The 143,151-nt window shown below is 31.9% G+C and overlaps 16 protein-coding genes and 1 non-coding gene across 26 annotated transcripts; 6 read left to right on the forward strand and 11 right to left on the reverse strand.

Moving 5' to 3' along the window:
- Positions 1–1,979: 1,979 nt before the first annotated feature.
- Positions 1,980–4,711, reverse strand: LOC133310587 (cytochrome c-type biogenesis CcmH-like mitochondrial protein). Of its 5 annotated transcripts, none has more exons than XM_061511542.1 (5): positions 4,603–4,669; positions 4,364–4,461; positions 4,049–4,204; positions 2,772–2,903; positions 1,980–2,481 (listed from the first exon to the last, which is right to left on the reverse strand). In XM_061511542.1, exons 3-5 carry the CDS (start codon positions 4,196–4,198, stop codon positions 2,281–2,283), a joined length of 483 nt encoding a protein of 160 aa, XP_061367526.1. In that variant the 5' UTR covers positions 4,199–4,204; positions 4,364–4,461; positions 4,603–4,669; the 3' UTR covers positions 1,980–2,280. The 5 variants fall into 5 exon arrangements, with proteins under 5 accessions (XP_061367526.1, XP_061367529.1, XP_061367530.1 ...); XM_061511545.1 differs by having other exon boundaries at positions 4,049–4,217; XM_061511546.1 differs by lacking the exon at positions 4,364–4,461 and having other exon boundaries at positions 4,049–4,217; positions 4,603–4,667.
- Positions 4,712–6,049: 1,338 nt separating this feature from the next.
- LOC133310580 (probable plastidic glucose transporter 3) lies at positions 6,050–14,217 on the reverse strand. Of its 2 annotated transcripts, XM_061511532.1 has the most exons (14): positions 14,098–14,217; positions 12,573–12,672; positions 12,414–12,481; positions 12,151–12,283; positions 11,108–11,207; positions 10,880–10,992; positions 10,671–10,764; positions 9,836–9,989; positions 9,550–9,693; positions 9,383–9,456; positions 7,999–8,087; positions 7,386–7,500; positions 6,651–6,873; positions 6,050–6,224 (listed from the first exon to the last, which is right to left on the reverse strand). In XM_061511532.1, exons 1-13 carry the CDS (start codon positions 14,162–14,164, stop codon positions 6,685–6,687), a joined length of 1,440 nt encoding a protein of 479 aa, XP_061367516.1. In that variant the 5' UTR covers positions 14,165–14,217; the 3' UTR covers positions 6,050–6,224; positions 6,651–6,684. The 2 variants fall into 2 exon arrangements, with proteins under 2 accessions (XP_061367516.1, XP_061367517.1); XM_061511533.1 differs by lacking the exons at positions 12,573–12,672; positions 14,098–14,217 and having other exon boundaries at positions 12,385–12,445.
- Positions 14,218–17,927: 3,710 nt separating this feature from the next.
- On the reverse strand, positions 17,928–19,392 carry LOC133310612 (golgin candidate 5-like). Its single transcript, XM_061511575.1, has 5 exons — positions 19,283–19,392; positions 19,048–19,107; positions 18,867–18,980; positions 18,131–18,205; positions 17,928–17,988 (listed from the first exon to the last, which is right to left on the reverse strand). Exons 1-4 carry the CDS (start codon positions 19,361–19,363, stop codon positions 18,158–18,160), a joined length of 303 nt encoding a protein of 100 aa, XP_061367559.1. The 5' UTR covers positions 19,364–19,392; the 3' UTR covers positions 17,928–17,988; positions 18,131–18,157.
- A 1,435-nt stretch (positions 19,393–20,827) lies between these two features.
- LOC133310604 (uncharacterized) lies at positions 20,828–21,446 on the forward strand. Its single transcript, XM_061511565.1, has 2 exons — positions 20,828–20,981; positions 21,076–21,446. The coding sequence occupies exons 1-2, from the start codon at positions 20,828–20,830 to the stop codon at positions 21,444–21,446; spliced, it is 525 nt and encodes a 174-aa protein (XP_061367549.1).
- Positions 21,447–28,972: 7,526 nt separating this feature from the next.
- LOC133310583 (protein CURVATURE THYLAKOID 1C, chloroplastic) lies at positions 28,973–31,766 on the reverse strand. 2 transcript variants are annotated; one of them, XM_061511537.1, is made up of 7 exons: positions 31,660–31,766; positions 31,373–31,488; positions 30,183–30,277; positions 29,985–30,071; positions 29,660–29,722; positions 29,513–29,550; positions 28,973–29,148 (listed from the first exon to the last, which is right to left on the reverse strand). In XM_061511537.1, the coding sequence occupies exons 2-7, from the start codon at positions 31,470–31,472 to the stop codon at positions 29,094–29,096; spliced, it is 438 nt and encodes a 145-aa protein (XP_061367521.1). In that variant the 5' UTR covers positions 31,473–31,488; positions 31,660–31,766; the 3' UTR covers positions 28,973–29,093. The 2 variants fall into 2 exon arrangements, with proteins under 2 accessions (XP_061367521.1, XP_061367520.1); XM_061511536.1 differs by lacking the exon at positions 31,660–31,766 and having other exon boundaries at positions 31,373–31,652.
- A 22,609-nt stretch (positions 31,767–54,375) lies between these two features.
- LOC133310584 (homeobox-leucine zipper protein GLABRA 2-like) lies at positions 54,376–59,379 on the forward strand. Its single transcript, XM_061511538.1, has 11 exons — positions 54,376–54,523; positions 54,639–54,928; positions 55,449–55,566; positions 55,717–55,911; positions 56,175–56,552; positions 56,934–57,035; positions 57,741–57,950; positions 58,029–58,203; positions 58,290–58,561; positions 58,660–58,746; positions 58,996–59,379. The coding sequence occupies exons 1-11, from the start codon at positions 54,458–54,460 to the stop codon at positions 59,377–59,379; spliced, it is 2,277 nt and encodes a 758-aa protein (XP_061367522.1). The 5' UTR covers positions 54,376–54,457.
- A 2,580-nt stretch (positions 59,380–61,959) lies between these two features.
- Positions 61,960–63,471, forward strand: LOC133310581 (photosystem I reaction center subunit VI-2, chloroplastic-like). The gene is made up of 3 exons (XM_061511534.1): positions 61,960–62,142; positions 62,725–62,851; positions 63,170–63,471. Exons 1-3 carry the CDS (start codon positions 62,018–62,020, stop codon positions 63,347–63,349), a joined length of 432 nt encoding a protein of 143 aa, XP_061367518.1. The 5' UTR covers positions 61,960–62,017; the 3' UTR covers positions 63,350–63,471.
- Positions 63,472–64,200: 729 nt separating this feature from the next.
- LOC133310591 (rop guanine nucleotide exchange factor 12-like) lies at positions 64,201–66,745 on the reverse strand. The gene is made up of 7 exons (XM_061511551.1): positions 66,469–66,745; positions 66,082–66,198; positions 65,731–65,885; positions 65,568–65,642; positions 65,192–65,467; positions 64,766–65,086; positions 64,201–64,620 (listed from the first exon to the last, which is right to left on the reverse strand). The coding sequence occupies exons 1-7, from the start codon at positions 66,743–66,745 to the stop codon at positions 64,201–64,203; spliced, it is 1,641 nt and encodes a 546-aa protein (XP_061367535.1).
- Positions 66,746–73,583: 6,838 nt separating this feature from the next.
- On the forward strand, positions 73,584–75,619 carry LOC133310595 (glyoxylate/hydroxypyruvate/pyruvate reductase 2KGR-like). Of its 2 annotated transcripts, none has more exons than XM_061511555.1 (2): positions 73,584–74,050; positions 74,925–75,619. In XM_061511555.1, the coding sequence occupies exons 1-2, from the start codon at positions 73,641–73,643 to the stop codon at positions 75,403–75,405; spliced, it is 891 nt and encodes a 296-aa protein (XP_061367539.1). In that variant the 5' UTR covers positions 73,584–73,640; the 3' UTR covers positions 75,406–75,619. The 2 variants fall into 2 exon arrangements, with proteins under 2 accessions (XP_061367539.1, XP_061367538.1); XM_061511554.1 differs by having other exon boundaries at positions 73,584–74,063; positions 74,887–75,617.
- On the reverse strand, positions 74,080–81,351 carry LOC133310596 (ras-related protein Rab7). 2 transcript variants are annotated; one of them, XM_061511557.1, is made up of 7 exons: positions 81,172–81,351; positions 80,751–80,777; positions 80,529–80,628; positions 79,617–79,763; positions 79,441–79,521; positions 79,081–79,226; positions 74,080–74,879 (listed from the first exon to the last, which is right to left on the reverse strand). In XM_061511557.1, the coding sequence occupies exons 1-7, from the start codon at positions 81,222–81,224 to the stop codon at positions 74,777–74,779; spliced, it is 657 nt and encodes a 218-aa protein (XP_061367541.1). In that variant the 5' UTR covers positions 81,225–81,351; the 3' UTR covers positions 74,080–74,776. The 2 variants fall into 2 exon arrangements, with proteins under 2 accessions (XP_061367541.1, XP_061367542.1); XM_061511558.1 differs by lacking the exon at positions 74,080–74,879 and adding an exon at positions 78,515–78,937.
- On the reverse strand, positions 76,456–77,121 carry LOC133310609 (uncharacterized). The gene has a single exon (XM_061511571.1). It carries the CDS (start codon positions 77,116–77,118, stop codon positions 76,606–76,608), a length of 513 nt encoding a protein of 170 aa, XP_061367555.1. The 5' UTR covers positions 77,119–77,121; the 3' UTR covers positions 76,456–76,605.
- A 1,415-nt stretch (positions 81,352–82,766) lies between the features above and the next one.
- LOC133310590 (uncharacterized) lies at positions 82,767–86,520 on the reverse strand. Of its 2 annotated transcripts, none has more exons than XM_061511549.1 (9): positions 86,315–86,520; positions 86,067–86,143; positions 84,501–84,729; positions 84,228–84,382; positions 84,058–84,103; positions 83,881–83,972; positions 83,620–83,716; positions 83,363–83,419; positions 82,767–83,119 (listed from the first exon to the last, which is right to left on the reverse strand). In XM_061511549.1, the coding sequence occupies exons 1-9, from the start codon at positions 86,456–86,458 to the stop codon at positions 82,958–82,960; spliced, it is 1,059 nt and encodes a 352-aa protein (XP_061367533.1). In that variant the 5' UTR covers positions 86,459–86,520; the 3' UTR covers positions 82,767–82,957. The 2 variants fall into 2 exon arrangements, with proteins under 2 accessions (XP_061367533.1, XP_061367534.1); XM_061511550.1 differs by having other exon boundaries at positions 86,067–86,148; positions 86,315–86,434.
- Positions 86,521–105,357: 18,837 nt separating this feature from the next.
- Positions 105,358–106,419, forward strand: LOC133310588 (dehydration-responsive element-binding protein 3-like). The gene has a single exon (XM_061511547.1). The coding sequence runs from the start codon at positions 105,408–105,410 to the stop codon at positions 106,107–106,109; it is 702 nt and encodes a 233-aa protein (XP_061367531.1). The 5' UTR covers positions 105,358–105,407; the 3' UTR covers positions 106,110–106,419.
- Positions 106,420–120,732: 14,313 nt separating this feature from the next.
- Positions 120,733–120,805, forward strand: TRNAR-UCU (transfer RNA arginine (anticodon UCU)). The gene has a single exon. It is a non-coding gene; the product is annotated as a tRNA-Arg (tRNA).
- A 6,749-nt stretch (positions 120,806–127,554) lies between these two features.
- On the reverse strand, positions 127,555–128,543 carry LOC133310605 (early nodulin-like protein 7). Its single transcript, XM_061511567.1, has 2 exons — positions 128,354–128,543; positions 127,555–127,925 (listed from the first exon to the last, which is right to left on the reverse strand). Exons 1-2 carry the CDS (start codon positions 128,541–128,543, stop codon positions 127,555–127,557), a joined length of 561 nt encoding a protein of 186 aa, XP_061367551.1.
- Positions 128,544–130,315: 1,772 nt separating this feature from the next.
- On the reverse strand, positions 130,316–132,439 carry LOC133310606 (CASP-like protein 3A1). The gene is made up of 3 exons (XM_061511568.1): positions 132,159–132,439; positions 130,947–131,082; positions 130,316–130,531 (listed from the first exon to the last, which is right to left on the reverse strand). Exons 1-3 carry the CDS (start codon positions 132,437–132,439, stop codon positions 130,316–130,318), a joined length of 633 nt encoding a protein of 210 aa, XP_061367552.1.
- Positions 132,440–138,480: 6,041 nt separating this feature from the next.
- On the reverse strand, positions 138,481–140,028 carry LOC133310570 (uncharacterized). The gene is made up of 3 exons (XM_061511516.1): positions 139,881–140,028; positions 139,607–139,669; positions 138,481–138,812 (listed from the first exon to the last, which is right to left on the reverse strand). The coding sequence occupies exons 1-3, from the start codon at positions 139,950–139,952 to the stop codon at positions 138,624–138,626; spliced, it is 324 nt and encodes a 107-aa protein (XP_061367500.1). The 5' UTR covers positions 139,953–140,028; the 3' UTR covers positions 138,481–138,623.
- Between the last annotated feature and the right edge of the window lie 3,123 nt (positions 140,029–143,151).

The following is a 143,151-nucleotide window of genomic DNA, read 5'->3' on the forward strand; positions in this document are numbered from 1 at the left end:
CCCTTATTTTTAAGATTATGGTAATTAAAATCTCGATTTTAATCTGTGCTTTTATGATTTTACGATTTTTTAATCAAAATAATTTCATCAAAATTCCAAACGTTTTTATATTTTTATGAAATTTTACGATTTTTTTATGTTAAGATTTTACATTTTATAATTTTTTATTCTTCTTTTCAATTTTAGGTAAAATTCCGATTTTAATTATCATGTTCAAGATACACTTGGAAATGAATTTTTTCTTCTTCTTCTTACGAATAGGACAGAAGGAATATTTTTCAAAATAGCTTAATTTTGCCTAGGATCATGATTCTCAAGCAAATCCTTTACTTGGTCATTTAAAATTAGGGTGTCATTATACTAATCCTCTAAATATTTTTGTTGTCAAATTAATCTTTTAAAAGATCAATTGTCACCGCATCAAATTAATCTCTCAAAGAAAGAAAATAGTTACCAAAATCGTCCTTTTGTATAACAAATATGACGTTTCAGATATTCGTCTTTTAGTAATGGCTTTTTATTTCCTTTTCTTTTATAACAAAATAAAAATATAATAAAGGGTGTAATTCATTTGGTAATACAGGATAATAAATAAGGAGAGAACTTGTTTGATTTCCATCAAATACACAGGGGGCCTTTAACTATGATTAAGTCCAAACTAAGAATTAATCAATAACAAACTCAAAAAATTAAAGCTTACAGAGATATTCCAAAGAGTAAATTATTAAAAATGAAGGATGCAGTTGTTTCTGCACCAGAAGGTTCAGATTCTTTCTTTATGACAGGAAGTCAAATTACGTAAGGAGGAAAACTTCATAACAAATTGAGCTAGTCAGGTAGTGGTCGACTGGTTACATTTGGAATTCCTTTAAAAATTGCAATTTGCAAACTTATTATTTTATTAGAATTGAGTTACAAGCATCAGACAAAAAACAAAAACTAATTAGAACGATAAAATTCTCAGGTTAACGACAAGAAGCTTCGGTTCATACATCTTTTAAGCAAGGGAAAAGTGTGTATAATTTTAAAAGATATAAAATTGTGTGATTTTAAGTGAGAGAAAGAGATAGATAAAGAGGAGAGAGTGTGGACAGAAAAAATAAAGGTGTGAGTCTCACCTCTTTGTGAGAGTGAAAGGATATAAGTTGTGTCATTTAAAATGACAAACTATTTTTCCTTTTAAACAATTCTACAATTAAAATTGCAGAAGAAAGAACCACGTCTTTAGTTAGTACTTATTTTTATATGTTGGGCCTCTAATATGATTTTAAAGCATATTTACCATTATTGTTGTGAAAAATTAGTTTAAAAACTTAGAAATGTAAAAATAGTAGAAATGCAATGTAAAAATGTATTAAGACGTAAGTAAAAATGGATAAAAACACCGTATAGAAACGTAAAAACGGTAGAAACACAAGTTTTTATATTTTTTTTAAACTCAATTTTTTTTAAAAACCTTATTTTCCATTTTTTTTAAATTCAATTTTCTCTTTATGTGTTTTTGAACTTACGTCTTATATAGTTACGTGACTTATATCTTTTAAATATAAATTTATTTATTAATTTTTGAATAATAACTTATGTATTTTTTTTACATGCATGTATATACAATTTTATATTTTAATTAAGTAATAGAAATTTTACGTTTCATGTTTATTTTTCTGACACCCGCTTTCCATTTGCATGTAAAAACTCGATTTTGAATTGTTTACCACGTAATAGGGGAGACCTAATAAAAGTGCAAACGTGGAGAGTACTATGAACATACAATCACGTGGGAAAGCAAGTTATAGGAGCTAGTTGTTCGTTGATATCGAGATATCACGTTCCATGTCAAACCATATTCTGAAGAAATCGTGTGGAAAAATAAATGACGTAAATTTGTTAGCTTAGTATGATCATAAAAAAAATGCGAAATAGTGTCAAATACATCGTATATTAATTCTTGAAAAATATCATAATGCCAGAAATCCTGGATGTCATGGATTTTGAAATACAGCAGAATTTAAGGATTGGCACGGAAATTAAGCAATGAAATCTGTATTATTAGAAAGTCAACTCATTCTTAGCATGTGTATCTGTAACCAACTTGGGCATCGACAAATTAAATTAAAATACTAGGCTTGGGAATTTGTGGATTAAGATCAAAGTGAAACCTAGCTTGTAGTTACAAACATGTACTACATGTCAAAGGTTCTCTTCAAGTTGACTACATTTGCTGTTCATCGAAGCCACGACTGAGTCGCCCACAAGAGCCATGAAAGGACATAGTAACTGGGATCATTGACCTCGCCATCTCTGCCAGAAAGAAGTACTAGCTCCCTGTGAAGGAGGTGGTGTAAGAATACCAAGCATAGTTTCCTTCTCTCCTGGGGTCAATGGAACACCTCTAACAAGGTTCAAAGCCATGACATGAACATTAGTCTTTTGCTTATGCTTCTTGTAAACCCATACTCCAGCAGTTGCGCCTGCAACTAAGAGCTATTTGAAAGCACAAATATATAGAATCAGCACAAGTTTAAACTACACTAAAAGGGCAAATCTCAGTGCATAAGGCTCTGTAACTTGCGAGGGTAGAGATTACGGTCGATTGTACGCAGTCTTATCTTTACACTTTTGCAGAAAAACTGTTTTTCAAACTCAAATCCGTAACCTTCCGATCACAAGGAGCAACCTTACCATTACTCTAAGGCTCACACTCAAATTTAAACTACACCAAAAATAAATAAATTACGAATACAAGTGCTTTCAATCCTCCAGAAAACATTTACCGGTGATAACCACAAAGCTGCTGTCTGCATATCAAACTTAGGTGTATAAAGTACAGTCTCTCCAAAATCATTCTCAAGCTTTTTGTAGATCTCCTTGTCAGACTTTCCAGCCCGAATTTCATCACGAATTAACTGCAAAATAGTACCGAGTATTTAGGATTTACATAATAGCACAAAGGCTAACTTCCCACGACTGCTAGTAGGCTTGGTTGTTATTATTAATATTATTTTTTAAGAGAAATTCTGAGCAGAAATGGATGGAAAGCAGGCATGAAAAATGGGCAAGCAACTTCAAAATCTTAAAAAATATGCTTTACAAATATAAGAAAATCAGTTATTTCACACATCTGGAATTTCCCGGCAAACGTATCTTATTCTGTTTAATCTTTCCTAGCTTCCCTAAGACAGAAGTTCAGGTCAATAACAACAAAGGGAACAAAAGACAAAAAGCTTTGATAAGCCAATGAAGCTTTACAAACCATGTATCCAACTAAAACCACTAATAGGCATTAAGGGATGGGAAGAGGGGGAAGGGGGGATTTTTCTTTTATTCCTCCCTCCCGTGGTGTTGTAGGAAAGAAAATTGACAGCCATTCAAATGTCACAGAAAGCAACATAAGAATGAAAGAAGATAAATTATATCAGTCAGTAAATTAGAAAGTATACTGTATAACTCCACAAAGGTCGAAGCGTTAGGACAAGGGAAAGAAAATTAGTACGTAATATATCCAAATAACGCATGATATTTGATAACTCATACTAGATGACATTATATCACAAAAGGAATTAGGCTGTTAGATGTTATTTTATAAAGTTGCATACAGAAAACAATCTGAATATTTATAGTTCGTTTTTTTTTTTTTCATTTGAAATTGATATATATATATATATATATATATATATTTTGGTAGATAGAGATGTTTTTATTAATAATTATAAGAATATTACCTAATTTTAATTTTATTTCCTATTGTCAAGAATTTGCAAAGAAAATGGTGAAAACAATAAAATGTTGGATATAAAATGAAAACAAATTCGACTCAGTCCAGGAATTTCAGGTTCCCTATTCCTAAATATTTCAAGTTTAGAAACCATTAAAAGTTCCAAACATGAAGTCTGAAACCCAAAAAATTGTAAACTAAATCATGTTTTAGCTAGCAGTAAGGGACAACCATGATTAACAATTTAACATTCATATCAGTCAATTTATACAAAATAACTAACCTTTCCTTTTCATAAATCCATTCAGAAAGTAAAAAAAAAAAAAGTGCATATACCCTCCTGAGGAGAATGGCAATGTCTGCTTGAGAATCTTCAATGGATTGACTCCCACACTCCGTGCACCTCACATTGTGACTGATGTTTCTTGCCCGAACATCTACTATCTGGGACTTTTTCGCTGCCTCTGCATCCTCCGCACTAGCCATTCAAAGCTACCCAAACAAACTAATATTAAACATCAAACAAATAAATAAAGCTAGTGAGTTCAAAGAGATAATTATAACGGAAGTTTTCTTTCAGCTACACATTCCATCAAACACCTGCAAGGCAATGATTAAACGAATCACGATGCTTTTACTTTTAATACCCACCCAAAGATAATGAATGTGAAAAATCATGAACAATTAACACCAATGGTCTAGACTATAACTAAAGCGACAAGGCTTCATTCATTCATTGTGTCGAACACCTGGGAAGCAAGAAGTTGCAGTAGTAAAGAAAACATTTATTCCGATTTAAAAATAAAATATACATATAAATTATAATAAAAGAAGAATTTTTAGGGTGAACTTAAAATTTGGATTCATATAAATATGAAATAGAAACTCACAGAAGAAAATGATGAAGAAGCTCTGCTCTGTTATGATCCTTCTTCTTCTTCTTCGTCGGGTCAGATTCTGCAGTGTCGCTACTAACAAAAAATCGGGGAATCAATTTGGGTTCGGTCACATTGGCCCAAGCCCGACCCATCAATTGGATCCATATTATACAAAACAATCATAAGTTTAAAAGATAAAATTTAAAAAAACTATTATATTTTGGCACAGATAATTTTAGAAAAAAAGAAAAGAAAAGAGATGATAAATTTTTATTTGAAGAAAATACTTTTTTCATTTTTTATAATAAAATAAGTAAAATGATAAATCATTATGATGTCTTTTTTTGATTATATACATATATAAATAAAATTCGTGAGTCCCACCGGTTTTTTAATAAAAAGAAAAGGAGAAAAGATTTGGTACAGGGTTTGATGAGTCTGCGAGAATGATTTGACTTGTTCCCGTCACGAAGCTTAAATCTCATATATATATATATATATATATATATATATATATATATAATTCTCTTAATTTAAAATTGATTCTTTTTTCTTTTTATTTCCTCCAAATTCTTCGTCAAAACATACCTAAGTTATTTTTCTTTGGGTCAGATATAGTTGGTTCGAGAAATTATTCATTTGAACATACCTTAAGGTAGTGTTTGGTTGAAGGTTTATTTTGGGATTAATGGGAAAGTGTAAGTGGATATTGAAAAATACCACGTTTGGTTCAGGTTTTTTCAAAAAATACTAGGCAAAGAGGATAGATGGAAAAATGACTTTTGTGTTTATTTTTGGATGAAATTCACTGTTACAGAATACCACTTGAGATGTGGTATTTTGAGATAACTGGGGAAGTGAAAAAACAGGTGCAAAGTTTCTCCCGAACATAGATTTTGCATATTTAAATAAATTTCTCCGGTAATATTTCGATCAACCAAACAACTTTTTGTATATTTTCCTACCAAACTCACTTTCCAACCATTTCCCTATCAATCACATTTCCCTAGTAAAAAAAAATTTCTCCCGGACCAAACATTACCTAAAGGAATATATTTTTTTGTCACATATATTTGATTTGGAAAAGCGACATATACCTACAAAGAATTTTACCAGTTAAATTAGCTAACACTTTCTGTTAAAAGGAATGATTTTCTAACCTGATAAAAAAATTTAAAATATATTTATCGTTGCAATATATAAAGTGAATTTTGTGTTTATTTACAAATAAAAAGAAATTTGTGTTTATTTGAAAAAGAAATTGACTAGACCAAACCGAATCAAACTGATTAAGAAAATTTGATTTTACTTCAATTTTTTAATTAAGTGTAAACGCATCTTGGTCTTTACTAGAAGAAATTCAACGAGTATGATTGATTCACTTCTATCATATAATATGAAGGCAAAGCTCTGATATCAATTTTATAGTTAGCAATTACAATTTCCCATAAAGTATCAATGGCCACATAATGTGCTCACCAATCTTACGTAAAAAGGAAAACTCTCAAATTTACAAATGCCTTTTAGTGAGCACTCAATGAAAGACTCCAACTCTAGCATGGGATGATAACAAAAAAGAAAAAGAAAAAAAGGCTCCTAAAACTGGACCACAGATGCAGAATGCAGAAACTTTCCTGCAAATCAGTAAGATAAAGAAATAAGGGTGGATTAATATAGCCACAATAACAACAAAGAATCTTTGAATTATATATTTTATTTGGCTATTATTTTGAGAGTACAATTGCTCAGGATTAATCAAAAGGAGTAGTGACAAAATTCATCCAGAAATAATTGATGCTAGAAACTTTTGAGACCCATATTTATTATTAACTTCAAGACCACAGAACAAGAATCCAAAGGAAAATTCATTTATTCTTTTCTTTTTTGTGAACTGTTGCATTTAGCACAAGGAATTTCTGCTTATACCATTAGAAGAATTCACTTTATAACTTAAATTTTCTAAGCAAATTGAAAATTCTATGTGAAAGAAGCTTTTTCTTTTCTTTTTTCACCAAAAAGGTTTTGCACAACTGATTCAACAAATGAAAATATGCCAATACCTCATCCATATGATATGGCCTCTTTAGTTCTCATTTAGGTTGCTTCTTGTGCAAGAAGTGCAATCTCAATTTCCTGAAGTGACTTCCCTTTTGTTTCCAGAACATATTTATTCACAAAAATCACAGCCAACAGACAAAATGAACCAAAAGTAGTATACACGAGTTGTGGCCCAATTTGCTCCAGCAAGCGCAAAAATAATAGACCAACAAAGAAGTTTATCACCTGTAATAGAAATGTTTACAATCTCAGAGAACTTGAAAAAAATTGAGAAGGAAATGGGTTGGGGATAAAAAAAGCCAAACTAAGTGACATGTATATTTTAATGCACCATGGAAGTAATAAGTCAACAGAAATCAACATAAGTCACCAAGACTGATTATTAGAATACTATTGATTATTCACCAGGGTTATCAAGATTTCTCTATTCAGTAACTTTCTCAACATTCATACTCTGCTACCATGTCAAGTTACCAATTATCTATTACATAAAACTGACAGGCATAAAAGGAAGGACCTTGCTAGAATATAAATGAACATATCACTCAAATATTTCAGCAGAATTTAGTTTTGAAACTCGAACATCATAAAAATTTTACCAGCAATATCTGAGATAAAAATTAGGTAAAAGACTACAATAAGAACAAACATTTTAATGGATTTCAAGTTCATAAGAATGCCCTGAATTAATTACTTCAGATGAAGTAATTAAATGAATGCATGCAGAAGACAATTACCCAATGCACAGCCAAGCAAATTGCCATTGCCTTGGCTCTGATCTTGCTAGGTAGTATTTCGGACATGAGGAGACAAGGAACTGGACCAGCACCGAGAGCAAATGACATCACAAATCTGCATTGTTCACTTCAAATTTAGCAACACATATCATGAAACTTGATCTCTCAAGTTTGTAGAGATCTTTTTAGTAATTTGGCAGTGCAAAAGAAGGAATCAAGGTATTTTGGATTCATAAGCACTGTGAACAACAGTCTATGTAGCAGTCCATTTCAGAATAAACAATGAAATGCACATATTTTTGAAATATTAATGAACATTCATAAAGCCGCATTAGATTTTTTGCCCGGTGATTGTGCAGCTAGAATGAGATTGAAAAAAAATCTATATTAACCACTTGCTAATACATACATTTACTGGTGCATCTGATGCAACAACAAATTAAGGATGCAATTTCTGAAAACCATCATTGCTAACGTAGTCCTTTCTCCCCACTCCTACCCATTTTCCATATAATAATTCCAATTTTCTGTCTTTTGTTCCCCCCTCCCCCCAAACCACCCTCAAAATAAAAATAAAAATAAAAATGCAAGTCGAAGCTTTCTGATCACTTACAGCAACATGCCACCAACAGATAGGTACATCGCTACAAATCCTGATGCAAAAGAACTTGCAGCAATGACTTGAACACCCATTGCTACAGCCTAAACAAGAAAAATCAGTAAACGTCAGATAATATAAATCTCATAACCTAACTTATGAAATTTAGTAGAAAATGTAATAATTGGAAAGAAAACAAATTCTTGAACAGCATCATAGGAAAATTCGTACAATTAAATGGCTTCCTAAGGTAGCAAATCGCCTAAGTAAAGTCACACTCTTGGCGAGCTTGCTAAAAGTGAAAATAAGCAAGTGGATTATGAAGTGGGGGAAAATGGCAATGTATTGAGCATAATAAGTTTGGGTAGATTCCCATTTTTCACTGAAGATTACAGGAGATTCTGGTTAAAAAATCTAGCCTTAATCCAGTTAATTGTTATTCGTACTAATTTTAGGAGTTTATTTCTCCTGATTAGTATACTGTAAATTAGATAGGATTGTTTGTCATTCTTTTACTAGCTATGTCAATATAGAATCAATCCAAATTTTGTGGTAACAGATTTTGGTCCTAAAATCATGGATGGAGATACTCTCCTCTTGTATATATTTTGTCATTCTATTGCAGTACTAGATAGAGAATTTCATTCTCTGATCCTTTACCTTCCAATTGCCTACCAAGCACACCCTAGCTAAATGCCCCAAGACTGTATTCGAAAAACTAAGCATGCTTGCTTGACTTGGCCAAAAATTTAAGCAATCTCACCACATAAGATTATAAGTAGCTTTTATTCAAGCCCAAGGAGGGACGTTTGGAACTTAGTAATTTGGTGTCTAAAAACATTGCTTTGGAGCTAAATGGTTATGTCGGCTTCCTAATTCCTCTGGAAATCCATTTAGAGTAGATGAATAAAAAAACAATTATTGACTTGTAGACAATTACAGTGAGGTTTGAACTTTTACAACAAAATCTAATGAAAATTTATGCAAGTAATATTCAAGTTTGGAAAAGATTAATTCAGCGAAGTTATGATTTTCACTTTTCTTTCTTATTGTTAAGAACCACTTCAACCCAAAACCTTAAGGCATTGGGTGATGGTCTTTTTAATGCCTTTATATTATATTCTCTTACACACCCCCTCACGCAAGAGCCCTTTGGGCTTGAAGCGTGGATATGGCACAAGCCCATTATTGGTCTGCCTTTTGCTGCGCAAGCCCATTTTTTGGTCTGCCTTGTGCTTTTCTTAATTCCACCTGAAAGTGGGGGGCGGTGAGGATCGAACTCGTGACCTCATAGTCACTGAAGCTCTGATACCATGTTAAGAACCACTTCAACCCAAAACCTTAAGGCATTGGGTGATGGTCTTTTTAATGCTTTTATATTATATTCTCTTACACTTACCATGCCAAAAAAGCTACCCAGGAGAAGCACTTTCCTTCCAAGTTTATCCATTAGAATCATTGCAACAATTGACCCTGAAATGGCATACACAACAAAGGTTGAGAGAGATATATAGCAATTACAAAGAAAAACAAATGCAAAAACAAAGGAGTTAAGCCAGCAGTTACCCAATAAATTGCAAATTCCTACACATGTGTTTGCAAGATCAGATGGTACACCAAAACTTTCAAAGACAGCTGAGGAGAAATAGAAAACAGCATTTATGCCAGATAGCTGCTGCAAAGAAAAAAGCGTAGATCCAATGAACATCACTGCAAAAAGCATTTAGTGATTTAGCGACAGCCAACACGACACAACTATATACTGTTGCAAAACAAACAACTTTTACAAATTATGGAATGATTAAGCAATCATCTAGAGGATTGAAAAGATAAACAAACATTATTAAAGTACCTCTAGAATGGCAGCCATATAGTAACTCCGAGAGTTTTATTGTATCAGACTCATCACCTCTGTCAGACTTTGACAATTCAGTCATTGCAGGTTTCACATGTACTCCTCCCAAGAGCTTCTCAAGCTCAGTTTCAGCTTCAATGGTTCTTCCTCTCTGAACAAAGTCAAAGAAATATAAGTGCTTGTGTAGACAAATAACCTTAATTAAAAAAAGGAAATAAATACGGTTAGGAAGTATGGTATATTCTTCTCACAAAATAAATTATAAAACAAGTATTAAATAGGTTAAAAATAGACATCAGGAAGGATGTACTTAATTGTTATTTAACAAGGGACTTAATTATTGTGAGAGGACAACTCAGAAATCTAGAAAAGAGGCATCATTCATAATGGGAACAGAGTCTCCTTTTTCTCACTAAGCAAAAGAAACAACACGGTCAAACACAAGTCACCTAGCATTAGAGCCTTCGAATAGCACCATATCAGCATAATATTGACGGGATATTGAAGAAACAGCACTTAAAACCGCTCTTTAGAATCAAGTTAAACAAAAAATAAAAGCAAAATAAAAGAGGGATCTTAGCACATGTAGGTTCTATTACCTATCTCTCTCTTACTAATCCATCTATCTATCCGAGCATCAAACTTTATATATCATAACAATGATCAAGTTCACACTTAAATATCTATAAGCCATGAGCAGGATCAACATTTTTATAGTTCTTCATTCCACTCAATCAATTAGCCACCAACAAAGGATCCAAAATAGCCAAAAGTTAACCAACTTTAGTTAGTACTTGGAAGTTGTTGATAATTTACATGGAGAGTAGATAACCTTGAAAAGCCAATGAGGACTCTCTGCACAGACTTCCATGAAAAGGGCAAGTACTGTAGCAGGAATGACAGATACCCAGAAACAAATCCGCCACCTGAGCACATAATTTCCACATAAACTTCTACCTTTTAAAAAATACAGCTGGAAAAAAGTGACTGTAATTGGACACATGTTCATGAATTTCACCAAGCTTATTTATCATTCCGTACCAACCCACTATTTGCTTGGCTGGAATTCCAATAAAGAGAGCACCCATGAGTCCAAGACATGTTGCAATCTGAGTTAAGCCCCCAAAAGTACCCCGTACAGCTGGAGGTGAGACCTATAAATGCAAGTGGATTTTGTAAGTGTTCAAGGTAATTGAAAAGATCTTTATTGAAATATACTGTGATCTCATACTGTAGAGAAAACAATATTGATGATATTATCTAATATACCTCAGCGACATAAAGAGCTGCAACAGGTGGGCCAAGTCCCATTCCAGTACCAACAAATAACCTTCCCAAAAGCATGCCCCATAGGGTTTTCGCTGTTGCACTGCAAAAGTTGTGAATAATAAGTTTATAGCTTTATCTGTTGTTTTATCATTGTGATTCTTTTCCTTCTTTCTTGTTCTCCCTCCTTTCTTTTTCTTAGATTATCTTCTGTTTTATATAGAAAACATCTTGGAATAGGATGACATTATTTTGAAAAAAAAATAGTAAAATAAATATAAAAAAGAAAGCATGAGAAAGGGGCTCTCCATTGTTTTATCATGATGATTATTAGAGCTGTAAAGTGATTTCTTCCTGATTTGTTCTGATTTCTATTTACAAATTATGTCTACCAAAAGTAACTTGAAAAAAACCAAATAATGGTAGCTCAGTTGGTGCTAGGGAACTGAGCAGGTGGGGGGTGAGAATATATGTTCAATCCTTCCTAGTATCGTCTTTGGGAGGAGTTTAAAGCCTTAATCTCGGGACCCACCCCGAATCGAATTAGTCGGGAAGCGATGAACCGATTGGAATATCTCCAAAAAAGTAACTTGAAAAAGAAAATTCAAATTGAAGACATACAATAGGAAACCTCATCTTGAACATAAAGTCAGAGATTGTTGAATGGATTTCGATGCTTCAACTAAACACACAAGGGATAGATAAATAACTGGATTCAAGTAAATTTCTTCATTGATCATAAAAGAGAGATGATAACACCATTTTCTCACTGAAGAAACAAGGCTTACTAAATTTGTTCACATTTTCCAATTCCCACATTAGAAGGAACTAGGAAGTTCAAACTCCAAAACATTAAACACGTTAGAAGAAAATTAACCTCCTCTGAAATAGGAACATACTATACTTTGAGCATATAAATTATCAGTAAACAGCATAGCTTTTGTACTTTCTGTAAAGAAATAAAATGCAAGTTTTATTCCATAAGAATGCAAGGAGATACAAATAATGAAAGATAGAAATTAACTCGCCACTTATGCAGCTGATACCTCATTCCTGCCCCAATGATCATAGGCAAAGCACACAACTGGAAACTTCTTCTACGCCCAATCCCATCTGCAATCCACCCACTGAATAAAGATCCAACAAAAGCCCCTCCTAAACACATACTTACTACAAGACCTGCATTAACATAAAAATAAAAGAAAGCCGATAAATATTTAGAAGTAAAAGATGATGAAGAGATTAATGTTAATCAGAAAAAAATAAGATAAAGTATGTACCAAATTTTTTTTTTTTTAAGATAATGTACCTTCAGCCATTGTATTCCCACTAAAGCCGAGATCTATAGAAATGCTCTCTAAGGTTTCATTAACTACTCTGCATTGCCAATAGCAATAAGCAAATAGATAATTTCAATCATACACAAGAAGAACGAAGGTGGGTCAAGCTTTAGTGTAGAAGAACATACCCAATATGGTAGCCATACAAGAATGAAGAAAGAGAAGCCACTATTACATGCGGCAAAGTGCGCCGCCAACCAGGTTTGACATTTGGTACACGCACTGAAGCTATGAGGAATGAAATGCTGTATTTAGTGATATCATTATAAAGTAGAAACCAATTTCTCCAAAATAGGTTATAAAAAAGTTAAAAAGAAATGGAAAAATTGTTAGAGAATAATATAAACCATTAGAAATGTCTTTACCCAACATTTTAAGGTTTTGGGTTAAAGTGGTTTTTTACATGAGCTTGAGTGACTACAAAGTCACAAGTTCGATCCTCACCGCTCCCCCACTTTAAAGTGGAATTAAATTAAAAAAAAGCACAAAAAGGTAACCAAACTTAAACCAGTACCAGTACACTCGGAACTTCTAAATGAACAACTGAACATAACCAACCATAAACCCTATTTAAGTGGGGGCGGTGAGGATCGAACACGGGGTAACTGAAGCTCTGATACCATGTAAAGAACCACTTCAACCTAAAACCTTAAGGTGATAGGTGAGGGCCTTTTTAATGGTTTAATTATTCTCTAACACACCCCCTCACGCAAGAGCCCTTTGGCTTGAAGCGTGGATATTGCACAGGCCCAATTTTTGGTTTACCTTTTGTGCTTTTATTTTAATTCCACCAGAAAGTGGGGGGCGTGAAGATCGATCTCGTGACCTTATGGTCACTTAAGCTCTGATACCATGTAAAGAACCATTTCAACCCAAAACTTTAAGGTGATGGGTGAAGGCATTTTTAATGGTTTATATTATTATGTTAGGGACCCATTTGCAAGGTATGGGACTTGGAGTCCCACATTGGTTGTATGGGCAACTGATGTGGAGTTTGTAAGGCCTTGGGCACTCCCACCCTTTGAGCTAGCTTTTGGGGTGGTGCATCCCAAGGTTCTTATCAAATGACTAAACCACACTTCTCCATCATTTTCTCTCCCATCAGAAAGAAAAGTAAGAATTTCAAACTACATAAAGCAGATGAAACAGAAGCTCATTGTTGGTTGACTTGTTAACCTTCTTAAGTATGTTTGCATGCACAATTTTCTAAAAATCTCAAACCAAATTTCGCAAGCTCATAAAAGCAATGGATTGTCTAAATATGTACTCAATTTCTAAGCATATATTACAGATACCACCCCCCACACAAAAAAAAAAGGGTATTCATCAGCAAGAAGTTCAGGAAACACACATGTAAACATATACGATTATGCAATGAAGATACTATAGTCTGAATTGCTTTGTAGTATAATCCGTTTTAAAGTAGCCGTTTCCATTATTTTTCCCCAAGAGTTCTGTCTCGGATGTTATATTCAACTCCATAGCATATTGGATACCTTTAATAACTCGTGGGATCACTCAAATATAAAATCAATAAACCCATAATTTTTAAATAATTAAATGCAACTAGTTAGTTTAAACTTAATAAAAAAAAAACAATAAAGAAAAAACAAAAGCACATACTTAAAGAAGACAGCAAAAACAGTAAGGTACCTGAATTTTCATCTTTATCATGCACATATATGTATTCCCTGGATGCTACTCGCTGTCGTCCCCGCATGGCGAAACGTTAAAAACCTTCTCCAAACCTCGCAAAGGAGTACCTTTACACAATCTTCTGCATCATCAGAACAATAAACATCAATCATAGAACTCATCAGTTGCAGCACATGACAACATCAAGTATAACAAGAGACCAATCTCAACAACAAAAGTTGCATACTTTTTCTCAGATCTGACAACCCCAGAACTTCATTTTATATTACAAAAAAGCACTTTTAAGATGGATTTTCCATGAACATCGTTATTCCCATGCAATGCGGGGAAAGTGAAATCTCACCATCATTTTGTTTAGTTCAAAAGGGATTGAAAAGAGAAATCACAGAAATCAAGAAAGTTGAAAACCCAAATGCAATCACATACTACACAGAAAAAGAGAGAGAGAGAGAGATTTGAAAGGTGGTACCTTGTTGTTGTTGTTCTCTGATGAAGATTTTGGAGTGGCGCTTGAAATGCAGAGAGAGAGAGAGAGAGAGATAGAGAGAGATGCAATTGAATCAGAAAAGGAGAGTGAACTGTTGTTATGGAAGTTGGAGACGAAGGCACGTGTCAGTATGTGACGCAGTCTTGGCCAATACAATAACAAAAGCTACCATAGATTTCGCATACGTATAATAATACTTGTAAATAAATCATATGTATAATACTATAATACTATTTGTGAAGAGTTTAAGATTAAGTCTTTAATTTTTTTTTAAAGATAATATTGAAGCTGATCAAATAAGTATGGTCTGATATGGTATATGTGTATTTGGACATGTGGCAGCTCCTACTTCTATGGTTGAAAATTTGGCTGAGATTTGCATTTGCTTGCACGTGAATCTTCAATGGGAGTTGATTTGCATCAGAAGAATAATGTATACTCTACTCCTCAATATTTGAACTTTAGCTGATTCTATCAATCATGCACAGGAAACTAATTATGTTTCTTTTCTATTATTATGTGACAATATAATGTTCTTAAGAAGAAGAAGAAAAATTAAATAAAAGTATTGTAGATGAGAGAGTTAATAGCCAAATTCATGATTTATTCACTGTTTGACAATGTAATAAATGATGATTATTATTATTACTATCTATTTTTGCACCAGCCAAATTCATGACACGTGCATTGTTAACACTGAACTCATTTTAATGTTCTCCTTTTGATTTTAATGTTTTTACTACACTATGTTTCTTGGTTTTCAATTAGTACATTCAACAATCATCTGTTTATAGTATGTTCTATAACTATTTGTTTCTCTTGCATAGAGTTTTCTCGAGTTGCACAAAGCTTAATGCCGAATAGTCCTGTCCTATATACTTTAATGCACAAATTCTGCTACCAGATAGTGTAACAGACCTTGAGATTTTTCTGTGTCATGTAGTTCCTTTCCCTGTATCTGGGGTAGAGTTATCTGCAACAAAAATGCAGGGCTATTGATATAAATAATAACAAAACGGGGGAATTGGTGCAATAAGAAACATTTACTAAAACAAATTTGCTATTTTAAAATGGATTGGATCCCACTTTTTGTTAAATTAGTTTTAACGGAATTTCTTAATATTCTTTCACTAACTTATAAGCAGTAGTTAATAAACACGTTAATTTGGTAAAGTGCACAACAAATTACAAAGGAAAAGCTCATACTGTCAACTAAAAGATCCTAAACTTTATATTATTATATAATCACAATAGTATGTTCGAGTAATAATCAGAGGCGTCAATGTTACATAAATACCTTGTTTTTGTTACATAAACAAACAGACATCAATATTACATAAATAACCCATAAAGTGAGTTAAAATATGATGTTAAATCCACTTATGCTATCCCTGATAACCTAACACATTACTTTTATTTGTTTATTTTTAAACAAAAAAGAAAAAAGAAAAATAGGTTCAATGTCATTTTGCTTTTGTTATACACTAAAACACCTCCTTAACCAAACCATTGGGGTTGATAATAACATGATACGAATTATTGATAAATCTTTGGTTTATCATATTTTTATGCTAAATTCTACAAGAATTATATGGTAGACGACATGGAATCAAGTTGTTATATGATAAAATTATAAAGATTTGAAAATTGAGCTAATGTTTTGATATCTTGCTCAGTTTGAAGGTAAATCCACAAGATTTGGTGCTAAGAACTGATAAATGAATCATAACAAAGATTTGAAGCCCAATCTGTAAGATCTTAAATAAAAGCATAAACAAATCAAGATTTGATTGGGAATTGATAGAGATTCATGGGGAGATTTGATGAAAAATTAAAAGATATGGCTTCAAAGGTTATAAATAGGGAGTTTGGGGTCAATGGAATTCACTCATTCACAGCCACACCACGGGGAAATACACATAAACCCAAAGGAGGAATCCTGTCGCGGAGTGTTGGAGCACTGGGAAGCCAAGTCAACATCACACCAACGGAGGCTTGGGAACTATTTTCTTTCTTATTGCTTTTGAATTCAGTATGTTAGGCTAAGTTTTTCTGTAGTTAGGGGTAGATGAAACACAATTAAATCCTTATGTTTATAAATTAAATTGTCTCTAAATTCTTCTCTTTTTATATTTGAATAGATTTATCTGTCTTTAATGCTTTTTATGAGTTTGCTCCTTATAGATTGATTTAGGGGAATTGTATGATAATAGGGATGTTGGTGCATGAACCCTGATTTGATAAATTTATCACAATCCTTGTAATCTAGGGATAGACATAGGGCAATTGTGCAATCTTTAAATTCTTGATCGTAATGCATGTTTTCTTGGGGAATAATCGGGGAACTAGAGTTCTTTCAAGATCACATAGATTTAGAGTAACAAGGAATTGAGCCCTAATTAACTTAGAAAGAATTGATTGACATTATATTAAGAGCAGATTCTCGACAGTTTAATTCATAGCATATAGAGGATATTGGGGGAAGTCGAAATCCTAACTACGCTTGTTTTTAATCTTTAAATCAATCATCTTTCCAATTGCTTTTTAATTCTGAATTTTAATTTGCATGCTATTAATTGTTTTCAATTTCAATTCTTTAAATTTCAATCTTGATTGTCCAACTAAACCGCGATTAGCGAACTAGTGCTTGAAAACCAATCCTCGTGGGAACGATCTCGTACTCTGATACACTTTTATTATTTAACGACCGGTGCACTTGCCGAGTCGCAACAATTATGATCATACAAATTTTTTTTTCTTTTTATTGCTGAAATTATGATCATATGGTGGCAAATTGACAATAGCCCTTAATTGGCTGGCAAGCAATTCATCCATCTGATATCGCGTAATTCATTGACTGATACTACTTGGTGTTTTTTATTAGCGAATGCAAGAATTTGAAGCGTGTACAAGAAAACAAACGTATAACATGATCACAGATTCAAGGAATGATACATATAACATCGAATAGTCAATTCTTGCACCCCTCACTTTTCATATGTGTTCCTTTGAGACAACATACAAACACCCACCCAAAAAAATGAATGAATGAAAGAATCCCATAGCTACTGAGTATCTTCATCAAAACATTCCCCAAACCTTCTGAAGCTTGAATATGGTCTAGAGAGATTGACTATACAAAATTACTTTGATTTTGAGCAACTGTTGCCCAGACAAACAATGTATAACTTTTCCAATGACGAGCTTGGGAGGAAACATTCTCCGGAGAAAGAACGCATTAATCTTCAATATACTATGATTGTTCCATTTATATCACACAAAGCTAAAGGGCATGGCCATCTCAAACAATTACCAGACACTTAAACTTTCACCACCCGCTCCCCTCTTTCTTTTTCTCAGCTCAATTAGCCACTAACCATTGATGAACTCATTCTCTGGATCTGCAAGCATATGTAGCAAGGTTAGAATTCAAAAAGGATAGATAAAAGATAGGGGAAAGCATTCTGGACAAAATAAATAGATTCAGAAAAAGATAACAAGGGCATCTAAGAAAGAAAAGAAAAAGTTGTTTAATAAATATACCTTATTCACAAGCGCGTTGACTTGTTCTCAGTACATTTCCTTTAAGTCCACAATATCCGCATGAAGTACCTCCAGCTAAACACATTCAACTTCTTTTAGATAGAAAGCAGTAATTCTTTTCTATTTGGATAAAAGCATACAAGGAAACAGGACAGTAGCAAAGTCCGAAACCTCAGTATAACTACAGCCCAAAAGATCCTTCATTTTCTTTTTGTTTTGTCCGTTTTACCTTGGGCTAACCGTGTTAAGTGTTTCATTGTTCTGTTGTGTAAATTGAAAAAATAGAAGAACAAAAAAGTCATGGTAATTGTGTTGTTTAACTTAGATTATTATGCTTATACCTAAGCAAATATGAAACAAAAGTTAGCACTGAATCAAAATATCAACACCATGTAATAACTTTAGCAAATAAAAGACCAAATAAAAATGAAATTTTTGATGGGTTCCCTTCTGCACAATTAGAGGGTTTCTTCCATTTAATCTTTTAAATTTTCTAGAAGACAGAGAAGGATTCAGTTGTCCATGTCCTTGTTGGCTCTGAAGTCAGAACCATTCAACAGAAGAAAATTTATAAGCGACTGAGTTCCTCTACAAACTAGATAAGATTGCTTTGATTTTCTTACTGGGAATAGGCAGGCCAGGCACTATCCAACCATTACATTCAACAACTAAACACCGAATTGTGTCTAGGATATTGTTTCTTATAAGAAGAAAAAGTTGGCAAAAGGGAAAGCACCTCTTCATCACGTTCCCCCATCAACTCCAAAGCAGCAGAGTGCCTCCTCCTCAGTGCTTCTAGCTCTTCTCGTAAGCCAGGTAAAAAGGCAGCTTCTCCGCGCAACTTTTCACACTGCAGGGAGGGTACATAGATTATGCTTAAGGAAAAGGGTACCAGTAAGTAGTAAACACGAACTCACTTGTTCTGTCATTTTGACCAACTCCTCAGCAAGAGAATCACGAATAGATTCCATTGATGCCTGGAATTTCCAAATATGAAAAAATGTCATCAAGATCATGTGTTCTATGTATCAGTTTAATATAAATTCATAACCTATACATTATGTCAAGTTCACCATAACAAAAGAAATAATAGAGCTATGAATTGGAAGCTGATGTCCCAAATATCCAAGGAACAAAGGTAACAAAACATACCAATCGTGACATATAATGAGCAAGTTCACCCTCCTTTTGACGAAGTGTAGATTCAAAAGCACTAGGTGTCATGCTCTTCATGTAGTAAGGACTCGTGCGTGGCTCTCCAGAGTTTCTCCTTCAGAGAAACTTCCAGATGAGTCCAATAATGCTTGCAGAAAGTAGCTTTCTCCCCATGCATCAATGCCTCCTGTAACTCTTGCTTGTGTTTCTGCCTAATTTCTCTGATATCTTCCTCAAGCTGTCTCGCATGAACTTCTTGAGTGTCAGCTTCCTCCTTTGCAGCAAGGTATTCCTGCCTATTTTTATCTGCCCTTAGTCTTTCCTTTTCAAGTGTCCTACTTAATTGAGTCTGTTCAGCTCTAAGACACAAAATCTGTAGTTCACCACTAAAGTAAGTCATATTTATGCAAAACCACCATTATAGACATACTTTCATTCAAGAACTTGGTGAACCTGAGCCTCAATAACATTAATTTGAGACAAGGTTTGAGATAAGCGTTCATTTACAGAACGCTCTCTTTCCTCAGACTCTGCTGCTTTAGCCTCTGCTTCCTGTGGAATCAATAGGAAAAGGTAAAGAATTACATTAATACTGTAAAATCCAAGAAAAATAATAATAATTTATAATAATAATAATAATAAACTATTAATCAGTAGTAATAATATATATATAAATATATATTTGATGGTGATAAATAACAAATTATAATATAAATTTTACCTTTAATAAAATGATTTTGTGCGATATATGTGCTATATGAGTGATATTGGAAATTGATTTTGATACTTTGTAATACTCTAGATTGATAATAATAAAATAATATATCCTCCACCTGGATAGCAGTTTCAATTGAAAGAATTATACACATGAGGACTGTCACAACATGCTTCTCAAAAATTAAAGAAGTAACACTTTCAACAATACAGAGGATTGTCCATGGTAGCATACTAAATCATAAATAACTTTAGTTTAGTTAAATTGCTTCCGAGCCAAATAGCTAATATGATTTCTAGCATGCTGCCACCAACAGAGGACGATGGTACAAACAGGTTGTTATGGAACTTCAATAACAGTGATACAGTCACTGTTAGAGATATTTATAAATGCATTGTTGGTCAAGGAAACACGGATGAAAAAGATAGGAAAAGGTGGAATTGTCTTTGGTCTTGGGATGGTCCATAGAAGGTGAAATTTTTTGGTTGGAAACTGATGCATCATCGATTATTAACCAAGAGTAGTACTGCTAGGTGGAATGATGGTGATAGTAGCTGTCCGTGGTGCAGGGATAATGAGGAAACTATTATGCATGCATTGCGAGATTGCAATAATGCAAAGAAGATTTGGGATCGTCTCATTCCATATCAGTTAGCAGATGAATTTTCTATCAAGATCTTGAACAATGGTTGTCCAACAACTTTGTGAATGTTCAAAGTGGCGTGCATGAGAGGTGGCGTACAATTTTTTTGGTAACCTGTTGGAAAATATGGCATTGGAGAAATATGCATTGTCAGGATCAAGAAAATCTTCCTTTGGAGTTAAAGATGGAGATAATCAGAAAGTTGGTTCAGGATATTGAGGTGAGCTATATTGAAGCGTGTAATCATAGCAAGAAATTTGGATCTAGTCATTTATATATTAGTTTGCAGTTCCCTTTAGATGGTTTTGTAAAAATAAACACGGATGGAGCAGCTCGTGGTAATCCGGGGTTGGCTGCGTGCCCGGGGGGTGATAAGGAATTCGCAAGGTAACTGGTTAACAGGTTTCTCTTTTAGACTTGGATTTTGTTCAGCTTATAAAGCGAAACTTTGGGGCATACTTCATGGCCTTGAGGTGACTTGGAATGCTGGCTATAGAAGGGTCATTCTGGAAAGTGATTCGCTTACAGCAATCAATGTGCTCACCAAACAGGATGCATCAGTTCGTGAGGAGCGTTTGATTTCTCATATACGAATGTGGATTGGCAAGGATTGGGAAGTTCAAGTTCAACATACTTTTACGGAAGGGAATATGTGTGCTGATTGGCTGGCAATTTATTTGTTAAACTCAGAGGAGCAGGCTGACCAGATTTCTTTCGAGGAGCCTCCATGTGGAATTTTTCTGTTATTTATGGCAGATCTTGCGTCTGTAGGGAGAGAACATGTAGTTACTCTTTCTTGTTAGTTGTTTTTTGTTGTTCGTTTGCTGGGGTTTAACCCCTTTTGTTTATAAAAAAAAAAAAAAAAACTTATACATAGAGAAAACATTTTGCAGAGAGATAAACAATCTAAATAAGTGAATAGCAAAGTTGAAGGTAAAAATGTAAAATAGTGTTGTTAACAGTGGCGGAGCCACGTTATATTTAGGTAGGGCATGGGCCCCAGCTAAATTTCGACAAATTTTATTTATTATATATAATTATATAAGTAATTACAATTGGGCTCTAACTCAAATTATAAGTTGGCCCTAGCTAAAATTATAACAGTGATAACAGATGAAGATTTTGAGCTGCTTTGCGTGTGTGACCAGATAACATATTGCTTTCTTCTTAATTTCTTATTCTTCTTTCATCTTTTTCTAATTAGGGTTTTCTTCTAACCTTTTTTTTCTTATTCGCATTCACCACCCGGAACCCAGCCATTCTGCAACAATGTACGATGTTTCGTTCCTTTCTCAAAATTTTACGGATACATGCTCTTAGAATATGCATTGGTAATTATATTGTTCACTAGGGAAAAAACTGATTTACATTTTTGAATATTGTAAAAGAGAAATTTTTTGTCTTTGTTGACCATAATTGTTTATTGGGTGTTTCAAACATGAGTGAAATTCATGCCCCTTTTTTTATTTATAACTTTTTTGTATGGTTGTTTTATTGATTTTATTTCTTTTGAGAAATGAAGTGTTGTTTAACGTTTACTTTTTTAAAAAAATAAAATAATTTAATGTAGAGCTACAGTTGCTATTGGTAATGAAATAGAATTGTTTTTTGGTATTATTTGTATTTTATTTCACAACAGAAATAAGAATTTTGACGATTAATAAGTGAAAACTGTTAAAGAAAAAATTCAATGAAAATATATGTATATGGAGTATGAAAATTTCTTGTACATACCCATTAATAAATTCTTTGTTTTTTTTGTAATTTTAAAATTTTTTAAATATTAAAACACTGATTAAATGATTTATGTGGATCCAATGTCATTTAAATGATTTTAGACATTTGTTGCTGATTGTTCCATGTTTCTTTTTAATTGTGAAGTTTGTTTTGTCTCTCTATGTTGATGTTCTTCACAGGTTACGACTAGGGATATAAATGGGACAGGTTAGGCCTGTAGGCTTTGGCTTTAATAGCCTAAGCTTATCTAAAATACTTAGAGCCTATATTGACCTATTAGCCTATTAAAGACTTAATTTATTGGTTTGGCCTGACCTATTATAAAAAACTAAAAAACCTAATACGTCATGTAAGGCCTACCAAGTTGCAAACTAAGAGAGTGTACTAGATTAGGATTTCAGAAGATTTTAATGGATTATTTTTTGACAAAAAAATCCATTGGTATTCAGTTAGGATTTTAAAGGATTGAAAAAAAGTCATATGGTATTCGATTAGGATTTTAAAATATTAATTTAGAGTCCGTCCAAATCCATTGGTATTCAATCAGGATTTTAAACAAAGGAAAAAATATATTGTGGTATTCAAAAATCTGACAATTTTAATTGATTTTCTATTGGTGTGGATTTCGTGAGACTTTTTAGTGAGAAATATAAATAGGATGTCTCTCTCACAATCTCACCCTAACCCCTGGATTTCTTGAGATTTCTCCATTACAAGTGTCTCACAATCTACTCTAGCATTTTTTCAAAGCCAAGGTATGTTCTTTTTTTACTCTCATATATTTTCTCAGGTTTGGGTATTCCTCCTTCATGATTAATGATGTGCTTCATTATTATTTTTTACCAGAGTTGTATAAAGTTGACGATAAACATGTATCTAATCTCTAAATTGAACTAATAAACTTATCAAATACATTCTTTGTCGACCTTCTTCTTTTGTATATTGTTTGGATTATAATGAGCATAAAATCTTAATATTCTTCGTGTTTGGCAATGATACATATTACAAATCTTAATAATTCGGTGGCAAACTCTATTAAAAATCCTAATATTCTTCGTGTTTGGCAATGATACATTCTTCGTGTTCAATCTTCGTCATGCATCATTGAGAAATGTAATTGAGAGGATATTTGGCATATTTAAATCACAGTTCACAATTTTTTAGTCAACACCTCCATTTCCATTTAAAACACAAGCAGAGCTTGTGCTAGCATGTGTAGCACTACATAACTTTCTTCACAAAGAATGTCGTTCAGATAAATTTTCAATTGAATCAGTAGATACATCTTCATCTTCAGTATCACCAGTTAATGAAGAAGATAATTTTTAACTCATTGGTTAAACCCAAGAGCAGAAATAAGAAGATGTTAATGCGTGGATGGCTAGTATAACTTTAGATATGTGGAAAGCTAATGCTTAATAACTTTAAACTCATATGATTTTTTAAAATCTTATAAATCCATATTGTCCAATATTATGAAATCTTGATTGTAAAAAGAGTCTTTTAAAAAAGTTTTTAAAATCTCTCCAATTATAAATAGTCTTTTAAAATTTGTAAGATTTTTTATCTCAAAAAAGTCTTTCAAAATCATAATTTAACACCCCCTAAAGTTTATAGGCCCAAACCAAATTGAAATATAAAAGATAAAAAAATTTATTCATAAAGATCACATGAAATAAATTTTCATTAACATCACATGAAATAATGTTCATAAAGATCTCATTAAAAAGTTCATGAAAATCACATGAAAATTTCATATATGTATATATACATGTAATTTGCACTTTCTTTACTAATTGAATCCTTTTGAAATCTCAAATTCAATACATCCCTTTAGATACAAATACCTTAGTGAGCAATACTTTGTTCTATTAGAAAAGATGAAAAATATCTTATAATATCTTGATTGTATCTTAGAGTAATTTAGAGTAATTATAACTTACGATTGCTTTCCATATATTTCATGATTTGTTATTTTGTTTCCATTAATAGGATTAGGACTCTTCTATTACTATAAATAAAGCTTAATGCTTTGCCTGTACATCATCATACTGCATCCTTAGTAACAATATTAATATGATTTTATTGAGTATTCATTTCCTCTCTTTTCCTCCTTCTATACCTAAAATTATAATTTCAACATAACATCAAAGCGGTATCATTCTTCATGACCTGTTCCGTCACTATTCCATTTCCAAGTTCAATTGGCATTCATATGCCACCTTCCGAGACATTGTCAATCTCACCTCCAATTTCGGTCTCTTTATCATTTTGCTTAAAGTCATATTCTTTAGTCTTCTTATTTACTCACCTTTTTAGCCGTAAAGGGCTTCAAGCAAGATTAATCCTTTTGAATCAATACTCTACTTTTGGTGGAAAAAAATCATTAGTCTTATTTGCCCATTTGCATGTTTTTCGATGCCAGCATAGCATTGAGGGGAGAAAAAGCTGGAACTGTCTAGTTTGGCCTTTGTCCCAAAGGCAACCTGTCCCCCAATCTTTGTCACAAACGATTTGACCTTGTCTGCAATGCCCTTGTCTGCTTTGCCCTCTAGCACCTACTTCTATTTGCCAGATTTATAATAAATCATGAAATATATGGATATATGGAAACCAATCCTAAGAGAGAATATAAGATACTCTAAATTACTCTGAGATACAATCAAGATATTATGAAATATTTTTCATCTATTCTAATATAAGAAAGTATTGCTCACTAGGGTATTTGTGCAGCCATTCTTTGTTTGGTGACCCAAGCCATCCGGTGTTTGTCATGTCCCACTGACAATCATTCAAATGATTTCTTATTATCAATGAGTCACACAGTGAAGAATTGGCTATAACTAATACCCGCTAACCATTGTGAATTATAGCGACGGTGATTTTTCCTTATCTCGCTTATAGTTTCTATCACTTTGTACTTAGCTGGAAAATTGAAGAAAATATGTTCGTACATTCAAACCTAAAAAGCAACTAATAACAAAAACGAGTTTTGTATCTGCTGAAATCATCACAATTCACAATACATGGTACACAGTGGAAAAATCCAAAAAATTACAACACAATCGATCATCTAATAAGGATAAAACATCAATAACACTTGTATAAGGATTTTGAACGACTTAAACTAGTTATCAGCAATTTATATTGTATACAACTAGAACTGAGTGGTGGAGAACAGTTTGATACCGATTTACGAGAACAAAAGAGACAAACGAAATTGTGCTACTGCAGAGAGATCAAGCTTATAAGGCGGACAATTAAACTGAGATAAAAGTAATTAAGAATAAATTAAAAAAAAATATTCATATCAGAGGAACAATTTAATAGACAGATGATATGCATAAATGGATCTAAAAGAGTAGCAAAACTCATGATTTGACTGTGAGTCTGTAACAATAGAAACATGAAAACATTACTCAAACTTTAAGGTATTAAAAAAAAAATACCTTTAAATCCTCTGTCACAACTTTTAATTGTTCTTTTTCATTCATCAATTTTGCATTCTCATCAGCTATGGAATATTATTAGCAATATTATTAATACCTTTAAATCCAAAAAAATACCTGTAATAATATTATTTTATTATTAATAATCTGAGTATTACAAAGTATCAAAATTATTTTCCAATAGCACTCATATCGCACATATATCGCACAAAATCATTTTATCAAATGTAAAATTTATATTATAATTTGTTATCTATCACCATCAAATAAATATATATATATATATATATATATATATATATATATATATATATTATTACTACTAATTTATAATTTATTATTATTATAAATTACTATTATTTTTCTAAGATATTACATTAATGTAATTTTTATAAAAAAATTATTGCATCAATTTCCTTTCTATTTTGAAATTAATTTTTTTCCTTTCTTTATGGTAAATTATTTGTTTTCCTATTTTTTATATTGGTGTGTCTTTTAACTCATTTCATAAATGGGAAATCATTTTATTATGTTCATCGAATAAAAAAATCATCTCATGCTATACTCAATTCGAAAACGAGTAATTTTTTTATTTTATTTTTAAAAAAATATATATGGGACCCATTTCATACGTCTCTACTAGAAACAAAACTACTCACATGTGTGCTGCTGTATAAGAAAAATAACGCCTTAAATAAATAATCATAACTTTGTTAAGGAGGTCCACTTCAACTCATAATTGGATTTGAATGACAACTTAATTCAAGACATGAAGAAATTTTATACAGTTAACACACCTAAAAGAAAATTAAGAGTTTAAAATTTAAGCTCAATCTGATTTCATGTATTCAGGTTAAATTCGAAGATTCTTAATAGTAAATAGACAAATTAATTATTATTTTTTACTCATTTTGTATTCTAATATTTTTTCTTCATTTTTTTTATTTTGGAGTTAACTCAACTCTAATTATTTCTTTGAGGCGAGTTAATTTCTCCCAATATTCCTACAAATTTTGACTCTTTGATTCCGCTATAAGACTAATTCAAAGTGTAAAACAGATTAGGGATGAAGATATTTAAGTCTCTCCTAAAAATAACATATAAAAATCCCAAAGCCCTTCTCTGTCTGCTTACTCAGCTCCCTTACTACCAATGAGCTACCACCATTTGGTTTCTTCTTCATTTCTTATCACTATTGATTTGTCTATTAATGACTAAAAACATTTCACATAATTTGATCATATAAGATCACAGGTGAGGGTATATTATCGAATTATATTAACTCAGCGAGCATCAATGGCAACATTAAGCGTGAGAAATTTGTTATGTCAAATGTGTGGTACGAGACATAGACTTGTAATATATAAGAAACACATAAAAGTGTTCTGTCTCATTGGTCCTCTCATGCCATAATTTGCTCATAAATCAACAAGAGGTAAACAACGAACGACTCTTAGTTTCTTAGTTGTTTTCAGTGCGTTCCTTTTTCTTTTTCTTCCGGTCATACCCATAGCTAGTTTTGCAACTGTCATACAACTGAGAAGTTTGGTTTTTATTAGTGAATACAATATAAATCGTTAGGAAGGCCCTCACCCAACACTTTTTAATTGAGATAGTTCTTTACATGATATCAGAGCTTAAGTGATCATAAGGTCACGAGTTCGATCCTCATTGCCCCCACTTTCTAGTGAAATTAATTAAGAAAAGCACGAGACAGATCAAAAAATGAGCTTAAGCAGCACAAGGCAATCCAATAATGAGCTTGTGCCATATCCATGCTTCAAGCCCAAAGAGCTCTTGCGTGAGGAGGTGTGTTAGAGAATATAATATAAATTATTAGGAAGGCCCTCACCCAACACCTTAAGGTTTTGGGTTGAGATGATTCTTTACAGGGTATCAGAGCTTAGGATCATATGATCACGAGTTCGATCCTCACCGCCCCCACTTTTTAGTGGAATTAATTAAGAAAAGCACGAGGCAGACCAAAAAATAAGCTTATGCAGCACAAGGCAAACCAATAATGGGCTTGTGTCATATCCACGCTTCAAGCCCAAAGGGCTCTTGCGTGAAGGGGTGTGTTAGAGAATATAATATAAATCAATAGGAAGGCCCTCACCTAGGGGTGAAAGTGGGCTGGGCTGGGCTGGGCCAAGCTTTGCCCCGAAAAGTCCAAGCCTACATCAAAAAATTTCAATTTGGCCTGACCCAAGCCTAGTATGAGTCTAACTGTTAGCCTGGTTTGGCCCGTTTATAAAAAAACAAATGGCCTGGCTTGGCCCGTTAGCCTGTTAATTTTTAACTTCCAAGCAGAACCATGAATCAACTTTACAAATAACTCAAATTCAGTTGCTACACCAAAAATCATAATTTCAACGTCCAAACAGAATCATGAATCATAACAAAACTATACAATATGCACTTAAGTCATTTTCGAAAGCAAAATGCTAAATTTTTTTTTTTTTTTTTGGTAAACAAAATGCTCAATTTAAATAACATATATTTCATCAGATCCAATAAACAAATCTATACTATGTAAATTAAAATAACTACATGAATCCAACAAACAAATCATGATGCTTGTAGTAAGTATAACTCTCCCAAAAATCATTTAATATATTCATATATACAATCTAACATGTTGAGATGTTGGTTCCTCCTATATAAGAAATAAAATAAGATTTCTATTAAAATATAATCGAATATAATTAAGTTATAAATAATTGCAATTGATTAAATTTATATCTTTTGTTTTTTCTTCAAGACATACTTACTCTATTTTATTTTATTTAAAATAAACAATATAGGCTGGCCTGTGGGCTTATAGGCCCGACCTTTTAAAAGTGAGTCTGCGGCCATTTTGTTAAACAGGCTTTTTTAAGGCTCAAGCTCGGCCTATTATACAAAATATACTAGGTCAGATCTGGCCTGATATAGGTCGAGCCGTAGGCCCTTGTAGGCCGGCCCGGCCCAGTTTCACCCCTACCCTCACCCAACACTTTAAGGTTTTGGGTTGAGATGGTTCTTTACAATTTTAATTCTTTGTGGTTTTGAAGAATGAAGAGCATAGTATATCCATGGTTAGGGGAACCTCATTAGAATCGCAACACTATATTATTATGCTCAACACAAAGAAGCCAATGCAATAGACGTAAGATTTAACTCATTGATGTAATATAGTGGTCTTAAACAAAATAAATAACAACTTTTGCCGCTGAGAATCTGTACTTAAAATCACAATCTAGTGTAACATTTTGGCAGCCCATCTTACTGGCCCAAGATATCTGATACTGACTTGTTCAAGATTTGAAAAAGCTCTGCCCTGTATTAAGAAAATATTCAAGTGAAGTTGCTTACAAACTGTGTGCAATCTCTTTAAAAGTAACAGTGAATGATCATGTTTAAGAAAAAAAAAGTTTCATTAACCACTTGAGAGGTTAATATCTTTATTAGGTAGTTAATCATTAACCACTTTCTAACAGGATTAATCACTCAAGTGGTTAATAGTTTTTTCTTTTTTTCTTTTTTTCTTTTTGTAATTATGAACATCCACTGGTCCTTGATATTAATTTTCTTTTTCTTTCATCATTTCAATAATGAAATCATAGGTCTTAAAATCATACTATGATGTAGTTAATATCAGATAAAATAATGGAAATTTGAACAAAGGTGACCAAAATGCTTACCGGTCTGGCTTGAATAAGAGATAGCGATAAGTAAACCACTGAAATAGAAAGAGAAGTTTAAATTACAAGAAACATACTAATTCACATAGATAAATAAATTTATGGTGCTTTTATTCCTCATCAATTATGTAGCACTGCACTTCTTACCACGGAGAAAAGTATTCCAATTAATTCCAGTGTAGTTGGGATAACTGGCAATTTGTCAATGGCCTATATGCAAAAATCACAAAGACAAAAAAGAAGAAATAGTTGCTTAAAAGGTTTCCAAATCCTTAATAAATAACCATTTATTTAAAGCTCAAATGTGATATCCCGAATGGATTTGCTTATTATACCTTCAATTCAAAACTTTTCTATAATAGTTGGCCATGTAAGTCCATAAGCCAATAGTTCAGTTAAAATTCTACAATGGCGTATTCATATACCACTTATTCATCGATTACGCGATTAGTCCAGAAGTGATGAAGATTACCGTGATCAAATTTGCTGATGCCCAAACTGCTACTATAGCAGCAAAGCCCAAACCAATAAGTCCCAGCCGGTCCTCAGGTTTATCCCACTGTTTTTAAATCAACAAACAAACAACATACAGCAAACTTAGGTAATCTGATACTTTTTCTTTCTCTTTGAAAGAAAGACAATAAGGATGGGAATGGAAGGAGAAACTCACAACATTCTGAACAGACTTCAAAATAGTAAGGGAAGTTGAAGATTCAGAACTTTCTCCAGAAGCCTTCACAACAAAAGCAGCATGATTCCGTCTACCTGTGAAGTGAGCAAATTGTGAATCAGTAACCAGGAACATAAAAAGAGATACAAACACTTATGACACACATCAGCACAAGTTATAAGCAATCAAATCAATTGTGATATAAAGCCTGTTGGAATTCTTATAGAATTCAAATGTTATGAATAAGAAGTTGGGTGTGAAAATGTGTCTTTTCACTGTCAAACAGACATAATTATTCATGGGTGAATAAACATGACCTTTCACTACCAATGGATACAATTCATCGTGACTTTTATAAATAGAAACTTTTATGATTTCTCGCTTGTACCGAACCTCTGTTAAAATGATTTTTGAAATCTTTTGCATTCATTCTGTGAGATTGATCAGCGTTCGTTGTGTCCACCAGTGTTGTTTCTTCTGGTAGTGTCATCGTCGAAACAAAGGTAACCTGTTTGATCCTGGGAGGTATTTGTCCACAAATCTTAGGCACCGTTGAGGGGAGAAAATTGCCTTAAGGACACTATTCAATACTTGGCTCGGGTTTGTTTTTCTGCAATTTTTATGCCTTACATATTGCATTCTGACGTTTTGTGATTGTATGCAATTTTGTGTTTTGTACTGATGTCACCATAATCAACCACACAGATTTTTACACCACCACCATTAACAAAGACAGGAACATTGTGACATTGTGACATTGTCACAATTGCTCCATGGAACAGTATGCTACTGAAGTTCAAAATTGAGCTTAATGAGTATGAAAATTATATTCCCAAATAACATACAACAATGACTTTTTTAATTGGACCCAAACTAGTGTAAAAATGCTCATGAATTTTATGGGTTACCTGAATTAATAAATAAATAAATTCCCACTTAGAAACTGAACTGAAGGTTCAGCTTCCCCGCAAGATTACTCGCTTTGACTACGCTCAAGAAATTAAAAAGCACTACTTAGGTCAAAACCAAAGTTTCAAACAACGCCATACTTTCATTTCTTCGCACTGGAACATCTAGATTGTTACACAAATATTACAGAATAAAACAAGTTTCAAATAGTGTCTACGGGGATAAAAATTTCAACTTTGAAAGAACCCGGGGCCCAAAAAGTAAAACCCAGTAAGGATTACCTGCAAGAAGAGAAATAGGGCAACTTTGGAAGATTCCTGGATGTGATTTTCTACCATGGAGCAGCAATGGTGGCGGCAAGCTTGTTACAATGGAAGCCATTTACAACTCCAAAGTTCTGGTTGGCATAAATAATTAAACAAAAAAAAGAGAGACCAAATTCTAGTTCATGGTTTCCTCACCCAAATTCAATGATAATCAGATAGCAGAAATCAAAATTAAGATTCTGAAACTCAGGAAAAAAAAAAGAGTTTTTTTTTTTTTTGGTAGATAGAAAAAAGAGTTTTACCTAGTATTTCTCTACTGCTGCAAAGGATGAGTGAGCATGTCAGAAAGACACAGAGAGCCACATAAGTGACAGAAGGTGCACCACAAAAAAATAAATAGATAAATAAATTCTCTTTTTTAAGTGTTTATCAGTTTTCATTTTCCAACCGCAAAATTATAAGTGTATGTTTGAATTTTATTTTATTTTATTTTTAAGTTAGAAGCTACTCATAAGTATAAGTTAGACCAAACAAGTTTTGGGAAAAGCTCTTATAATGAAAAACTCTTTTTTTTATAATGAAGAAAAAAACTGAAAACTAAAAGCTCCTAGGAGGAGCTTCTTTTTAAGCTCTTATCTGTTTTTCTTGAATTGTGTATTTTTTTTAAATGAAGAGTGATAAAAATAGAGAGAGATGATCTTCTTGAAATATGTGCTTTTAAGTAAATTTTAAACTAAAATTTTTATGTAATTTCCAAACAGCTTTTAGCTTCTTATTTTAAGTTCTCTTTTTTAGCTTTAGCTTATAAGTAGCTTCTAGCTTAAAAATAAGAGGATCCAAACAGGCTCTAAAAGAGACACGGGGTTGGTCTATTATAGTTCATAATCTATATGCATCTTATACGGGACACGTATTGTGTCAGTAAATTTTAAAAAATGTCATATTCTGACACGTTGAGACACGTTTTGATATTAAATAATATTTTAATATATATATATATATAATATAATTTATATTTAATACATATAACAGTTCATAATAAGTGAGAAAATCAATCAAATTTTCAAATTTTATAATATAAATATAAATAAAAATAATTTTGCATACCTTGTTAATTTTTTATGTCAAATTTTATAACAAAAAAAATTGATTTAGAAATTATTTTTCATGTTTAGTTAATAAAATAAATTTTAGTTCTAAAAAAAAAACGTGTCGGATGCGTGTCGAAGCATTGACCGCGTGTCGGACGCATGTCGAAACGTGTCGGACACGTGTCGGACAAGCAATTTTTTTAAAAAAGTCTGTGTACATGCAACGCAGTTCATAATCATATATAAAAAGAAAATACTAGTCTCATGTTATAAGATATTAGTATATTATGTTATAAATATAAAGTATATGAAATTTATTTACTTTTAAAATATGAGATCTATTTATTTATTTTAAAAAAACGAGTCTCACATATTTCATATTTACAATATAAAATGTTGGGGTTTTACTAATCTTATGTTAAAGGAGATAAATTATCTTATGTAGACAAACTTGTGGGCTCCACTATCTGAAAAAATAAAAAATAAAATAAAAAGGTAGCACAGTTATCGAATGGTGTGTAGGAGATAAACTTATCACATGTAACATAAGATTAATTTTTCCCTAAAATGTTAGTCTCCTAAAATATAAAATTAGTATTTCACTCAGGGCATGTTTGGTACATAGTATAGTATAAGGCCTGATAGTATAAGACCTGATTGTATAAGACCTGATTGAATTTTAATACTATCCAGCGTTTGGCACGATATTGTATAAAATAATATATTGTATAAGATAATATCATATAGTATTTGATAATGCACTGTATAATACTATATAGGATATAAATAAATATTTTTAATAAAATTATCCTTTAATAAAGAATTTATATAATTCTTCAAAAAATATCATATGATATTATTTTTTATAAAAAATTGTTGATCACTATGTTCAAAACATAAATTAATTTTTATAAACAAAAAATATTCAATATTTTTTAAAATTAATATATTGAAAAATTAATTTTTATTTTAATACATTAATATTAAAATAATATATTAATTTTTGAGAATTACATTGGTCATGATAATACATCAATCTCTTATCATGCCTTATTCTTCACCCTTAGGCTGGATTAAGTTATACATCGTTTTGATGTATTAAGGGATTATGCTGTATAAGCTTATACTATACGATGATCACACCAAACAACTGAAAATGTCAAAACATATAGTATAAGCTTATACTATCATGTCTTATACGTCACACCAAACATACCTCAGTACAAATACAACCTAGTAACTTTCAAGGTAGCGAAACGACGAATCATATACAGATTATGGTGCCGTTTTGTTTGCCAGTTACTTATTAGTTGCAACTAATAATGTCTTGCACTCTTGCCAAGGATATCTGAAGATCTTGAAATCATCAATTAATATTTATTCATGATTTATTCTTTTTTTTCTTGGATTTTATAAGAGTTATGTTGTAAGAAAAATGATTGTGTTATGTTATAGAGATTTCTTTTGCATGCCAATTTTTTTTTTCCTGCGGGACCCGCAAAATGTTGTGTGTGTAGGAAAATTTTTGTGGTCGTATTAAATGATAGATGATAAACCTTCTTTCCTTCTTCTTTCTCTTTTTCTTTTTCAGGCAAGAAACTGGAAACAACATTCATTTGAGCGAGCTTTCAGGGTTTTCCTTTTATGGGTTTGCTACTTTTTGGGTCTTGGGCAACCCAAACATTTAATTCTATTTGGTTTGTTTTTTATTTTGTTTTTTATTTAAAAAAATTATTTGTAATTACGAATACATTACTTTTTTCATTTTATGTCAGGTTTTCAAGATTTTGTGAAGAAAATAATAGCAACACTCCTTCACAAAATTCTGAAAACAACAAACAAAATAAAAATAATATCATATTTCTATAGTTAAAAAAATAAAAACAAATTAATCAAAATTATATTTAAGAAATAAACCAAACACCTTTAATTTCTTCTCACAATCTTGTTCAGCTTGTTCTTTTGGAAATTGTTAGCACATATCCCCCGTGAAATAGTGCAACGAAAATGTGCAATTTCGAATTTCTCAGCACTGTGTTACCACTCTCATTTTCTTTCCCTTCTCCTTTACAGCGTGGGTTTTCCGTGAGCCAAAGCCCACCTAAGTTGCGAACCCTCTCTTAAGTCTTAAGGAATGGTGATTGTCATTTATGAACAAGTGCATAAAAGTATAAAAGCCCGTTTGCCTAGGTTTTTTTTTTCTTTCCAAAAGCTATTTTTTTAAAGAAAAAATAAGTATTTTTCAAAAAATATTTATTTAAATGGCTACTTTAAAAAAACAAAGAAGTAATAAAAAAAACCAAAAATCTGCTATTTATTAGAAGCTAAAAAATTCAACTTTTTTTAAAAAAACAAAACAAAAATTGAAAGCCAAATATTTTTTTAAAAATCTAAATAGCTTTAGAAAAGCATTTTTAAAATATGTAAGGCATAAAAAATTTTATTTTGAGAAAACAAGGCTAAAGCACCATTTTAAATTTTTTGAACAAAAGAATTGCTCAGTTAAAGCTGATTGGATAAGTTTTTCCAAAGTAATGCAGTCAAACTGTCACATATGCTGACGAGACTAGTCCCGTCACTGACACTGACGGGACTCGTGCCACGTAGGCAGTCTCATTATCGTAAAACTTCGGAAGGTCATAACTAGTGACTCGGGTATCCAAATCAGATGATTTTTTTTTATTTCACATAAATTTTCGAGATCTAAGCAACGACATCTAATTTGACATATTTTATCTCCCACAAACATAGTTTGAAGATCTTCTGAATTTAAACGCGTGATTGTGGTACAATTGTTACCAATTCAAATTATGTTTGTGAGAGATAAAATATGTTAAATGAGATGTCATTACTTAGATCTCGAAAATTTATGTGAAATAAAAAAAAATCATCTGATTTGGATACCCGAGTCACTAGTTATGACCTTCCGAAGTTTTACGATAATGAGACTGCCTACGTGGCACGAGTCCCGTCAGTGTCAGTGACGAGACTAGTCCTGTCAACATATGTGACATATTTGACTGCATTACTTTAGAAAAACTGAACAATTCTTTTGTTCAAAAAATTTAAAATGATATTTTTTCCGAGAAAACAATCCAAACGGCTCTAAAAATGCTTGTCAAGTCTCAAACACTGCACTGCATGATTTCCTGGTGAATGAATACAAGTTCATTACAAATCATGCGTATGTGACAGTGCTATTTAGTGTTTATTGAACAGTTTATAAATTTAATGCACTGAACCAGACTATAATAAAACAACCTTAGGTGGACCTATATCAATTTTGTTTTGTAGTACATGTCTTCCATTTCCCTGAGTTACGTGTCCTGTTGCTTGATCTTAATTATTAGAAATTTTCAACTACACTGTTAGGGTGTTTTCCTTCTTAGGGTTTGGTGGCTGAACAAGCACTTTATTTATTGATGTATGGCTTAATGACTGAATAAATACCCCTAATAAATATTACCTACCTAATTATTAGAAATATTCTAGAAGGAAATGAAGAGTCTTGCCTCAACTTTATACGAAGATAAGAAAACCTTTGTAAAAGATAAAAGATTTAGTCAGTTAGAAAATCCTCTAAAAAAAGTTTGAGAGCGTGACCTTTTGAGAGAAAAAACTTCTGAATACCACCGTTGGTGAAGTTTGAGTGAGAATATCTAGTATTATTAGGAAAGCTTGATTATTGTAATCATATTATTATTATGGGTCAGGATCATTTTACACCAGTGTAAGTTACACTCTTAATCTTGACCGTTAATCCCACTTATATCTAACGGCTCAAATTTTTTAGTAATGTGAGCCTTTAGATACAAGTGGATCAATGGTCAAGATTGAGTGTAAGACTTCTAACTCTTACACCGGTGTAAGAATATCCTGCCCCTATTATTATAGTGGAAGATTTTCTTAATTAGGACTTACGATTTTTTTATTTATTTTTTTGGTATCCAATGCAAGTCTTATGATTTCTACTCCTTTGCATTAGGGGAGGTTTTCTGCTTTTAATTTTAGTGAATACGTTCTTGTTTGATGCAACTCGAGATGCAGGACCAGGAGAATTTATTAGGAATGAAGAGGGTCCAGAACTACTGATTTAAGTGTATATGATATTAAATTGAAGCTGATATAGAACAAGAAAATATTATTTACACGGAACAAGCTCAGCAATAACGTAACGGGACTAAGTCATAGATTAATGATGAAAAATATAAAGAGAGAAAAGGAAAGGGAAAAATGAATAAGTATAATGAAAAGTTTGTAAAATTGTAAGAGGAATTCTCTGTACAAATAACATAATTGTTTGAAGATTTGAGCCCTTGTTTCTCGTTGTAAAGTTGTTATTTCTGTTAGCAAAAGCAACATGTTTACTTCTTGTTTTACAATTTTTGAAGACCAAATATTTGTAAACAAGGTGAATATAAAAGGAAAGTGTGTTTTGCAGTTGTAGACGGTAAGGATTATGCAACCATGAATTATTGAGACGATAGCTAGTAAAAATTTAGTAAAAAAAATTCAACTCCCCGTTAAATCCTCATTAGGGAGAATAGGGATGAGGACAATATTTGTTTGCAGCCTTGTTCTTATATATTTGTAAAGAGATTATTTTTCAAATTTAAATTCGTGATCTTTGAATTACAGATAAATAACTAATAAAAATTTAATAAAAGATATTGATCCAGCCCAATACGTTGGATCAATATATAAATTAGAGCACCTAGGTTGTTGTCTCACTTGTCTGTGTGAAATATAAACATTTTGTTAACTTCTAATTTATTTATATCTACTTTTTATATATAGATATTTTAATCGATTTATTACTTCGTGACTAGTTTAATTTGAGGCAGGTCCCAAAATTAAGACTTTAAACCTCTTTCAAAGACGATACTGGACAGAATCAAAGACATGTTCTTACTCCCACTTGCTCAGTTCTCTCTCTAGCACCAACTGAACTCGTATCATTATTTGGTATCTATATCTACTTTTAGCTATGCTTTTTGATAAAGGATAAGATATATTAAGTTGGTTATGTCAGTTATTTGTTAGTTAGATTCTTCTTTTATCCTTTCTAGTCTTTCTCATCTGCTATATATATAGCAGCTTGTAATCCTCTTCTTGAGATTTAATACATTCAGAATTGTTCAGTTTACATTTCTTTTCATTTCTTGTTTTCACTCTAAGAGTGAGATTTCGTTTATGTCATCAAGGTCTGATACCTTACATGGTATCAGAGCAGGCAACGATCCATGGAGTCACCTAAATCTACTGCATCATCAACAAGCAATGCAAATGCATCAGCAACAGCAACCAAACTCATCATGAAAAGTTTCTCCAATCTGATTGGTGACAAGCTAGATGAAGATACCTTTCTTCCCTGGCAACAACTTGCCCTTGCTTCCATCCATGGGCACAATCTTCAACATCATCTCACCAATGACAAGATTCCTCCTCAATATACCGAAGAAGCAAATCAAGATCCTAAAACTGAAACACCAGATTACATCCATTGGCATCAACAGGACAATCTTCTAGTTTCTTGGCTTCTTTCCTCCATGAATATGTCCTTCAAAAATCGTATGGTAGGTTGCCACTTTGCTCATGAAATTTGGACCAAACTACAAGTCTATTTTGCTTCTCATACTCAAGCCAAAATCAAGCAATTAAAGAATCAATTAAAATCTGTCAAGAAGACTTGTCCAGCATCCGAATACCTTTTGTAGTTCAAGAAAGTGGTAGACTCATTAGGAGCAGCTGGTTCTCCTCTCACAGAAGCTGAACATTCAGAAGCAATTCTTGATGGCCTCAATGAAGAATATGCTCCCCTCATCACTTCTGCAATGTCCAGAAATCCGCCTTTTACAGTCATTGAATTAGAAGCCTTTTTGCTTGCTCAAGAAAACATGCTTGAAAGATTCAAGAAACCTGATAATGTCACACCTATTCAATCTCACTTTATGCAAAGACCTCTATCCCAACCCAACAATGGTGGTCGTTTCTTTGCAGGCCGTAGAGGCAGAGGTGGACGATTCTTTAGAGGTGGTAGAGGTCCACCCCAATCTTGGAACACAAATCGTTTACAGTGCCACATTTGTGGAAGACAAGGTCACCCTCCATGGAGGTGTTTCTATCGGTTTGACTCTTCTTACCAGAATGCTTCTCAAAGCACCACTCCATCCTCCTCACAAAACACTCAACATATGCGCACACCTCTTCCTCCACCTCCTTCCTTTCACAATCCTGCAACTTACTTAGCTGAACCTGCTTCACTTCTTGACAATTCTTGGTATCCAGACTCTGGAACCACCAATCACCTCACACATGACATTGGTAATCTCTCTTCTATATTTGAGTATCGTGGCTCAGATCATGTTCTAGCTGGTAATGGAGCAGGTATGCCTATTACCCATACTGGTTTTTCATCTTTTACTTCACATGATTCATCCTTTACTTTCAGACTTGATAATCTTCTCCATGTTCCTCACATTACCAAAAATTTAATTAGTGTATCACAGTTTGCAAGGGATAACAAGGTATACTTCGAATTTTACCCTGATTATTGCCTTGTTAAATGTCAGGTAACCAAGGATATAGTCCTCCAGGGCAAGCTTAAAGATGGCCTCTATCAATTCACTGATGTTTATATTAATAAAATGCCCCATAATCCCAAACCCCCTATGGCATTGTCCACTTCTTCTGTTTCTTTTGATTTGTGGCACAAAAGATTAGGCCATGCTAGTTCTCCTATTGTAAAATTTGTCTTGCAACAATGTAATATTTTTGTTTCTGTTAATCACCTCAAACTTCATCCATCTGTGTGTGAAGCTTGTAGTCTTGGAAAAATACATCAGTTACCTCATTTTTCGTCTACTACTCACTATGCTGCTCCCTTGGACTTAATTTTTTCTGATGTTTGGGGTCCAGCTCCCTTTGCTGGTTTATCAGGAAGTAGATACTATGTCCTATTTGTTGATGCTTATACAAGATTTGGTACTCTTTATCTTATCCAAAATAAATCTCAAGTATATTCTGTGTTTATACAATATAAGGCAATGATTGAAACCTTAACTGGCTTAAAAATCAAGAACCTACAAACTGACAATGCTAAGGAGTTTATTTCCACTTCTTTTGTTCAGTTTCTTCACACTCATGGCATCACACATAGACTGACTGTTCCATATTCTCATCAACAGAATGGGAGAATTGAAAGAAAGCATAGGCACATCACAGAAGTAGGTTTGGCTCTTTTAGCAAATGCCAAATTACCCCTTTCTTATTGGGAAGAGGCATTCTCCACTGCCATATATCTTATAAACAGATTACCAACTCCTGTTCTTCAATACAAGTCACCCTTTGAATTGCTGTATCATAATAAACCCGATTATAGTTTTCTTAAGGTATTTGGATGCACTTGTTTTCCTTTGCTTAGACCTTACAACAAAAACAAACTTAATTTCAGATCCCATAAATGTGTATTTTTAGGCTATGCTATGAATCACAAAGGCTACAACTGCCTCTCCCCTACAGGAAAAATTTTCATTTCCCGAGATGTTATATTTGATGAAAATGATTTCTCTTATGCTACTCTTTTTCCTACTGTTTCCATGTCAACTCATGCACCCACTTCTACTACAATTCCTCAAATACCTCTAGTTTCTCAAGAAACTGTTATTACTCATCCAACCAACTCCACTTCTACATCTACAGATTCTACTAATACATCTTCTAGTCCTCCAATTTCAGGTCCAGCTCATACATCCACTTCACAACTTTCTGCTGATGCACCAATACCACCACATCAGAATTCCACTCCTCCTTCTAATCCTCCACCAATTCATCACATGCAAACCAGAAGCAAGTCTGGCATCTATAAACCCAAAACTTACCATACTTCAGTTCCCCAGCATCTCTCTAATCTTCATGACACTGAACCTGCAAACATATCTCAAGCTATCAATTGTCCTCACTGGAAGCAGGCCATGACAGAGGAATTTCAAGCTCTTATCAACAATAATACTTGGACTTTAGTACCTCCTCCACCTGGAATTCAACCAATTGGTTGCAAATGGATCTTTAAAATTAAAAGGAAACCTGATGGCAGCATCCTAAGATACAAAGCCAGACTTGTGGCAAAAGGTTTCCAACAAAAGGAAGGCTTCGATTTTGGTGAAGTTTTTAGCCCTGTTGTAAAACCTACAACCATTCGTTTGATTCTGTCTATAGCCCTTACTCGAGGATGGATCATCAGACAATTTGACTTCAATAATGCTTTCCTGTGTGGAGTTCTAGATGAGACTGTTTATATGTCCCAGCCTGATGGTTTTCACGCCACAGATTCTCCATATGTTTGCAAACTCAACAAGGCTATCTATGGTCTAAAACAAGCTCCTCGAGCTTGGTTTCATACCCTCACTCTGACTTTGCAGAAATTTGGCTTCACAAACACCAAATCTGATGCCTCCCTATTCACCAGATTCACATCTACTTCAATCACCTACATTTTAGTATATGTTGATGATATTCTCATCACTGGTAACAACTCCACTGAAATAGCCTCTCTTATATCCAACCTCAACAACATTTTCTCTTTAAAAGATCTTGGTTCCCTTCACTATTTCCTTGGATTAGAAGCTGTTCACACCTCACCTACTACTCTCCATCTAACTCAAACCAAATACATCTCTGATCTCCTCACCAAAGCTCATATGACTTCCGCTAAACCTATGCCAACTCCTATGATATCAAATCAGAAACTGTCTGCAACAGGTGACACTGCTTTCTCTGATCCCACTTTATACAGATCCATTGTTGGAGGACTTCAATATGCAACCATAACAAGACCAGATATTTCCTTTGCTATCAACAAAGTTAGTCAATTTATGCACAATCCTCTTGAAGTTCATTGGAAGGCAGTCAAACGAATCTTAAGATATCTTGTTGGCACTCTTACTCATGGTCTTGTTTTTCACAAGTCCAAGGATTTTCGGTTACTAGCTATTTGTGTGTTAAGAACCTTGAGGTCACCACCTCAAAAGCTAGCTCAAGGGGTGGGAGTTTTCAAAGCCTTATAAAGGCCATATTAGTTGTCCATCCAATCAATGTGGGACTATATATCTCAACACGCCCCCTCACGCAATAGCCCTTTAGGCTAGAAGCGTGAAAATTGCACAGGCCTATTTTTGGTTTACCTTTTTGTGCTTTTTTTATTTTATTTTAATTTCACTTTTTTAAAGCGGGGAACGGTGAGGCTCTGATACCATGTTAAGAACCTTGAGGTCACCACCTCAAAAGCTAGCTCAAGGGGTGAGAGTGCCCAAAGCCTTATAAAGGCCATATTAGTTGTCCATCCAATCAATGTGGGACTATATATCTCAACACTTTTGTGCTCAGTTTGCTGAAGGTATCCTAAACCATGAATATTTGTTGTTGTTGTCTAGCTTCTATGAAGAATGCTCTCTCAAGGATAGTTCATTTTTTATTTTATTTTTCTCTAACTACTTGACCATTCTCCCCATATTAAACTTTGCTTCCACCTTTTGTAACCCAAAAATAAGAAAGTGAAAGAGCTTCAAAACAAATAAAGCAAGATATCATCATATGGTAGCTTAGTTGGTGCATAGAAGTTGATATGTGAGGGACAAAATTTGTGTTTGATTTTCTCCAGAATTATCTTTAGGAAGGGTTTAAATTTTTAATTTTGAACATGCCCTGAACAAAATTACTTTGTGTGGAGGATATCTATAATATATAAAAAAGAAAAAGAAAAAGCAAGAGATACCTCTTTTCTAGGAATTTTTGGGTTGCTCTTTTTGCTTTCCTTTGGAATAAAACGGTGCATGGACAAGATAAAAGAAAGAACGCTTGTTATCAAAAAAAAAAAAAAAAAGAAAGAACGCTAAAGTAGAGACTAGAAAAAGAAAGCTGTGGAATTATCCTTTAAAACAATTAATACTACTATGTATTAGGTTTGTGCTCGAATCACATGATTACTTCAAGTTATCTAACGTTCCCAACTACCAAAACAATTTTTTTGAAAGAAAATATTATAGCTAACTTAGTTTGAATTGCAGATAAACTTAATCATAACCTACATGGCACCAAAACTTTAATTATGGATGTGACTAACTCGTATAAATAACTGTTTACAAGCCTGCTAGCCTATAAATTATACACGGGGAAAAGTTCATCAATGACTCTGTGGTTTACTTCAGAATCATTTATGCCCCTCTGGTTTTTTTCTTATCACATATGCCCCTGTAGTTTGTAAAAGGATATGGTTTTTTATCACATATACCCCTGTGGTTTCTTATTTTTTACAAGCACAGGGGCATATGTGATAGGAAAAAAACCACAAGAGCATAAATGATTCTGAAGCAAATCACAGGGACATTGGTGAACTTTTCCCATATATCTTTCGTTGTTACAGCATTAATTATTTCAACAAATTAATAATAAAGGTTTATCATTCACTCAGTGGTAGCTAAGAAAAGCCAAGATAAATGTAGAAGGAAAAAAGATACAGCTAGTTAACTAATGTCTAATGAATTTTTACCAAAAAAAAAAAAAAATGTCTAATGAATAATGAATAGTGGCATCAATTCATTGCAATGCAATAACTGCTTTTTGGCACTACTGATTAAAGAGGTTTCATTTTCCCACTTGATTACCGTCACCCTCTGCTCCCCACTTGCATTATTGCAACATTAAATAAATAGTTAAAAGAGAAACGACAACCTTTAATAAATAAAATTAAATTAAATAATCTGCAACAGACAAGAAATAAATTTAATAAAATATGTGGCAAGATATTTCAACTTTTTCTTTTCTTTTTTGCCGAATAGTTAGTCTAGACTCTAGAGAATTTTTTAGTTGTTTTTTTAAAAATTGTTGTAGATGTAAATATTTTGGATCAAATATCAGGCTTACGAGGAAGAAAAGGATTTTATGAAATAACAAGTGTTGTCAAATGATCCATGATTTGTACTACGGTATCTAAGTTATAAAGAATGGCCATGCTATTAACATTTTGGTCACCTCCAATTTCGTTAACAAAGTAATGACAATTCGTAAAAATATAAAATATATTTTGTTGTAATTTTTTATTATAATAAATGTTTATTTGACTGATAATTAAAAGAAAAGTGTATCAAACTAAAATATAACGTATAAAATAAGGCTAAATAATCATTATTTGACGTTATTCTTATTGCTTGTATTTAGAAAATTTATATTTATAAATTTTAAAAATATCAACTTTCTTATTTTTATTCCGAGATTAGTCGTTTTTTTTTTAACTTTTATGTGGTGTAATGGCAAATACCCATTTTAAAATCATATATATCTTTTTTTGGTAAACACATTTTTATCACATGTTAATAGCAAGTACTGCTCTTTTACAGTAATATATGCAATAAAGTCAATTCGGTGGACCTCACGAAATAAATTTTCTTGGACAAAAAGTTAGCTGACGAAGTAGATTGATTACGCATGTGATATATAAGCTTGATAAATAAGGAATACATGTTTTAAATAACAATAATAATAATAATATAAATTACATAACTTTTTAAAAACTTCAAAATTTTATTATTATTATTATTATTATTCTGAGCTTGTGGACAGCACTTGCAACGTTACCCAATTATCAACCGACAAACTTAAATATTTAAATATATTATTTTATTAGATTTTCTAAAATCTAAAATTATATTGGATTTAGATTTAGGGACAATGACCATACTGCCACTTTTTAGGCAAAATTTTACCTGATTGCCACTTCTGAAAAAAAATTTGCCAAAATGCCACGCCTGAATCCCGCTGGTCTGACAAGCGGGAATGGACTGGAGACGTGTCAGCGTCTGAATGGTCAACCATTCTCGCTGGGCTGCTCAGCTAGAATGACAGAATGCTGACACGTGGCAAAAGCACAGGCATTCTCTGGATGTCTGTACTTTTGCCACGTGTCAGCATTCTGTCATTCTAGCTGGGCAGCCCAGCGAGAATGGTTCACCATTCAGACGCTGACACGTCTCCAGTCCATTCCCGCTTGTCAGACCAGCGGGATTCAGGCGTGGCATTTTGGCAAATTTTTTTTCAGAAGTGGCAATCAGGTAAATTTTTATTAAAGGAGTGGCAATATGGTCAATGTCCCTTGGATTTAATGCGTAACAAAGATTTTTAATCAAAAAAATTCTCGGACGTTAAAATTAAAAAATAGATTTAATGTTTGTCATTTTAAATGATACAACTTTGTATCATTTTTAACCAAACTATGTTGTTTTAGTGTATTTATTCATTTTCTCTAATTTATAAAATTAAAAAGAAAAAGAAAATGAAGGATAAATAATGTAAAAACTTACGCACGTAATTTCATTAAAAATAACATAATCATTTAAAATGATAAATATTTTTCTAATAAAAAATACATTTAATATATAAAATTAAATATATTAAAATTATGAAACAAATCATGAAAATAAGATTTGGTGCCGATAGTGATAACGGCAGTGATGAAAGATATGGAAATGGCAGTAGTCATGGTGGAGCGAAGATGAACTAACGATGATGGCAGCCTTGGCGGGGTCGGTTGAGGATGGAGTTAAGGTCATTTTGAATTTTAAGAAATTATTTAATTTTTGACATCTATCTTTTTTATAAGCTACAAATTTTAGTTATAAAAAAGAGTAAATACTCTTTTTGGTCCTCAGCAAATTTCACGATACCCGCTTTAATCCCTAGCAAATAAAAAGGCCCATCGTGATCATTAAAGAATTCAAAATAGACCCATTTTAGTCTTTTTAGGGACTGATATGGGTCTTTTTAGAAATTGTGAGGGACCACGATTTCAACTAGATGAGTCCATTTTGAATTTCTTAGGGACCACAACGGGCCTTTTTATTTGCTAGAGATTAAAACGGGTGTCGAGAAATTTGCTGAGGACCAAAAAAGGTATTTACTCTATAAAAAATAAAAAAATTAACTTTTTTTATTAGCAATTTACTTGTTTATCTTACTTGAGTAAAATATTGATACACAAAAATAGAATTTAAAAATTAGTTAAGAGAAAAAATAATTTAAATTACTGAATTTTTGTAAAGAAATAATTATTTCCATTATCAATAAAATTATTATAAGGAACATCATTTTAAAATAGTATATTTATTATTAAATAATTTTCATCTTTTATTCAAGAAAAAGTTTTTTTTTATTAAATATTCTTTTTGAAACATTAACTATTCCGAAAATTATATATTTTTATTTTATTTTTATATTTAAAATTATAAAATTATTAGGAGAATAAAAAGAATTTGGGGTCAGGTGTCGCAATTTCCTTAAATAGGTATTCTGTATAACACGTGTGCCATTTATCTTTATTTTTTAATTTATGATAATACCCCTCTACTTTTCTCAAATGATGATATTATATCCATGCAAATATGCGATTGAGGATATTTTTTTGTCTTTGTCCATATTAGTGCTACTTTTTTCTTTTCTCTTTATCTTTTTAATCTCACTTTGTCACTTATTTATATAATTACATGGTGATAGAAACTCTACATAAAATTATATTAATTCCTAAATTAGAATTAAGGGTAAAATTTTACAACCTAGAATAAAATTTATATTAAAAATATATTAATTCTTGAATCACAAGAGTAATTTTTTTTTTGATGATAGGAATCACAAGAGTAATTATTTATATCATACATTGATAAAATATTACATAAAAAGTATTAATATCTAAATTATGTTTTTCATAAAAATTTATTTGGTGTATATTTTTATAATTATTCAACCTATACGGTAGTACCTTCTTATGTTGCACCGACACCGACACGGGACACGGGATGCGACATGACACGCCAACATGTTAATTATAAAAAATATTAGATTTCGACACACTAGAACATGTTTTGATATTAAATAATATTTTTAATATATATAATATAGTTTACGTTTGATTGCAGCTCATAATAAGTTATATAATCAATCAAATATTCAAATGTATAACATTAATATAAAGAAAAAATAATTTTTCATACTTTGTTACTTTTTCAGGTCAAATTTTATAACAGAAAATATTTGATTTATAAATTTTTTTTTCATTTTCAATCAAAAAGATAAAATAAATTTTGGACATCTAAAAAAAAACATGTCAAAAATTGTTGATCATGTGTCGAAAAATGTTAACCATGTGTCGAACGCACGTTAGAATATATTGATGTCTGACACGTGTCCAGCACATATTTTTTTTCTAAAAATATGTGTCCGTGCTTTAGAGGTAGCTCTTAAAGATGATGTATAAATTTTTTCTTAAAAGAACTTCTGTGATCCACAATTTGTTTTATAAATCAATAAAAGATTGAAAACAATAATTAAGCTAAAAGAAGTGGAGGAGAGAGAAAGAAATGTGATTATTGTCGTTTTTTATACTCATAGTCAAACATCTTCTTAGTAAGTTAGTATTAGGGGGTTAACGGGTCGAGCTTTGATCTTAACGGGTCAAGCTTGTATTTAAACGTGTCCGACTGGCCTTAACATGTTACCTGTTACGAATATAATATTGGCATGTGGCCTGGTTTATTTACAAAAAATAAAAGCCTTTGTCAAGCCTGTCTTAGCATGTTAGCATGTTAAAGAATAAAAATAAGAGAACAGAATTTCACAAAAAATAAATTTCCAGATAGAAACCTTAGCTTCTAATTTGCAACAATAATTTACAAAGTCTACAATAAATAAATAAAATTAAAGTGAGAGAAGGTAGATAACAGGTTATATTATCTTAGCCCATTATAAAAAAAGTGCCAACAAAAATAAAAATAAAATAAATAAAATAAAAAATAAATTGACACAAACGAGCAGTGTACAGTGGAACGAATGAGTTTTTGTGGGTTTGTTTGTGTGAAGGACGTTGAAGGATAATATAGAACAACACTAGTAATTCCATAAATATACATAAATTCAATATATATCCAAATAGCATAATATAGAACAAAATCATTCAAAAAGTCTGTTAAACCAATAAGATGGGGTGAAATAAATTGATTAGAGAGAGTTATTACAAGTAGTATAAAAAATATAAATAAATATTTATATACTAGGCTACCCTGGGAGGCTCTAAGGCCGAGCTTCTGAATTAGAGCCTGAGACCTTTTTATTATACGAGCTTTTATACAAGTCCAAGCCTGGTTCCCACACGAGCTTTTATTAAACGAGCTCAGGCCTTTACGAGCCGAGCCAAAGGCCCCTGACTCGTTTACCACCCCTAGTTAGTATGCTTATGCTATCTCCTCCATAAAAACGAACAATATATGAAATAAAAAAAATCTAAAAGTTAATTTGGTTTCGAATAAGATATTTGTGGGTGTATTTGGTACAAGGATACTTGAAAGATTACTGATAAACGTTCTTTGGTAATGGTATATTACCATGTTTGGTACAAGATACAAAACTTAGTTTTTGGATATCCAATATTTACCAGTAATTTGATTTATAAAGAAAAGTCACTATTCTGATTATAAAAAATAATATGGTAATTCAGAATTCCAAGTAAAGGAAAAGCACAACAATAATTTTTGTGACAAAAATATCTCAACACATCAAAACCTAGTCAATTTATCAATTACAAAAGTAAAAATAGTCTAGGGTTATTTTTGTAAAATAATCTCATATTCCAAGTCATATTCCGTTCTAAACCAAACATGAATCAGTAATCTTTACTCAATATTTCCGGTAATATTTTGACGAACCAAATACCTTTTTTCGTAACATTCCGGATAAACTCAATTTCTATTGTATTCCCATTTATCATGATTCTCGGATACCAAAAAATTTCTATTGTACCAAACACACCCTAAGAGATATTAGCGCGTTAGGGGTATGTTAGGGACATTAATATATTATATAAAATTATTGATCTGGCCTCACTTGTTAATTTAAGTTTTTAGGTTAAATTTTCATTTTACAGTTTAAAATTCCTCTTATAATTAAGGATAATATGATATAGAGTTAGAGGTGAATATGAAGGAGTTCGAGAAGAGAAAGGTATAAATAATCTAAAATAGAAAAACCGGTATCATGCATGTTGCAACCGAATCGCGATGTGACGGCGAAAGAAATTGAGTATTAAAAATAATAGAGTTGCCATCAAGGTTTATTTGAGAAAATATTGGAAAAATTCTTTTGTTTGAGAAAATTAGTCTTTCAAATAGAAAATGAATTTGGGAGTCAATTACGAGTAAGAAATGTGTTAGCACCCTACACAATCCATTTAAAAAATAGTTAACTTATATTAGTTATGCAAATTATTGATAAAATTTTAAATATTTATTTCACCTCAAAAACTTAAACAAAATTGAATAAAGAAAAGAAAATAATTTTTTATACAAAAAATAAAATAAATTTAATTTTTGAAAATTTGATTTTTGTGTTTGATGAGAAGGATCCCGCTCCGACGTATCCCTTGGTGAGATAGGAAACTCCAAACTATGTCGTTCTGTAAAAGATATTCGTGTGCTGATTGATTTTAATTTTGAAAATAAATTTAAAGGAAATCATTTAAACGTTTTGGATTTGATGGTTTCAGACCATCAAGCTGTTGCAGTTAAAATAATCGGAAATAATAATTGTAGGATTAACAAGTCGTCTCAACTCAGCTAATTCTATTAAAATAAAATTTAATGTTATTATTTTAATTATTATAAATTTTAGATAAATTTTGAATCACCAAACTGTCACGACTAAAATAAATTAAAATAGAATATGCGGGATGTAACATCCCGTTCAAACTAAAACCTTATTTAAAGTACGATTAGGAAGGTGTAGGACATTTATTTTAGAATTAGGCTCAGATACTCTGATTTTTGTGACGAACCCGATTTCAATTATAAGTTTTTAATTGGCATTGTAAAAGTGATTTTCAGTCTCTAAAATATGATTAAAGAACTCTAATCCGCTTAGCAAACAACTCTCTTGGATGCATACAAGGGAGGGTGTTACACGAGATTAACAAACTATCACGGTTAAATTATCCCTTTGATAAAAATTGTAATGTTATAAGTTTTATTATTATAAATTTTGAATCGTCAAATTATCACAGCTAAAATAAATCAAAATAAAATATGCAGAATTAATAAATCATCACGGTTAAATTATTCCATGAATGAATTCCTTTATTATTATTAAGGTTCGTTTTTTCTGTAGTTACTGCAGATAAATTATTTGCAGTAAACCCAATACGATGTCGTTTTGGGACGGAAATTATGGTATTTTTGTAATTTTAATTTATTTCAGGGTTATAACAATCTTTATATTTATAATATTTTAAAATTTCAATACCAAAATAACATTATTTTAAGAATAAATACAAATAACTTATTTGCTAACTACATTAACATTTTTTCCTTATTATTATTAGTATAGAGAGTTACATGTATAGAGACACGATTCACGTTTATACTCCAACATCAACCGTATATATTCAAGATAAGTTCTCGAGCTGGACAAAAGCAAAACTGTATAAGACGCTCCTGGAACATCTAGTACTATTCATTTACTCGTTTATTTTTTTACTTGGAGGAAACTATTCTACTAAAAATGTCTAATCATGACTTGTTTAATTTCTTTCACCTCATATGGTATAAAGGTCCAATAAATAATGTTATTAAAATTGACTCCTTCGTTGATCCGGTCGAGGTACTAGGTCACTGGTTCAATCAGTGGATCACTGGTTCAATCGCATGACCCGATAATTATATGAAATTTTATAATTATTAAAAAAATATCAACATACTATAAAGTATATAAAAAAATGATAAAAATTTCAAATATTTTAATATAAAAAATAATAAATCCTATATTATTATCCAATAAAGGATCAAACAAAAATATAATGATCGTGATACAGAGCTTTAGGTTCAGAAAACGACATCTCTAACTATAAATCAAATCAAAATTTTCTAGATAGTGCATAATTGAGATAATATTAGTATTGTAGGTACATAACTTATGTAAATCAATAAGCACAAAAATATTCAAATATATCCATTATGATTCTTTTTTTGAAAAATAAATAATTTAATTTTTTTTTGGACGGGCCGGGTTATCGGTTAACCGACCGGGTCACCAGTTTTCATAAAAACCGGCCGGGTCGGACCGAATCATACCAGTTCTGATGCATGGCTGGTCCATTGCTTCAACTGGACTGATTATATGACCAGTTTACTAATTCTCGGATCGATCCGGCCGAATCGGTCCAATTTTAATAACAGTGCGAATAAGTCCAAGCTAACAATATCATGCCCTATTCTAATAGCTGGAATCGGTGAATTCAAAAAAGAAAAATAATACAAGGTATAATATTCAAATAAAAGAAGATAAAAATGTATGTTATTTTAAATGATACACTTTGTATTTTTTTACTTTTCATAAAGAAATAGGATCCATATTTTTAAAAAAATTTCCATCCATTTTCTTCCTTATTATTTTTGTTCAATATACGTAGATAGAATTTGTCTTCTTACAAAGAGAGGTTGACCAAATAAGCCATCAAACATTTAGCTGAAAATGTCACTTCCAATTTTTGCGCGATGAAATACCCACAATCTTTCATCTTAAACATCTTTTTCTCAAACATTCTCAATCTTTCCATCCATTGAGCTTGTTTATTCCCTCCCCCCCTCCTGTTTCTTTCTCAAACATCTTTTTCTTTTTTTTGGTAGTCTTTCTCAAACATCTTTCTTTCTTCCTTATTTGACCTGACTCCATTTTTTTGTAAAATTTCGATACTGCAAGGCTGCATGGGCTGTCTACTTAAAAGAGATATACTTGACTTATGAGTTGTCATTATCTCCTTCTTCTTTTTTTAAATTTTAATTCATTTCTCATATTTTTTTTTTATGGAACAAGAAATAAAAAATAAAAAACAAAAATGGGGAATAGATAGGACAAAATATGGTGTTCACGATACAAAATGAGAAAATTCACAAGATGATTATAAGTTATGGCTATGATTCACCAACTAATTGAAAGTTGGAGCTGTACGTCCATAACAACAATTATCTATTCTTTTCCCCATCCATGCTATTGTACGCGTTCAGTGTTATGTTAGGTGCATATCATATATATGAATGAGGTGAGACCTTTGCATGCCTACCACTCTGATATCGATCTGCCTGAATTTATCTACTTCAACAAATTAAGTGATAAATTTAGGTGAATTAATTAATTTTTTTTTTAGTATTACAAGTGGCACATATATACATGAATTAAGTGAAAAATTTAGGAGCATATATAAAAGTCGAAATCATATGTTTCGTTTATAAGATTGCCTGACTAATATAAATTATAAAATCAAGCGGTCCCCTTAATTATGACGTGTGTGTTATTTTGTAGAATTAAAGAATTATCCATTATGTTTACAAAAAAAAAAAGAATTATTCATTATTATGTTTTGCTTGAAGGAACAAATAATTTACTAATTCAAATATGATGAATTTGCTTACGGTAAACGACAAAATTTTGTTTAAAACTGCATTTTGATCTTCCCGACAAGTTTATAAATTTTAATTTGATTTGATCCTTAAAGAAAAACAATTCTTTAATTAAGTATCCATAATTTTGAATTTTATATTAATGCTTAGTCCGTATATTGGTTCTATTTGAGCTAATATAATTGATAATTGGTCCTGAAATGGAGTAACATTCTAGCTAATTGAATGAAAACAAATTATTACGTACAAATATTCGTCAGTTAATAGCCATATAAGTTATAAGAGAGGTTTTTTAGTATTGCATATATATATTTTGGGAATGATCTGTTTACAAATTTTTTTAATAAATTTTTATAAGCTATATTATGTATTCCCAGAAGTACATAGTGTAATCTAGTGTACTTCTGGGAGCACATAATATAATTTGTAAGAGTTTGTAAACAAAAAATTTATAAATATAACCCTTTCCATGTAAATTAAGAGAAAATTATATTTATAACTTTTTTCCCTTACAAACTTCTTGCAATTCAATTTTAACGGTTGATTTTCTGACAATTTATAATCGTTAAATTTACAAAAATCAATAATTAAAATTAAATTATGAGTAAAAAAAAAGTTATCCTTTGTCAAATTATATTGCGTTGAGTTTGAACAAAAATATTATTTGTACTCATACAGTACGTAATGCATTAATGCCACAGTAAATTTTAGAATTTTAAAAACAAATTATTAGTTTTTTCAATTAATACGAGCTGTTGAACCCAAGTAAAAACGGCTCTTTAAGCAAATTATTTTTCTCCATTTATACGACCCCAACAGTTATGTTATAATCACAAAAACTTGTCCTTGAAAATTCTAACTAAGCATAATTAAGATAGGTAACTCCCGTAAACTGGAAATCTAGAATGATATCAATAATAGAAATATCAATTATTATTATTATTATTATATAATTAATGTAAATAATTAATTATTAAAATATATATTATTAAATAATACTTATATATATATGCTTAAAATTGAGTTTAAAATTATGAATACAGTTATAAATAAAAAGGACAAAGAGAAAAAATTATATAAATTTTCCATATTATAAAAAAGTAATTTAACATATCAAACATAATTAAAATAATTTCTTTTTTTATTCTATTTAAACAACTTACATACTTATATTGTGTTGTTATGTACATAAAAGTTCATCAGATATTGACAAAATAAAATAAAATAAAATCTTATAAGCATTAATTTTGAATATGAGTATTTTTATTTTGAGACAAGTTAATTTTACACCAATATAAGCTATATTCTCAATTTTGATAGTTGATCTCATTTATATATAGCAACTTTAATTTATTAGTTATATGAGTTACCGGATACATCAATGATGGACCTAGAATTTTTTATAGTGGAGGTGAAAATAAAACACCAAAGTTAAAGTATTATCAAAATTAATGGGAAGAGTTAACTATTATAAATATTTTTAAATATACCCTTCAAATTCCTCTCGTAAGTATTTTTTTTTTTTAAGTTCTTTCAAACTGAAATTTTTCGGAAGAACACCAATTTAATTTACTTATTTATCCCTATTCAAATTAAAAAATAACAGTTAATCATATTAATTTGTAAAGAGAGAGAAATTATTTCATAAAAAATGTTATGAAAAATATATTATATTATGTTTTAAAAAGTAAAATCATGAATTTATATTATAATTAGTGATTTGAATTTGACTAACCTCTTGTTTTTTTGATGAAGTTGTAAAGGCCAAACTACAGGATGGGAGTCCATTTCAAAAGTAAAAGCTTAAGTTTCATTTCTCATTTTTCATTTTTCTAATCCTGCCATCATTCACCCTTTATCTATTCAGTATTTACTTTCTTTCTCTCTTAATCCGAATCACACTGAAAGTGTTTTTAAAATAAGAAATATTTTTTTATCCCTACTATTTAATGTGTACTATAACATTAATTAAAATATAGATTACAGGGTTAGGAATAAAATAGAATAGAATAGAACAAGAATAGTTGAATAGAAATAAAATTTCATAACTCAAAGGGCATCTAGGAATTTAAGGTTCCAAAAAACCACAAACTCACATGTGAGTTGATGCTGCCAACGAACTGTGTTATATGGAAACCGTTGAAGCCATAATAATTTCAAGTGAAGTGCTCATAAACCATAAACGTTAGTTGGGTCGTGTCTCAAACTCATGTAACGTATCATAAGCCATATCCAACCGTCAATCCTACCAGCCTCTTCTTCTCTCTCTTACTAACCAACTAAAAAACAAAACCAAAATTAAAAAATTAAAAAAATTCCTTAGCGAGTTCCTCTCTTTTGTTTTTATATTCTTAAATTCATCACTTGCTAGTTGCTACCTCTCTCTCTCTCTCTCTCTCTCTGTCTCACACACACATACACACACCTTTTTCTATCTCCATGAAAACACCAACCTAGCTTCACCATTTTTGCTCCTTAAAAAAAAAAAAAAACATAATCATCAACACAAACAAACGTTGTTGCCAATGGGCGTGGACATGTCCAACAACACCAAAGACTTGTTTTCCTCTCCTGCTCTCTCACTTAGCCTTGTAAAAACTCACCTTTTTTCTTATATATATTTATATGAACATAAACACTTTTTATTTATTTATTATTTTTGCTTTTTTGGTATGATTGAATTTTGTGTGGGGTTGTTCTTTGAAGGCTGGGATATTTCGCCATGGTAGCATGGAGGTTGATGATGGGGATGAGGGTAGTAGAGGAGGTGAACGGCGAGAGGAAACCACCGTTGAGATTAGCAGCGAGAACTCAGGAGCAGTACTGAGATCAAGTGCAGATGATTATTTTGAAGGAGAGGATGATGATGATGGTGGTGGTAATGATGATGATGATGATGATGGGGATGGAGATAAGAACAAGAAGAAGAAGAAGAAGAAGAAGAAAAGGAAGAAGTATCACAGGCACACTGCTGAACAGATTAGAGAAATGGAAGCGTACGTAAACTCTTACCTTTTTCTAACTACTCTTACTTCCATATAAATATGTATTGGTGAAGTGAGCATTGTAATTTTCTTGTACATTTTTCTGAGATGATTTTATATGTGCACAACATCACATGTTAGATGTTAGCTAATCAGTACTATATAATTTGTATAATGGTTTCTTCCAAAGTTAAACAATTTGCATGCCAACAACCTTTACCGGTGAGGGAGCTTCAAAGGGTGGTTTATATAATTTGCAGGCATTATTAGATAATTTTGCTATATCATATAGTCGAAATGAAAAGAATATGATAAAAAGATAAAGCTTACTTAAAAAAAATATAACTGCTTTTGCTTTATTGGTTTATTGGTTATCATATGCCAATGTAAAGCCCCTTTTTTTCCACTTCTTTTAAGTTGATTAGTTTGTATTATTTTAGAGTTGTTGCATTATTAAACTCCATTTGTTGTTGGACCACTCACTTTAATACGAAGCTTGTGTTGAAAAGCTGACATGAGTGTACTATATTAGTCTTTTCAAAGAATCACCACATCCTGATGAAAAGCAGAGGCAACAACTTAGCAAGCAATTAGGCCTTGCTCCTAGGCAAGTCAAGTTTTGGTTCCAAAATCGTCGAACCCAAATCAAGGTATCTAAATTTTTTACTTAATTTTTACTCAACAATGCAGGTATATATACAATATATAATTTCAAACCCCCCACACAAAAAAAAATTATTATTTTTTTCTATTGGCAGCTTGGCAATTTAGAAATTATGCTATGTTATTGATTTTTGCAGGCAATACAAGAGCGCCATGAAAATTCATTGTTGAAGACAGAGCTAGAGAAACTAAGGGATGAAAATAGGGCCATGCGAGAAACCTCAAACAAATCTTGTTGCCCCAACTGTGGCATTGCCACAACTAACGTAGATGGTTCCTTTTCCACTGGAGAAAATCAACTTCGTATTGAAAATGCCAAACTCAAAGCTGAGGTTTGTGTAAAACTAACTCTAAATATACATTACTAATTTTTTTATTTTTATTTCATTGTAATATATATATATATATATAGAGAGAGAGACTTATATTTACAAATTTTTTGCTTACAAATTACACTATGTTCTCCTGGGAATATATAGTACAATTTGCAAAAATTTGCAAAATTTTTTTATAAATATATCCTTCTCCTGTATATATATATGTGTGTAATTCAGATTGAAAACGTTATTCTATATATATATATATATATATGTAGGTAGAGAAGCTTCGAGCAACTTTAGGAAAATACCCACCAGGGACAACGTCTCCTTCATGTTCTGCTGGCCATGATGATGAAGAGAATAGAAGCTCTTTGGATTCTTACAATGGAATTTTTGGGCTTGACAAGTCAAGGATAATGGAGATAGTAAACCAAGCAACGGAGGAGCTCGTGAAGATGGCAAATATTGGAGAACCGTTATGGGTTCGTAGTGTTGAGACAGGTCGAGAAATACTTAACTATGATGAATATGTTGAAGAGTTCTCAGTTAAATATTCATGCAGTGGAAGCCCAAAGAGATTCATCGAAGCCTCAAGAGAGACTGCGTTTGTTTTTATGGATCTCCCACGGCTTGTCCAAAGTTTTCTAGATGTGGTAAGTATAAGATACTCACACACACATATAAATATATATATATATATTTAGGGATATGTTATTCTACCTAGATTTTTTTCATGTCTATCTTACTTACCACTCTCTATCTTAATAGGAAAGAGAAATGATAAAGGCTAGTTGAAATTCTGATCTAACTATGTTAAAAGTAGGCATGAAAAAAGTTAGGTAGAACATATATATATATATATGTGTGTGTGTGTTAGATAATGTGTCATTGACTCATTGGTAAGTTTACCAAGAGAGATTTCAAAAATAAAAAATTTAAGTTAAAATCTTGCACCATATGAATGTTTTAAATGATTTATAATTTTTTGATTAGGCTTTGAATATCAATTCTGTTCTTTAATATACTTGTTGCAGAATCAATGGAAGGAAATGTTTCCGTGCTTAATATCAAAAGCAGCAAATGTTAATGTTATATGCAATGGAGAAGGTTCTAACAGGAATGGTGCGGTGCAATTGGTAAGGGGAAGATGATAACCGCTGTGTTAGGTAGTCACACACTACACATACGTACAAAAAAATAATAATTCTCTTCTGTCTCGAATCATTCATTCGGTCTAATGTTTTTGAAATAATATTTTTTTTTCCCCCTCAAGTGGTCCATGGTCCAACCATGAAACACACGAGAACAGGATGGTACTTTCTTTTCAAAGTGAGCCGAAATTTTCAACCTAATATTGTCATATGGTTTAAGATAAAAAAAATTTTTGCTGCATGGGGATGATGATTATAATTTTTATCATAGAAACTATGGTTTTATAACTCATGCCTTAATCTTCCGTTGGGAAATGTAAGTGCTATTCTCTTTTTCCTTGCCTCTAGACACTGCATTTATTTGTATCTTTGGAAGTATTGATATGGACACAAAAAGCTTAAAACAATATATAGTAAAGATTGAACATTATTTAAAACTCTTGCCACTTTTCTTGGTGGAATGTCTCTCTCCATCTTTCTTTGTATCTAGAAAAGATTTTCCTCTCAATGGCATAGGGAGCAGAGAACTCTGCTTTATTCCCCATTCAATACTTGAATATAGCAAGACAAACATGCCCTGTTGAAGAAGTCCTTAGATATGGACAATTGAGACTTTCTCCATCAAAGTACAAAGGCAAGAGGTTTTGTTATGATATGAAAACTTTTAACCATGAGCTGTAATGGCTTCAGATGTTTGCTGAGTTGCAAATGCTCACTCCAATGGTGCCCACCAGAGAAGTGTATTTTGTCAGGTGCTGCAAACAGCTAAGTGAGGAACAGTGGGCAATCATTGATGTATCCATAGACAAAGTAGAGGACAACATTGACACATCCCTTGTGAAATGCAGAAAACGCCCATCAGGTTGCATTATTGAGGATAAGTCAAATGGCCATTGCAAGGTATGAACAAAACTTTTTAACTATGTATTTGTAATTGTGAGAATGCACTTTCATTTGGAATGTTGCTTTTGGTTGTAGGTAATCTGGGTGGAGCACTTGGAATGCCAGAAGAGCACAGTTCATACAATGTATCGAGCCATTGTAAACAGTGGTTTAGCCTTTGGGGCAAGGCACTGGATTACAACACTGCAACTTCAATGTGAACGTTTAGTTTTCTACATGGCAACAAATGTTCCCATGAAGGATTCAACTGGTGAGTAATGAAATTCCAATTTACTTGTTGGAGGCTTCAGTACTGAATACATCTTAATTAACAGATTGATTATCATCAAATGGCAGGTGTTGCCACATTGGCTGGGAGGAAAAGCATTTTGAAGTTGGCACAAAGAATGACATGGAATTTCTGCCATGCAGTTGGAGCATCAAGCTTCCATACATGGAACAAAGTCACAGGTAAAACAGGAGAAGACATAAGGATTAGTTCTAGGAAGAACTTGAATGATCCTGGTGAACCTATTGGGGTTATCTTGTCAGCTGTTTCTTCTGTATGGCTTCCTGTCTCTCCTAATATTCTCTTTGATTTCTTGAGGGATGAAGCTCGTCGTAGTGAGGTACAACTCTTTTGCACCACTTCTCTATAGCCAATTTTGTGAGTAATTATAGAAAATAAGGCCATTGTTTTGATTGTTGATAATTATCATTGTCACAGTGGGATATCATGTTCAGTGGTGGGTCAGTGCATTCCATTGCAAATTTAGCTAAAGGACAAGACCGAGGCAATGTTGTAAACATCCAAGTATGTTGTTGTGATCTCACTTTTGTGTGAAAAATTTTTAGTCCTGTGCTATAGAGAGTCATTACATAATTTTAATTATAATTCATTGTCACATGTGTATGTGGGGTAGCACTGACTTGTCAATATTATAGAAGGAGGAGTAAAAAATTTCTCCTTTTGTGGATGATTCAATAGTCAATAAACAATGAATTAAAAGCAAAAATGCATTGAAAACATGGTTCTTATATCTGATTCTTCTCATTTTTTCAGAAAATAGAATCAAAAGAAAACAACAGTACGTGGATACTCCAAGATAGCTGCACAAATGATTATGAGTCAATGGTAGTATATGCTCCTGTGGACATAACTGGTATGCAATCTGTGATGACAGGATGTGATTCTAGTAATATTGCCATAATGCCATCAGGGTTCTCAATTCTTCCTGATGGGATGGAAGCAAGGCCATTGGTGATTACTTCAAGGCAAGAAGAAAAATACACAGAAGAAGGGTCTTTATTTACAATGGCATTTCAGATCCTTGCCAATGCTTCTCCAACAGCAAAGTTATCAACTGAGCCTGTGGAATCGGTCAAAAGTCTTGTATCTTGTACATTAAGAAATATCAGAACAAGTTTACAATGCGAAGATAGTTAGTCAAAAAAATAAAAGATTATTAGATAGATTAGACTTTGATTAGCTGCTATAGTCATAGGCTTTCTACTCCCTTTTATACTTGGGGATGAATTTCGTGTTCCTTTACAATTAGGAGATGAAAATTAAAGGATGAACTTTATTTTATATGGAAAAACTCATCTCTGAATTTTTCACCTCTAGTTAATTTTGAGGAATACCAAATTGACTCTTGGAATCCAGTTCAGCAGTAAAAAAGTTAGCGGTTTCTGTCATGCAAGAATTATTTTCCCACATACACAAATGAGGCTAGAATACTTGAACATTACTAGATAATTGATCATACATTTCAACTGCACAAATAATATAGACATTAAAATAATGAGAAAATGTAACACATAAAAAAAAAGTTGGTGAGACCCACTAAAAGAAGAGAGAAAAAACCACCAAAATCACTCCCCGTTAAACCCGACTAGCGAGTGTGGGGTGGAGGTAATCCTTGCCAGTGACTGTTTCCTTGATTCGAACCCATTAAAAGAAGAGAGAGAAAAAAATTAATTTTTTTTTACTAGGCAAATAGAATTACTGGAAAAATTGTAAGAAAGTGAGTTTGCTGATAAAGTTGGAAAAAAGTTGTTTGATTGGACAAAATATTACCCGATAAATTAATTAAAGTTTTGTAAATCTATGTTGTTTTTTATCCATTTCCCCATTCATCTAAGAATACCACGTTAGAAGTGGCATTTCTCCTTTATGTTTGTCACCAATTTTTGCTCACAATTGATAAATGATGGGTATTCAAGTTTGCTTGCTAAATTTTAAAAAAACTTCAACCAAACGTGGAGAAGACAAAATGCTACTTACAATTGCATAGGTATCTCACGAAAATCCTTGAACCAAACACTCCCAAAAACAAAATACTAGCAGAGTAAAACTGGCAATGCTTAACCAAAAAATTAGAATAAAGTAAACTTTCTCTCTCTTGATAAAAAGAGAGAATATATATATATATATATATATATATATATATATATATATATAAAGGGTTCACTTTTTCTACAGTTATTGCAGATAAGTCATCTGCAGTAAGTCTAATACGACGTTGTTTTGGGACGAAAATATGATGTTTTTGTAATTTTAATTTATTTCAGAGTTATAATAGTCTTGTCTTTATATTTATAATTTTTTAAGATTTCAATACCAAAACGACGTCGTTTTGAGAATAAATGCAGATAACTTATCTGCAGTAACTGTAGAAAAAACGATGTCAATGTATATATATATATATATATATATATATATATATATATATATTTCTACAGTCAATGTAGATAACTTATCAACAGTGAACCCAAAACGACGTTGTTTTGAGGCAGAAATCAAGGAATTTTTGTAATTATAAATTTATAATTTATTTCAGGGTTATGATAGTATTTTTCATTATATTTTTTTAATTTTTCAATCCAAAACGATGTCGTTTTGAGATCGAATGTAGATAACTTATCTACGTTCACTTTAGAAACATTAAAGCCTATATATATATACATACATATATATATATATATATTAGAGATGGAAATAAAAAAAATATTTCTCTGCAAATTGCAGATGCTTATTGTTAATATTACTGTCAATTACTCCCTTTTGCTTATCAATATTTCTTTATGATTACTATTAATCCTTATTTCCTTAACTGCACTTTAATAAGTTCAAACTCAAATTCATTTTTATTTATATTTTTTATATTATTGTTTATGGGAAAAATATTTCTGCAGTTAATGCAGATATATTGAAATCTTAAAAAATTATAAGTATAAAGACTATTATATCCCTAAAATAAATTCAAATTAATTATAAAAACACCGTGATTTTCGTCCCAAAATGACGTCGTATTGGACTTACGGCGGATAACTTATCTTGCAGAAAAGCGAACCCATTGTTTATACATATTTCTTATTAGTTTGTAATTTTATTTCTTTAAATTAATCAAGACAATATCCTTTTACATATTCTTATCCGACAGTATCATTTCATATAAAATCAAAATAATTTTATTCTTAAATAATCTTTCAATATTTATATAACTAAATTATTTAAATTATTTTCAAATATTTTTTATTAAAAGTATTATGCAATATTATTAAGTATAAGTTTTACTCTTAAAAATCACTCTATTCATTTAAATAAATTGATATCAAATTTAACTTATTATTTTTTATTATGGTTAGACGGTGTTCAAGTCAATAAATTATTTAACCTTTTTAGTATGGTCAAACGTAAGGTTACTTACGTTGGGGCTAAGGTATTTATAAAGACTTGCTCAGTAGTCTAACACTAATTAGACATAGTTCTATAATATTAAAAAATAATATAACACAGGAAATTGCGAAGTTATTATCACATTTTTTTGTATAAAATATTAATAGTTCATGTAACGCTTGTTGTTATAGGCTAGAATTAAGTTCAGAAGTGGATAAGCTTATCTATCTTCAAGCCACGTGTCACCTGCTAATAAAATTTCCGAATCTGCTCAAGTAAATGTAGCTAGCCACGTGGCAACATGAGATCAAAGCAAAATATCAAAAACCAAAATAGCTATGCTCCATTGGCCACATCATACTGAGTTAAGAGAACAAGAAAGTTAGAAGTGAACAGCATCACCATGGCTTCTATGGCAACCTTAGCACCAGCTGCTGCTGCAATCAATGGCCTTGCTGGAAGTTCCCTTAATGGAACTAAGCTTTCTTTCAAGTCTTCTCGCCAGAGTTTCAGATCCAAGAACTTCAGGTACCATGCATTTGCAACAATTGCAATTTCATTACTATGGTTTATATAAAAATATCTAAAAACACATGGCTTATTTACCTTCCTATTAGAAGAAATAGAGAAATCCCCCCATTCATATATACATAGACAGAGGTACAATCATTTCTGCAATCGCTTTACGTACAACAACGATAGATGTATGATTATGATTCTTCACATTTAATCCTTTCATCCTTTGTATGATTATGATTCTCCGCATTTAATACTTTCAAGTATATATATGGCAAGTTTTGATTACTACACGTACAGCAGTTAAAGAAATATAAACTCCATATATATATATATATATATATGAGTTTAGTTTCCGACCACTAAATCATAACCGTAAAAAAAATGAATTAGTAGTAATAAAGAAAGAAAGAGAAAAAGTAAATCATAATCATTCAAAGTGAATCAATAAATATAAGTAAATAAAAAAAAAATTACATAATTTTGGACTCGCCAGAGAAAAATATATCTCAAGCAAATTGTATTTTTCTCCGTATATATATGGTTTATGTGTATTTTAGTTGTATACTAAAACAGTATAACTGAATATTACAGGAGTGGTGCTGTGGTTGCAAAATATGGTGACAAGAGTGTGTACTTTGATTTGGAGGATCTTGGTAACACTACAGGGCAGTGGGACTTGTATGGTTCAGATGCACCTTCACCCTACAACCCTCTTCAGGTCCGTATGAAACATGGAAAATTAATAGATATTTGGGAATCTGTGATCTATTAATATTCATTAATGATTACTTTGATAACATTAACATAGTTGTATACACATATGTATTGCCTCATTGGTTGTATTATTGATTTAAAGTGCAAGGGTATATTTTGATTTAATTTAAAGTACATGGTGATTTTAATCTATTACATATATTTGTGTGTAGACCCAAATTTTTTTCTTTATCTTTTTATTTTCCAACACAACCTAGTCTTTTGACAGTTTGAATGAAAATACATAAAGTATATAGCATTTTCATTGATATGGATTTTGCAGAGCAAGTTCTTTGAGACATTTGCTGCTCCATTCACAAAGAGGGGATTGTTACTCAAGTTTCTGATATTAGGAGGTGGTTCCACCCTTGCATACTACAGTGCCACAGCTTCAGGTGACATTCTACCAATCAAGAAGGGTCCACAACTTCCACCAAAGCTTGGTCCACGTGGCAAGATCTAATTAGTATCACAATTCCATCTCCTGAGTTCCTCTCTTTTCATTATGTGTAATTATGCTTTCAGCCTACTAATTCAAAGATGTTTATTTTCAGTATAATTGAGTGGCATTGCTTTGATTTTCAATTTGAACCAAAGACAAATTAGTATAAGCTATTTGATTGCGATGTTGGTCTTAAATTCTTAATTTGGATTTGAGGCTTGTCAAAGCCAGATACAACTGTAACTCACCAAGGTAGAGCCTAGATTACCTCATTACCTCTTTAACATGATATGGCACGTCAAACAATACAACTTTATTTTTCAGAATACTTACTAATGTATAAAAAAGTGGCGTGTCAAGTTCAACTTAGTTATAAATTTGCATGTAACAATTACTTAAAAAAAATTGGCTACTTAATAAAAGCTTATAACTCGAGGAAGAAGAATTGGTGACAATTGATTCAACCACCAAGAGAATATTATAGTACAATGGTTTTAATTTCACAAGTATTTCAGCCAAAACCTTTTTTCTTTTATCAGGCCAAATTCTCCTGCCATCATAGGCCGAATGAGTTATCTAGTATTTTAAGGCACAATGGCAGCGAGAGGCATGAAATCTGGGAATTCATCAAAATGGCTTTCTGTAGCTGCCAGACTTCAAATCTTTCTTAACAGAGGACACCATATCTGAAATGCTTCAAACCTGATGGTTTTTTATATTCGTTCCTATGTACAAAATGAAAGAATAGATGATCAAGAATAAATAATTGAAGTCTAAAATACAAGTCCTCTTCAGACCAGACTTATCATCCATACTTGTTTTCCTTCCTCATTTCTGTCCCTCTTTCAAGTTTTAGCATTTCTGTTTTTGGCTTAATGCCGTGAAGTTGGACTTCTCATACCTCCCAAGGTCTCAAGGTAGGTCACCTTCTTGTCAGTCACTATTTCTGGGAGTTTTTGAGGCTTTCCATTATCAAGGTCTTTGCAAAGGTCATCTGAAACTGCAAAAAGGTCCTTCTTAATGTCTGAGTCACCTTGATCATTGCTCCAACCCATGAAATCTGATAGTGTCATTGAACCTGCTTCTTCCGCACCCTTGTCTACCTCTTCTCTAGGAGTTGGAGTCTTTTCTGGCTTGGGAACTGGGTTTCTCACAATGCTTCTTCTTCCTGCTTGTGGTGGATTTTGAGTGAGTAAATCTGCATGGAGTACATCTTCTATTCTTGACAACACTGTAAAGGCCAAACTTTCCAATATTCTTGAGTAGCTTTCAAGAACAGCTTGCCCCACATCCTGCCATGGTAAGTGATCCTTAATTATGATAATGATACAATAATATTTGTGTATTATAAGAACTTATCAACCTTGACAAAAAAATTCATGCAACATTGCTGCTGAAGAGTAGCAGAATCAAGCTGCAAACATGACATGCTCTTACCCGGTTGAATTGGATTTTGCTTATATCCAATGATGATTGGGGAATCCCAGGAAAACGATGCTTTAAGAGAAGTAAGATTGTTTCTGCTCTCTCTTCAAAGAGTTCTCTTTTTTCTATACTCACAGCAGAACCCCAAGCTGATTTGCTATCTTTTTGGTTCATCTTCCGCTTCCAAATCACTATAGATGCCTCAATTCTGTTCTTAAGATCTAGGATTTTATGTTCTGATGACAAGTCCATGGTTGCTAGGAACTGATCGGGATCGAAAAATTCATCAGTGATACTGCGGTAGATTGAGTCCCCTAGACTTGCTCTTCCATTCTGTACAAGAGGAAAAGAAAACCAAAATTCAAATTGCGTGTAAAAAGATGTCAGAATGTTAATCAAGATTAACTTTTAAGCAAATACTAATTGTTTTTTACTTACCTTGGGTAGGGATTCGATATAGCTTTCAGGGATCTCCATTTCTGTTAGAGTTTGAGCATTTATAGCCATGGCTGCTTTAAGTACTTGATTCACACAATCTTTCTGATACTGCACAAACCTTTTGCATGCATCAGATAAACCCTCTGGGGGAACCTTGGGGGTAGGTAACCACCATTTGTCATCATTTTGTCTCTTTGAACTATCTTTATCTGAATCATCTGCATCTTTTGATACATAATAGAACTCGTTTTGGTCTTTGAAGTTATCTAGACTATCCTGCTCATCACCAACAATTGTTTGAGATAACTAACAATCAATTGAAGCCAATAGAAAAAAATAATGATCATATTTTGCTCAGGAGGGTTAGTGATCTTACAATAAGCATTGTATCAAGCTTTTTTAAGGCAGGGATATTCATGTGAAGATCAGTTCTTTGTCGTGTTGTCATAATCTATTCAATCAAAGATGAGGTTCAATCATATATAGCAATTATGATAATAGGGAGAATGAGAAACATGAGCGGAGAGAAAGAGGGTTACCTCCATGTTTGAGCCATCCTTGGATTTTTGTTGTGAAGGAACCATTTCAACAATGTAATCGGTAACTGATAGAAGCCAATCAATTTCTCTTCTCCATCTTGCTTTTCTTTCTGGCGGCATTGGCTCTAGGCGCTTTTGTTCACCAAAAACAGCAGCTGCATTCTCAGTAAGAAAAGAATGAGAGAAACTGACAATGAATTATTTGAAACATTTCTGCTATCAAGTTCTCCTGAAAATGGAAGTAAGGCCACAATGTTTGTTTGTCCATCATGACTCAAGCAATATAGAAAAAAAAAAAAAAATGCCATGTCTTATTAGGTGAAGGAGAAAGAAAACAAGAAGTCAAAATACCTGCTAGGTTTGTCAATGCATTTGACAATGCCAAAGCTGAAGAAACACCCTTTCCTCCACCAGACATATCCTCACCCAATAGCAGTTTAGCAAATCTCTCCTTCATCTGTTCCATTTCTGAATTAAACCCAATCATCGTAAATGCTGAAGTTATAGACAAATTCAAAGCAAGGCAGCCACAGAGTTTGAAAATAAAATACATTGATGGATAGAGTTTTAAAATCAATATGTTGTGAATTATGGTCAAATAGAACATTCTGGTTCTGTCTGTTTTCCACTCTTTTGCATGGAAACAATATTAACACATATATAAAATAAATAAAAAACTTTGCATTTAATCATGTCAAAGGAAAGTATATTACAATCTAATTAGCACCAATTGTTTACCTTGCAATAGCTTCTCCCTGGCTTCTTTGGCTGCAATTTCCTCCTTGGTGCTTATTAACTTTGACTTAGGAGGTGGAGGACCCTTATTTGAATCATTTAGAGGTTTTGATCCGTGACTTCTTGATGACACTGGTTCTTCTTCAGAAGATGGATCTAATATGCTGGCACTCTCAATGCTCAAACTCTTTGTATGCCTCCCTGTGTTCTCAAACATCCCTTTGAAATGGAATAGTTTGGACCTGTAACTTTCCTGCTCTTGTTCCAGTTCCCGAACCATTTTTTTTTCCTTTATTTTATTTTGTAATTTATATTTTCTAAAGGAAAAATTCCTCAAGGGATGAACTAACAAGAACAAAACATGGAGCGGGAAAGAAGGAAAACTAAGTTTGTTACTTCTATGTCAAGGGAGATAAGGAAAATAGCATGATGAGAGAAGCCAGAGTTGCAAATGAAATGGAAGATGGTTTTTTTAGGAGATTTTGAGTTTGCAAAAAGGTTGGAGGTTATTATTTGATAGAATATTTTGTTAATTTTTTATTTTTTTTTTCCCTTTTTTGAGCTGGGTTCATTGAACGTGGGGTGCATGTTGTAACAAATGACATGGGTTTAAGATTTCGAGAAACAAAATTTGCATTATTATTTTTATTTTTAATGTTAGCGAGGAATCTGTTTCTTAATGATGTGGGAAATTGGATGGTTGAGGTTCTAATTTGAAGGTCAAAGGTAGCTAAAGACGAGGAAAGACAGACATACATGCCTACGCAATTTACATTAACACACCTCACTTTCTTCCCTTCCATCACTGGACGGTGCAGATGCATCACACTATAAGAATCAATGAAGATATTGCAATTTCAACTTTCATGTACAACTATTTTACTGCTTCTGATGTCCAAAATCTTCACGATTACCAAATTATAGGCTTTCCGTTTTTTGTTATGATGCCGCCAACACATACCTTAGTCTTTTATTAGATTTTATGACCATAATGGGTGCTATAAATTTTCCACCCTGTCATTGCAGAATTTTATTTTTTTATTTTTTGGCCATTCCAGAACTTCTCTTTTGTTAGTTTGAAATGTTATATAGTGAAAAAAAAGTCCATTTGAAGTTATTTCCTTATGATTTATCGCTATGTCTTTGTTGGATTCAAACTATGGAGTATTTAATATGTATGCTTTTAGGGCAAAAAAAATTAAAATATTACTATTTTAATAAATAATTATGAATATATAGCTGTTTCGAAATTATCTACGGATCTATTGCACTCATTCATGTCCAAATTGGGCGTGACTATTCATGCCCAAATTAGGCGTGACTCCCAAGACATTTACGCTTAATTTAGGCGTGAATCATCTGGTGTTGACACGTTGCAAAAAAAAATCAACTTACGAACCGTAAAATTCTGGAAAGCTATAAATTTTGACTCGGGTATCCGAATGAGGTAATTCTTTTTTTGATTCCACATAACTTTTCGAGATCTACGCAATGACATCTTATTTGATATATTTTATCTCTCACAAACATAATTCAAATTTGCAACAATTGTATTATATAGTGTATTAGCAAAAAAAATTAAAAAATATTATTAATAAGAAAAACAAATAAGTTGGCGTTTTGAACCTAATTACGAAAATATTGCACTCATTCAAGCCCAATAATGGTGCTATAACATTAAATTCAAAATTCAAATAACCTCTAATAAGTTGATTGCATTTTGTATTTAATATGAGTTGATTGTGTTTTGTATTTAATAGGAGCTGATTGCGTTATAATTTTATGAGTTGGTTATAGATTGTCGCCAATTCAAATAAATTTGCTGGAGGTAATTTGAATTTAATGTTATAGGAGTTGATTGCGTTTTGTATTTAATAGGAACTGATTGCGTTTCGTATTTAATAAGAAATTTGGTGCCAACTTATTTATAAATGAGTTAATCCAACTTGGTGCCATCTTTATAGTATCATTGTTGCAAATTTGAATTGTGTTTGTGAGAGATAAAATATATCAAATAAGATGTCATTGCGTAGATCTCGAAAAGTTATGTGGAATCAAAAAAAGAATTACCTCATTCGGATACATGAGTCAAAAGTTATGGCCTTATAAAGTTTTACGGTTAAACTATTAATTTTTTGTGTCACGTGTTAACACCAGTCGAGTCACGCCTAATTTAGGCGTTAATGCCTTGGGAGTCACGCCTAACTTGAGCGTGAATGACTGTAAATTCGAAAATAATATTCAAACTGCAACTTATTCGTAATTATTTATTAAAATAGTAATATTTTAATTTTTTTTTGTCATGCGTTTGGGCCTATTTATTAATCCCTTATTTATTTATTTATTTTTGGAAATATTCCTTCGGTTCATCGCTTCGCGATTAGTCCGATTCGGGGCGGATTTAGGATTAAGGCTTTAAACCCCTCCCAAATGTGATATTGGAGAGATTCGAACAGATGCCCTCACCCCCACCTGCTCAGCTCCCATGCGCCAACTGAGCTACCACCATTTGGTCTTATTTTTACTCTATAAGATTGATTTAACAATCAAGAGTTCAATGATATCATCAGAAAGTCTCGAGACTACCCCCAAAGATATGGGAAAAAACAAGTTGGATAGGTTGTTCTATTTATCATTATTTTTGCCTACTTTTATTTATTACTCTCTAGCATCATTGGATCAGAATCTTAACTACATTTACTATCTCTCTCGTATTGAGATTCTGATGTAACGATGTTGGATAATGATAGACAAAGGTAGGTAAAAAAAAATAGTATGCAAAATAACCTATCCACCATAATATTATATAAAATACATGCATAATTCAAAAACCAGAGTCATATGCCAATGAAAATTTGGTGCAATACATAAATTGAAGTTCAAATTCGTACCCAAAAATTCAGTTTTTTCTCCCAAAATCTTCAACAAATAATAGCATATCGATCTTAATGTGTTTTTAATTGCGGCCTTTATTTTGGATGGGAAACCGGTGAGTGTGTCGATGGATTTGCAACTACCAAATACCAATAATCAATGAGAAATTTCCCCCCCTAAGAAAAACTTGCTGTCCGCAAATTGAGAGAAAAAATTCAGTAATTTATTGAAACATCAATAATTAATAAGAACTAATAATTAATTACTATAATGAATTATGTATCAATAAATTATGTGATAGCAATGATTCTAACAGGAGAATACAACTCTTCTGCTTTTTTGTCTCGGTCACTTCTGCAGAAGATAATTCTTTCTTTCTTTTTTAAATTATTGATTATAAAAACAATTAAAATTAATGATTGCTTATGTTCTTACGAGAATCATAAATTAAAAAAATCCTTATTTTCCAATAATGTTAATAATTAATGACCGATTAACCAAAATATACATGTTCTCATTATATTATACGATAGTGTAAAGTACAATAGAAAATTTAATTTCAATATTTAAATTACCTATGAATTTAAATTAATTGATGAACAGTTTGGTGGTGAGAATAGATGTGTTTCACTTCAAAAGGTAAAGTATCTCCATGTAACCAAAATATTATATAAAATACATAATTCAAAAACCAAAGCCACATGCCTATGAAAATTTGGTTCAATGCAGAAATTAAAATTGAAATTCCTACCCTAAAATTCATTTTTCCCTCCCAAAATCTTCAACAAATAATAGCACATCGTCATTTTAATGATTTTTAAATGCGGCCTTTCTTCTGGATGGGAAACAGGTGAGTGTATCAATGGATTTGTATCTGCCAAATACCAATAATAATAATAATAAAAACAAAATTTTGCTTTACTCAAATTGAGTGCAAAAAGTCAGTAATTCATTGGAACATCGCCAATTAATAATTAACTGCTAATTGATTACTATAATGAATTATGTATCCATAAATTATTTGTTAGCAATGATTCTAATCTCTAACAGAAGAATACAACTGTTTTTTAACTTAAGGAAAGAAGAGAAGAATACAAATGTTTTGATTGTTTTTCGTCTTCTGCATAAGGGATTTTGCTTAAGGTAGTGTTTGGTTGGGGAGAAATTTTATAATACTAGAGAAATGTAAATACTAGGGATCTGGAGGAAAAGTGAGTTAGATAGGAAAGTTTTAAAAAAGTTGTTTGGTTGGACAAAATTTTACCAGGAAAATTGAATTAAATTTCTGAATGTGTGTTTGGTTGAAGATAAAATATTGATGAGAAAATTTAATGAAATTACGAAACTATCCTCGTAAAACAACCTTGGTTTTATTGATTGTCCCAATTATTAAGAGTTCATCACTGCTATATGGACCATTGAATTAGAAGATGGTAGGAACTTTTTTTCCCAATTGAGGAAGACAACATTCCCTATTAGAATATAGAGAAAAGACGCCTCTGTTTCACAAAAAACATACATGGATTAGAGGTGTTTGTGATAAGAATCGCAGGGGTAAACTTGTCTGTGATTAAAAACTTTTTCATTTATCCAGTTTTGAATAGCAATTCCACATCTTCAAAGGGGTTTCTCAACAGTGCACTTCTCTAATTTTTGGTCTCTTCCTCCTTTGCTAGCCATCTGGTTTAGATGGGAAAATCAAGTGAAAACCTTCAACCAAACGTGGTAATGACAGATACCCATATGCAGTTACCCATCAAAATTTTCACTTCTCCCCAACCAAACACCACCTTAATGTGTTCTAGGAGCACAAACACTTTTGATGGTCCTTTATTCTCTTGGAAAAATATTTGATTTTTAAATTCTTTCATTTTCAATAATTTTTCTCTCAATCCCATTTCAATTTTATTTTTGGAAGGGATCATGGTGATCCTGGACCACCAAATAAGATCTCCTGCATAATATATATATATATATATATATATATATATATATATATATATATATATATATATATGGCTTATCGTTTCTCAAGCTGCTTGAAATAATTTTATCTCCGGCTACTAAATCATAACGTACAAAGATGGATCAATGGTGGTGATAAAAGAAGAGAGAGAGAAAAAGAAAATAATAACCATTCAAAGGTAAATCCATTAATATAAGAAAATAAATAAATAAAACGACGTCGTTTTAAGGTGGCCGGAGATAAACTTATCTCAAGTTGCCGGAGAAATATTTTTTTTCATATATATATATATATATATATATATAGAGAGAGAGAAAAAAAAAATCCTAGCAGCTTGAGATAAATTTATCTCTGGCTATCCCAAAATTACGCTGTTTTATTTATTTCCTTATATTAATTTATTCACCTTTGAATGGTTATGATTTCCTTTTTCTCTCTTTCTTTATCTCCATTGATCCATCTTTGTACGATTATGATTTAGTAATCGGAGCTAAGATTATCTTAAGCAGTTTGAGAAATGATAAATATATATATTTACAACTATTGACCATAATAAAAATTAAAACATTGTTTATGTTCTTATGATAATCATAAGTGAAAAAAATTTCCTTAAATTTTTCAAGGAAGTTAATAATTAACTACCGTTTAACCAAATTATTCAAGTTTTCATTATATTGTTAGATAGTTTAGGGTACCTTAAAAAAATTAATTCAAATATTTAAATCACCCATGAATTTAAATTGATTGAATTAGACAAAATATTAATAATAGTTGTTGTTAGGGGTGAAAATGAGTTGGGGCGAGACAAACTTTACCTTAAACGAGCCAAGCCTATAAAAAATATTTAAAGCTTGTCTTGACCCATTAGACTGGTACGAACTAAATTTTAGGCTTGACTTGACTTGTTCATAAAAAATTAAAGGCTTGGGTTGAGCTTGACTTGACTTATTTATAATTATAAAATATATATTTTTTCAAAGTCTCATATGTCCAAATATTGAGACTATAAATGCAACAAATTCTGTATTCCTTCGTCAGAGCAAAAATAATCATAAAACTCGCTCAGTCCACATATAATTACATCTCTTATGCTAAAAAGTATTATTTATATTTTATTTATTATAGTAAAAATTAATAAAAATATATATTATTTATTATAATAATATATCAAGCTAGCTCAATGGCTTGCAAGCCAAGCCTTATTAAAGTAGGTTTGGTTTGGTTTGCTAAACAAGCTTTTATTAAACCTAGCTTGTTCTATTTATTAAAAAAGTCAGGCTGCTCGGTCTATTTATACTTGACGTGAGCCGTCGACCTCACTTAAATTGATCAGGTTTGTAAAAATAATGATTTGTAATAAAATGAACAACCTAAATCGTCTCTCTCAACAAATTTGCAAGGATATTAATAAGTCAATTAAAAATAAGAAGTAAAAAGATGGGTTTTGTGCGATTAAAAATAGAAATTAAAAATAAGAATTTAAAAATAAAAATTATCAATTAAAAGCAATCGATCCAAAAATTTGAATTCTAAGATATCCATTATTAGACAAAGAATTACCAAATCGTGATTGACGATGGTGTAGGCATGAAACAAGTTACGCATAACATCTCATCCCTTAATTAAAAGGTATTTAGTATATGGGATAAGATAGCATACAGAGTAAAGTATGAAAAAAAATATATATACGTAATATTCTATCGCTTAATATGTTAAGCATTAATAAAATTATTATCATTATTCAATATAGGATATTATATCTATTGTATTTTTTTATCTAATTTATCTACTTTTTTCCAATACTAATAGATTATAATCGCAACGGAAATTGATCGTTCCTCTCCCTTTTCTATAATTGTTCGTTAAGATTGTAATATCGGTGTTGAAGAAAAATAAATAAAGTATAATATCAAGTCCCGGTTCGGACCAACCCGGTTCAACTACCGGTCCGAGTTGTATAATATTAAGAGTAAACATTTGTTTTTTGTCTCTGGCAATATTTACGAAATTTTTTTTAGTCTCTGACAATAAAAAAGAACTAAATTGGTCCCTAAAATTATGAAAAAAGGGGTCATCCTTATGTCAACTCATCCGTTACTAATGTGGCCCTTTTTATATACTGTTAGGGACCAATTTAGTCTTTTTTTTATTACCAGGAACTAAAAAGAATTTCCTAAATATTGTAAAAAAAAAATGTTTACTCCAATATTAACATAGATACGTGAAGAGTTTAAATAGAATCTTATCTGCAAAATCATTAGCTTTCTCGTTGACTCACAATCGAACCTTCTGTAACTCCCATTTTTTCGAAACTCGAACCCTAATTCGCGGTAAAATGGGAACCATTGGTGTACTCCTTGTGGTCCAAGGGTTAACCTACCTGGAACAAGAGTTGGATAAGCGCTACAAGCTTTTCCGGGTATGGGATTACCCGCAGAAGGCCAAGCTCCTCAACGACCACGCCACCACCATCCGCGCCGTCGTCGGAAGCTCGAACGCCGGCGCCGACGCGGAGCTGATCGATGCGTTGCCGAAGTTAGAGATCGTGTCGAGCTTCAGCGTGGGCGTGGACAAGATTGACTTGGTGAAGTGCAAGGAGAAAGGGATTCGCGTGACCAACACGCCTGACGTGTTGACCGATGATGTCGCCGACTTGACCATCGGGTTGATCCTCGCACTCTTGAGGAGGATTTGCGAGTGCGATCGCTACGTCAGAAGTGGAAAATGGAAACAAGGTGATTACAAGTTGACCACTAAGGTAACAAACAGTTTTTATTCCCTTTTTTTTTCTTCTTTTTCTTTTTTGGGATGCCATGTGTTCGATCAATTTCCTCACTGAACATCTGATACATGAAACTGTTACTTACCACTTTTTTGGTATCTCACTCTGCGGATATGTTGCTTATCTTCTCATTTATCAGTTTTGTGTTGTCTTATGAAGAGCATGAATCAGAATTTAATGATACAGAGGATTAGAAACGTTTCGTTTTGTCTGATATTCATGCATTTTTATGGGCGTGCCATGCCCATGGTTTCTTTGATAGCTGCTCTTTGCTCACAATTGTGTTACTGTGAGGAGAATTGTCATAAGAACATATAGTGTTAATCAGTGAGCTTTGGTGACTGCCACATGCACTCACTACTTAGCTTCGTTCTGCATATGCAAAGAACCAATTGTCTTTATCTTATTATCATCATTCATCATCTCAGAAGCTCTTTTTATTACACCTAGAGAAAATCCCACACCTAACTTAATAGACAATTAATGTGAACATAGCATTCTTTTATGATCCTTTTGTCATTACCTCTCTTTAGATAGTTTTGTATGACTTTCAGAATGGCGGTGAAAAACTCAATTTGAAATTGCACACCAATGGTCTATCATCATGTTGTAAGAAGTACTGAGCTTCAATCTTAAGGATTTACCTGTATCATATCATGCTAATTTAAAATCTATTTTATACTTCTAATTTATTTTCTTTTAGTATTCCCCCCCCCCCCCCCCCCCCCCCCCCCCCCCCCCCCCCCACCATCTTTTTCCGACAGGGAATTAATTTTCACCTTGCGTGTTTTCCTTCCAGTTCTCTGGGAAAACTGTTGGCATTATTGGGCTGGGAAGGATTGGCACAGCAGTTGCCAAGAGAGCTGAAGGATTTAACTGTTCAATATGTTACTACTCTAGAACTGAAAAACGAGATTCAAAATACAAGTACTATCCAAGTGTTGTTGAGCTAGCATCCAACTGCGATATACTAGTTGTTGCTTGCCCTCTTACAGAGGAAACCCATCACATCGTCAATCGGGAGGTCATGAATGCACTGGGTCCCAAGGGTGTTCTAATTAACATTGGGCGTGGTAAGCATGTTGATGAACGTGAGCTGGTCTCAGCATTGCTTGAAGGTCGTTTAGGTGGGGCTGGGATTGATGTGTTTGAAAATGAGCCTCATGTTCCTGAAGAGCTATTTGGGTTAGAAAACGTTGTCTTGTTGCCTCATGTTGGAAGCGGCACAGTAGAAACTCGAACTGCAATGGCTGATCTTGTTATTGGAAACCTGGAGGCTCATTTCCTTGGAAAGCCACTGTTAACTCCCTTGGTTTAGTCAACGTAAGATCGGTTGGTCTGCATTCAGTTACATTAGCATCAGTCAATAATTTGTAATATGGAAATTGATGATTGTGAGAGCTCTTTGATATCTATATCGGAGCTTTAACGATTGTAAAGAATGATTCAGTTCATATTCATCCTGTGACATCTTGATCAGATTATTAATCTGGATTGGCAGAACTTTAGCACATATTGGTATAGGAATAACTTTGTGAAATAACTTAATTTATTATGTTAGGTTCAAATTTTAGGGTTAATAGTTTGTCACAGGAGAAAAAAAATCCCCCCCCCCCCCCTCCCCCCGGCGGCTGACAAAACCAATTAGTGGGGCCCAGTAAAATATATGTAGGACTCACAATAATTTTTTTTTCCCTCTTTATAATAGAATTCATTTATTTTTAACAGGAAATTTTTTTTACAATAGAAACATTAATTTCTATGGAGAAGATGATTTTTCCTCCTATCAATTTTCCTTTTTCCTCCCCCTCGAAACGATACACCAAATGGTTAAGACTAACCGAGCCAATGATGTAAAAGTTTCCTAATTTTGCAGATGGAACTTTCATAATTAATAAAACATTGGGGTTATAATTCATTAAGGTGCAAAACTAACACACATTAGTGCAACTAATTCTAGGCATAATATGGGAACTCCAATACATCCCCGTAGTTTTGCATCTGTCATATGATAAGTAGTTACAATAACATCTTTACAAGTTCTAGTGCAAATGTATATTATTTATTAACGTGTAACTAGCAATTGACAATGAAAGTCAGTTATTACTTTGAAATTGATTGACTCCTCTTTGCACTCTAAATTACTATTGAAATGTGTTGCTATCTAGGTTGATACTATGACATGATCGTTTCAATGCACTGAGTTGCTGTTTATGGCCTAAACTTCTGGTTTCCCAGAGAGAGAGAGAGAGAGAGAGAGAGTATGATACTGATGAGTGCATGGATATTGGATAACTACTAGTTTTCCGTATCAAAAAATGTGTTGTACACCAAAATCTCAATTAATAATTACAGAGATAATCTGTGAATTCAAAACATTAAAAATTTAGAACTTTGAAGAAGACTCTCCATATTGCTATTATAGAGAAGAAAGTACAAATTTAGGATAATTAACAATTGGGTACAGAAACAGAACGAACAAAACCAACCCAACAAACAGAAAGATATTATTAGCTTTTCACACAAAGCCTTCAACCAAGGTAGGTTTCTTCTCTTTTTCTTCTTCTTCTTCTTCCCCTCCAACACCACCGTTCTTCACATCATCTTTCTCTTTTATACCCAACCCTTGCAACTCATCCACACATGCTTCACTTTCTTCCCCCAATTTCACTCCTTCACACACCACCACCTCCTCCACGCCACCGCCACCGACCTTGACTTCGTCGGCAACCGCTTCGCACCCCTTCAAGACGGTGCAGGGTCCCGACGGCTCATTTTCCAGCTCGATTCCCACGACGGCGTCGGTGGCGTCATTGCCGGTGGGCCACGGATCATTGACGCAATCTGCGTCGTTTTCGTCGTCCGTGACGGAGAAAATAGAGGCGGCGCGTGATTTCACTGCGGTGGCGGCTTTGAGAAATGCTTCATGGATGGATTCCGGTGGAAGTGCAGGATCTTCGAGACCTGCGTCTTCTAGGCGCGGAGGTAGTATCTGGTGCAGCAATCCGGATTGTTCCTTGGTGGACTCCATCCAATTTTGATTTTTGAACCCTAATTTCATAATCTGTATCCTATAATATGTTCAGTTCGGCACCGATTGAGGCGGCGATTTGCATCGTGGGCCCTTTGTGGGCTTTCGGGATATTGGGCTTTTCTGCCAACAAAAGTTTGTTTTCTCAGCGAAACCTGGCCCGTGTGTATCGCTCAACTTCACATTTTTAAATTTGAATAATTATAAAAAGGGTTTGATGTTCTCCTTTTAAAGGACATAAAATTGTGTCATTTTAAGTGAAAGAAAGACACAAACAATGAAAATCATTGAATGGAGAAAGTGAGTGATTTTTTAATTTAAATTTTAAATAAAAAATATTAATTTATATCTTTCTTTCACTTAAAATAATATAATTTTATGTCCTTTAAAAGGATAAATATTTTTCCAAATACAAAATTAATTTTTGAACAATGTACATGGCGAAAATATCTTCAATACTGAAGATTCAGCAACTTTACTAAAATTAAAGAAGAAAATAACATTTAATTTTATTTTTTTCGCCCGCTCATTTATGGTTATTGGCATCTGAATTTTATTTTTTTTCTTATTTTTAATAAAAAAAAGTAGGTACTCATAATAGGTACTCCTGTAACACTAAGAATATGCTCGCACATGACATCATATCAACCATTCAAAAGATGATTTTGAAATTTAAATTATAAATATTTTTATATTATGAAATTTAGTAGTTTTTACACACTACTTATCATTGTTGTTATTCTGCTAAACTTTAACCTCAAAATCACCATACCCACATATCCCTTTATTCTCAATGTTCGTATGAGATCTACCATTACTCCATAGTTGAGCTTTAATTTATACTACGGCCTCACTAGATCACACGGATCTCACCCCTAACAGATTAAGAACTTATTTGATTGCGTTCTTATTTTTTTATTCTTAAAGTTATTTTATAAAATAGTTATAGAAATATGAGTTTTTTTATGATTTTTTTTTGTTTTGTTTTGAAAGTTAAAAACCAAAATAAAAAACAAAAATAACTCAAATATGTTCTTTAAATTTGATTAAAAAAAAAACATCTACTACAATTTTTAATTTTAGTTTTCAAAACAAGCTTTACCAAACGAATTTTTTTTTCTTCTGAAAATCAAAAAACTGTTTTCTAGAACAGATTTAAAACAAGCCCTAAATTTTATGAAGTTTCAAGGATTTTTTCTCACCCAATCACAGAAATGGTATTTTTCTAATTTGTCTTTTTTTAAGTTTATGGAAATCCATAACGAGCCCTTTCCAGACTGGAGGAATATCCAGCACCTTTAAGAATCTTCTGTATTGAAACTTAAAATGAGAACCTTTGAAAAAGGGAGGAGGGAATAAAAAACAAGGGAGGCAGGGTCAAAAAAGAAGGTGGGGGAACACCAAGCACCACAATATTTAATATTTGATACACAATTTAAAGCCATGCCTAAACTAACAACCTCAATGTCATAAACTCATGACCGTACAGGGAACAATTTTCAGTATACATTTCCTGATCAGGTAGAAGAATGGACACAAACATAAAAGATAAAGAGGAATAGTTTGATTAAAAAAGAAAAGAAAGATGAACATCTAACCCACTAGCGAGATAAAAAATAGAATATGTAATTTTTGTCCTTGGTTTTACATTGTGAATAAAGTACTTGCTAGCTAATAATCAATGAGGGGGGAGCTTGTCTTTTGGGCATCAAACAAGCAAGCAAAGCTGGTTCACTGAACTTTCTCTACTTAACATTCACAGCCAGTAGATCTCTGTTGTCGTCCACCGCCACCAACATCGATTGTGTCAGGCAGGTACCTGATATTATAATCAAACATAAGCTAAAGTTAATACTTGTGATGAGTGAGTGTAAACTGCTACACTTAAAACATTTAAAACTAAGAAATTGTAAATCATTAATGAATAAATGACATGCATAAAGAAAACTAAGGAATACTCACATTTCTTCTTCAGGTTCATTCTTGAGTGCATTCTTTGCTATGCACTGGAAAGCAGCTTCAACATTAAATCCTTCTTTTGCAGAGGTCTCAAAGTATGGTATGTTTCCCTTGGAAGCACACCATGCCTTTGCTTTCTTCTCAGAAATCTGCAATATAATAGATTGTAATGAACGCAGACATGTACAGTTAACCACCCAACACAGGGTGAATAATTGAATGTATATAAGAAAGAGAGTAGCTTATATCATATCTTCTCACAACTATAGCAGAAAGCCTATTTGCCACAGATAATTGAACTCCAAAAATTTTCATAAAGGTCAGTCAATAAGCAATTATGTCATGAAGAGAGAAGTAACTTACAACTCGGCTATTCCCACCATCAACATCTATTTTGTTTCCCAAGACAACAAATGGGAAGTTTTCAGGGTCAGATGGACTAGCCTGAAAATCAAATATTTGCATGAGTTTCTCGCTGTTCTTTAATAAAGGTGTTACAGAGATGCCTACCACAGAGCCAAAGTATGACAAAAAATTACCTGAATAAGAAATTCTTCTCGCCAGTGGTTAAGATTGTCAAAAGATTTCATGACATTAACATCATAAACAAGGACGCAGCAGTCTGCACCCCGGTAGAAAGCCACACCAAGACTCTGAAACCGCTCTTGACCAGCAGTATCCCAAATCTGCTTGTACGGTGAGAACATGTCAATCTTAGATGATTAATCTCTCTTCCAAATACTTCAAACAGATGGAAGAATACAGAACCATTCAATGAATATCATGGCAAAAAATAACAACCAAACATTGTTCTTTCATTCAGTACAAAGTGTCGAGCACTTGCCCCAACCATCGTCACATATCATGATGTCATGATGCACAATGGCCATCATTTTATACATCATACAGACATTGTTTTTATTGTAACCCTTTTCACTTGACCGGCCAAAAGGCTTCATACTTCATAAAATCACAACAAAAATGAAATTGAAAGATAATGCAAAGAAATTTTAATCCACAAAGCTACCAATTACAAGAAAACCCATAATGTAGTTGCAATGTCAAAAGAATTGCAAGGAAAAAATATTATAAATATAGGAGGAAGAAGTGAAGATATTTATATTATAAATTAATGAATATTAAGCTTCATAATGAAACTCAATTACTTGTGAGAATTAAAGACACTCAAGCTACGTTCATTTGAAAAGTAACAAGAATTCAGTGTATCTGAGAAAATAGTATTTACAGAACAAAATACATTCATGAGCTGTGTGAAAACTGATATAGGTTATATACAAGGAGATAATGAAATTGATCATCGTAATAGCTCAATTCAATGCAGAATGGCAGGGTCATTTAAGTCAAAACTGGAGAACACATTATAAAAGAATGTACATTACAATATCCTCATTTTATGCAAAAAAGAAATAGTATGCTCTTGTATCTCTCACCTGCAATGTGAACAACCTATCTTCAAATTGAACTTCCTTAGTAAGAAAATCCGCACCGATGGTAGCCTTATATTGATTACTAAACTTACGATTCACATACCTATATGCAAGGAGAGAAAATAATGATCATGATAATACAAATCAAATAAAAAGATATTCATCAAACACTTCCCAGTAGTAGATTAAAAAAAATTGAAAGAAAAATCCGAGATTTGGGCGTACTGATTCATCAGTGATGTTTTACCAACCCTGCCAAAAAAAAAAACATAAACAGATCAAACAAATGCCAATCAGCAGAGAGAGCTTGGTGAATAATTCAAACATACAATAGCATCAAACAGGCATGTTTTGATAAGAAAAATTCCATGTTTTCAAAAATCAAGACATAGTTATTAATCATTTCCCTTTTTTTCCCTCTAATCCTTAACATCCCAGGTTCCTGAAAGCAAAAATCCAATTTTAGCTTGCAAAACAAACAAAAGATTGGAAATTTCAATTAAAAAATATACACTTCGAAGATAAAAGCAACGACCCTTTTCCTTTTCTCTGGCCATGCTATGATATCGCCCATTTGTTGATTAAATTCATAAGAAAAAACATGAAATTAAAAAAAAAAAAAAAAAAAAAAAAAGTAGAAGCATACCCACTATCTCCGAGGATAATGACCTTTAACAACATGCGCCGGCGAGATGCCATCGATGAAGATAAGAAGAGGAACTTTGTTTTAATCGAAAATGAAAAAAAATTCTGGGAAAAGTTGGAAACCAAAATTTGTGATCTGCTTGAGCGTTTTGCGCGACAAAGGTTTTGAAAGACAGGTGGAGGAACAAGAGTGAGTTACCAACTAAACAACGAATGACAGCCATGACCATGACTATGATGCTGCTGCACGTGACTCTTTTATTTCCCAAATTGCCCACAACTTGTTCATTTAACTACGCTTTTAACTTTTATTACTATTGTTCAAAAAAAAGAAGAAAAAAACTTTTATTACTGTTTCTAAAATAGATTCAAGAGAAAGATTATCCTTACAACTTATTAGTCTTTACAATCTCTTACAATTAATATCTTGATCGTTGATTTCCGTCAATCAACGGTTAAGATTTATTGCAAATTAATAATTAATTAATAAATTTTATTTGTGAAAATCTTAACCGTTGATGGACGAAAATCAACGGTTAAGATATTGGTTGTAAAAAAAAAAAAAAATTGTAATTATAACCTTCATCTATATTCAATATTTAATTATTTATTTTTCTTCTTTGAAGTTTGAAAGATTTGAATAATTTTTTTTTACTTCTAAGACATGTACGATGTAACCTCAATTTCTTCACTTAATCATAAAAAATAATATCAAAATTACTGTTTTAATCACATACCACAAGCTTAATAGAATGTATTAATATTAGTTTCTATTATTGACGGTTTAAATTGATGTTAATTTCATTCCCTTTTTATTATGAAAGAATTGAATTGATATTATTTATTTTTCAGAGACTAAACTTTCAAAACCTATAATTGTAGTTTATACTTATGTTAAAAAAAATTGTAGTTTATATTATAGTTATTAGTATCTTACAATACACGATACGATTTATAAGCGCAGCAATATGTATCATGGGGTATAGCGAAAAGGAATTTGTATCTGACATACAATATTGTGTCATATAATACGATATGTATCGTGTATCATATGATACGAAAATCAAATCAAATTTTTTAATTTTTAATATTAAAATCAAAAATTGATTTAAGATTCAAATTAAAAAAAATCTAAAACATCATTATTAATAAGGAAAAAAATAAAGACTTAATTTGTGATTTAAAATAAAAAATCAACCTAAAAATCTGTATTAATAAAACAAATAATTAAAAAAATATTTTAATATGTATTTTTAAATTATTTTTTAATATACACTATACATATTGCGATTCAACTGGTTTACACCTAATTCAATTAAAGAGAATTTTATGTCCGCAAAAATAAATTGCATAATATGATCTAGTTCACTTTTTGTTTTTTTTGGTAAGTGATGATCTAGTTCACTTAAATCGTTAATTAACTGTAAACACGTTATGATCTCTTAATATAGTAGGAGGTCTTGAATAGTAATCTCATGTTATAGTTTTTTTTTTTTTTTTTTAATATTTGACAGAGTATCTTTACAACATTAATTTTAGGCTAACTACGTGAGAACAATCACGATTACTAATTAATATAAATGTAACCATCACTGGAATCAAGAAGAATATACACACTTATCACTACTTTGATAAATGTATTGATACATATTTGCAGCTGTCACTACCCTGTGGTAAACGAGCTAAAACTCACTATTTTACCCTTAACTCCTGGTTCCTAAACTGAGCAAAAAAGAAGTGGTGGTGCGATAATTAAACATAAATAAACCATCGTACCCATTCATTTGTTATATTTGGCATGAAGATGAATTTGTATTGAGATCTGACACAACAAAACAGTCAGCGCTATGAGAAAAAGCATCGGGCTTTCTTAGTCTCTGTGCACGAGGATGCTGAATTATTACTATAACTTCATCTTTGGAGCTTTCTTCATGAGTAGTTGAAGTTGGCTACACAGGCATAAAAATTAAGATGAACCTATTTTAATTATTTGAACTTATAATGAGTGTATCAGTAAATAAATAAATAAATGAATGAATAACAGAAGTCACCGAAATCTTATACAAATTAACAAACTTGCGCGTCTTTGTAGAGGATTCAATGCTTGGAATAATGTTTTAAGAATGAATCAGAATACCACTAAATTAGTAAACTGTCCAACTAAAGAATGTGAGAGCATGTGTAACACTTACCACCCCAATGTGCCATTCATGACTACTAAATTCTTTGAACGTTGCTGCATCCATTTCCTGCACACCAAGGTGCAAAGTGTAGTCAGAAAAGAGAATAATATTCTATAAAAAAAATCTAGAATAGATTAATTCTTCAATTATCTGCTTTGAATATGGGAATGAGCCCTAACAGTCTAAGCTGATCCGAGAGAGTATGTTTCAATAATAAATTTAATTGGCAACTTGACCTCTGCAAGTTTCGATGATAGATAACTTACAATTCTATAGATGGGAGGCACCAGAGTCTCGTCTTTACACTTTGTGGAAGGCATAACAGAGAAGTGTGGTGCCAAATCTTGTGACCTAAAAATCCATCTGTAGGTAAAGGAATAGATTAAGAACTGGTTAATGTTAGAAATGGACAAATAATTGGGGGCAAATCATAAATAGTTTTCTTGTACTAAGTGCTTCTTTTGTTAGGGAAATTTATAAATTTCACAGAATTGAATGTTCTAGCACTGGAACACAGACAAGCATACCCAATGTACACAAAGATGCAGAACTGTGTCCATTCTCTGATCATTAAGCGAAGCCAGTAATTCTCTGAAGAGTCATCCATGTTCATATATATCTAAAATTAATGAGCTTTTCAAAGTCAGATATTTATATATATTATTGTTCGTGAAAATTTACTAAATGAAACCCAAATAAAATACCATAGTTTCTGCCATTGCTACTATCTGCATTGCACCCTGAAATTTCCTGCACAAAGTAAAGGAAAGCATGTGGACGAATTAAGTATGAATTCTTGTTTGCATGCGCAGAGATATATCTGACTTTTGGCAAGAAATTACTCATATACACTTCTCAAATGTGTGGCACTTACTTGAACATTGTGTACTTCTTATAAACAGCATCGTGCATTGCCTGAACATCCTCATTTTCTATAATGCTCAATTGTTCTCGCAATACTAGTAGGTTTTGGGATATATGGTGGAATATTATATAGAATGAAATAAAATAATTTAGTAGCAGAAGCACCTGTACATTTGGTCAATTATTAATTAGTTCAAAGAACCATGCATTCTTATTATAAATCACAAAAATAGCAGTTTCACCAGTTAAACTGCATATTACATAGACCAGGTAAGAAACTCACAGTGAAGTATGGCACACAAGCCCTGTAACCAACTAGAGTCAAGTAAAAGACACATGCAAGAGCGGCAGTCGAACGGCGTTCATTTAAAGAAAGATGCTCACACATGATGCAGTAACCATGAGAAATGAGCAAAAAGGAGACAAAAGCAGCTGTCTGAAATAGCACCCCTGTTACATACACCCCAAATGACATCCACAAAGAGCATGCCTGGAAGTTGAAGCATGAATACCTGCAAGAATGGTGTCACCAAAACCAATGAAGTAAATTTTTGCAGACAACAAATACAATTTTACAAAGTTCACACTACTAGGATGTGTTGTTTCAAACAAGCTTCGAAGTATGCCAAGCCTTGTCCAGTCTCACACTAAAAATGCACGGAGAATCATCTTCAAACTCATTTATACATATGGGGCTACCTTACAATGAGAAAAATCATTCTTAAATAAAAGATGGAATTGACTTTGATATACAATGAACCTCATAAACTAAAAAGGCAAACCTCGTGGTGCACAAGGCTTACCGACTTTTGAGGATAAGGATGAGGGTCAATTATACACAACTTTATTCTTACATTTTTGCAAAGAGGCTGTCTCTCAAACTCGTTCCGCAACCTTCCGATCACAAGAAACAATCTTACCGTTACTCCAAAGCTCACCCTCAGGACCTCATAAACTACCACTTTCATAATAAACTGCTTTATGATGTAATTAGCTCTCCATTACAGGGGCAATTCGACAAATACACTTCAAAATTCAGGTTTATAATTTGAGCACTGTCCCCTCTCCCTGTCAATAACTTTCTACAGGATTAATCCATGTGTCCTTTATGCATAAAAACAGGTACATACGTTCAGCTAAATGGAACAACTTGTAAGTTCAAACATGTACATATGAGAAGGCTTGCACAACCTCACATCTAATGCACCTCAATTTTATCAAGTTATTTGCCTTTTCCCATCAGTGTCTGTCGTCCTTCAGTTGCAAATATTCTATCAATATAGTCGTGCCTACAACAAATATATCTATGTATTTCCACGCCCTAATCCAGACAAGTATTCCGAAAAGTACAGTACTCTCCTATATAGTCTTATGCGTTGGAAATTGAATTATTAGGAATTCAAGTGTGAGTCAAAAATTGGGCGAACAAGTACAAAGTGATGAATATAGAAGAGGAAAGACATATAAATCCAATGCTTTTTTGAGGTTTTGGCTCAAGATGTGGAGGTTAAATTTTTGTTTCTAAATAGAGAATTACAAAATGTTTATTAAGCATAAAGTAATGATTCTCAATCAAATGAAAAATTTACTTAAAATAAAAAAATTCGGTATCCCCTTCTTTGCCTCCAAACATACACTTAATTTGTCTCCTGAACTATCAACTGAGACAAGAATTACCTGCTCTTCATAACTATGAAACAATTAATTAATACTAACAAATCCTTGTCTAAACTTACTGAAAGATAATGCCATCCAAATTCAAATATCAAAACCAAAATACACATATCTTTAACTTCAACGCCAAAAATTCCAGTACAGTATTCAACAAGCCACAAAAACAAAAACCTACCAGAAGAGGAAGGATAGCATGAGCTGCAATGCTTTAATCAACGGAACCGAAGTAAGTGTCCACTGCAATTTATTCCACTGCTCTAGCAAAACAACATCACAATAACAAAGCAGTTACGAAACCGTTTCAAAATCACAAAGTATAAAAGCACGAAACAATCAAAAATCCAAAACAATCAAACAACACGCAACGATACAAAAAAAAAAATCATGTCGATTAAACAAAAGTGAAGATGATTAACGAAGAACCTGAAAATGGCGGCTTTTATAGGTGTAAGCGGTCCAAGAGCAAGCAGAGACGAACCAGATCGACAAGAAGGTCAAGTAGAGGGACGGAAGCGAACGATACGATTCGTCCACTCCGATACCATAACCGTCGCCGGTCATCACCATTTGGTTACCGGAAAGTTGTGTTTCTCCGCCGGCGATTTCGTATTCAGTTTTTAACTGTTATGTTAAGTGCACTCGTTCTGTTGTGCTGCAACTATAGTGCGCATTTTATACGCTGGAGCGTTGCACACGTCTGAATCGTGGCACTTAGCGTTTCAAACGTGTCAAAGCCATAATTAAATTATTTCAGTTCATTAATCAAACTTTGATTTTTCAGTAAATCATGTGGTGCGGCTGCTGCCACTTATTTAAAACTAATTAAAGCGATTTATGAGTAAATGAGCGGCACTTGAATTTATTTTTGTTTTTTGTTTTTTGTTTTTTTGTTTAAAATTGTATTTGACCCAACCCAATTATTAATTTGGTGCAAAAGCATGATAAGTTACGGTAACAATAGGTTATGATTATGGGGAATGAATGGAGATGGGTTTAATTAATTAAGCCTTTGTATTAAAATGCAAAGTTGATGGGCCAGGTTTCGGGGAAAGAAAAATGGTGGGTGTAACTATCTTTGGTGCAAAGTGGAGTCATGCAACAAAACCACTCCGAGTTTTTGGAATGCAAAAAGATTATCCATACAAACATTTTTTTTTTGGAGAAATTATTATAATTAATTAATTAAATGTTTGTTAAATGGATAAGAAAGAAGACATAGTTCAAAGACTTAGCATTAACACTTAGCAATATACCAAATGGTGGTAGCTCAGTTGACGCATAGAAGCTGAGCAGAGATGGGGAGAGAGCATGTGTTCGAATTCTCCCAGTACCACATTTGAAAGAAGTTTAAAGCCTTAATCCTGGACCCGCTCCGAGTCGAATTAGTTGCGAAACGATGAACCGATTGAAATATTTCCAAAAAAAAAAAAACACTTAGCAATCGGTCATAACTCATAAAAGCGTTGAAGAGGACGTGTAGTCGTGAAGAGCACTTAAAATCATTTGTCCGCTACCCGCTTTTGAATTTTCAGTTGATTAGATATGTAACACAAGTTAAATATACCTTACTATTTTTTAAAAATAAAATGAAATGAAATTCTCATACTTTACTATTAGTTAGTTACTTTTTTTTTTCGAAATACCATTTATATCACACATAAAAATACAAACAAAATAAAAACAAGAAGTATTTCACTTTGCTGCTCACGAAATTTGTCTGTCATTTTATTTGATTTTAAATAAAACGACAAAACTCACCAAATCAATATCGGAAGGAAGTGATGTTGGTAATACACTTGACCAACTAATTTGCAAGTTTTAGGCAACGGGGTGTTGACTTTGTTAAAGTTACTTGGATATGTTATAGAGAAGCACTTTTTATTTTATTTTATTTTTATAAAACTTAGACAAATTACGTTGTGGTATTGTTCTTTAATAAAAATATGACATGTATGTTAGTCTTTGTCACCTCATTCTATTTTTTAAAGTTAGTAAAGTTAAGGTGTTAAAAATAATATTCATGCCATATTTTTATTTAAAAATAGTATTATCAACACTTAAAGGATTTTATCTAAATTTGGACATTTTTATTGTTGGTTAAGAAAAACATTTAATGTTCTATTTAAGCCTATTTTGAAGGCAGCCGGGCCTTGATATGGTAGATGAAGGTGGTCATCAGAAGAGAATCAAGACTTTAGGTGAACAAACTCACTAACAAAACTAGTTTCCTTCACATCCTAACCAATCAAATGTTTGAAGATACAATCTTTATGTCCATTTGTCATCATTGGTAAACATTTATTTTTATTTCAGTTCTATGCAAACAAACACCACCTCCTCCATAATTGGTTTCATATTGCTATGCATAGTGAAGCTGTAAAATCTCAAACTCTCCATGCTTTGTCTCTCAAACTATTGAATAAGGGCAATTTTCTCAAACTACAAAAACATTTTTTTTTTCCAAACTATTACAGAAAAAATAAAAGGCTGGAAAAAGGATATGTGGTTGGTATAAAAATTAAATCCAACACAAAGACCAAATCAAGGGAATGAAAGAATTTTAGCATCCTTTTTTTTTCTGCTGTTGTTCATATTCTGATAAGTAAGTGCAATATGAAGTATTACTTTTTCGAAAAAATAGAGATTGATATTTTTCATGTTATTTTCTACACACACATAAAAGTATATGAGATCTATATTTTTTTCTCTCTTTTCATCTTATATGACGCCACATGGATCACACATATTTTTATATGTATGTAAGAGATAATTTTTATTTCATACAATATGAGAAATATTAATTCCAAATAAATATTACAAAAAATATGAACTGACTCATGCAAGATTCAAGAAATTCATGAATAATAGTGATAAATAATGAGTAATATAACTCTTCTCCAGCACGATTTTTCCCCTGCGTGCCCAATAAAGCGTGAGACCCGAAAAAAGAAAAAAATATATAGGCGCAATTTTCGATGAATGTGGATAAGAAAAAAAAAATCTCCTCATGTGGGGGAGAGTCATATTACTCATAAATAAATAAATAAGAATTATATTTATCTTATGTTGTAAAAAAAGTGTTATCTCATGTTATAGACATAAAATTACGAGTGGGACTCACATATAAGAGAAAAGAAAAAAAATAGATGTGGAACCAACTTTTACTTTATATGTAAGAAGCTTGTTTATTTTATGCAACATAAGATAAATATAATTCAATAAATAAATAGGTGTTCCACGTTAAACCATTAACAAATTGGGCTTACAAAAATGAAGATCCGAACATATTGTTTCAGCTTCGTACTGTTGAGGCTTGATTTGATTGTTTCAATTTTGTATCTAGAAGGCCATGCTGCTTCTACTTGATGCATTTCCCTATTTTCATTTTTCCAGTTGTGTTTAGGCCTCTGGGCCTTTTATTTAATTACAATTATTTATGACTATTATTGGGCCAAACCCGTTTTTTAAAACGCGTAGGCGCATGTTTTTGCGTCGTTTTCTAAAATGATAAGGGCTCCACGAAGTTCTAAATAAACAAAATGAACTGGAATGGACACGCTACTTGCTCGTCTTTTATATATTCATTTATTTATTTTTGGTATAATAATAATACTGGTAATAATTCATGAAACTTTGAGTCAGGAATAGTGCATAAATAAAGTCCTTTTAAAGTGATTATTATAGGATTCAAAGTTCAAACCTCTGACATTATGCTTAAATGCATATCAATTCATCCTTATGTTGGTTGATGAATTTTTCATCCTTATTTTTGTTCTTATACCAAACCGGAAATATTCCAATGATTTATGGCCAGAACTAAAGACAGAATTGAAACAAAATGATAAATAAATATATGAAATTGACTAATTAAATGGAAAAGTTGTATATACTATATACACGTTGCGCCGTTAGCTTATATGTAAAGGAATTCTCATATAGCACGACTCATGTTTTTTTTTTTTTTTTTTGGGAAGCAGACTCATGTTTTAACCAAACTAGTAACTAACTAATGAACCAACATCTTAGATATTCAAGTGTAATAAAATCTTATATGGGCTAATAATAAATTAAGTGAAATTCATATAAATGAAAGAATTCATGAATTCAATATCTTGAAATTTTAGGGTAAAAAATATAGTGTCGGATCCATTTGATGGGATTGGCGAATAAATTTTAAGTGCATCTATTGCATTTATATTCAGTGCATTTTACCAATGTGAGCATTCCACATCAGAGGAGAGAAAAAAAAATTGGCAGAGGAGAGAGAATTTTGACTGACATGTAATATTTCTATTGGTGGGATGCACTGAATCTTTAATACAACAGCAGCACTACAAATTTATCATGGTTGGCGTAATTTAACTCATGGTCCACTAGGCTCCCCCTACCAGCCCAACATTATCAAATTCTCTAAAATAAATCAAATAATTAACACATAATATAATATTAAATACCATTTATTGAAGCTTTATATTTGCCCAAGGTGGTATACAACATCGAGCCTTTCTTGCCAGCTAAGCTTATGAAGAATCATTTGGATTTTGATGTTGTAATAAATATTAATATCCTCTAGTTTCTCTTATTTCTTCTTACCTCAAATCTCAATGGGACTGAGTTTGATGTTGTGTGTATACATTTGGAACTCTCTATCCGTCAGGCTATGTGTTTATTAATGTTTAGAAAAAATGAATAAATAGATTAAAAAAAAAAAAAAACCTTGGGCTTAAAAGATGAAGCTAAAGTACGTCTAATAATTCGAAAAGTATGCAAGGGAAAAAAAAAATGGTTCCAATCGATCGCTTTAACTTGATGATTTGGTAAGGTTTTAGGTAAGAAAGTATTTTCTGCCCATATTTTTAAGATCTATATGAATATACTGAATATCAAATATCATTATTTTAGTTTACCAAATTCAACCTCTAATGATAGCGTACAAAGGAAATGACAAATTAATAGCACCGTCTTAGGCAATGCCAATAACATATTACTGTTGATGATAATAATTTAATCCATTGTTGTCGATAAACAATTCAATACTTTTGGAATTCATGTCTAGACCAACATTCATAATTAACTAATCTATTATTGTTTAAAAAAAGTGAAAATACATGCAAATTGAGAAACAGATTCTAAATTTAAACAAATATTATCTTCAATTCCAATGCAAATGGAGATAGAGATTCTAAAGAAGATAATATTAATATTCAAAGACTATTAACTATTATTAACTAAGAAAATAACAACGCACCGGTGCTCCAATTCGTCAGTTTTGAAATATTTTGTTTATAACATTGACGAAAGATCATTAGGTTCAATTCTACACATTTTTATAAGCACAGGAGGTAAAAGAAATGGCATCGCCAAGATAGATGGTTTACTTCATAACTTGAGATTTAAGAACTTAAGAACAACAATTCTTTGCTTTATACACTTAAATATGTACAATTGTTCATTAATTGATTCCTCGTAAATTGAACAAGACATGTCACGGTAAGTGTAAAAGAAAACTATCAAAACATAATAAAGAAAAGAAAAAAGAAAAAGGAGAAGACATCTCAACAGTTTTGTCACAGTTTTGACTAATTTAACTGATGGAGATATGTTAACTTAATGACACAAAAAGGAAACATTTAAAATGCTTGATTAGAAATACTATAATCCTAGCAAGTTATTCATAAAAAATGTGAATATTAAAAAATTTCGTTAGCATATTATCTAAATTTATTATTAGATTAAACATAGGTCACCTATATAATAACTTTCTCTACAATTTAAATTAAAACAAAAGTGTATCTTATTTTAAATTGTTTGTGGCATCTGCTAATTAGGAGGAAACTGAACAAGGAAATTTAAAAAATATTTATTGAAATGGTACTCTCCAAGATCATACTTTATAATAAAATAACACCAACCAAATATGAAATAGATGACAATTAGACAATCCATCATTTTCTTGCTTCTTATATTAGTCACCTGCAGCACTTCTAAAATATTATTCTTGCCCCACATGTGGCATATGACTATATATTTTCTTTTTTTAATCTGAAAAATACCATATTTTCAAAGCCTATATGTATGTTTTTAGAATTTTAAATTACACAAGCAACTCCTTCGTTAAACTCTTACACAGCTTTTAACTAGAGGAGTAAAAGAATAAATAAATATAGGGAAAAGTGTTTGTCATTTTAAATGACAGAAAGTTATGTTATTTTAAGAGAGATACAGACACAGAAAATTTGAATTTTAAATTAAAAAAATCACTCATTTTCTCTCTCCCATGATTTCCGTTTTTCTGTGTCTATCTCTCTCCTAAAATGACATAACTTATATCATTTAAAATGACAAACATCAAACCTATAAATATAATTCGGCGTTTTCAATGAGAGATGAGGTTGTAATTTCCTTTTTTAATCTTTAATAAATAAATAAAGAGTAAAATGTATGTTTTCATTTAAAATTTAAAATGATATAAAGTTGTGATCTTTAAAATAAGAAACATTTTTCCTATAAATAAAATGAGATGTTGTGGAATCACTAAAGCCATTTATAAATATTGATATTAATACCCTTCTTCCTTGATCAAATAAATATTTCGTTGATGCTAAGGTGTCGGAACTAGCGTGAACAACACTCTGTGTATAAATCGGAATTAATCCAGGTCCTTTAACATTTTCAATTCCTGAACCCATCTCATCCCATTTCTCCAAGACTCATCAATTACAACTATTTAATTAATCTACATATGAATCTCATTTGAGGATCGCTATCTTCAGTTTTCCTCTGCTTAATGCTACGTTGTACTTGGTGAGGGAAACTTGGACATTTTGCATATGATTGTGTACCAGCAGTTACCGGGTTGTTTTCTTAGAGTGGACAAATACTTGGTTAATGGCCCAGACACAATAACAATGGATTCAATTGGGTGGCATGCAGTGGGGATGTTGGCTTGGACCCATCATGCGTGCGTCAGTACACCACATTTAATGCCCCAACATGGCAAATGTATGCATTGTTAGTACATTGGCCGTATATGAATTCAGTTCACATATTTTGTCAGATTTTATTAATAATTTTAGGAATAAGTTATTCTACTTATCATTTTTTTTTTCTGTCTACTTTTGTTTATCATTCTCTAATAGTGTTAGATCAGAATCTTAACTAACATTTATCTTCCTCTCTCTTCTTGAGATTCTGATCTAACGGTATTGGAGAGTAATAGAAAAAAGAAAAAAGAAAAAATAGTAGGTAGAATAACTTATTCCATAATTTTATATTTTTAATAAGATCTTTCGCATGAGAATTTATTGAGTTTGAAGAATAAATAATGCATCAGACTCACATACTTATATTAACTTCACAAATTTTAACTTATTGAGTGATATTATATTAATGATTTTATATTTCTTTAACATATAAACAATTAATAAAATTAAAATTAAAAAGAAAAACTTTGAATGAGAGCAAAAAATGACATAATTTTGTTACCACGAGAGAATTCATTCCGAAAGAAAGAAAAAAATGTTCATCAACCATGTTTTTTTCATGAAAAAAATGAGCATGTCAAGTGTCGGTAGAAGAGTTGGCCATGATCATGTTGTAATTAAACTCTCAAACCCATCTTTACATATCGAACCAAACCTTCTAGCTAGTCTATACACCGCCGGAGAGGAGGCCGTCCATCTGAATTTTTGAACGTGAGAAAGAGAAAGGGATAGAGAAAACCAATATGTGATTAACATTGATATTAATATTACAATATTAGGTAATATTATACTTTTTAGTGAGAGATATAACATATATAATTAGCCCTAGCTGATGTATTGTTGAGATATATAGTCCCACATTGATTGTGTGGGCAACTAATGTGGAGTTTATAAGGCTTTGGGCACTCCTATCCATTGAGCTAGCTTTTGGGGTGGTGTATCCCAAGGTTCTTCACATGGTATCAGAGCCTCACTGTCTCCCACTTTAAAGTGGAATTAGAATAAAAAGCACAAAAAGGTAAACCAAAAATTGGGCCTGTGCAATTCCACGCTTCTCGCCCAAAGGGCTCTTTGCGTGAGGAGGCATGTTGAGATATATAGTCCCACATTGATTGTGTGGGCAACTAATGTGGAGTTTATAAGGCTTTGGGCACTCCCACCCATTGAGCTAGCTTTTGAGGTGGTGTATCCCAAGGTTCTGTTGGAATTATATATATATATATATATATATATATATATATATATATATATATATATATATATATAAATTGTGTAGACAATCTATTGGTTATGAATAAGAAGTTTGGTAGTGAAAGGGTGTGTCTTTTCGTCGACAAACAGATGTATCTTTTCATCCTAAAGGATGTGTTGTTTCATCCGAACGGATGTGTTGTTTCATCCGAATAGATGTGTTGTTTCAGCCTAATGGATGTGTTGTTTCATCCTAACGGACATGTTGTTTCATCCTAACGGACATGTTGTTTCATCCTTGAATGGGTGCCTTTTCGTGTTGAATGAATGTGTCTTTTCGTGTCCAACAGATGTGTTGTTTCGTCGTCGAATAGGTGCCTTTTGAAACGTGACCGGTCAGTGTCTATAAATAGACACTGACACCTTCATAAAATGTATCCAGTTTTCTGCACTTAAACTCTGCCGGAATTTTTCTCCTTCCGGTTTTGCATACTGTTGTTCATCCTCCGGTGTGATTTCCTCTGGCAATTGTTGTGTTCGTTTGGGCTGTTGATTAGTAGTGCCACTATTCTTCAGACGTAATCCGTTCTATCCTGGGAGACAAGTGTCCATCAACCTTAGGCATCAGTGAGGGGGCAAATTGTCTTAAGGAGACACGTTCTGTGGGCTCGGATTTAATTCATCTACTTCTGACATATCATTCTATCTGTTCTATCATTCTGCTTGCATCATCATCTGATTTCAAGTAAGTCAGTTCTTTAATTTTAATATTTATAATTGCACAGTGATAATTCTGATCATCTACCTCCTCTGGTTCTATACATGAGTTCAAATCTTTTAGTGATATAATATCACCCACTGTCTTCAATAACAATCTTAAGACAATTTGGTGTTTTGAACCTGTGATCAGTATATTCTGTTTACTGTTTTATATATTGTTTTTATTTACTATATAATTAAAAGATTAATATGTGTGATTGATCGAAATTTCTGTTTATGTATCAGAAATGAAAGTCATAATCTGTGTTGAATGTTTGATTTGTAAACATTCAAATGGTGGGATATTTATTTTGATATTTTATAAATATTAATGTGTTTTTTAATTTTTATCAGTATCATTTTTTTCTGAATATTCATCTATGTTTGAATATTGAAAATGATGCATTGTTTTCCTGATACTTGAATAGCGGTTTTTGTGTTGAACCGACACTGTTTTCCTTTGGTATAGATATTATTTTTCTTCTCACAATTTCATCTCGATTGACGTGCCTTTACATAGTTCTCACGAAAGTTTTGTATTTGCATCTCATTTCTCGGCTTTCGTGTTTGAAGAATCCGATTAATTGCTTATTTTATAGTTTGGATACAGATATTTTTTTTTGGTTTTGAGATATATATTACTTGTCTCGATTTTCGTATCCATGGAATAGCATTTTAAATTTACAATCCTGTACCTTCAAGTTTTATACACAGATCGCTGTTGTTTCATATTGATTTGGAGGGAAATATCTAATATACTACTATAGTACCATTTGTTTGGTGCTACCCGTCAATATAAATCAATAATAAATTGTGATATTTGAACACATAGGAGAGAGAAATATTTTATTATCCAAATGTCAGTTGTTTAATGAAAGAGTTATCTACTACAGATGTATGGAATATGTTCTCGATTTGGAGAAGTATATGACTTTTCGGTAACCGTGCATCATTGTTGCATTTTAATATATTCTTTGAATTCAATTCATTGTTACTTTTGGTAATTTGCTTTTGCTGATGTGAATTGTACGTATATGTATATATATTCCAACTCCATTTCTACAGTGTGTGTTTAGATTAATTTGCTTCTCGGTTTTTGTGCTTCTTATATAAGAAGTTAGAACTTTTTCTACTATTAAGACATGGTTTGTGCTGTGTGCACTTTTTCATTTTTGTGTTCCTGAGATCTGTGTTTGTTGAATAAACCATCCCTGTTTCGATCGGTATAAATATTTTTTATTGTTTATATTATCTCGATTGTCGTGTCTTGATGATATCACTTTTCCAACCATTGGTTTAAAAAAAAAATGATGTGAAAGTTAAGTTTTAATCAGTATATGAACGATAAAACTGTGGTTCCTTCGTACACATGTATGATGTATTACATGATACTTTTTGTTCAATTATATGGAATCACAATGTGTGGGAAATGTGAAGCACTTATTGGTGCATTGAAAAACTTTGTTTTTAAAACTAATACCAGTTTATTTCAACGGCTTTCCATTTGAAATGGAATTAATGGTTGGCTTATTTCGATTGTCGTGCTATATTGCTTTTGAATTGCATTTGCAATTTCTGTACAATGTTACATTTTTTGTTTTGACAATCAATGCATGAAATGGAATTAATGGTTCTTAATGATCATTGACTCATGGTTTATAAATATAAAATTTGTGTGATATTACATTTAATGCATAACAGGTATGTTTGCATATAAGTGAAAACTGTGATATATTGTGGATATGATATGTTCATATGCAGTAACAATATACATCAATTGAATGATATATAGTATGATAAATGAGAAATATTTATGACATGAATATTTTGTTATATTAATTATTATGTGGGAAATGTCATGCGTTTATTGGCATTCAATTGTATATGGTACACTTAATGGATTTGATGGTATATGATGGTGTGTGATATCCATTATAAATGTGAAAGTTTGACTTTATGATTTAGGCAAGTGATAATTCTTGTTTAAAAAATGCACTATGTGCTTTGATGGATATAAAAGTCTTATATCTAGTAAAATATTTGATAATGTGTGAACTTATAAGGGCTATCATAGTGGTGGCATGATCAAGGTAAGTGGATGACTTTGAATATTGTAAATGACACGATAATTGTATATTATTTTATATTATTTAATATATGTTAATGTTCAGTAAGAAAATCAAAGGCATAAGGAGCAATCGAGTGGGGAGAGTATGATGGCCCATTCGAAAAATTTTGTTTAGAGTTTGGTATTACATACCAAATGATGGCTCCTTATGCTCCACAATCCAATAGGATTGCTGTGAAAAAGACCCGGTCATTAAATGATATGATCTAGTTGATGTCTGGTTTGTGGGGGAAAGTCATTTAATGACAAAGTATATATAATCAGTAAAGTACCCCACAAGAAAATTAAGAACATCCCCTATGAAATATGGAAAGGAAGGGAGCCTACCTTGAATTATCTTGAAGTGTGGGGGTGTTTGACAAATAGCATACCATACGATATATGGAAAGGAAAGAAGCCATCCCTGAAATACTTTAGAGTGTGGGGGTGCTTGGCTAAGGTTGCGGTTCCTAAACCTAAAAGGTTGAAAATCGGACCTAAAACCGTGGATTGTGTATTCATCGGTTATGCACTTAATAGTAGTGCTTATCGGTTTCTAGTTTGTAAATCTGATGTTTCAGATATACACGTTAATACGGTTATTGAGTCAAGGGAAGTTACTTTCTTTGAAGATGTATTTCCGTATAAGAAAATATATGAATCAAATGGTAGTAATGATGATCAGGTTGTGATACCTCGGGATGCTACAACTGATACTGATCCTGTAGAGGATGTAGAAGATAAACCTAGACGTAGCAAGAGGCAAAGGACCGCCACATCCTTTGGACCTGATTTTATGACATAGAAAATGAGCCTCGGACGTATAAGGAAGCTATAACGTCCCCGGAAGGACCATTCTGGGAAGAAGCTATCAATAGTGAAATAGAATCTATCTTGTCCAACCACACTTGGGAATTGGTAAATCTTCCTCCTGGCAAGTAAGTGGGTTTTCAAAAGAAAAATGAAAGAGAATGGCACTATTGATAAATATAAAGCAAGGCTTGTGGTAAAAGGCTATAGGCAACGTGAAGGTCTCGATTATTTCGATACTTATTCACCGGTTACAAGGATCACATCCATTAGGATGTTGATCGCGATAACTGCATTGAATGGATTACAAATACATTATATAGATGTTAAGACCGCCTTCTTGAACAGCGACCTGGAAGAAGAGATATACTTAGAACAACCTGAAGGTTTTGTTTTGTTGTTCCAGGATAAGAACGGAAAGTTTGTCGCTAAATAAAATCCCTTTACGGGTTAAAGCAAGCTCCAAAACAATGGCATGCAAAATTTGACAATGTTATGTTATCAAATGGATTTCGAATCAATGAGTGTGACAAATGTGTCTATGTTCGAAATACTGAAAAATTTTCCATTGTCTGTCTTTATGTAGACGACATATTGATCATGGGTAGTAATAATCAAATGGTTAAAGTTACTAAACAGTTACTTAATAGTAAGTTTGATATGAAAGATATGGGGATAGCAGACGTTATCCTAGGTATTAAAATCCATAGAACATCTACAGAGTTGGCCTTATCACAGGCTCACTATGTAGCTAAGGTTCTTGAGAAATTCAAGAGTTTGAAAAAAAAAATCTTGTAAGGAACCCTGTAGATTCTAATCTGAGTTTATTAAATAACACTGGTAAAGCTACAGCACAGAAGCTATATGCTCAAGTGTTGGGAAGCCTTATGTATGTTATGAACTGCACCAGACCTGATATTGCTTATGCAGTAAGTCTGTTAAGTCGCTTTACTAGTAATCCAAATGAAAATCATTGGAAAGCTATGGTAAGAGTTTTGGGATACCTGAAGTATACTCAAAATTTTGCTTTGCATTACGAGAAATACCCCGCAGTTATAGAAGGGTATTGTGATGCAAATTGGATCACCGGCTCTAACGACACTAGATCCACAAGTTGATATGTGTTCACCCTTGGTGGATGTGCTGTGTCTTGGAAATCGTCCAAGCAGACCTGCATTGCAAGGTTAACCATGGAAGCAGAATTTATTGCTTTAGATAAAGCCGGTGAAGAAGCCGAATGGCTTCGTAATTTTATTGAGGATGTTCCTAATTGGCCAAGACCGGTCCCAGCCGTATGCATACATTGTGATAGCCAAGAAGCTATTGGAAGGGCCAAGAACGTCATGTATAACCGTAAGTCTAGACACATATGTCGAAGACATGATACCGTTAGACAACTACTCTCGAATGGAATCATTTCAATTGACTATGTTAAGTCTAAGGAGAACATAGTGGATCCGTTAACCAAAGGGATTCCTAGAGAGTTGGTTGAAAAATTTGCCGAAATGAATGAGTTTAAGGCCTATCAATTGTTGAGCATTGCGGTAACTCTACCTAGAAGAGTGGAGATCCCATGAACTAGGTTCAAAGAGACAACTAAGTGATGGTCGACTGTTTAAACACTGTGTAGTTTTAAACTCATACTCATTCCTAAGACAAGACAGTGTATTTATGAGGGTAAGCACTTAGGCTTTTAATGATTTCTTAATCTGTTGTGTTCAAATGATGTATAAGTAAGTTACATCACAAGAAATCACCTATGTGAGTGTGAAGTGAGGGCCGCTTCTATGAGAATTCTTCAAAGGCCGATTCTCTAAAACACTCGCAGAACCAGGCAGGTGTCCCACGGCCAAAATGGGCGCAACAAAGGACCAACAATGCTAGAGAAGCAATTGTGTGACTCCTATTGTCTAGGTATACACTAACGGTTGACGGTTCAAGTCGACCTAGACCACCGATTGACCGAGTATATCCGATAGGTTTCCACTAGAGAAGGTTCAAAGGTAACTCCACCTATCTCGATGCAGTTGTTTCTCGTTGAGGAAATTACACTTTGCATTTATATTCTTATGCATTTTTGTCACGATGATTTGACTTCTTATCCATGTGGGGGATTGTTGGAATTTATATATATATATTATATATATATATATATATATATATATATATATATAATATATATTGTGTAGACAATTTATTGGTTATGAATAAGAAGTTTGGTAGTGAAAGGGTGTGTCTTTTCGTCGACAAACAGATGTATCTTTTCATCCGAACGGATGTGTTGTTTCATCCGAACGGATGTGTTGTTTCATCCGAACGGATGTGTTGTTTCATCTGAACGGATGTGTTGTTTCATCCGAATAGATGTGTTGTTTCAGCCTAATGGATGTGTTGTTTCATCCTAACGGACATGTTGTTTCATCCTAACGGACATGTTGTTTCATCCTTGAATGGGTGCCTTTTCGTGTTGAATGAATGTGTCTTTTCGTGTCCAACAGATGTGTTGTTTCGTCGTCGAATAGGTGCCTTTTGAAACGTGACCGGTCAGTGTTTATAGACACTGACACCTTCATAAAATGTATCCAGTTTTCTGCACTTAAACTCTGCCGGAATTTTTCTCCTTCCGGTTTTGCATACTGTTGTTCATCCTCCGGTGTGATTTCCTCTGGCAATTGTTGTGTTCGTTTGGGCTGTTGATTGGTAGTGCCACTATTCTTCAGACGTAATCCGTTCTATCCTGGGAGACAAGTGTCCATCAACCTTAGGCATCAGTGAGGGGGCAAATTGTCTTAAGGAGACACGTTATGTGGGCTCGGATTTAATTCATCTACTTCTGACATATCATTCTATCTGTTCTATCATTCTGCTTGCATCATCATCTGATTTCAAGTAAGTCAGTTCTTTAATTTTAATATTTATAATTGCACAGTGATAATTCTGATCATCTACCTCCTCTGGTTCTATACATGAGTTCAAATCTTTTAGTGATATAATATCACCCACTGTCTTCAATAACAGGTTCTTCACATGTATACAAGACAAAAGATAATGAATTAATATAAAGTTGTTTGCACGGTGGCCATGATCACTTTAATGGGTAGGACGACATATATGTAGGACTATTACAGAGGTTATTGCAAATTCGAGCAATATCCAGCTAGCTAGAGCTCTGCTGGTACCCTCTTATAAGGGCATTAATGTTAAATGTTAATCAGCGAAATTCTTTTGAACTGATCGTGCTATAAGAACATCAATATCTTCCGATTTTTTTTTCTTCTATATATGATTAGGTTCGCATATCCTTCTTGAAGTATATGCTTCGTCTACAAAAGATGGAAATGATCCAAGGACTAGCTAGTATATATAGAGATAAAGGTTTTTTTGTCTTTCTTAATGACTCAAAAAAGTTTGAACCCTGAGTTGATACTAACGAAAATTAATTAATTTTTATAAATGCATAAGGTCAATGAGGTTGGACAAGCACCCATAAAATCTTTCGAAAAGGACTTGGTGTTAATTGACAATAATATAAACTGATATAATGGAATGCTTCACCTGCGTTTAAAATATTTTATTTTATTTTATGATGTAACTAATTCTTACATATTAATGTAATTCTTCTCTTGGAATACGTTCTCGGGAGCTTATTTTATAATAATATAAAGAACCTAGCTAGCTTCAATCATTGAGTTTTATAAGTTTACTTGTTTTTTGATCTGCTCTTTATGAGTACATTTAAATTGATTTTGATTGACATATTAATTACCCAGAAAAATATAACCTAAGCTTTATAAAAATACAAAAAACTAACATTTAAATTATTTTTGATCATATTTACCTCCGGACGTGTCTCGGTAAAATACTGACGAAGAAAAAGGAAAAACCACACCAATTTTGTATTTACTTATGATTTCATTTGTCAATAATAAAAGATTGAAGTTAAACAGAAGATCACTTCCCTCACCAGTAAACTTCAAATATAATGTAGTACATAAACAACTTGATGATCAGTTCACGTGACGTGTGATAGATATAAGACTAAGTTTAATGTCACTGTGTATTTAAAGACCGCAAGAATATCCACATCCACAATTTAAGTTAACCAAGTACTAACTCAAGTTTAATGACCATGTGATGAAGAAACAAGTGGATTAATTTTTTAAAAGGGCATGTGAATTCAGCAAAATAAAAGGGCTTGCACCTATGAATTCTTTAGATTTACAATAAAGTAATATACTAATAAACACATGAAAACCAACTGTAATCAGTAATTAAAAAAAGACTTCTTAGGTAACCAGATCCATTATTTTTTCAAGAAATAAACGTGCAAGATCAAACACAAATTAAAATTTACGCTTGGCCAACTTCATTTCTATATATATCCCATGTTTTGTCCTATTTCTTTTGTGTTATCGATGCGTTAGAATGATTATCTGTATGTAAGACAAACGTGAATGACAATGGAACCAGGGTATTATTTTTTTCATACTATGGTCCATATTGAAAACAATATATTAATGGGGGTTTATGGTAGCTAGCCATCATCAACAAAATTAGACTTTAATTCTTCGATCCAATTAGAACTGCGAAAGGTGAGGTGACTTTATTTCAACAGTACAGTTTGTTTGTTTTGCTGTAACCTCCAAAAGAAAATAGTACAGTTTGTGTCAGTGGTCCTACCTCAATACAGTTTACTACGGTGGAAATTGCACGTTCTATTGCTTACATGTAGATAATCGTTAAATTCTCCAACTGGTTGTGCTGAAATGATTATTAATTTTTTGTTCAGCCTCCATGGTAAGAATATTTAAATTACTGTCTATTTTTAAGTGTCACATCTAATAATCTGTTGCAAGAACTATGCTCCAAAACCCGTAGAGCACGAACAAATCTTCAGTAATATCGTTAGCACTGAGAGTGACGATAATATTATAATTATATATTCTGCGCAAAAATTATCGATGTAGAGTTCATTTATCTTAAAATATATAGGCACTTAAAATATATAAGCAGATCTTATATAAATTTTTAGAATTTCAAGATTTGTCTATATATTCTAGGATAAATAAATTATCGATGTACTAAACTTCAGTACATGCGCTAAAATTTTATTTGTATTTTGAAAAATATATAGTTATAAGAAATAAGATATTTATATTATCATTTTTTTAACTATTAATTCACTATCACTCTAATCATCATTGAACAAACTTTTAAGCGAAAAGTAGAAAAAGAAAAGTTGCTTAAGGTTTGATTTAACATTAATTAGAGTGATATGTAGTAGATTGATACTAAAAAAAATGGTAGTATATCATATCTCTTAAAAAAGATCTCCCTTCAGAAATTTATCGACTGATGTGTCACACTTTCATTGGTGCTATGTACATACAACGAGAATATTAAAAATTTATTCGTATAGCACTGCAATCCTATGAAACTGCTTTTGAGTTGGTGTACGAATAATTTTTGGATACGATGATGGTATTGAAAATTGAGTTGAGAGGTATTTTATATTATGTCTTATCATGTAAAGTATAAAAATAACTTCTTTTTCTCTTTGTACAATATAAGCTGATGTGATGCACTTTTATTAGCCGAATGTCCCTGCTTAAAAATTTTTCCCAACTTTACAAAGCCATGCATATGGTAGAGATGTTTCTTCCTTTTTTATTAGAAAGGATGATTAGGACACTACTGGTGCCTTAGATAGACCAAATCCTAGTGTGGCCTATGGTGGATATTTTGTCACCTCTTTTCTAAAAAAAAAAAGATGTTATGATTCTAATTCCTTCATTTTCATCCCAAGTCAATGTCCTTAAATTAATGCAAGAAAATAAAAATAAGGGGAGGGGGGGATGAGATTAGACTTTGTCTTGAATGTAAAAGGTGGAGAACACCAATTGGATGTGAATTTCTTCAATGAGTGAGGAATGGGGTTTGGACAAAACAACAGCCAATTTGATCCCAACGGCAACGGACACATGGAAAGGGCAGAAGTGGACTTATGAGGCTTGGCCAGAAATGTTATAACGAACGTTGCTACAACAATATTTATGTGGGGCCTTCTGTACCACTAATGACTCTTTCCTCCAATCCATCCCACACACTTCACCCCTACATAAACTAGTACCCGTCATAATGAGAGAAATATACTTTTCAATATCCTCACTCTTTCTTTGCTTAAATGAATTAGTAGTACAATAAATATGTTCAAAATACGTGTGCAATTTTATTTTTTTTAGAAGTGCAAAAATAACAGTCAAGATCTGTCTCCTCTCCGAATATATATATATATATATATATATGGTTTTGTATTTCTCATTCAACATGAGAATTAAATTCTCATGTTGTTGAGACAAAAAAAAATGTGGGATCCGTATGTTAGAAAAAAATTATATGTAGAACCCACGTTGACACGAAAATCGAAAGGTGTGTAGGAAAATTTAAATTCTCATGTTAAATGAGAATTATAAAACCCATATATATATATATATATATATATATATATAGATAGATAGATAGAGGTAGAACCTTTGACACCGAATCTGAGAGTCATTAGATAAAAAAAGATCAATGGTATCACATGCTTACAAATCAGAGTCGTTGATCTTTTTTGATCTAACGGCTCTCAAATGAAGTGTCAAATTTAAAATTTGACATTAGTATCAAAGAATCTTACCTCATATATATATATATATATATATATATATATATATATATATATATATATGGATCCTCTCTTTCTTGTTGAGTAATATGACAAAATAAAAAAGATATAGATTTTTTGAATATGAGTAATAAATACCATAATCAATCCTGTGAGTTCTTACTTAATAAAAATATAATTTTTTCTCTCACAGAACCATATTCTTTTATGGGAAAAATTATATAATATTACTATAGATAATTTTGTTTAATGTTCACCGAATTAATATTATTTTAAAGTTGAAAAATTAAAAAACTAGAATAATAAAGACTATTATAATTCTGAAATAAATTAAAATTATAAATATATCATGATTTTTGCTCCAAAATAATGTAATTTCGGTAAATATTAGATAAAATTGTCTAAAATAATTTTGGGAAGAAAAAATGAATCCTTATTTTATTCAAGAACAAAAGAATATCCAATTTCATGAATATACTCACATTTGGTGAGGCTGTGTCCGTGGAAGGGGGCGATTGGTGCTTTTAATGCTGATTAAAAAAATTAACAATTTAATTAATTCAGTTATGAAAACATATATCAAATTAATGTAGTCAATTCGCTTAACAAATTAATCCTATATTAACCCTGCGAGACTATTAGCTGTAACAGACTCATTGTATCACGATGATAATATATTTGAAGATTGAATTACTTCGATTGTTTTTAAAAATAAAAAATTATTAAAACGGTTGTTTTCCTTCCCACGGAATAAATTTTTTACCTTGTTAGTTTTATCAAAGATTAAAAGTTGAAAACTTAAACAATGTGCGAGTTTGAGAAACATGTATTATTGGTAGGTCAAGGGTCGCTATTTGAGAGCGTATCCTTCACTACAAAAAGGGTACCCATATGGTTGTGTTTTTTCTCATTCCTCTTCCCTTGTCTCTTAACCACTTTTTTTCCTCTGCTTCTCTTACATTCTGTTCCAGAAACAACATTCTGAATCTTTAATTTACAATGACATTAACAACAACCTCATCAGAAACAGCTAGCACAAGCACAAGCACAAGCAGCAACACCTCCACGTCATCACCACCCTCACCCTTATCACATTCCCTCATCAACAACACTCTCTCAGACTCTCCCAAAACAGAGACCCCAAAAAAACCCAAAAGACCCAGAGACTGTAGCAAGCACCCGGTTTACCACGGTGTACGAAAGCGCAATTGGGGCAAATGGGTCTCTGAAATTCGCGAGCCACGCAAGAAATCACGCATCTGGCTTGGTACCTTCGCAACTCCAGAAATGGCAGCTAGAGCCCACGACGTTGCAGCTATCACCATTAAGGGTAACACAGCGATTCTCAACTTCCCAGAAATCGCTGACATGCTTCCCAGACCCGTCACGTGCTCCCCACGTGACATCCAAGCCGCAGCCACGTCAGCAGCAGCCATGGTTGAATTCGACCCTGTAGTGCAGAATTCAGAAGTGTCGGAGACAGAGTCCTCAGAGCTGAGTGAGATAGTTGAGCTTCCAAACATTGAAGAGAGTTTCGACTCGGTTGACTCGAGAACCGAGTTCATGTTGCCTGACTCGGTGGATAGTTATAGTTGGGTGTATCCTCCAATCGAGTTCTGTGCTACTTTTTCTGATGAGTTATTTGGAAATCAGAGTTTTATTGCAGATAATGAGTGTGAGATTCTTCCCATTTGGGATTGAATTTTGCTACCCCACTTTTGGCACTACCGTATATGCTCTTAAGTTCCCAACATGTGGGAGTAACAACTATCATCAATGAGTGTTTCGCTATTTTTTGCAGTTACTGGTCCATGGGTCAGTTCCTTTTACTGTAATATATACTATATTCTCACACATTGCTTACAACCTTAGCAACTTCGATTGTATTCAACTCTGCTTAGTCTTTGGTGGCTTCCCTTGTTTACTAGGAGTAGAAACAGAAAATGTGAATGCCAAATAAATTTTTACCACGTGACGTTATTGTAAATAAGGAAACATTTTATTGAGGTTGATGGGTTTTTTTTTTTCATAATAAAATTTCACTGTTGTTACTCTGACAGATGATGGAGTGAAAAAAAATATTGATGATTGTGAAAGTGAAGTTCAGTGAAATAGTCGGTTTTATAGAGATATACTTTTTTGTTAAGATTATATTTACTGCTGAAATACTCTGCTTACGTAAACATTTGTGCTATTATATGTTGCCAAGTGGTCAGTGATTGATTGTGCTTATCAAAGTAGCAATCTGGCATTGCAAGCCAGTGTTTTGATCTGCATTGGGTAGGGCTTATATTTTGCACATGAATAGATAAAGGGAAATAGTTATCTTATTTTGCTGGAAATATCTTATCTTATGTGAGTGAGACAATTTTTTATGTGGAGCCCACTTTATAATTAAAAAAACAAAAAGAAAAAAACAAATGGGCACTGTTGCTGTGAGTGCAGGAAAAAAATCTCAATTCCTGCTGCAGAAGAAAACATAAGCCCATAGATAAATTGAAGGTAGTTTATATTGAATGAATTAGAGTAAATTATTATGTCAATTTCTTTCTTTTCTTTCTCTTTTTGTTTTTTTAGATTTGTGTGTGTGTCAATTTTCAATAGTATCGATACTTTAAAAAATTTGATGTGTCGTGTTTGATACTCTGTCACTCTTCGACACTTTAACAAACATTACAGAGACTCAAAAAAAGATTTGAAGATTGTATTGCATTGCATTTTTAGTTCTAATAATTAGAATGTTAGATTACGATTAACATTTTATTAAGTTTAATATAAATATTTATCATATCTTATATTTCTTTGCAAAATTGATGGATATTATAAGTTTAGTTTTATTTTTTTATTAAATTATTGAATATTAAATATAATATACACTATATAAATTACAAATATTATTTAATATCAAAAAGTGTCCTAACATATCAAAATCTAACAATTTTTAGAATTAACATGTCGAAGTGTCATGATCCCGTATTCCATGTTAGTGTTGGTGCAACATTGTTTGCTGTTTCAGAAATTGATTCGTATCTACATTTAAAAGGAAAAAAAAAATTGCTATACAAAAAAAAAGGAAAAAAATTAACCAAATTTCTTAATTAGTAATATGTTAATGTATAGACCTGTTTTCTTTTATTTTCTTTGGTTTTTTAGTATTGTGATTTTATTTTTTATATCAATCATATTTTGTTTTTGAGACATGTAAGTTTCTCTGGTATACCCACAAGGTCACAAGTTATGGGACTAATCCTGAGTACAGAGTGATTTCATAATTAAGATTTTATGATGCTCCTAAAGATGATATTGGTGGGGATCGAACTAAAATACTTTCACCTTCTACTCAGTTTTAATGCACCGACTAAATTACCATAATTTGCTTTTAATATTATGATTTAGTTTTTGTTTTTTCTTTATAGTGAATAAGTTCAAATAAGTTATTTTACGCTGATTCTAGTGTATTTAAAAATATTTTATTTTTTCAAAAAAAAAAAAACTCAAATTATTAAACAAAGAGTACACTCTCTTTTTATTTAAATTGATATATATCACCAAACGGGTTACGTACTTACATAAAATCGAATAATGGACAAATGCATTCATCAATGTTCGATTTTGATCTGGAAATGAATTTTCTAATGAGGTAGAATATTTTTACTACTATTTTTTCTACTACCACTTTAATCACCATTGGATTCAAAAATTGTTTTTTTCCTCTCTTCATTCAATTTTTACTCTAATCTAATGGTAATTAAAGTAGTAGTGAAGTGGTAGTAAAAAAAATAGGTAATAAGAATATCCTAGCTCTTTTCTAATGTTAAATAAAACATGATGTGATCACGAGGAATAATCATAACATACAAAGATGAATTAATGGTGGTGATTATGTAACTACTTATTTCATTATTATTTTTATTTCTTCTCTTATTATTATTAATCCACTTTTATATGATTATGATTCTTACACATAACCATGTCATGTTTTATTTAACACGAAATTACTGGCAAGATGATTTCTACATCATATGACTATTATTATATTCAGACAATTATTTGTGCCTTTATCTATCAAATTAAATTACATGGTTTTTCTGATTCATGCTAAATTTCAATAGTTTTCTTGTTGTGAATAACTTTTTGGTTAGATTATAATTACTTATATTCCAACTATAATGTTTTCAAAAAGAATATTTCACCATATGAACATGGTATATGTTATTAGGAAGGTTATTAGATTTCTTAAAACAATAAGCTCACACAAATGATAATAAAAAGATTAAAATACAATTCCCTCTTCCAACTTTTGTCATGTTTTAAATTACCACCTTATTGTTTCAATTGTTTCAATTAATCTTATTTTACTTTGTGATGACAATAAATTAACATATCTGTTACAATTTTGACTAACGGTATTAACAACTAAATCCCTCAACAATTGCTTACTCCAAACACGTTATATAGGTTATGGCTTCTTCCGAGGATGAAAAATCAAAATATTACCGCATGCAGCACTTCACAATACCTAGGGGAAACTCCATAATATTTAGGCTAAAATACAATATATAACTATGTTCTCTCGGGAGAACATAGTTATAATACTAAAATTATTTTTTTTTCTCTCTTCACGTCAGCAGACAGGTTCTGAAAATAAATGAGGAGAGAAAAAAAAAACAACTTTAGTGTTATAACTATGTTCTTCCGGGAAAATATAGTTATAAAGAGTAGCTGTAGATAAATTTATCTAAAGTGGCCGCAGAAATGTTTACCCCACATATATATATATATATATATATATATATATATATTAGTACAAAGGCTAAAATACAATTTACTACTTTCAACATTGGAATACAAATTTGAGAAGGAAAATAAAATTAGGTATTTGGGGGATTTACGCCTTAGTTAAAATTTTAACAGATGTGTTAAGTTGTTACCATTACAAAGTATAAGGGAATTAATTGAAACAATTAGAAGTATGAGGTAGTAATTTAAAATTAATCAGTGAAATTAAAAACTGGAAATAAATATCTTGATCGGTAAATGACCTTTTTATTCACGTATTAATGTAAAAACAATTGTTTTTAAAAAGTTTACTGTTAAATATAATGTATACTAAAAAACAGAGGAGATTTCTACCAAAAAAAAAACAGAGGAGACACTGACAAATGATTAGGTCGATGTCGTCAGCAATCTTGGAATACTTTAAACGAAAAAATCGGATAAATAATTCTGATGAAAAGATTGCATAACCTTCGTGCTTGCGCCACGAAATAAGAATGAATGACATTTACGGGGGTTTGATACCGGAGAAATTTTTATTTGTTCAGAAATCTCGATATTTAAAATATAATTTTTACATCCAGTTTATGATAAGATAAGAGACAGGATCCTTTGACACCGGTGTCAAAAAAAAAGTTTGACACCTCATCTGAGAGCCATTAGATTAAAAAAAATCAACGATTCTGATTTGTAAGCATGTGACACCATTGATTTTTTTTTAATCTAACGGCTCTTAGATGAGGTGTCAAACTTTTCCTTTGACATCGGTGTCAAATGATCCTGCCTCTTAATGAGACAGGATCCTTTGACACCGGTGTCAAAAAAAAAGTTTGACACCTCATCTGAGAGCCATTAGATTAAAAAAAATCAACGATTCTGATTTGTAAGCATGTGACACCATTGATTTTTTTTAATCTAACGGCTCTTAGATGAGGTGTCAAACTTTTCCTTTGACATCGGTGTCAAATGATCCTGCCTCTTAATGAGACAGGATCCTTTGACACCGGTGTCAAAAAAAAAGTTTGACACCTCATCTGAGAGCCATTAGATTAAAAAAAATCAACGATTCTGATTTGTAAGCATGTGACACCATTGATTTTTTTTAATCTAACGGCTCTTAGATGAGGTGTCAAACTTTTCCTTTGACATCGGTGTCAAATGCTCCTGCCTCTTAATGAGACAGGATCCTTTGACACCGGTGTCAAAAAAAAAGTTTGACACCTCATCTGAGAGCCATTAGATTAAAAAAAATCAACGATTCTGATTTGTAAGCATGTGACACCATTGATTTTTTTTAATCTAACGGCTCTTAGATGAGGTGTCAAACTTTTCATTTGACATCGGTGTCAAAAAAAAAGTTTGACACCTCATCTGAGAGCCATTAGATTAAAATTTAAAAAAATTCAGTTTCTCGAAAATCAAAAAAAAATCCGTAGATCAAACAGCCCAACGGTTAAAATTGATTAAAATTGCAGAGATACCTCATGGGATAATAACAAAATAAATAAATGAGGCTAACCCATGGTTAAGGTTAATGGCCGCGAGAGATGAATCAATCTTGATCCCTTTATATGGGGTTGCGAGTAAACATTTTTTCTTTTATTTGGTAGAAAAAAGTTATACCATTCAAAGAGCAGAGTATGTTACATTTAATATTTACTAGGGAAGTTCGATTATTACTTGAGAAACTAACCTGTTAACATTTCCATTCATGATTTATTCGTTATGATAATAAGTTATCGCCACATGATTCATGTGACATTCTAAATAATGTACGAAAGTTGGTGGCCGTTAAAGCTCCCTTTTATTTTTATTGAAGTTAAAGAACTTCTTATTCTTTTTCGGCATTGATAGTCATAATTAAATTTTCTAATTTAGATACGGGGAATTAGGATTTTGATTTTAACTTGGGTCATTTATCTTTGTAGGAGACCCATTACCATTTATGTTAAATGTTTTTGGGGAAAGCTTTTTTTGTTGATCGGAAATAAAATTATTTTCACTCAACTCAAAATAATATTATTTTAAAATTAAAATATTAAAAAATAAAATGATAAAAATTAATATGTTCTTAAAATAAATTAAAATTACAAAAGTACATTTTTCTCAAATCCAAAATAATATTATTTTGAACTCACTAAAAATAAATTATTTCCATTAACTGTAAATACTCTAAATCCAATGTTTTGTGTTTTAAAGAAGCTTAATTTATATTGACCGTTGCCTATGATTTGATATGTTTAATATAATGAGAGTAAAACTGTTTACATCAATGTTGTTAAAATCGAGATTTTCAGTAAAATTGGAAGCGAATTAAAAAATCGCAAAACGCAAAATCGTAATATAAAAAAATTATAAAAAATTGTAAGAACATAAAAGTGTTTGGAATATTAGTAAAATCGTTTTGATGAAAAAAATCGTAAAAACATAAAATTATAGTAATAAATTGAAATTTTAACAACAATAGTTTGCATAACATTAGAATTTTTAATAATAATATTGTACTACAGTTGGTGATCTTTCAATTTATATTTTATACTGAAATTTAATTTGTCATTGCACAGTTGAACACGATGTGATATGCGCATCATCTTAACATGGTAATACTCTTTAACAAAAGTTGAATTTTTCTTCTCTCTACAATATTCTCCTCTCCACCTACTAAGGAACTTATTCATTTGTTTAAGACTTTGAGGTGTTTTTATATTTTTTTAGATATGGATTTAGTTTTTATTTAAAGACGTAGATAGTTGCTTTGGTCACAAAAAAAATAAATTTATTCACGTGAAGTTAAATTTGCTAGCTGAATAACACGCCATAATTAGGTGAAAAAATTATTCTATTGATAAGAAAATTCAATGTAAAAACTACATAAATATATGAGTTTGAGTAGGGACGTCCATGGATCGAACCAAACTGGTTTTTTTGAAAAATTGAACCGAATTGGTTTAAATGATTCGGTTCAAAACTGGTTCGGTTCGAAAGTGATTCGGTTCAAATCGAATCTATTCGGAACCGGTTCAGGTCGACCCTCTTTTGAAAAGAAAAAAAAATTAAAAAATTAAAAATTTAAAAAATAAAGTTATAAAAATTAATTTGATTCTGTTTGAAAATGGTTCGGTTCAGTTCGCAAACGGTTCGGTTCTTAAACCGGTTCTAAAAATCGGTTCGGTTCATGAACTGGTTCTTTAAAAATCGGTTCGGTTCATGAACTAGTTTTTAAAAACCGGTTATTTTATGGGACAGTTTGGTTCAGTTCATGATTCGGCCCAATTTTTTGGTTATTTTAAACACCTCTAAGTTTACTTGTCATTTTATTTTATAAAAAAAATAGCTATTGTCGAATTTTGTGTTGCGAGCAACTTTAACTTTTTTAACGGTTGTTTAACATTATTGTTTTTAGTCCGTCTTTTGAAAGTGCAATTGTCAATATACAATTGTTATATCCGTTAATGTGTTTATGTCATGTCCCATTCATTATCATCATCACCTTATTCGTTTGCCCCCTCTTTCTCTCTTTTCGTCTTTGACATTATATACACGGTAGCACATAAATTGATTAACGTGATAAGCTACTCCCACATCGATCTTTTCATTTTTCGTAACTAATTCGTTTGGCTAATTCAACCACTGGCCTTTTTCAGCTCTCATTATTTGACTTGGCTTATCGTTTTTAAATTAAAACAACAAGTTTTGTTTTGTTTGGTTGAAAGGATTCAGACAGAAAGAAAAAAGAAGGATTAATAAAGAAAAATATAAGCATAATTAGCAAAAGTTTCAAAGCACAAAAAGATAACCCCAAATAATTAGAAAAGAACTTTCGGGGGGAAATTTGCGTTTTGGAAAATGTACCGTTGTAAGGTTTTTGAATATTCGCACATGTCGTATTCGGAATATGCCGTTGCAATGTTTTGACCCTAAAAAATACGAAATGAAATTGTCCCAGATGTGGAGCACTTCACTGAATTCTAGAAGAGAGAACTTTTCCGAAGATAATGCAAAATTATAATACCGTAATTAGGTGGAAATGAGTGGTCACGTGGCAGACATGTAGAGATAACTTTTTTAAAAAGGCCAATAGAAGTTGTTCAAGTCATTAAGGATAACAAAAAAAAATTAATATATAATTTTTTGAATAAATATCTTTTTGGTCCTCAGCAAATTTCACGAGACCCGTTTTAGTTCCTAGCAAATAAAAAGGCTCGTCATGGTCCTTAAAAAATTTAAAATAGACCCATTTTAGTCCTTTTGAAGACTAATATGAGTCTTTTTTAAATTTGTGAAGGACCACGATTTCAACTAAATGAGTCCATTTTGAATTTTTTAAGAACCATAATGGGCCTTTTTATTTGCTTGGGACTAAAAGGGGCATCGTGAAATTTACTGAGGATCAAAAAAGATATTTAGTCTAATTTTTTTATATCAACCTTAATATTTTGGATTTTATAAATATTATGTTTTAAAAAAGTTATTAGGTTATATTCTAGAAATAATAATGATTGGATCCATTGCATTTAAAAAAAAAAAAAGTACGGGACGTATTATTATTATCTTTATAATATAACCTAACAACTTTGCTAAATCTTAACATTTATAAAACTTATATTATATATGTCTTGTCTTGTAAGTTAAAATAGCTTTTATATTTAGGGGCATAGCCCCTCACCAAAAAAAATAAATAGCTTTTATATCAGCAAATAGCTTTTTATTAAGTATTTATTTAATAAAATTTATGTTAGATAGAAAGTGCTCATCATATAAATTATACATATAAAATTTATATTTCCAAAATTGTTTAATACTTAACCGATGTATATTGATATTAATGTAACATATATATACTTTTAAAATTTATGAAAAAAAAATTGATTATATTTTTATTGTTATCAAACTTTGACAAGGTTTGTATTGTAACAATTAATCAAGGAAATGGATAATTATAATTTAATTTTTTGATTAATAAAAATAAAATTATATATAAATTTATGGGATTATGTAAAAATATCAAATCTTGCACGCACTATTATATGTTAGGGTTCGCTTTTTTGTAATTACTGCATATAACTTATCTGCAGTAAATCCAATACGATATTATTTTGGAACAGAAATCATAGTATTTTTATAATTTTAATTAATTTCAGGATTATAATAGTCCTTATATTTATAATTTTTTAAGATTTCAATACCAAAATAACGTTGTTTTAGAAAAAAGTGTAGATAACTTATCTGTAGTAACTGCTGAAACATTTTTTCCTATATATTAAGTAAGTAATCTCTTTATTTGGTCAACTTCTTCCTTAGTACTTGCAAGTTTAACATTCCAACTCATAGTATTTATAATGGACGGCATAGGGGTTTGACTTCTCTAATGAGATGGGTTTATTTCAAAGGAAATCAATTGAAGAATTATAGTAGTTAAGAATAAAATCAATAAGATTATGATCAAATGCATGTAAATGTATAATAAATCATATGATATTATTAAAATCTAGTTTCTTAATTTTATAATCAATAGTTATAATCTTTACTTTTCCTTTTAAAGTGAACTCATCAATTTAAAGAGTCAAATCAATAAGTTTAGACGAAATCATTTATCTCCCCAAAAAAATAAAAATCAATAAGAGTAGGTGCATGCCCCTTATTATTCGACACAAATTTCAGAAATTTTAAGAAAGTAAGTTTCACCTTTATCATCACCTATAAGTTTCGGTCCAGTAAAAAATATTTGATCCAACACAAGGTTGATTTTATCAACTTAATGTTAAACACTATTTAATTTCACCAAATCAATATATTATTATTTTTTGTCGCTGACTTAAATATCCTTAAACGCATTCATGTGAACTAAACCTACCAATACGGTTTCTACAGTAAGTACATACTTTAAGGTTTTAAATTTAGTTTTTCCTTTGAGAACGTGACTTATTTATCACCACATTCAACCCTGGCTGGTAATGTCATATTTCAATCTTGCTTTAATTAATAGTGGAATTTCATTTATTTAAATTTCTTTCTTCCAAAATTTATTTTTTGTGTCCCTTCGAGTAACGTAGGACTTAGAATGACACTGTTCCTAAAAACATTCTCTTTTTCATTCTTAATCTAAGATAAAAATAATTAGAAATAGTATTTGATAATTTTAGTTTATTTTTATGTTTCAGAAAATAAATTTGTTGTTCGGGGCATAAATTGGTAAAAATAAAAATATTTGTTCTTGTTATCAAAAAAAAAAAAAAAAAAATATTTGTTCTATTTTTCCCTAAAATATTATGGAATATATTATAAAATGTATGGAATATATTATAAAATATTTATGGTATACAAATATTATAAAATGTATTATTAGCATTAAATATATATTATTTATTAAAGTAAAGCTCATTTTAGGTCCCTAACAAAAACTGCGATCTCACTTTAGTCCCTTATAAACAAATTAGTCCCGAAATTCCTAAGAAAGACAAAGTGAATCTGCATTAGTCCTTCTGTCAACTAGAATCCCACGGTGTTAGTAAATTGACTGAAGTGTCACGTTAACCAAGCGACTCACGTTCCACGCAGGAATTAAAACATCATCATATAATGCTGCAGTTCCACATTGTTATTTGGGTAGAAAAACCCCAGATTTATCATTCACCTTACTCTTCTTCACTTTACCATTTTAGTGGCTAGGACTTTCGACACACATTGTTGAATTTTTTCATTTCATTTTCTGGGTCCACACATCACACATTTTTCGTTATGCTTCTAGAGCGCTTCTACACTCGTGGGGACTTGTTTTTTGCGCACTTGGTGGTGTACTCTTTCACCTTTTTGTTTGTTCGAAGGTAAGTGTTCTGACTTTTGTTGTTTATTATGCCAGTGCCCATTTGTTGTCTGTGGTCCCTCTACTTTTGTTGTGTAATGTGTGAGGTTGTGGTCCATGTTGTCTAGTTAATGTGGTCCCTGTTTCAGTTTAGGGTTTAAAAAAAGCAACTACCTAGTGTGAGTGGTCCTTGTTTCAGTAAAGTGCTTGCATATATTAGTCGAATGTTGACCCAAGTGTTAGGGTAAACCAACCACATGCAAAGTGAAAAAAAAATCTTTCTTTTCCTAGTTACACGTTTTAGAATTTAATTTTTTTATCCCTGGGTTATTATAAAATAATTTCATTATGGTGTGTTTGTTTTGCATTCATTCGATTAAAGGATGTCAATTTTTTTTCTACAGATGGTTGAATATATAGTCATTGTGTATCATCATCGGTGGTCTTTTAGTCAGAAATCGTGATTGTGTGCTTACCTATGTAAATGGTAGAGTTGACACATTGCCTAAGATGGATGTTGACTTTGCAAATTTGCGTGACCTTGACACTCTTTTTAGGCAATTTGGGTATAAAAAGTGAAGAAGGATGATGTGGCTGAAGCTTGATGAACCTGATTTAGACAAGATCTAAAACCTCTTAGTAAGGATTCTGATGTATATACCATGTGTGAGACTGTCTTAGCTATTGGGAATTGGATACATATTTATTTCGAAGACTGCATTTCAATTCTTGATATTGTGCCACCTACACATGATAGTGCAAAGGATGATGTGGTGTTTTCTTGTGAGCATGATTGTGCAGAGGATGATGGGGTTTCTACTAATTCATATGGAAATGCAGAGGATGAAAAAATGATTAATCAATGTAATTAGGACATTTTTGATAACTTTGATATTGGCCATTTAGAGATATATAATTAAGCCATTTTTGTATAACTTTGGTATTGGCCATGTTAGTACTTGTAATTGGGCCTTTTTTTTACAACTTTCGTATTGGCCATGTTTATTTCTGTCTCTCGTGAGTTTGTAAAGAATACAATATATTCCAGCTTGTTTGTGAATTGGTCATGTACTTATGTTCATTTCTGTCTGTCATATACATTTCTAGAATATAGCAATCATTGTGATATATGCTTCATGTTTAGCAATCATGTATATTTCTATTTGTCATGAACAATGGTTACTGTTTCTGACCCTTCCGCAATCTATGCCCTTTTTAAGTACTCAATAAATTTATTGGGGCCTATTTTAGTCCTTAATTCATTCATCCTTTTGAAAGCATAGTCCCCTTTGGGTACTCAACAAATTTATCGGGGCCCATTTTAGTCCTTAATTTATTGTGCAGTCTGCATAAGTTTATAGATACAACATCGAATATGTTTGCAAGATTGGTGGTAGTCATAATTATGCTCTAACAGAACTATTGTTCCATTTTGTCTCTACACAGAACTCTTAGATTGATGGTGATCAATCTTCATGTTTCATTAGTTCAGTTGCAGAATTCTTAATCCCTATAAAACTAGAGAAAAATCAATAATGGACATGTCTTTTATTAAATTTGAAAGGTAGCCATTTGAAAGTGTGAAAAAGTTCTGTTGAAGTTATGACAATAATGAAGTTCGTATAACACATGGATTTAAACATTGCCTATCATTTCCTTCACTACCAAATGAGAAACTATATTCTTGTCATTTTCATTCCTCTCAATTTAATCATATGCAAACAAGAAGGGGAAAGTAACTTTTTATCTTCCTATTTCATTCCATTTTTTCATATTATTACTCTAGTTTCCCAATCTTCCTCACAATTTACAAACAGCTCCCACAGAAACCAAAATTACAAAGTGGTAGTTGAGGAATTGCAATGCTATGAATGACTGTAGTATTAAATCCACTTTGAACCAAAAGTAGGTGTATATTATAGTGATATTTGTGCCAATGCAAGAAGGAAAAGTATATAATATATAAATATACATATGATGAACAACATTTCATTACATTTCAATAGTGGTTATTCCATTACAATTCATTATATCTCAACAGCAATACACTAGGTACACTTTTTTCATTCTAGCCTACTTCCAACATAAATACATAAGATGAACACGACAATAATGGTAGCAACTAACACCCCAGCACACCTAACCACATGTCTAATTCCCTTCTCCACCCTATCAAACTCTGCAAACATCTTCATTAATAGCTCATTAATCTTCATTTGGTGGTCATTAATCTTCATTTGCTGCTTATTCACCTTAACTTGCAACTCATCATTCAGCTTCATGTCCAGATAGTTCAACTTGAATTCCATTTTATTTACATTCAACTCCAGCTCAATAATTCTTCAATCTTCCAGCTCCATCGTCTCATTTGAGGCATCATCCACCCATATAAAAAAATCACAGTATGACTTCTTCTCCTACCAGCAAATGAAACCAAACTCATAATAACAATGCTCACCTTGAAATAAAAACGATTAGAAAAACTGAAAAGTAAATAATGTCTATAGTTGTATATAAATTGTTCACTTTGAAATTGAGACATCCAAAGAATGCTCTGTTTGGATTTCTATGAGTTTTGGAGGTGTACATAACACTTGGTCTCTCCCGCATTTACACCTTGGAGTATCAGTCATTCTTTGGCTTCTAGCCCCAATTAAACTGCTAAGGCTTGAGCTCCCATCCCAAAAGAAACATTCATCTTCTCACCCTAAATTTTGAAGTACCCACAAAAAATTGAGTGAACCCTAAATTACAACATGAAGACAATGATGGAATCACCACTTAATGTGTTTTTGTTTAAGCAACACTATATGATGACGTTTTAATTCCTACGCGGAACGTGAGTCACTTGGTTCACGTGACACCTCAGCCACGTTACTAACGTCGTTGGATTCTAATTGATGGAAGGACTAACATGGATCCACTTTGTCTTTCTTAGGGATCTCAGAACTAATTTTTTTATAAGAAACTAAAGTGGGGATCGTATTTTTTGTTAGGGAACCAAAATAGATTTTTACTCTATTTATTAAATACAGACTTTTTTAGAATAGAAATAAACTGTATGATCAAATATATTATTTTATCCTGAAACTCTTTCTAAGAAATGAAAGAAAAAAATATTTCTTTATGTGTATCACTTAAGAACTCAAATTTACTTTCTTAGCTGAAGATAAATTTAACTTAATAGTGAGCTGTACGTGCTTTATTTTTCCCTCAGTACAATAACGAGCCTTGTATTAGTTAAACTATTCATATTCGATGAGTTTGACTAAAATATGTAGTTTAATAAAATATTATATATATATATATATATATATATATATATATATTTTGGCAGACCAGGTAGATGCATGGGTTGGTAGTTGCCCCTCCTTAAATTCTTATATATATATATATATATATATATATATATATATATATATAAATTAATTTTTAATAATAATAGATTATTGGTTCCAATAATTAAATCTTCTTTAAAAAATTATTTGTAATAATTAATTTTTCTATTAATTTTAGTATTATTTGTGATCTAAAATAAATATATTCAAATACAAGGTCCATATTAAAAGCCTTTATTATGAAGAAAAGACCCCAAGTCAGCAAAAGCTGTTACATCTTAACAAGCCCCTTTTCATAAACTCTTCTGCATACTTCACCACCAAAAAACTTCAGCTTCTTAGCATAAGTTCATCTCAAAGCCACCCATAAAAACCAATGAAGAGAGATTGTTTCCATTAACACAAAGAAAGACATCTCCCAAGTTAATCATTTGTCCACTATAACTATGAACTATGATGCACCGACACTGACACGGAACACGACACGACACGCCGACACATTAATTCTAAAAAGTCTCATATTTCGATATGTTGGGACACGTTTTGATATTAAATAATATTTTTAATATATATGATATATTTTATATTTAATACATATAACAGCCCATAATAAGTCATATAAACAATCAAATATTCAAATTTCATAACATAAGTAAAAAAAAATCATATCTTGTTAATTTTTCATATCAAATTTCATAATAGAAAAAAATTAATTTATAAATTATTTTGTTATATTTAGTTAATAAAATAGGATACCAATAAATAAATAAATAAATAAAATGTAGACCTAAAAAAAAATGTATCGGAAAGTTGACCGCGTGTCGAAAAAAGTTGACTGCGTGTCGAAACGTGTCAGAGCGTTGACCGCGTGTCCTAAAATATTGACCATGTGTCAGACGCGTGTCGGAGCGTGTCGGTGTCCGACACATGTCTGACCCGCACAAATTTAAAAAAAGTGTGTGTGCGTGCTTGTTAGACTATGAATGTGTTAAGTTAAAGGTACATATATTCTCCCACATGAATGAACTTGCTTGAATGAAATTTGACTTGAATGTCGGAGTATTTTACAGGTATACCTCCACATTGTTCTAATGAAGACCCATAATTTAAAGTTGCACCAATTATGAAGAAAAATCACATAATCAGTCCAACCAAATAAAAATGGTTCTGATCACTTTGTAATGTTGATATTTATTTTAGCGTGTTATACATGTCTATGTAAAACTTGTTAAAAATTTAATAAACGATTCTAAATTTTCAGCTTATTAAACTTTTAATGAATTAAAAGTTTATTGAGCTGTCTCAAATCACTGTAAGTGCTAAATGATTTGTCGAAGCCTTTGACTATTCAAATTTATGCATAAATATATTGTTAAATACTATTTACCGGTGATCATTCAAACAAGCAGCGCCCATGGCCTAATGGATAAGGCGCCTGACTTCTAATCAGGCGATTGTGGGTTCGAGTCCCACTGGGCGTGTTAAAATGACTTTTTTTTCTGTATCATTTGTTGATATCAAAATATTATATATCGTTATTTAGATATTAGAGAAAGATGTTTGAAAATAATAAAAAATATAATAATTGTTAGAAGCTGTCATTGATCCGGTGCCTAAAATTTCTATTTTTATGTTAGCCAAGTTAATTAATATCATAATATTAGACAGAATAAAAAAATGGAATATGTACGTGCTTCTGTGATGAACCTTAGCATGTAATTAGATTCATTTTGCCTTAGTTTTATGGTCAGTAATTTTCATGGCATAGTTACATAAGCACTTAAAATATTTGAGAACTTCTTGAATCTAATTAACTTTATAACCTAATGTACTTATTAATTGTGTGTTTTTTCTTCATGTATTATAATCATTGCTTGTCAATAACACAATAATTGTACCCTCTTAACAACAATTAACATAAATGAGTTTAATTTGTAAAGGATTACTCTAATACTATGGCCTTTTGGTGCTGTTACTTAAAGTGAGTTGTTAAATACTTATTATTTATTGATTATATTTAATATATTTTTTTGCTTTAGATGAAATTTTAAATATTCATATTAAAATCAATAACTTGTAAATATTTATCATGTACTTTATGAGTAACATAGTAAATCCGGAGTTTGCAATGCGGTATAGTAAATTCACCCCTCACACGGTTTTGCAGTTTTGGGACGAAAGGTTATTATTTTGACATTTTTTTTTTAAATGGGTTTAAAATAATAATATCACAATGGTTTATAGGAGACACTATCCCACTATGAACCACCTAGCTGTTCTTTTGGATGACTTATTTTCTACCTCAAACCCATTAATCAACTATAGTTGCTTCGTGAAAACAATAACTAGCTTTAACAAGTTGGTAGGGCAAGAAATTGTCCCGTTTTAATGCTTGATAAATGATAGCTAGAGAGAATAGACAAGGATTGTCAACACAACGTGACTTGCCAAATCGGATTGCGTGTCTTCCTTTGAGAAAAATCCGAATCACATTTGGGTTTTACTGATTTCAAACATGATGATACTTACTTTCGCTGTTTGAGATCTCATAATTGTGCTGTATGTTTCTCTGATTTGAATCCTACACTTGTACTAGTCAAAAATAGTTTACTAATAGGTATAGAACTCTAAACTATTTAACTATTAAGGTCACTTTTTAAATTACTATTACTTGAGAAAACTCAAATAAAAGGGACAGAGCTAAGAAACAAGCTTTTATGGATAATAACGACATAACTATCTTATGCTAAAAAAAATTTCTCCTCTACCAAATGTTCCATAAGAGACTTTTTAAGGGTTTCACAGAAACTTTTTACCCATTTTCCTATTACAAGGAAAAAATGACACATTTCACCCCCTATGCTAAAGATTTCCCAAAATCAGAAATCCTATATCCACATCTCATTCACTACGACAAGGTTATTCCTCCTGGCCACCATATAAAGGCAAAGGTTTTTACCTTCAAATAATATAAATAGATATGCTTCTGGTCACATATTTTACCTAATGTACACAAAAGTTTAGAATACAACCGGTGTAGAAGCGACCGGCCAATAAAAACATGCCAGGTCAGTTGCCTTTGTACTAGAGAGAAGAAAATGTAACTTTTATAATTTATACTATGTACTACCGATAATACATAGTGTAAATTATAAAAGTTGCATTCAATTCAGTACGACCATAATACTGAAAGTGCGCTCTTGATGCACATAGTGATTTGAGCATTGGGTGCTGAAACATCAACCCTTTTTACTCACTAGAGCACTGCTTATAGTCTGCTCCTGACCTCTATCAATGGAAGCTCGATCGAGCTCCACTCATATACAGGAATAGTGAACAAAGTGCCACTGTTCCAGAACTTATTTCCCTAAATGCCACGCCAACAGTGAAATATACTAATCTGCCACGAGGGCAAGTTCACCCAGAGAAGTAGCGAACTCTGTATGATGATGTGTCACGTTTCTGGTGGACACGTAGTTCGCTACTGTCACCAGCGAACTCCGTAGCAATTAATGCGTTGCACCCTCTCACCTGTCATGTCACGTGGCTTGCATGCAACGAAGGTCGCTGCCCACATCAGCGAACTCTGCGTAACGGCTAGCATGCCACGTGGCTGACATGCACCAAGTTCGCTGGGGGGTAGCGAACTTGGTGTAACGGCTACTTCCACAACCCTATATAACCCCCCTATTTGCCCACCACTCGTATCCCATCTCTCTCACTCTCTTATTTCTCTTTTCTCTCTCTCATTTTTCTCTTTCACTCTCCTCCTTTCTAAATTTTCTTTCTCTCTCGTTTCATTTCTTTGTCTTTATTTGAGGTTAGTAATTTATAATTTAATTAATTTTTTTACAATTTTTTATTGTTATTTAATTATTGTTAATTATTATATATAGGATGAAACATTAAGTTAGAAGACATATTATTTGCTTTATTATTTTAATTAGTTTAATATTAGTAGTTTAGTAATTGCATGTTTATGTTAGTAGTTTAATATTTTATAGTAATGCTTTATTTAATAATATGAATGGTTTGCTATTATTTATAGGGTTTAAATTTAGGTTATAAATGTTTTATATTACTGTTGTTAAATTTATCAATAATTTTTTTTAATTATGCAATTATTAGTAATATTAATTGAATATTAATTGTGCCATATTATTTAATTAATCTATTTAATAAATTTTTTTTATATTCATTATTTATTTATAGGGTTAAAGTGTAGGTTTAGATAATTTTTATATTAATGTTGTTAAATTTTTTATTTAATAATTTGTTAATTATGCAATAAATAATAATATTGAATTTAATAAAATTATTTAGATCTAGGAGTGAAAAATAGGTTAGAAAATTTTGACATTGGCTTAGAATATGTATGTTAATCTTTTTTTTTTGGTAAGCTATATGTATGTTAATGTTATTAGGTGTAGTAATGTATATTAATGTATTATTTAATAATATTAATTGTTTGATATTATTTATAGGGTTGAAATCTAGGTTAGAAAATATTTATTTTAATTTTGTTAAATTTTGTATTTAATAAATTATTGATTAACCAATAATTAATATATTTGAATTAAATAATATTATTTCGTTATAGGATTGAAAATTAGGTTAGAAAATTTTTGACAATAATTTTTGTATTTATTTATTTATTAGTAATTAGTATTTATTTTTACATATTATATAATTTTTGTATAATATAATATATTTCTTAGTAATTAGTATTTATTTTTTAAATATAATGTAATTAAATATAATATATTATATTAAATAACAATATTGATTTATTTATTTCTTATTAATTAGTATTTATTTTTTATATATTATATAATTTGTATAATATAATATATTATTGTATTTATAATTTAATATATTATATAATTTTTGTATTACACAGTTAATCTTGTTAAGTTATTGTATTTTGTAATTTTTTATTATGCAATTGTTGTTACTAATAATCAAATAACATTATTTTGTTATAGGGTTGAAAATATCAATGTAGAATATTAGTTGTGTTATATTATTTATTGACTATGCATTATTATTAGTGTTATTAATTGTGCTAAGATGGATTAATGCTATTATTATTTATTATGTAATATTTAATTATTTATGGATTATAGAATAATTAAATAATGTTGAATATTTATTCATTTCTTAGTAATTAATATATCATATAATGACACATATTCATCCTCCACCACCTCCACAGCAACCCATTGCATCGGGTTACCAGAAGCGCATCTAGCAATCAGTCGAGACAGGGATTGACTTCGTTGTAATCTCAACTTCTTGTATATTATTTTTCAGCTTAATATATTTGCAACGCGGATTCATGCGGAACATCTTTGTATCTCCTTCAAACACTTGACCCTTCGGTCCAAAATATCTTCTCTCATTCTAATATAGAATGCATATTGCATCATTGTTGCTCTCACTCATTATGTACTGAAATAGCAAAAAATAACAAATAACAATGGATCCTTTAAAGTAAAACGCACGAGAATCACAAAGTGGGTCTCGGAGGGGAAGGGGTGGGTTTAAATAGCACTGAGTTCGCTATCTAGGTCAACTGTAGGCAGGTAGTTCGCTTACCCATGCAGCGAACTTCTAGGGAGCTGCCACGTGGCATAGAGTTCGCTGCATAGTCCAGCGAACTGTGTCAGTGGCTGCCACTTGGCACCTAGTTCGCTGGTCCATTCAACGAGTTGTGTGCCAATTGACACATGGCAAAGAGTTCGCCTGAAACCCAACGAACTAGGTGCATGTTAGACACGTGACACACCTAGTTCGCTCTGTGGGGAAGCGAACTTGTCATAGGTGTCATCATTTATTGCACTTAAGTTCGCCTGTGTCAGTAACGAACTTGTGCGCCACTAGGAAGCTGACACATCAGCATGCACAGTTCGCTACAATTCCCAATGAACTTGCCTACGTGGCAGTTTGGAAAAAAAGACTGTTGACGTGACATTTAAATAAAAAAGACTAGAAACAATGACAAAATGGTCACTTGTTCCCTCATATACAACTACGACAACTTTGTTCAATTGAGTGATTCACGAAGCTGTAAAAAATTGGGGATTTTTTTTTTTTTTCTAAGGTGTATGATCACTTAAAAAAAATGAATTGTTGGGCATACCCTTTTGATAATCATATATTCAGGACAAATTGCATCCTACAAGTTGCTATCGTATACAATGTTAAAATTATTTCTTTCCACACATACCTGAATATTATAGACTTAAACCTCTGACATTATAAAAAAATTAATTAATAAACTCAATCTCAGTCTTATTTAATGCTTGTACGCGAGACTAATTATATGCTATTGATGATCATTGGCCGTGTCGGGTGTTAAATTATTTGATATTTGCAGTCACAATTTTTAATTGCCATATATCGATTGCGATCCAAAAAGTAATGTTAGTTTTATGAAGTGGTTGGATCTTATAATCATTGTGATGTCATTTTGGCACTTTGTGCTCCAGGTTGAGTTTATTGACTATTTTTCTTTCGAGCTTTGCAAATATTTGTTTTAGAGGATAAAATTAACAATCGCTTGGAGGAATATCACGTGGGAATTACGATATTAAATATATAAAAAAAAAACTTGGAAGACTAGGGCTTGACTTAATATAAATTAAATTAGAATAGGATATTATATAAACAATATGAGTTATATCATTCACCTAGAAAGAGTTGCTAATTATTATCACTAGAAAACAAATTTGTGCATGCGTTAGGTTAAAAAACCATGAGAAAGACAGCTAATAAGGAATATATGATAACTAAGGATTTATTTAGTTTCAATATCTTCGGTCACTTCATTTCCTATCACACACATAATGCACATATATTCAGCTTGAACTGAATGGTTATGATTCACTTTGAACGGTGGATTCTATCAATAATTGTAATGCCTACGTGCCAATTTAAGTTTTTTTCTCACTCTACATAAGGGTACAAAGGTAGATGGTGCAATCAAAATTTGAAGGTGACACATTGGGCTTAGTCTTCTTTTTTAATCTGAAATAGATATATGAAGAAGACGTGGCTCGTTGATAGAAACCTATTGATGTCGGAAAAAGGTGTTTTGTCTAGGAATTTGATTCAACAAAATACTCATTTTGCTTTCTAGTATTTTATGGCAGTATAAAACTCGTTCTCCCTTCTGCAAATTGTGCACTAATAAAGCAAAAGTCTATTTCTCCTTTTTTTTCTTTGGCATCTTCTCCTCCTTTCATTGACGAAATTGATCATGATTTTAGCAATTTATAAACACAGAAGTAGACATTTTGTCTAAAAGAAAAAGAAGATTTATTTTTCTTTTATCTTTATCTTTTTCCTTCCTAGGAGCAAGGTGAATAAAAGCATATGTAATTAAACATATACTCACGGATGCCCAAAATCAAAAAGGCCTGCAACGAGCTTGGACCTTCGTATTGTGTAGGACATCATAAGAGTTTTATTAGAGCCCAAATTTTAAGCCTTTTTTGAGATTGGGGCCCACTAATGGGGAGGGCATGCAGACACCTTCCACTATTCAAAATTTCAAATAACATAATTTTCAATAATTGTCTCAACAATAGGCAATTAAATTAAGTGTATTTTACACAATCATTCATATTAGAATTCACACATACAAACGATTACAATGAAGCAAAGTTTTTAGAACTGCTCTAAAATTTTTACAAAGAGAAATGCGAAAAGGAAGTTAAAAGCACACGAAGTAATTATTTATGGATAATTGATTTCTCTGGTCAATAGACTCCGGTGAATTCAGTAATCAGTATTTTTAAAATTTTAATTTATTGCAGGATTATATTAATTTTCATCATTATAATTTTTTAATCTTACAATTCAAAATAATATTTTTTTGGGCCAGAAATAACTCTATCCACCAAACCCTTTATTTATATAAAAATGTCTTCCAATATAATATATTAACCAAAAAGATAGTACTCTTCTATTACTTGGAAATTTATGTTTTCTTAGTTTAAGAAGGAACACCCAATAAACAAGCACAACACTTCATCCAAAAGCAAAAAGTCAAGCCATGATTATAAATAAGGACAAAAATCATAACATAATATCATCATTAAAAGTAGTTGATAGTGAAAAATAACTATAGTTCATCAAATGCATTAATACCTAGACAAATCAGACTCAAAATAATCAACAAAAAGGGAAAAACAACTAGTTAACCACTATAACCATAACAAGAAGTTCAGGGTGCTGAAAGGAACACAATTACAAATGTGGCCAAAAGAGCCATAAAGACTGAACCAAGCACCATGGAGGCTGAAAGCCGTAAGCCATGAGAAGATAATGAAGGAGCCATTGCAGAGGAACCTTCTGGTGGAATAGAAATGGAGGGTGGAGAGCTATAAATTGGATGTGGTGACATCACCTCTACAATTAATTTCTGACCGTTCTGGCAATGATCATCATCTCCACTGACGAAGTAGAAGAAACCAGACCTTTCAAGAGTGAGAGTGCTGTTCCCATTGTCAAATGCAATGATGGGGTCACTTGAGTCACAATGAAAATAATCCCATTTCTCCACAACCAGAACCGAGTCATTCTGGTACTCAAAAACTGCACACAAAAATGAACATGAATCAAAAAAACACATCTTTTTCACAACCCTTATCAAATATGAGGGCATAGGTATCACCTGCCTACTTTCAAGAAAGAAAAAACAGACAACAAAACTCACTCTTTTTTTTTTCTTTTTCTCTCAAACAAATATAACTTATAGAACTCAGTTTTCAACATAAACAACTTACAATTCATATTAAGTAAGTATATTCAAATGCAATGGAGTTCATTTTACTTCTTTATTATTCCAAAAAAAAATCAAAAAATCAAAAAATGTAACACAAAAGAGTTTACTAAGAAAAGTTCCATTACCATGTAATCAATAAATGAGTGAAAATGCAATGCAATTCGTTTTCAAGAGTTAATGTAATGCCAATAAGTAGCTAGTGAATACTAGTTCATGTGCACTGATTCAACAAACATACCAAGGGAGTCACCAACTTGAAACCTGTTCCTTGCAGCCCATTGAGTATAAAATGCAGTATTGTTGGAGTCAGGTTCATGCCAACCCAAGTGATCGCCAACTCTGAATTCCCTAGCACCTTCAACAGAAGTATCCGTGGTCGCCAAAAAAACCATCATAAAAGTACAAAGTACGCCAAAAAGTGATGCCATGTCTTTGTTCTTCTTTTTCACCATATACAAGCTGAAAAGCAATAAATGATTGTAACTAAATGCAAATTGTAGAGGAAAGTGTGTGTGTGTGTGTATATATATATATATATAAGAGACACGAATGATGAGCACATGGGCTATTAAGAGGAACACATATGTGTTTACGTGGTGGGGCTGTGACGGTTATTGGGTGGTTATGAATTGTTGGCAATAACGTGTGTGCTGTGGTGGGGGGGTTTCATGGTCAAGTTCAAATTTTTAAGTTTGGAATGAGGGCGAAATAGTAGCTAACGTGACTACTACAAAATATGCAGAGATAGTTATGTTATTCAAATTTTGAACTGAAATCCAACAATCATAAGTGAAACATCCTTTTGACCATGACCTTTCATTGGAACAAATGTGACAGGGATCCCCATTCAAAACAAAAATGTTTTAGCACTTTAGTGTCTTAGATCTTGTCTTTTCAAATCAAAAATCAACCCTTATGTTTTTATGTAATTGTTTTTAAATGTTTTAATTCTAAATTAAAATTTGCTATTTTAATTTGGGCTTTTGGATCAGGCACCAGGCCTCCCATTTTTATTTAATCCAAGGTCGAAAGCCATATTCAAAAGATTAATTCGCTCTAGTTCACAACTTTAGCTAAGCTGATGTGATTTTCTAAACTAGTGATATATATATTTTTTAGACAGCTTTATCAATTGAAAGAGTAATGCAAGTTTCACAGTCAGTTTGAAATACCTTTCTCTATGAAGGTATCATTTTTACGGTGGAAAGATGTTTATGGTGATGTCCACTCAGGAGAAAGAAAAGCTCTAAATTTATCTATCAGTACCAGCACCACTGACAATGATTAAAATAGACGTGTGTGTGGTTATAAAATAAAATATGTGTAATAATTTATGTTTTCTATCAAAGTTGTTTGTTGTTAGTATCATCATGTCTGATGACGTGTCTATTATATAATCATTGTGTTATTTTCCTCATAAGTTTCTAAAAGTTCTCTCTTCTTCCCCCAAAGCTTAATATAATGTTAGTACTATAATTGTTAATTATGTTGTACACTTGCCCTGCAAAGGGATCGTGTGTATCAACTAGAAAGTTAGTATGCTCTCATCTTTTAAGTATTCATGGATGATAGTTACTTCATAACTAGAAAATGTTGCTACGTCAAACGACTTCATAACCAGGCCCACTACACAGGCTTCAATATGAATGCTAAAGATAACAATGTTCAAATTGCAATAGTTGGAAAATGTAATTAAACATGAGTAAGGATATTCTAACTACCAAAAATTCTTACTACTAACTTACTACCCATCACATCATCATTGGATCAAAGAGAGAGAATGTTAAAAAGTTTTTGAAGAGAGAGAAAATGTTAATCTAATGGTAATTAGATAGGTAGTAAGTTGGTAGTAGAAAATTTTGGTAGTAAGAATATCCCTCCTCGTTAAACATTACTTTATACTTTAGATTCTTGAGCAAGTAGAACATACCTAAAATTAAAAGATTGCTCATAGCAATCGTATAGCCATATAATACATTCACAGATCACAAGCCTTCACAAAGGAAGGTCATTGAACAAGACTACAAGAGGATACAAGGCCTTCATTACATATCAGAAAGAACGTCTTGTAACCATGATACAGGAGAGCTGAAAGCAAGAGTACTGATTATAAGGTAGTGATCAAAGGGTAGGGTTCATTATATGGAGAATTTAGTTTCGGATAATTAGTTACATTATATGTGGAATATGAACCAAGAAGTCAGTGCTTGGAGAGCCATATTACATCTTGAACAGCAGATGTAGCCAGCAAAAAACAGCTTATGAAAGTGAAGGCTATTGAGATGGCAACGTGATCACAAAACTTTTGCAAAGGCTTGCAAAAATTTGGTAGAGCTGTATGTCTAATTCCAGTGCGATTCAGATTGGTCACCCCAGATGAAGCAGATCCAGCACTCATCAATGCATAAGCAAATGCCTGCATAAACAAATTGAAGGAGCTAATCATGATTAATTGATAGTATAGCCAGAATGATAGCATGTGATAAGTACTGAGACAAAGGTAACACATAAAAGGTGCAATCCGTATATGTTTGGTCTTAACAAAGAATCAATAAGAGCTATGACTATATTTTCCAGCCACTGCATTGGACTGCAGTTTAGATTATCTCAGTAATTCTAAGTCTACAAATGTTGACATGAAAGACAATCATTTTCCTTAAGAATTGAATTTTACTTGAAAATTTTTTGCATGTTGGCAACATCATTAATGATAATTTCTGCTGGCATTTCCAACATGGTAACTGGTAAGCACAATGACAGCTTAGGAACCAAACGAGTATTGATTTTGATCACATGATGAACCTTAAAAAATTATGTATAACTATATATACCTGATCCCCAGCAAAAATAAGCCATGCATAATTTCTGGAGGGAATCACAGAAGACATCCTAAGAAATCTTGATGTGCCAATGAGTAGTTGTAGCAAGGAGTGAGCTACAACAGCAACAGAAACTCCAACAAGACATCTGCTCAAGACAAAAATCAGTAAACTTAATTTTATATATAAAATCAAATGAATAAGTTTTTGATTATTCAAAGCAAGAGGTTATAGTTCAATTTCAAGTTGTACACTTGTAAATATTATTTTTGAGTATATCATAAGCAAGCAAAGTACCAGTCATTAATCAAATTCAAAAGCTAAAGGTAGGAAAAGTAGATGGGGAAGGATCCGTTTACAAATTTTTTTGAATTTTTTTTACAAATCACACTATGTTCTCCCGGAAGAACATAGTGTAGTTTCTAAGAGTTTATAAATAAAAAAATTTGTGAATATAACATGTCCAAAGAAGATTATGCCAACATTTTACGAGCCATAAAAGATCAATTTTTACAAAGGGTACGAGGGAAGTTCAAAATTTTGGTAAATCTAAAAAGACACCGGAAGCAAAGGGACAAACAAACACAAATAAAAGTGTAAGAAAAGGAAAAAAGAGAAATTCCATCACGGGCATATGACTGTTCATTCAAATGTCACGATGTATGAGTCATGACAAACACCGCCAAGGCCCCACTTTTTACGGTCAATTTTGTCCATAACGCAGTTGTTAAATCCATAGTCCGAAGATATCATTGGTAAAAAACAATAATAATACTACTAAAATAAAATAAAAAGAAAACCAAACTCTCATGAACTTTGTGCTTGGTTACCAGGAAATTTCAGCAAAAGAAAAAAAAAATGTGAGAAAATGAAGTAACACTTTTTAATATGAATTTGATTAAAGCATATATTCAAAATTTTACTCGATTTTTTTTTAGTTAGTTCAGAAACACAATTTACATTGCTTTTCCTTTTTCTCTCTCCTATGAGAAATCACATTGTAAAAATTATTCAAAAAATAAAAAATAAAAAAAATGAAGGAAGGACCAAACCCATTTGTTCACGAACACCTCATCAAATTAGCATAACAAAAAAAAAAAAAAAACCTTAAAAAATGAAAAGAAAAGAAAAGAAACACATCCAGTAACAAAATAAAAAACCAATCTTGAATTAACAGAGAGAATGATGAAGCATTCAACAACAACAAAAATGGAAGAAGCTTACTCGTATGACTCAGAGAGAGACCATTTGGAGTGAATAGGTAAGAGAAAGCCATAGATGGAGACTGAGCTAGCTTCCTTGGCTGTCACCATGAATGAGAGCGAAACCACCGAGCTACACATGCATAACACCCTCAGAATCAACTGCATCGCCTCAGTCCTCCGGCGCCGGCGAGTTCCCGCGGCGGCTCCGACGAGGGGTCCACTCATTGTGCCACTATTCTCCAAAGCTGCCACCTTTGACTCCTGTAGAGTCTCCTCTGGTATTCTCTGCTCACTCACCATCTTTCTGAGGAGCTACCTAACTAGTTGTTCCTCTGTTTTCCCCTGTTTTTCTTTTTTGTAATGGGAATGGTGCTTTTTTATAGTGACACTATTGAATGATTGCGTGTGTGTACAGTGTGGTGTGGTGTGGTTGTGGGGGTGTGTGAATGAATGAGCTTTTGGTGGTGCATGTGTTTCAATGGAGCTTGAGAGAGTGAGAGTGAGAGAGAGAAAATTTAAAGAAGGGTGGAATTTGTGTGTGTTCCCATGGGAGCTTTGTACATATACAATATATCCGGAATACGGTGGCAAAATGAATTTTTCGGGAAACGAATTTTTTGTAAATATTATAAAAAAATTGTTTGGCAAGTTTAAATATTTCTGAAAATATTGAGTTAATTTTTTTGATACTATATTTAGTTATATTAAAAAATATTTGTCATAGAAATCTTATAATACCATCTTATAAGTGATATTTTTGGATGAAATTTTCAAAAAAATTTACACACAAAATAAAATTCTGAAAAATTCGATTCCCAAAAAAGAAAAAAATTTAAAAACTCATACTAAACGTGAATAAATAAGATTATCACCTTCAGTTATCTTTCTACCACCAAACCAAACGGCCCCTTAGTTAAGGGTATTCATCAACCGATCTAAACCGATTTAAACCGCGGTGACCGAACTGAAAAATCGATAATCGAATTAATCGAAAATCGAAAACCGATTAAAAACCGCAAATTTTAATTGGATTGGATCGGTTTTTGGATGGATTGATGAAATCCGATCAAATTCAAACCGATCCAATATATTAATTCCCCTCTACTTATTTGGGTCTTTCCCTAATCATAGCTTAAAAATTTCTAAACTCAAGACCCGTTAACCCATCAACTAAACCCAAGAAAAAATCTAATCACATCTCATCAACAAAATTTTATCTTTGTAGAGCTTCATATATCATTGCAAAAATAAAATAAAATAATATTATAGTTTACTAATGCTTTTATATTTCAAATTTTTTTTTTACAAATTCAATATATGCAAAAAAGTTATTTGCATAATAATAATGAAATAAATTTTAGGATTTTCAAAAAACTGAAAACCGATCCAATTCAAACCCAAAAAAATTGGATTGGATCGGATTGAATTTGAAAAAAAATAAAAACCGAATGGATGATTACATGATCAAACCGAAGGGATTCGATCAGATTATTTTTACTTCCAAAATCGATCCAATCCAGACGGCGAACACCCCTACCCTTAGTGTAATGTTTGATATTAAGTGGGTTTCTCGAGACGAATTTGATCAAAATAAAATTGAAAGACTAATTTAAACCCTGAAATTAATGTTAAATTCTATTTGATTGATATATTTATTATAAGAACTTATTAAACTCGTGAAACTTATATTTTTAAGAGATCCAAATATATATTAGCTTTTAGAATGGTACCCGGCCAATACATAAGTTCAATTTCGCTTTTATACTGGGGTAATAAGAAAGATTAAATTATAAACTACTAAATTATAAAGATTTTTATAACTTTCCAAAAAATTAAGCTGATAAAAAAAGACTAATAAATGGCCTTGCACTCGCAAATAACTATTTTCGTTTTCTTGCTCTTCATTACTACACACCTTTCCTCACACTGTACTACTCTTTTACGTTAATTTAAAAATTTCTAACCAAACTTCTTAACTTATCCTATGTAATGAAATCTTTTATTTTGCTTTTTTGTCCATCTACAAGCTCTGCGTAAATAAAGGTGTAACAAGCTTAACTTTATAAGAGAAAACAAAATCATATAATTAAAAAAATTAAAAGCCCATGACCAATATTATAATAAGAAAAAATATTTGTCCTTTAAAAATAACATAATTTGTGTCATTTCACTCTTACAAAGAGCGAGACTTATGTCTTTATTTTTTTTGTCCACTATATTCCCTATAATCTATTTTCTTCTCTCACAACTTTACATCTTTAAAAATTATACACACTTTTTCCTTTACCTAATTCATTTTCAGGCATTCTTCAAAGAAGATATGTTTCGCAAAGACATTGAGATCTTAAAAAACGCTACCAGGTCTGCTTCTTAGCTTTCTGCTTGTGCTTCAACTGTTTAAGTTCAATCTTTGCTTTTCCTTTTTTTCTTTTAAGTTGGAGCAACTTAATTTGTGTTTTTTTGTAGTTTGCATAATTTGTTTTGTGTTTTATCTAGGCAAGTGAAATACAAGATCTGGGTCTACAATGCCACTTTTAAGGCAAATTGTAGCCATGCAGGTGAATACACAATAACACATGATCTGGAATTGTTTTTCCTTCAGTTTTTAGATCAGATGCATGGAATTTGTTTTTGACTAGAATTCACCATGATAACAGGAAGCAAATGGCAGAACAACATAGGGCTGCTTTTGAGAGAACTCTCAATTCTAGACTTCAGGTCTTAAAATAGTTTCTGAATTTTATTTTTTAATAGTTTTCCTCTATATATTAATGTAATTCTTTACCTTTTCCTATTGATTCCACTGGAAGCAGAGGCTCACTGGCAGATCCAGAATTTAATTTTAGTCGAAGTCAAAAAATCTGACATGTCAAAATATTTATCATAATTACACCTACTTTTTATTTTTTTAATAATATAATATATTTATGATATATATTATTCATTTAAAAACATATTCTGAGATCATAATTTGTAACATTAAGTTTTAAAGAAATAGGATTAATGTTATTTTAACAAATAATAAATATTTATTTAAAATTTAAAATATAATATAAAATTCAATTAGTAAAGAAAATGCAAATTATATGTATATATACATATATGAAATTTTAATGTGATTTTTCTGAACATTTTCATGTGATCTTTATGAACATTATTTCACGTGATATTAATGAAAATTTATTTCATGTGATCTTTCTGAATAAATTTTTTTATCTTTTACATTTCAATTTGGTTTGGGCTTATAAACTTTAGGGGTGCTTTAAGTTATGATTTTAAAAGACTTTTTTGAGTTAAAAAATCTTATAAATTTTAATATAATTTATAAGATTTGAAAGGACAATATGAATTTATACAATTTTAAAAAACCATATAAATTTTTAACAAACATTTCAAATTACAAGAGTCAATAAAAATAATAATAAAGAAATGCAATGATAATAATAAAGAAGTAAAACCTAATATAATTTTTTCAATCAGTAAAACTTAATATAATTTTTAACAAACATTCAAAATTACTAAGCATCAGCTCTTCATATATCTAAAGCTATACTAGTCCTCCACGCATCAGCATCTTCTTATTCCTGCCCTTGGGTTTGACCAATGAGTTAAAAATTATCTTCTTCATTAACTGGTGATACTGAAGATAAAGATGCATCTACTGATTCAATTGAAAATTTATCTGAATGACATTCTTTGCGAAGAAAGTTAAGTAGTGCTACATATGTTAGCACAAGCTCTGCTTGTGTTTTATATGGAAATGGAGGTGTTAACTTAAAAATTGTGAACCGTGATTTAAATATGCCAAATATCCTCTCAGTTACATTTCTCAATGATGCATGACGAAGATTGAACACGAAGAATATTAGGATTTTTAATAGAGCTTGCCACCGGATTATTAAGATTTTTAATATCTATCATTGCCAAACACAAAGAATATTAGGTACCCACTGACGCAGCACTCGTGACTGAACAACATGAGACATCCACCAAAATTACCACGTTTATTAAATTTTTTTGGTAAAATACAATAGGAACAGTAATTTTTACGAAACTGTCATGCATACAAATTTATTGTGACCGATAATAAATTTGGTTAGACCACGTGACACGTTTTCATTAATATACCAAATTTTCTACTAGTGATAGCAAATTTAATCATCTATGATTTTGTAACACGTGATACACTTTCGTAAGAAAACACAATTTTGTCTGTGGTAATGTATTTGGTACGTTAATGAGAACGGGTCACATAGTCTAACCAAATTTGCTACATAGCAAATTTAGATGCGTGACGGTTTGATATGTCATTTGGGAAAATGTGATAGTGTTTCTTAGGTTATCCGAAAGTACTATTCATGTGGCATTTGAGAAAATGTGGCATTTAGGTCACTGTTTCAAACAACATATTATCATATTTTATAGAATAACTAGTGAATTACCCGTGCGATGCCAGAGGGGAAAGAACGAAATTGTTATTGCCGTTGTTGGTTAATTATTGCACCAATAAATCAACACAGTCATCTTGGTATCAAGCTTTGAATGGTACAATGGTGGAGGTATAAACATGAAGGAACAAAATAAAAATAGTGAGTGATGCGGGGGAGGGTAGTGGCACTCAGTGACGCTGGGTCCCCCTCGCGTTACTAAATGACCCTAATTGGTAATATCATGAATCAAATACCAAATTAAAAAATTAAAATATCAAAAAATCCCAATTGGTCAAAGAGTCGTGCTACTGCTCAGAATGTAGAACTGATCTAATAACCGAACGGGTTGAGAATAGATTCCCGGTTGAACCAATTTGAACAATCAATCCAGTCCAGTACCATTTTCATAACCCTGAGATTATGTTGAGATATGCCTTAAGGTTTTGGGTTGAGAGGTGGTGTCGGACCCACTTGGTGTAAATGATCCATTTATCCCATTGGTGGTGGTCTCCCGCCACAGGCTTTCCCCTGGACTCACCTGACAGTGGTATCAGAGCCGGGTTGTGCTCGAGCTAGCCTGGTAATTGACTAGGAGGCAGGTAGAAGTACTTGGGCCCCGGGGTACTCTGTTGAGGGGGAGCATATATCAATGTTGGGTTTCACACTTGAGGATGAGATTGTTGAGATATTCAAGTGTGATGAGTCTCACATTGGTTGATAATGGTATCAGAGTTGGGTTGTGCTCGAGCTAGCCTGGTAATTGGCTAGGAGGCAGGTAGAGTACTTGGGCCCCGGGGTACTCTGTTGAGTGGGGAGCATATCAATGTTAGGTTTCACACTTGAGGAGGAGATTGTTGAGATATTCAAGTGTGATGAGTGTCACATTGGTTGATAATGGGTTAAGTGAAGAGTATATAAGTGGAAAGACCTATAAACCCAATGCCTTAAGGTTTTGGGTTGAGATGTGGTATCGGACCCACTTGGTGTAGTTGATCCACTTAGCCCATTAGTGGTGGTCTCACCCCACAGGCTTCCTCCTAGACTCGCCTGACAAATCATACATATACCATATAATTGAGGTCAGAGATCAAAATATTTGTCATTCTCTCAGAATATTTATCTCTCCCTCTCTATATATAAAAGGATAAGATAATATAATATAAAGAGAAGTAAATAAAGTAAATATGAAAAAGGTTGGTATAATAATAATAATAATTATTATTATTATTATTATTATATATGCATATAATTATTTATGTAATCTTATTATTAAAAATTATTAAACTTAATGCCTTTATTGAAATATTTTGAAATTCTGTAAAAAATTTAAATTGTTAACCGAAGTTGTAATAAGATAAGTTAAGACATAGTTTCATGCCTATTAATGTGATTTCTTAAGGGTGGCAATGATAAACAACCCACCTAATCACCTATCCATGATTTACTCCGTTCTAACTTATTAAGCAAATAAGTCAGACTCAGATTTAAAGAAAAGTCTATTTAATTAGGCAAATCAAATTCGGTCCTCGTTAAAATAACTTTCCTTTTAGTTGAACTTATATTTAAAAAACACTGACTAAATGATGTTTAAAGAACGTAGAGAAAATCTGATTTTACATGTCTCAATTTTCAGTTAGCATTACTTTTTTCATCTTGAAATTCGTCAATTATTATTATGGTTACTGTTATTTATATAGAAGTATAGAACTGTCATAAGCAAACCCTTTTTTTTTCTTTTTCTTTTCCGGAAATGTTACATTACTATTTTTGCATCATGGAATTGGGTCCAGTTTACATGACAACACGGAGGCAGGTCCATTATCGAATGAGGCCTACAGTTGATTGTATAGGCTTGAAATCACGCCCTTAATCCGAAATAAAAATAAAAGGAAAAAACATGTGTTTCATTTCATGGTGCATTTCTGAATACTCTACTTTATTAGCAATATTGGCGTTAACATCACCCACATAGTCACATCTTTCAAGAGATTATAAAAAAAGGACAAATTCAAAAGCATGTAATGTAATCAAACCATCGGCAGTGTGGCTAAAAATCAAAATGGTGCAGAAAGGGGTTCTTTTAGGTCAATATATAATGGCTTTTCTATAGTGCACGAGCATTGGCAATGGCAAGCTTTCTCATCAGTGACAGCCTCACCCTTCTTCGAGCCATCAATTAGCTTCTCAACTTGGCTTCCATTTTCTTCCATCTGCGTTTCTTCCTTTATTGGATGCATGAGCCCCTTCATTCACAACAATAAGCATTATTTCATTGATAAGATAAGCATTGAAATAAACATATGTTGATGTTGAAAGTTATAAATCTGAGAGAGAATGGTTTTGACGTATTACACCAAGACATATCAAGTTTAGAGCGTTCAACAGTGTTACCTTCAGCTTAGTAATACAAGTTATTGGACTTCAGCCCATATAAACCCAAATAACTATGCTCTTATTTATTGGACTTGTATGTGAACGTATTATTGAACAATATTATTAATATATCTAAGAGTTTAATCACTTTAAATTTAGTCTATACACTTTGTTTAAGAATGTTTGAGATGTGTTGTTATAACTTCCGAATGTTATGTATCATGAGCTTTTAGACTATGAAAGTAATGAATAAGCACATTGCATCATTCATTAAACCTACGAATAAGGAAGAACTTGATTGTTTACATTCAACATAAGGTGATGACTGATGAGGTAGTATTTAAAAGTAAACTTTTTTTTTTTAAATAATAAATTGAAGTTTTCGAAGTAATGATTTCTCAAGTCATACGCGTAAACATATGTTAGGAAATTTAATCAAAGAACTGAAAGAAGGCTCAAAGTAAATTCTTAACTTTTTCTCAACGTCCTCAGCTTTGGACAATTTTGGCCCAAAAAAAATAAAATAATATATCATGAAGTAAATAATAAGATCTTACCTTTCCACATTCATTGTCATTGATTTGATTTCTATGGTTCACCAAAAGGTACATTTTAAAATTCTCCAAAGCACATATACGAAATGTCAAAGTTTGGGAAATCATACCTCAATAAACAAAGCTGATGCTGCACTTGGTTCCAACTTTTGAACTACCTCTGCAGCTACTTCCTGGATGAAACAACAGAGATCATTAACATAAGACTTTTGTTTGAAAATTCATCAATGTTGGGATGTCTTTCTGTGTGTGTTCTTCTTTTTTTTCTTAGGAAGAAGGGGGGGTGTTTATAAATATTAGGAAATTGAGCCTCCAAAATAAATTTTAAAAAAGAAAGAAAGAAAGAAAGATTGGGAATGAATTGCAAAGGGAGAAATTATGTACCCTTGCTTGGGTGAGCTGCACTTGACTCAGTGTCCTAGGCTCAAGCTCAATGGAGCAAGAGGTATTTGCCATAATTAACAAATCAACTTGGATCAGATCTCAACCGTAAATAATTTGATGAGTAGAAATTGCAGCTAATTACCAAAAGCAACGTCTCTTCGTTTAGATTGTTCATAGAGGCATAGAGCCAATATATAACCAATAGGAGCATGATAATTTTCAATACATTCACGGGGTCTTTGGGTCACGGGAAAATAAGTTTGTGGCCATAATCAAAGCTAACTTAGCTGACCCATTTCACATCCCGTGGTTCCCTTGAGGACAAAATTTCAACGTCGCTTGTGATTTCAAATGCACTTGAGTTTCATTTCACAAGTCAAGATCTGTATTTGTGAAGTTCACTGTTGTTTGGATTGTGGCCCAAAATAGGCAAAGGGAAAAGGGTGCATATGCACACATCAGCCTTTTTATCTTCACATTAGAAATTTGTGTTAGGGATGAGACCAAAACTAAGGGAACCTTCCATTAATGAATTAAGTGACGAAGCTATAACATTAAACTCATACTAGATCTTGACTTAAAACCTTGGGACAATTAATTTATGAGAAAATATTTTCTTATTTTGTTGGAAATAGTATTTCTCATGTCACTTATAGAAGGCATTTGGTAGAGGAAATTTTGTTTGGTGTATGAGAATCATGATTAAATATGGTAGAAAAGTGAATTACCACATAATGTTACAAAAAGCTATTTGGTATGACAAAATATTATTGGGATTATTTGATTAAATTTATTGAGTCTGTGTTTGATTGATTGTGAAATATTAGTGGGAATGTGGGGTTATTTTTGTAAAATAACCCCACATTTATTTTTTTTTATTCACACTCACTACTTACTGATCAGAAGAAGAAGAACAAGAAAATCTAGGAGCTTTTTCCTTTGTAGCTGATGAAAAAAACCAAAAAGAAAGAAAAAAATAAAAATGCTACAAAAGAGAGTATAGCTAGCCTAGGTAACTTTAGATCGAACTCCAATCTTCTTCATTATTTGTCTCTTGAATTTGTTTCAATCATGGCTGGTATTCCAAATCAAAAAGCATTGAAGCTTCCCCTCTCTGATCTCCAAACCTTGTTGATGGTGAGAGTAGTGTGTCTTTATGGGGTACCCTCAAACAGTAAAGAGGTGGTAGGCAAGAAGAGGGAAGTGAATTAGACATTGTCACATGTGCTACTGAGTACTGACAAATAGCTCTGTCATCTGTATGCTTGCGGCAGAGAAGGATAGATTTGTCCGAATATTTTGATGTGAAAATTCTATCATCCGGTATTCCAAAAATACCACCTCTTTGGTGGTATTTTGGGAAAAGAAATTTTAAGATAATTTCAACATAGATAAAATTTTTGGACAAATTAGATATCAGGAAAAATTTTGTGAACAATCCTATCAAACATGGATAAATACGAATCCCAAATTCAGATTCGTGGCATTCAAAATAAATGACTCCTACCGAGCAGCCTTATATATATCATCTATGTACTTTATTTTATTTTTTTATTTTTTTATTTCTTAATAGTAGAATCCACCTTAAATATTTGTATATAGAAAAATTTTTACTCTCACGTGAGTGGAGAAAAACAAAGCCCTTGATTTATTGATATTTTCACTTTGTAGAGTGAGACTTCGTCACTCTCACTTAATTTCGTTTAATTTGGTGATTGGTATTTGGTTAGTATCCTGTCTTCATCACATAAGGGCAGTTAAAGTAACAAAAGTGTAATCTCAAGCAGCATATCCCATTTGATTAGACACGTTCAACGGTCAGAAACATCCACTGAATTCACCCCTTTTAGTCACATGAGCTTTAGTTGGATATTTGTGTATTGACTTCACTGGGTAAACGATTTGGATGTCAATGAGGGCTTCAAATTCTCGTGGAGGTTCTTGCATGGAAATGAACGGGTTGGGCAATGGTATCGGGCATGAGGAAAATGAATGAGTAATATAGTTAGGCCCAAAATGACTGTGGGTTGATTTGGATAACTAATTAATAAAAATTGGGCTTAGTCATGATACTTCCGAACCTTGTTTTGTAAATGGCCCAAAATATGGAGGTATATTATAAGGAATTAAACATATCATTCAATTGACATAAGATTCACGAAGTGATTATGCACGACACCGCACAAATATGCGTGCTAAGAAATACGGACGGGATATATTTTTTTTTATGTTGTAGGAAAAAATTTATCTCATATTGTAAAAATAAAAGTATAAGTAGAACTCAATTCTTTTTTTTTTTTTATAATAAAAATTCAATCTCTTTTTGTGTGTAGGAAAATTGTTTATATCATGTAAAATGAGATAAACATAACCCTTTAAATATATAGTCAAATTAGCTACGATAGCCATTTTGCATTTTAATTTTTTAGCAACCTAATTAAATATAGTGATAACCAAACTTGCCTAGCTATTCCTTGCCATAGTGTGGGCCAAAAGATACATGTTTATTCTTTCATGTGGAAATTGATCAGAAAATATATAGTTGGTGATAACCCTAAGTACTTGAAAATTAAGGCCTAGCTTTTATACTATAAATCTCTCTCTCTCCTTTTTCAATTTAGACATAGCTGTTATTTTTCATGTAATATACGGCACCGATCGCGCGTATATCTTTGTTGTCCACCTTAATTTATGTGAATTGCATATTATAATAAATATTGCCGGTTAACAAGGTCACCCACCCGAATCAGAACCTAATGCCATTTCAAAGGAAATCACAAATAGAATATCCTTGGCACGTGAAGCAAAGGTTAAAATTTATAAACAATAGGGTTCTTCTCTCTCTCAACTTTGACCTTGCCATTTTTCCATTGTAATTCCACTGGCGCCTTGCTATTTATTTGGAAACTCGTGAAATAGTTTAGAAAATGTGTTAATCTTCTTCTTCTTCAAAAAAAAAATTTCTTTTATACGAAGAAAACTTTTTTATAATAACATAATTATAAGTTAGTAATCATTTGATGACTCTGTTTTACTTTTCATTTCTATTGTTATTATTATTTAATTTTGGATAATTTTATTTGTTACGAATGACTTTTCATGTGTATTTCATGAAAACAATTTCATACTTTGTATTTTTATATTACCTTTTGTGCAGTGAAGTAACTGTATTTCATTTTCAATACATAAAGAAGAGTACATATAGATGAAGTATAGGAAACCAGTTATTCAGGTAGCTTTCAATTATAAACTTCACCATTAAAGTTCCACT

The sequence above is a fragment of the Gastrolobium bilobum genome, unplaced genomic scaffold, assembly GCF_033153095.1.
Source record: "Gastrolobium bilobum isolate Gb01-03AN ecotype WA unplaced genomic scaffold, APGP_CSIRO_Gbil_v1 utg9634, whole genome shotgun sequence".
Lineage (NCBI taxonomy): Eukaryota > Viridiplantae > Streptophyta > Magnoliopsida > Fabales > Fabaceae > Gastrolobium > Gastrolobium bilobum.

Coding starts and splice junctions, on each gene's coding strand:
- LOC133310609 (XM_061511571.1), bottom strand. CDS start 77,118: ATGGAGTCCACCAAGGAACAATCCGGATTGCTGCACCAGATACTACCT.
- LOC133310604 (XM_061511565.1), top strand. CDS start 20,828: ATGGAGATAATCAGAAAGTTGGTTCAGGATATTGAGGTGAGCTATATT. Junction 20,982..21,075: donor CACGGATGGAGCAGCTCGTG/GTAATCCGGGGT, acceptor GATTTTGTTCAG/CTTATAAAGCGAAACTTTGG.
- LOC133310591 (XM_061511551.1), bottom strand. CDS start 66,745: ATGGTTCGGGAACTGGAACAAGAGCAGGAAAGTTACAGGTCCAAACTA. Junction 66,199..66,468: donor CAGGGAGAAGCTATTGCAAG/GTAAACAATTGG, acceptor GGTTTAATTCAG/AAATGGAACAGATGAAGGAG. Junction 65,643..65,730: donor AGGATGGCTCAAACATGGAG/GTAACCCTCTTT, acceptor TTGATTGAATAG/ATTATGACAACACGACAAAG.
- LOC133310596 (XM_061511557.1), bottom strand. CDS start 81,224: ATGGCATCTCGCCGGCGCATGTTGTTAAAGGTCATTATCCTCGGAGAT. Junction 80,629..80,750: donor AAAACATCACTGATGAATCA/GTACGCCCAAAT, acceptor CCTTGCATATAG/GTATGTGAATCGTAAGTTTA. Junction 79,764..80,528: donor ATAGGTTGTTCACATTGCAG/GTGAGAGATACA, acceptor CCGTACAAGCAG/ATTTGGGATACTGCTGGTCA.
- LOC133310587 (XM_061511542.1), bottom strand. CDS start 4,198: ATGGCTAGTGCGGAGGATGCAGAGGCAGCGAAAAAGTCCCAGATAGTA. Junction 2,904..4,048: donor TTGCCATTCTCCTCAGGAGG/GTATATGCACTT, acceptor ACTATTTTGCAG/TTAATTCGTGATGAAATTCG. Junction 2,482..2,771: donor CAGCTTTGTGGTTATCACCG/GTAAATGTTTTC, acceptor GCTTTCAAATAG/CTCTTAGTTGCAGGCGCAAC.
- LOC133310584 (XM_061511538.1), top strand. CDS start 54,458: ATGGGCGTGGACATGTCCAACAACACCAAAGACTTGTTTTCCTCTCCT. Junction 55,567..55,716: donor ATCGTCGAACCCAAATCAAG/GTATCTAAATTT, acceptor TGATTTTTGCAG/GCAATACAAGAGCGCCATGA. Junction 58,747..58,995: donor GCAATGTTGTAAACATCCAA/GTATGTTGTTGT, acceptor TCATTTTTTCAG/AAAATAGAATCAAAAGAAAA.
- LOC133310570 (XM_061511516.1), bottom strand. CDS start 139,952: ATGGCAAATACCTCTTGCTCCATTGAGCTTGAGCCTAGGACACTGAGT. Junction 139,670..139,880: donor TGCAGCTCACCCAAGCAAGG/GTACATAATTTC, acceptor TGTTTCATCCAG/GAAGTAGCTGCAGAGGTAGT. Junction 138,813..139,606: donor CATCAGCTTTGTTTATTGAG/GTATGATTTCCC, acceptor TTGTGAATGAAG/GGGCTCATGCATCCAATAAA.
- LOC133310606 (XM_061511568.1), bottom strand. CDS start 132,439: ATGGTGAGTGAGCAGAGAATACCAGAGGAGACTCTACAGGAGTCAAAG. Junction 131,083..132,158: donor TCTCTCTCTGAGTCATACGA/GTAAGCTTCTTC, acceptor TGTCTTGAGCAG/ATGTCTTGTTGGAGTTTCTG. Junction 130,532..130,946: donor TTATTTTTGCTGGGGATCAG/GTATATATAGTT, acceptor TTGTTTATGCAG/GCATTTGCTTATGCATTGAT.
- LOC133310612 (XM_061511575.1), bottom strand. CDS start 19,363: ATGAAGAGCATGACACCTAGTGCTTTTGAATCTACACTTCGTCAAAAG. Junction 19,108..19,282: donor CTCATTATATGTCACGATTG/GTATGTTTTGTT, acceptor TGGAAATTCCAG/GCATCAATGGAATCTATTCG. Junction 18,206..18,866: donor TGGGGGAACGTGATGAAGAG/GTGCTTTCCCTT, acceptor GAATGTGTTTAG/CTGGAGGTACTTCATGCGGA.
- LOC133310581 (XM_061511534.1), top strand. CDS start 62,018: ATGGCTTCTATGGCAACCTTAGCACCAGCTGCTGCTGCAATCAATGGC. Junction 62,143..62,724: donor TTCAGATCCAAGAACTTCAG/GTACCATGCATT, acceptor TGAATATTACAG/GAGTGGTGCTGTGGTTGCAA. Junction 62,852..63,169: donor CACCCTACAACCCTCTTCAG/GTCCGTATGAAA, acceptor TGGATTTTGCAG/AGCAAGTTCTTTGAGACATT.
- LOC133310605 (XM_061511567.1), bottom strand. CDS start 128,543: ATGGCATCACTTTTTGGCGTACTTTGTACTTTTATGATGGTTTTTTTG. Junction 127,926..128,353: donor TCAAGTTGGTGACTCCCTTG/GTATGTTTGTTG, acceptor TTTTGTGTGCAG/TTTTTGAGTACCAGAATGAC.
- LOC133310583 (XM_061511537.1), bottom strand. CDS start 31,472: ATGGCTTCCATTGTAACAAGCTTGCCGCCACCATTGCTGCTCCATGGT. Junction 30,278..31,372: donor CCCTATTTCTCTTCTTGCAG/GTAATCCTTACT, acceptor CTCACTTCACAG/GTAGACGGAATCATGCTGCT. Junction 29,723..29,984: donor CATCAGCAAATTTGATCACG/GTAATCTTCATC, acceptor TTTTGCATATAG/GCCATTGACAAATTGCCAGT.
- LOC133310590 (XM_061511549.1), bottom strand. CDS start 86,458: ATGGTGATGACCGGCGACGGTTATGGTATCGGAGTGGACGAATCGTAT. Junction 86,144..86,314: donor ATAAAAGCCGCCATTTTCAG/GTTCTTCGTTAA, acceptor TTGCTAGAGCAG/TGGAATAAATTGCAGTGGAC. Junction 83,717..83,880: donor TGCATCTTTGTGTACATTGG/GTATGCTTGTCT, acceptor CTTTACCTACAG/ATGGATTTTTAGGTCACAAG.
- LOC133310595 (XM_061511554.1), top strand. CDS start 73,641: ATGGGAACCATTGGTGTACTCCTTGTGGTCCAAGGGTTAACCTACCTG. Junction 74,064..74,886: donor ATTACAAGTTGACCACTAAG/GTAACAAACAGT, acceptor TTTTCCTTCCAG/TTCTCTGGGAAAACTGTTGG.
- LOC133310588 (XM_061511547.1), top strand. CDS start 105,408: ATGACATTAACAACAACCTCATCAGAAACAGCTAGCACAAGCACAAGC.
- LOC133310580 (XM_061511532.1), bottom strand. CDS start 14,164: ATGCGGGGACGACAGCGAGTAGCATCCAGGGAATACATATATGTGCAT. Junction 10,765..10,879: donor GCCAAGCAAATAGTGGGTTG/GTACGGAATGAT, acceptor TTATGTGCTCAG/GTGGCGGATTTGTTTCTGGG. Junction 6,874..7,385: donor TTTGCTTGGCTGTGCATTGG/GTAATTGTCTTC, acceptor TTTCTATTACAG/GTGATAAACTTCTTTGTTGG.